General features: G+C 46.8%; 1 protein-coding gene across 1 annotated transcript; it reads right to left on the bottom strand.

The window, feature by feature from the left end:
• Positions 1-58883: 58883 nt before the first annotated feature.
• CDH20 (cadherin 20) lies at positions 58884-110154 on the bottom strand. The gene is made up of 11 exons (XM_052660386.1): positions 109909-110154; positions 99892-100186; positions 99029-99148; positions 95795-95962; positions 92314-92501; positions 83783-84036; positions 76216-76352; positions 73822-73943; positions 68721-68838; positions 63905-64156; positions 58884-59389 (listed from the first exon to the last, which is right to left on the bottom strand). The coding sequence occupies exons 1-11, from the start codon at positions 110152-110154 to the stop codon at positions 58884-58886; spliced, it is 2406 nt and encodes an 801-aa protein (XP_052516346.1).
• Positions 110155-144179: the final 34025 nt, after the last annotated feature.

Genomic DNA, 144179 nt, shown 5'->3' with positions numbered 1-144179 from the left:
GTACACTCATCTTCTCCTGTGAGAGCACCAAAGTTGCAACTAGCTGTTGAACAGCCATCGACAGGAGGATGCTGGAACCCACCAACAAAAGCTACCCATGTCCAAGGTCACCGGAGAGGGTGACTGAGGCGGGACTTCCCTGGTAGTCCAGCGGTGAAGAATCTGCCTTGCAATGGAGGGGACATGGGTTCAATCCCTGGTCAGACAACAAAGATCCCGTGTGCTGTGGAGCGGCTAAGCCCAAGTGCTGACAGTACTGCAGCCAAGGGCCGCGGAGCCCACGTGCCGCACTGACCGAGCCGCAGAGCACAGCAGAGTCTGTGCGAGGCAGCAGGAGAGCCCCCCGGACATGACACGATCCCGCACCCACAGCCGAGACGCGACGCAGCCCAGGGAGTGAATAAGGTAAATATTAAACAAGAGAGAAGAGCGAGGTGCACACGGTCATGTGACTTGGGTGGGATTACCCCCAAGAGGGTTTCAGGTGGCTCAGCTGGTAAAGAATCCGCCTGCAGTGTGGGAGACCTGGGTTCGGTCCCTGGGTTGGGCAGATCCCCTGGAGGAGGGAAAGGCTCCCCACTCCAGTATTCTGGCCTGGAGAATCCCATGGACTGTACAGTCAATGGGGTCACAGAGAGTCGGACACGGCTGAACGACTTTCACTCCCCACTAAAAGGGGTCCTGGGTGAGGCACTGGCTCTCATTTAAGATTCTAGTCACTTCTGTCACCGTCTTTCTAGAGCTGCAAGTAGTCAGCTTATACGGGCCCTTGCATCCAGCCTGGTGTTTTATACTGGTGATAGAAACTTTCTTTATGGGATAAAGTAAAATTTAATCCAAAGGAAGAGATGTTACAAACCTTAGGAAGGACTGGGATATTAAAAAAGAAGCCCAGATGAATACACTGAGTGCGATTAAAATGAACTCCACACCGTCCTGGAAAGTGAGGTTCCTGGAGGTGGTGGACTAGATCTGGAGATGAGCTGGTCGTGTCTGGGAGTTGCCCCTTTTATCCTCTGCCTCTGGCTCCTCACAGTTCTCATCACCCAGAAGCACCGTTTGTGCCCAACTCAGGGCAATACAGTCGTCTGCCGAATTGCACGTGTCTGGGTCTCCGTGGACACCCTTGCCTCAGTCTGCAAGGATGCTATGTGGAATCGTGAAGCCAGTGGAAAGGCTTTGCATCTTCTCAAAATGTGTCTGTTAATATTCTGACCTTCAAAGATGCTGGCGCTAGGAGGTGGGGGCCTTTGGGAGGTGCTTAAGTCACGAGGCTGGAGTCATCACGTATGGCATTAGTGCCCTTATTAAAGAGGCTCCAGAAAGTCCCTGGCCCTCTCACCGGGTAAGGACACGGGGAGCAGACGCTGGCCGTGAGCTGGGAAGCAGGCCATGATGATGCTGGAGCCTCCGCGGTGGACTTTCCAGCCAAGCCAGCGTTGTTACTGCCTCCAGCCATCTCCCCTCCACATCCATATTGCAGATCCCACTTAAGCACGTCTTCCTTGACCTCTCGCTTAATTCCCATAGCATGCGTACGTATTGAGCATCGGGCGGTCTTAGTGCGTTTGGGCTTCTAAAACAAACTACCGCAGACTGGGCTGCTGAAACAGTAGAAATTTAGCATTTCCTAGTTGTGGAGGCTACCAGTCTAACATAAAGGCGCCCTCAGGGTTAGCTTCCCGTGAGACTCCTCTTCCTGTCTGGCAGATGCCTGCCTCCTCACTGTGCTCACATGGCCTTTCCTCTGTGTTTGCACCTGCGGTGGGGGAAAGAGGAGAGATCTCCGGAGTCTCTTCTTACGGAGACTCCAGTCCTATATGACTACAGCCCCACCTCCTCAACCTTCTATTATCTTAGTTACCTCCCTGAAGTCCATCAGTTCAGTTCAGTTCAGTCGCTCAGTCGTGTCCGGCTCTTTGCGGCCCCATGAATCTCAGCACGCCAGGCCTCCCTGTCCATCATCATCTCCCGGAGTTCACACAGACTCACGTCCATCGAGTCCATGATGCCATCCAGCCATCTCATCCTCGGTCGTCCCCTTCTCCTCCCGCCCCCAATCCCTCCCAGCATCAGAGTCTTTTCCAATGAGTCAACTCTTCACATGAGGTGGCCAGAGTACTGGAGTTTCAGCTTTAGCATCATTCCTTCCAAAGAAATCCCAGGGTTGATCTCCTTCAGAATGGACTGGTTGGATCTCCTTGCAGTCCAAGGGACTCTCAAGAGTCTTCTCCAACACCACAGTTCAAAAGCATCAATTCTTCAGCACTCAGCCTTCTTCACGGTCCAACTCTCCAATCCATACATGACCACAGGAAAAACCATAGCCTTGACTAGACGGACCTTAGTTGGCAAAGTAATGTCTCTGCTTTTGAATATACTATCTAGGTTGGTCATAACTTTTCTTCCAAGGAGTAAGCATCTTTTAATTTCATGGCTGCAGTCACCATCTGCAGTGATTTTGGAGCCCAAAAAATAAAGTCTGATACTGTTTCCACTGTTTCCCCATCTATTTCCCATGAAGTGATGGGACCGGATGCCATGATCTTCCTTTTCTGAATGTTGAGCTTTAAGCCAACTTTTTCACTCACCTCCTTTACTTTCATCAAGAGACTTTTTAGCTCCTCTTCACTTTCTGCCATAAGGGTGGTGTCATCTGCATATCTGAGGTTATCGATATTCCTCCCGGCAATCTTCATTCCAACTTATGTTTCTTCCAGTCCAGGGTTTCTCATGATGTACTCTGCATATAAGTTAAATAAGCAGGGTGACAATATACAGCCTTGACATACTCCTTTTCCTATTTGGAACCAGTCTGTTGTTCCGTGTCCAGTTCTAACTGTTGCTTCCTGGCCTGCATACAGATTTCTCAAGAGGCAGGTTAGGTGGTCTGGTATTCCCATCTGTTTCAGAATTTTCCACAGTTTGTTGTGATCCACACAGTCAAAGGCTTTGGCATAGTCAATAAAGCAGACATAGATGTTTCTCGGGAACTCTCTTGCTTTTTCCATGATCCAGCAGATGTTGGCAATTTGATCTCTGGTTCCTCTGCCTTTTCTAAAACCAGCTTGAGCATCATGAAGTCCATATCTCCTAATATAGTCCTATTGACGGATTAGGGCTTTAATGAGTAAATTTAGGGAGAAACAGTTCCATCAACAACAACAAATGTTTTGCCCAAGGTCCAAGTCCCCAGAACTGAGAGAACAAGACATCCACAGCAATGCAAACGCAAAAAGGGAATTTATTGCTAGCTCGAGCCAGCGCCCCGGCCACATCCAACACAGTGGAATAGAGCCAGAGCCCCGAGCCCTGGATTACAGTAGTATTTATAGGTTTAGGACAAAGACAGGGAAATGGCAAGGTTGGATTGGTTACAAGGGTTTCTTTGCATCTACTAATTGGCTAGATTTTCGCGTGCGGGCTTTCTTAGGAGATTTCTATCCTTGTCCCGATTGGCACAGACCAGGCTACGGGGAGCATGCTAACAGGCTGAGTCCTCCCGTCACCAGCGGGGGTAATTTTGATCCCACCTGGGCAGTGTCTCAGCTGTTTCCGGGATGCTTGCTCCGGCCTATTTTAGTCATGGCCTCTATCAGGCCTCAACACAAACAACACAATTCAAAGAGTCAACCAAGTCTGATCATCTCAGAGCCAGCCTTTGCTTGTTCTAATTTTCCAAATTCTTTCGGCTTGTCCCTAAGAATAGCAGGCAGAGTGGATCTTAACTTAGTTTGTTGTTCAGTCGCTCAGGCGTGACCGACTCTTTGCGACCCCATGCACTGCAGCGCGCCAGGCCTCCCTGTCCATCACCAGCTCCCGGAGTTTACTCAAACTCATGTCCATTGAGTCGGTGATGCCATCCAACCGTCTCATCCTCTGTCGTCCCTTCTCCTCCTGCCTTCAGTCCTTCCCAGCATCAGGGTCTTTCCTAATGAGTCAGTTCTTTGCATCAGGTAGCCAAAGTATTGGAGCTTCAGCTTTAGCATCTGTCCTTCCAATGAATGTTCAAGGTTGATTTCCTTTAGAGTTGACTGGTTTAATCTCCTTGCTGTAAAAGGGACTCTCAAGAGTCTTCTCCATCACAGTTTGAAGGCATCAGTTCTTTGGCACTCAGCCTTCTTTATGGTCCAACTCTCACATCCATATACAATTATTGGAAAAACCTTAGCTTTGACTATACGGATCTTTGTTGGCAAAGTAATGTCTCTGCTTTTTTAATACATTGTGTAGGTTTGTCATAGCTTTTCGTCCAAGGCGAAAATATCTTTTAATTTCACGGCTGCAGTCACCATCGGCAGTGATTTTGGAGCCCAAGAAAATAAAGTCTGTCACTGTTTCCATTGTTTCCCCATTATTTGCCATGAAGTGATGGGACCACACCCCATGATCTTAGTTTTCTGAATGTTGAGTTTTAAGCCAACTTTTTCATTCTCATCTTTCACCGTCATCTTATCTTTCTTGTCCCTTGTGTTTTCTGGGAATACAAAATGGTGATAAGAAACACAGGGTTAAAGTTCAACATTGATACTGGAGAAAAGGCCTCTAAATTATTTTGATTGGTTGTCCTCATCATAATTTTTTTGAGTATACTCTCCTGACATTTATTGAGTCATTTATTTAGCCACCTTATACATATACTATAGTCTTACTGGATTATATTCTAAAACATATAAAATGTTTAAAAATAAATAAAATAATTTTTCATAAAGGGAAATAACTTGAAGCAATTTGAATAATTGCTTTTGACACTTTCCTTTGGAGAGCACTGTCCTGCTGTTGGGATGTAATAGGGAAAAAAGCAATGAATTTGGAACCATGAATTTTAGATTCTGGTTCTTCACTTTTGTATCTTCTCTGAGTGGCTGAGTTTCAGCAAAATAAAAGAGCCAGGAACTCCCAGGTAGCTCCAACAGGTTAAGATTCCTGACAGAGCTTTGGAGTGTTTGGATACTACATAATTTTGATGACTATGCACAGAATACTGTGCCTCCCAAAGAGGGTGGGCAGGCCAGGAAGATGAAGAGCTGGGGGACTGTTTACTATGGGAAGCTGCCTGGGTTTTGATTTTTATCTTTGAAGAGCCTTACTTAGCATTCAAAGCCAAATCTTGCCCTTTAGTTATGAAAATTTTATAGTAGCTCCTTGTGGTTACTGACCTTAAGGGTTGTTAGAAAAAGAGAGTTAAATTTTATTTACTTGCAAATGAATCCAGTGGGTTGAAGATGCAAACCCAGCTTGTGGTCCAGTCACTTAGAAGTGAATTAAAACTCCACCCCTGGGGTAATAGGGTTTCACCTTGGGGAGTCCTGAGAAAGACAGGAAAGCAGCCTGGACCTCCTGAGAGAAGCATCCATTGCTATGCTAATGTGCTCTGAGCAGGTGTGAACATTGGTTCTCAGCTATAACCTCCTTTCTATGTTTGTGGCTGAATCACAGGGAAGAACCCAAGTAGGTTCTTACTCTGGACTCTTAAAGAATCATTTTCAAAAAACAAGAGGTAAAAATGACAACTCTTACTCTGCTTTTCAAACAGAACACATGCTAAAGATTTTATTTAATTCAAATTGGAGAGGTGTTGAAACCAGCTCATTGGAAAAGTAGAGAAAGTACCATCCTATGAATGCAGGAGTGTTGAAATAAATAAGTGAAACAACCCCAGCCAATCTCTGACTCTAGGAGAAGGAAGCCCATGAACCTCTGCGGCTGTGGCTGTTCAGTCACTTATTCGTGTCTGACTCCCTGAGACCCCACGAACTGCAGCACGCGCAGCTTCCCTGTCCTTCCCCTTCTCCCTGAGTTGGCCCAGACTCATATCCGTTGAGTTGATGATGCCATCCAAGCACCTCATCATCTGCCATGAAACCTCTGGGGATAGGACAGAATTTGCATGTCTACCACCAAGAATTATTTTGCATTGCTGTCAGTCATAAACAAACCTCATGACATTGTGTCACCCAGAGAGGAGTCCTCTAGAGCCTAGACATTGTGCAATTCTCCAGGGAAGCACGCTCTGTCCCCAGTGCTTAACTCTGGGGGTCAATGGGAATGGCACCCACTGGAGCTGTGCATTAAAAGGTTGGGGGTGCTGGGCCTCTTTCATGCTCCCAGTCCCTGTTTTTCCATCGAGTCCCGTTCTTCTCGTCAATGTCAGCTCCTAAGCAGAGCACCCACACAAGGGGACCCCCTGAATTCTTGACCCGTGTAATAGTTTTACTTCTCTGAGTTCGCTCTACCGCCGGGATACCTGGAGAGAGACAAAAAAAAAAAAAGAAAAATGTGCTACATGGAAGAGCCAATTCTGACTCCATGTTGGACCTGACTTCAACCTTTGCTTGTGTTATTATAGTCATACACAGTGGCCTGCCTCGGGGATCCCTCTGCCTGTTAGACTAACGTGCCTTTGTTCAGGTCACAGGGGCATCATTTGACCCTGGCCACCTGTGAATGGCTGCAGAATAGAAGAAATTAACACATTCCCCTCCTATTATAAAAGATAAATGGCCTTTTACTTTCCTTTCTTACCTCCTCTCCCTCTCTGTTCTATATAAAAAAGAGGCATCCAGACCCCATAAGCTGGTGTTCTGAGACATTCAGCTGCCATCTTCTTGGTTGCCTGGCTTTCCAAATAAAGTCACATTCTTTGCCTCAGCCCCTCGGCTCTTGGTTAATTGGCCTGTCATACAGCGAGCAGAGCGAGCTTGGACTTGATAATGAGAGGATGGTGTCTATCATGCTTTTTCTGTGACTGCAGATGACTCTGCCCCTTTCCGAGCCCTGTGAAGAGAGTGAGGTGGAAGGATCAGATTGGCAACCAGTTGCCCTGTACGTACAGAACCCCAGGGGGCTTGGCTAGAAACCATCTTCAAATCCTGTGTTTTTTACTACCCTGTCCAGCAGAGGGGAGAGCTGGGGTGAAGAGGATGCCCAGTGAAGAAAGCAACAGAAGAAATGCTTGAGGATCAGAAGGAAGGGCATTAGGGGAGGGGCCCTCCTGTCTGTAGGACTGAGGATGTTTCAAGCCATGCTGGCCAGACTACTAGGCAAACGTGGGAAAAACAGTAGGCCACAAAATCAGCGCTCCCTAAGCCTTTCCAAGCCTTCATAGTTTGTATCTATGAAGTTTGACTTTCCCAGTCAAGTTAGATTCCCAAACAAAACAACAACAGAAAGGGAAGAGCAGGAGCTCCGCCTTGGCAGGAGATGCAGGAGTGTGAGGTGAGTCCCTGACCCCCTTGGGCACAGGGCCAGGCCTGGAACTGAGGCAGGGTGGTCTGGTCCTCTGTCTGAAATCGAAAGGAGACGCATTTAGTAGGCTCCATCCCAGAGAACTAAAATTCAGAGCCTCAGTGAAAGCATTAAATCTGACAGTGATCACTTTGGGGAATACTTTTATTCAGGCTGTCTCAGGCGGGACCTGTTTTCCTGGTAGTGTTTCACTCTGTGCGTGCATGCAAGCTAAGTCGCTTCCATCATGTCCAACTCTTTGCGACCCCATGGACTGTAGCCCTCCAGGCTCCTCTGCCTGTGGGGTTCTCCAGGCAAGAATACTAGAGTGGGCTGCCGTTTTCTCCTCCAGGGGATCTTCCTGACTCAGCGATCAAACCTAAGCCACTCACGTCCCCTGCATTGGCAAGTAGGTTCCTTACCACTGGCACCACCTGGGAAGCCCTTCATTCAATTCAGTCTTCATTAATTGAATTCCCCCTGTGTTATGATGGACTCTGCACAGTGCCACGGACTGGGGTTGAGCATGGAGGAAATACTCCACAAATATCAATAAAATCAGACCCTTTCTTTTCAGCAGTTTGAGAGTAAATAGAAAAGTCTTTCTTTCTTTTTTTAAATATGGCCGCTCCAAGAGGGTCTCCTAAAGCATTCCAGAATTCAGACATTACCAGCCCCATCACATTTAGTTGATCAGGAAATAATAAAAAAGAAACCTCTCTGCCAGTCTAGTGGCTAAGACTCTGTGCTTCCACTGCAGGGGCATGGCAAAGCAAAAAAAAAGAAAATCTGAAATAATTCCGCCTGCTGGATAGGAGGATCGGCAACGCTACATTGCAAAGTGGTGAGCATGTTGGACTGGAAAGGATTGGTGGCCATTAAATAATTTACTGTACATACATGCACGCCAGTGTTCTTGCCTGGAGAATCCATGGGGTTGCAAAGAGTCAGACAGGACTGAGCAACTGAGCTCAGCACAGCACTCACGTTAGCACCAGCTATCATGACTAACCTATGGAGGGGCAGAGCTTCCCTTGTGACGGGACTGTTTCTCATTGTTGTCCTCATTTTGACATCATGTCTTTGATAAGCTAAAGTCCTTCACCTGGGCAACTGGTCAGCCTAACGCACCCTCGTTTGAGAAAAGCACTCTGGCCGGAGTCTGGACTGCAGCGATGCCAGCTGGCCCCAGCTCCCCGCCAGGGGTGGCGTTGTCTTCATCTCACACCGCTGAGTTGAGTTCAAACACGACATCTCCTTAGGGCTTATTGGAATAGGTTGTCTCTTCACAGACTTAGAGAAGGAAGTTATGGTTGCCCGGGTAGGAGGAAGGTTTGGGGGAACGGATAATCCGGGAGTTTGGGATGGACACGTGCACACTGCTGCATTTAAAATGACTCACCAACAAGGACTGACTGTCACACCTGGAACTCTGCTCAATGTCACGCAGCAGCCTGGATGGGAGGGGAGTCTGGGCGAGAATGGATACACGTATACGTATGGCTGAGTCCCTCTGCTGTCCACTGGAAATTATCACAATATTGTTAAGCGGTTATGCCCCAGAAGACAATAAAAAGTTTAAATTAAAAAAAACAGCGTCTCATCTGTGATCAAAACTTTGGCTTAAAGAGGAGCTCTCCAAATTACACAGACCTGAAGTTTCTTCTTCAACAGCCTTTCTCACTGGCTTCGTGTTCTGCTAAGGAGAAGGGAGCTGGATTCCCTTCCTTTCATGAAAGGAAAGTGTAGGATTTTCCCTGTGGATCTCAGAGCAACAGACGCAAAATTGCAGCGAGAACAAATATTTGAGGATTCATCTAAGAATTTTTGGAGCTGAAACTATTCTGAAAACAGAGATTCCAGTCAACACAAGTGAATTTTCTGGCGGGGGAGGGGGGACACGTTTGTTTCACCCCTCCTTTTCTTTAGCATTGGTGTTTCGACTGTAAATTAAGCTCATGCCACATGGGACAGGATTTGCTATGATTCTGTCTAATGCAAGTCTTGTTGGGAACAAAAATTAAAGCTGGGTTCTAAGAAGGTGTCAAGACCTCAGTGGATAAGGGATGACTAAGTTCTTCCAGCAAGTGCCATGCCTGATTCATCGTTATGCCTGCTGGGATGACAAGCCCAGTCACTTGCACAAGGTAGGTGATTGATAAAGGTTTACCAAGTTGAATTATTACAGACAGGTGAGTCTTGGGATTTGCTGTGTGCTCTTAATCTCTCGAGATGATTGTCAAGGACAACCATGCGTCTTTTGGGAGAATGCATGTTCATTCTTATTGTTAACTGTATTCCCGAAGGTTTGCACGTGGTTATTTATTCAACATCGCATGAAATCCAAGGACATCGTTCATTTGTCTTTTGCTTTCTTTAAATTAGACTTAAGGAAAGCTTACTAAGCTTACTCAATTATTGATAAATAACTAATATACTCAGAAAAGAGACTTAGGCTCTACGGCAGGGAAGCACTGATTCAAACCAGGTAGTCTTCTAATATCTTAGTGGGCACCAAATACTGTAAGCATTTTACACTGGCAAGTTGTGGATTAAGTTTTATATACAGCTCTGTCTTGAAGCAACGAGCTGGCCAGATCACTGATGGATTTTTTTCTGTGATTCCTATAAGAATTAATTTTTCCCCATTAAAGTTATGGCCAACAAATAACACTGCTTCCTATAAAACTGGAAACAGCTCTTGTGACGGTCATGCGTGAGTAAGTACGTAGCAATATGAAGTGGACGGTGCAGACTGGAAGCTACTGGTTGCTTCTCCACTCAAGATTTATTTCCATTATGTTCAGGTGAGAAAATAGACGCGAAGATTTCTAAGCCAAATCTGGTTTCTTAGAAACACAAGTAATTGCTCCCATTGGCGTGTTCCAGAAGTACAGCACTGGATGCTTGACAGATCGTGAGCTGACGTTACATTTCCAGGATGGAGTGCTGGTCTGTCTCTGAGCCTCAGAGGGAAAGAGGCTTAGACACTGGCATTAAATAAGGCTGCAAAACTGCTGGCTGCTGAAACTCCTGCTTTCGCACGTAAACTTGAGGTCCTTTAATAGCACGAAGGGGTCTGTGTACATTAAAATTCCACAGTAGACATTTGCTGGCTGTCAGACACCCAGGCGAGGAATGATGAAGGGATGAAAAGGCAAGTTCAGGTATTTCTTTGGTTTGAGGCCCAGAAGATGCTGCAATCTGCACTGAAGGCCATGCTTGGTGGCTCTATCCCCTGCTTTGATGTTCTGTGTACAAATGCATATACAGTTTTCAAAAATGAGACCCGAGCTGGCAGCTCTATCTAGTTGGGTTTCTTTTTTCCAAGGCTCCTTCCACTTGGAGGAAAAGGGCAAAGTTGAGAGAAGCTTGCTGTGGAGGCTTCCACAGGTGGGAAGGACAGGGTTCCTGTGGAAGGGAGTGTTGGAGGGAAGAAAGATCCTGAGATGATGAGGGCAGGGAGGAAGGGCTGCAGAGATGGGCAAGAGTGATCAGGTGTGTGGTCAGGGCCAAGGCGTGAGGCCGGCCACTGGGGTTTCACTCCTTCCAGTGACTCTTGATTTTGGACGTGGCGAGAGGGGGCATTCTTTTACTTTTCTTTAGTATTTATTTATGTATTTGTCTGTGCTGGCACTTGGGATCTTCAATCTTAATTGCAGCATTCAATATCTACAGTTGTGGTGTGGGGACTCTTAGTTCAGCACATGGGAATCTGGTTCCCTGACTAGGGGTCGGACCGGGGCCCCTGCACTGGGAGCTCGAAGTCTTACCCGCTGGACCACCAGGGAAGTTCCAAGAGGAGGACATTCTTTCTTAAACTTTTCCTCTAGACATTTTGGGTGAATACAGAGCTCCATCATATTTATCTCTCTACCTGGAATCTGTCCTTCGAATCTACCTGCAGAGAGGGCAGGTTGCTTGGACGAGTTGAATGTTCAAGGTCAACCTAGGTATTTCTGGCAGGGCAACAGATGTATTTCATTTGTTCTTGAGTAGATGAGAGAAGAAGGGGAAAAAAATCTAATTTAATGCAGATGCATGTGTAAAAAGCTGTACTTGACGCAGGAAGCGATTCCCAGGAACAGCAAAGCCCAGTTAGACCTCTGTGCTTTTCTCTTCATTTTCTGTCCGCCTCCTTAGCGCAGTAAGCAGGGTGTCAGTCTCACAGCCTTTTTGATTTTCTAACAATCCCGAAGGTTCTTTTAAAGAGGAGAAGGTCATTACTTAACTAATGCAGGATGATCAGAGAAAGTGATTCTAATAATGGTAATATCTAACATTTAATCAGTGCTAATATGGGTCAGCACTAAGATATTACAATATCTTAATATCTAATATACTAAGTCTTGACTCCTCTACACAAACCTATAAAGCGGCAAGTTACAAATAGAAACCAAAAAGGAAGGAAGCTGGCAGTTCTGTTTTCTGCTTCTTTTTCTTAAAAAAAGTGTTAATGACATTTTACTTATTAATATTTATTATTATTGTTCATCATGCCAAGCTGCCTATGGGATCTCAGCTCTCCAACCAGGCATTGCGCCCAGGCCTCAACAGTGACAGCACCAAGCCCCACCTGGACCACTAGAGGCTCCTCTGGTTTCTGCTGCTTCTTTTTTAAAAAAAAAAAACTTGGAAATTTGGGAGAATCCCTTCCAAAAATCTGGAAATTCACAGTTCTCTTAGAAGAGGTCCTGGCACTCCTCTTCATGAACTTCACAAAACATAGCCCTTCGGACATTAATCGAAGAGGTGAACCTGCCGAGATGTCTCTGATGCGCCAGAATGGTCCCCCGCAGCCGCTGAATTGCCGTCGGCGTCGCTCCGGGCTCACAGGCGTCCTGAAGGCAGCGGCTCCGCCCTCTGTCCCTGCTCTGCTCTGCTCACTCCACGGAACTGAAACGAAACTCATTTCTGATGTGATCCGCCCAGCCCTGGCGCGCTTCTCATTCCCTGGGCTTCCTCATCTGTCCCAGGCTCAGGGGTCCTGCTGGCCTAGTTATCCACCAGAAACCTTAGAGCCTTGCTTGGGGTCTCCGTGCTCCCCGCCCCTAACCAGTCGCCAAGTCCTACCGCTGCTTCCCCGTGTCTCACTCTCCTCACTCCTGTCTCCAGGCCGCTTGTTCGTCTGGACCCCAGGCGCCAGCTCCTGCCCCGCTTCTCACTCTGACTCTTCCCCGATCACCTCTTGAACTAGGCTCAGCAAACACTGCAGCTTCTCCCGAGAGCCCTAAGAGAGCAGGGGAGTTGCCGGGCCCTTTGGCACCGGCAGGATCCTGCAGGGTCTTCCCCGGACAGGCCTTCCCCACGTCCTCTGCTCCAGCTCCTCTCTGAAGTACCTAGATAAGCGTATCTGATGCGCATTTCCTGAGTTATTTCGCAGAGGTGAAAAACCCCCACCAGATGGACGGCATTAACTACTTGAGGACCCTGAGCACATAGCCCCAGGACTCCTGGAGCCCAAGGGTGGATGATGTTAACCCCGTGACACCACCCTGCAGCCTCGCCATCAGCCAGTCAGAGAACTGTGCACCAGCTGATCGCAGGCCCTGTGACCTCCCCACCGCAGGTGTTGTATGTGTGTTAGTGGGGCCTGGCTCTTTGCGACACCATGGACTGTAGCCCACCAGGCCCTCTGTCCATGGGATTCTCCCAGCAAGAATACTGAAGTTGGTTGCCATGCCCTCCTCCAGGGGATCTTCCCGGCCCAAGGATTGAACCCTGGGGCTCTTGCATCGGCAGGCGGATTCTTTATCACTGAGCTACCTGGGAAGCCCTCCCTGCCCCAACCTGCCCTTTAAAAATGCTTTGCCGAAGCCCTTCCAGGAGCTCGAAGCTTTTCGGCGCATGAGCCGCCTCATGGCCTTTCATGGTCTTGTGATAAACCTTTCTCTGCTCCACACTCTGACGCTTCAGTTTGTTTGGCCTCAATGTGCATCGGGCACAGCGACTCGTGTTAACACCTTGCTCAGGGAGCCACCTGTCTCCAGAGACCAGGGGCAGAATACAGGCAGCAGTCTGTCAAGCATCGGAGAACAGGAAGGCTCAGGGGAGAGACAGACTCGAAGGATGGAAAGCACAGGTGGCCCTGGTCCCTGGCCCTTTCCTCCTAAGTCTATGCTTTCAGTTCAGTTCAGTCGCTCAGTCGTGTCCGACTCTTTGTGACCCCATGGACCACAGCACACCATGCTTCCCTGTCCATCACCAACTCTCAGAGCTCACTCAAACTCGTGTCCATCGAGTCAGTGATGCCATCCAACCATCTCATCCTCTGTCGTCCCCTTCTCCCCCTGCCCTCAATCTTTTCCAGAATCAGGGTCTTTTCAAATAAGTCAGCTCTTTGAGTCAGGTGGCCAAAGTATTGGAGCTTCAGCTTCAGCATCAGTCCTTCCAATAATATTCAAGACTGATCTCCTTCATAATGGACTGGTTGGATCTCCTTGCAGTCCAAGGGGCTCTCAAGAGTCTTCTCCGACACCACAGTTCAAAGCGTCCGTTCCTCGGCACTCAGCCTTCTCTCTGTGCTCTTGGACTTGGCCTAAGCCGTGGACTGTGACCCTCACTCATCCTTTGCTTCCACGGTAGCCTGACTCTCCCCTCCTCTCCCTGCTTCTCCTGTCCTGAGCTTTGGGAAATGACGAAATCCCGCCAACCAAAACATCCCTCTATACCAGTACAGAAGAGAGAGAACATGGTTTATTCCCGAGTGCGCATCTCAGATCACACGCAGGCAGGCAATCTGTGAGAGACGGCTGGGTCTGCACTGAATTTCACGCACATTGATGCAGTATAGGAGGAGAAAGGACAGGCAACGCTTCTCTAATCTCCTCCAGAGACACGTGAATGGGCCTTGTGTTAGCCTCTGGTCCTCCTCAGGAGAGACTGCTGAGCTCGATTCAGAGGGATGTGTTTGCAGGTCCAAGGGTCACAGGGCCCATGACCTTGCACTGTAAAATCAAAAGGTCAGGCCTATTACTGGAGCTATTATCTTTTCAAGGAAGTATCCTGAAACGGAGGCTGGGGAGGCAGCTGCCTACGTCCATTTCGCTGAAGAGAGCGCTTGGTCATCTTCCCCTCGTCGCAGTGAATCCTTGGGCTTTCAGTGTACCCGCAGACTGGGAGCTCCCCGCCTCCTGTCTGCACTCTAACAGCCTTTGGGAAGGAGAGTGCTTCAGGCTCGGATGAGGGGCCCGTCCTCCTCCCGGGGCCAGCTAGCTCAGCGGTCCCCACGCTTTTTGGCACCAGGACTGGCTTTCCGGAAGGCCATTTTTCCACAGACAGGGGAGGCGGGGGAGGGCGGGGGTTGGTTTCAGGATGATTCAAGCGCATTACGTTGAATTTGCTCTCTGTTTCTATTGTTGTGACATCGGTCCCGCCTCAGACCATCAGGCATTGGATCCTGGAGTTTGGGGACAGCCGATCTAGACATCGCTGGGCTCTCCTACGGCTGGCTCTGTGTTGGGATCCCCCAGGGAGTTAAAAAAATTGTCATGCTGGGGCTCTTCCCCAGCATATTCAGATTAGTTTTGGTTCATTTGGGTGGGTTGTTGACAGACTATGAAAACTCCCGCACACATTTGTGTGCTCAGCTGTGTCTGACTCCCTGTGACCCCATAGATGAAGCCCGCCAGGCTCCTCTGTCCATGGAATTCTCCAGGCAAAAATAATGGAGTGGAGTGCCATTTCCTGGAGGGGAATCTTCCTCGAGGGAGGAAAGGAACAGGCTGAGCTAGCTCCATCTTGAAAACGAAGGAAACTCCATCTCTCACTTTCAATGAGCTTTGGACTATGTGCCTGGTAGCCGTGTAACCTGGTAAAATTCCTACAGCCGAACTGGCCTCCCAGACTTCTAAGCACCAGATCCCATACCAAGATTTCCCGTCGCCAAAAAGAACGCAATAACCCCCTGTGCAGTCAGTCACCCCTGTAATCTTTGTGGTCCCCCACTGGTGTGGGCTACAATGTATAACCAGCTGACCCTTCCGATTATGAATCATGGCTGTAACCTGAGTGTATACACCTTTAACACTTTCCAGGCTAGGTTTAAGGAATTTGGGGATGTGGGCTTGAGCAGTACACTTAAGGTATCTAAGGTTTTCACAAAAGTCGGTCGGGAGTCCTGGCTAAAGAGAAAACTCTGCCTCGGACCAGCCAGTGCAATAAACTGCCCTCCACTACCCGCGCTGTCCCGGAGCGTTTGGTTATAACAGGGGTCAAACCCAAGTCCCCTGCACTGGCAGGCGGGTTCTTCTTTGCCACTGAGCCACCAGGAAGAATCCCTAGGGCACCCTAATGTCCAGCCAGGTTGAGACCTGGATTCCATGAGAAAGAAAAGGCTTGGTGCCAGATATTGAGAAAGCCTTCCTGGTCTCTCTGTTGAATGAATGCCTTTCCTGTCTTAAATCAAAATTCTTCCTCTAGCTAAGTCCACCAGAAATTGGAATTCAGACCTGTGGCTGATTCCTGGCTTCCCTGCAGACCGCAGCCTCTGGGTAGCCTCTGGTCAATTCCTAAAGCCTCTTCAGGGCAGGAGTCAGGCAGTAACTGTCATAAACTTTTGACGTGCTGAAGAAGTCTGGGGGATTTTCTCCATGAAGACAGTGAAAAAACTGAGCCTGGAGAAACATCACACCTTAGCAATTAATTTTTATTTTCTTTAGGTCTATAGGAGAGGGCAATTTCTTGCTCCCTTCTACCTCTGGGATACATTTCTAGGCCCATGATGAAGCTGCCCCAGCCTGGGGTGCCACATCAGCGGAAACTTAGGCAGCTTTCGTGTCCCTGTAAATGTTCCGCTGGACCAGATACCCAGTATGTTCAGGTAACCAGTCCCCAGACCACCTCCCCGATGGCTCGGACACCCAAGAATCTGCCTGCAATGCTGGAGGCTGCGGTACGGTCCCAATTATAAAGGATCCTTCTGTGAAAGATATTCACATTTGTCTGGGCTTTCCTGGTGGCTCAGCGGTAAATAATCCTCCTGCCATTGCAGGACGCTGGGGCTCATTCCCTCGGTCAAGAATATCGACCCAATATCAACTCCTAGAATGGCAACCCACTCCAGGAGTCTTGCCTGGAGAGCCCAGTGACAGAGGAGCCTGTCGGGCTACAGTCCACGGGTTTCAAAAATGTGAGACAGGAAGTAACAAGAAAACAACAACATTTACATTCATTAGTCAGTCAGTTCAGGCGCTCAGTCATGTCCGACTCTTTGCGACCCCATGAATCGCAGCACGCCAGGCCTCCCTGTCCATCACCAACCCCTGGAGTTCACTCAGACTCACGTCCATCGAGTCAGTGATGCCATCCAGTCATCTCATCCTCTGTTGTCCCCTTCTCCTCCTGCCCCCAATCCCTCCCAGCATCAGAGTCTTTTCCAATGAGTCAACTCTTCAAGTCAGGTGGCCAAAGTACTGGAGCTTCAGCTTCAGCATCATTCCCTCCAAAGAAATCCCAGGGTTGATCTCCTTCAGAATGGATCGGTTGGATCTCCTTGCAGTCCAAGGGGCTCTTAGAAGTCTTCTCCAACACCACAGTTCCAAAGCATCAATTCTTCGGTGCTCAGCCTTCTTCACAGTCCAACTCTCACATCCATACATGACTACTGGAAAAACCATAGCCTTGACTAGACGGACCTTTGGGAACCTCCATTTGTAAGGGTATCTTTCTACATCAAGAAGAGAAGGATGACTTAATCCCTAGCAGCTCATCAAAGGAGAAAGCAAAGACTTTGATTTGCATAGTAGCCGTGACCTTGTTGCTTGTTACCATGCTATTCCTGGTCACCTCCCATTAACGAGCCTTTCTCCACCTCTTGGCATCCTTCTCTGGTCATCTGCTAAGGATGCTATTTAAGTTTCTGGGCTGGGCCGTTTCAGGGACACACTCGGTTCTCCTGGGCATACAGGCATGTGTATTTGTCTTCTGTTAATCTTTTCTTTTTTTATTGCCATCTCAGCCAAGCACCTAAAAGGATAGAGGGAAAATTATTTTTTCTCCCTTGTAGTGCTTTCTGCCACTTTTTTTTTCTTTTAACTTTTGTAACTGAAGTACATACTTCAGTCCTTCAGTCTTTAAAGCACTTTTTCTTCCCTCAGGAGTATTGCACCCCAAATAGCTCTCTTTGACATATGGACTATTTTGAGTTAAAGGCTGTTAAGAACCAGTGGATGCAAGGAAAGCTCTAAAAACAGGCCTAAGTGAGTTATCTGTTTATAAAGGAAATGTACATTTATAAAGAAAATTTCCATGTGTAAAATATCTCCCCAGCCTGCACCAGGGGAGAAGGACTTTCAACATCTCTCCAATGGAGAAGGTGCCTGCATAAGTCTGTGTAACACATCCTATTAAATAAACACCTTTCGTTTACTCTACTTTTCCTTGTCATCTTCCCATTACAGGCCTACACCACCCAGAAGTCCCAAATCCCTTTTCTTGTTTCGCCTGGAATAGTATATACACTTTAATCATCTGGCTGTCCTCTTTTTTTGTGAAACCCCATGGAAACATATACCTGTAACCAAGCAGGATCTCAAGGGGTTTAGGGAGGTGGGGACAGGCCTTCCCCGACACCCTCTGCTCTACCTTCTCTCTGAAGTACCTGGATAATAGTATCTGATGCACATTTCCGGAGTTGTTTTGTAGATGTGAAAGCCCCCCTCCCTCCCATCAAATAGAAGATGTTAACTACCTCTTGCTTTTGAACTGTGGTGCTGGAGAAGACTCTTGAGAGTCCCTTGGACAGCAAGGAGATCCAACCAGTCCATCCTAAAGGAAATCAACCCTGAATATTCATTGGAAGAGCTGATGCTGAAGCTGAAGCTCCAATACTTCGGCCACCTGATACAAAGAGCTGGAAAAGACCCTGATGCTGGGGAACATTGAGGGCAGGAGAAGAAGGGGATGACAGAGGATGAGATGGTTGGATGGCATCACTGACTCAATGGACATGAGTTTGAGCAGGCTCCAGGAGACAGTGAAGGACAGGGGAGCCTGGCGTGCTGCACTCTGTGAGGTCTCTAAGAGGTGGATACCACTGAACAACAATGAACAACAGCTTCTTGATGACCCCGAGCACACAGTCCCAGGACTCCTGGAACCTAAGGACTGATAAAGTTAACCCCTGTGACGCCACCCGGCTGCCTCATCATTAGCTAATCAGAGAGCTGTGCATGGTCTGATCAGTCAGGAAGTGTGCTGTGACCCTGCTGGCTTTTAAAAATGCTTTGCCAGAACACTTCAGGGGAGCTGGAGGCTTGTCAGGGCTTGATCTCACCCATGCCCTTGCCTGACCTTTCTCTGCTCCAAACTCCAATGTGTCAGTTTGCTTGGCCTCACTGTGTACTGGGTACATGAACTCGCGTTCCCATGCACATCATTAAATGTGTGTGTGTGTTTTAGCCTCTTGTTAATCAGTCTTTTATTTTACTATTAGTATCGTTATTTGGCTGCACTGCATGGCTTGTGGGATCTTAGTTCCCCGAGTAGGGATTGAACCCACGCCCTCAGCAGTGAAAGTGTAAAGTCCTAACCACTGAACCACCAGGGAATTTCCAATTCATCTTTTATCAATTTGGCCCCAACCAGAGAACGTAAGATGGGTAGAGAGAGAAAAAAATTTTTTTTTCCCCTTCCCTACAAAACCTCCAGAAGCAGCTTGGTTCTTCCATCTCTCCCCTTCCATCACGGGCAGCAGCCAGCCAGCCAGTGAACCGGGGGTGGAAACAGCTGTGATTCTTCAGTGAAAACCTCGCTCAGCGTGAGAGGGGCATGTGACAAGGCAGGGCGCGGCACCCCCAGGAGGCCTGTGGCTCTCGCATCCAGACTTCCTGGGAAATCAAGGAGAAATAACAGGCAGCTCACATCTGCAGCCAGCCAGCCCGGGTGGCATGCTTTAAAGGGAAGCGCTCAGAAGCCCATCCTGGAGCCAGGCCGCTTTGACTCACCGGAGATCTGCGGGCCTGTCTGTCCTCTGGGGCAGCCTCGGGAAGCTGAAGGAATCAAGTCAAGACCCTTGCAGGGCTGCTGTGAAGAATCACAACTCCTGTAATACACACTCCAACGCTGATGAAAAAATTCGATTATATAACATTGAAAATGTCACAGTTACCTCCCTTGGATAATGGCTTCAACTGGGGTGTGGCTTCAATATCAGCCCGTGACACAGTCAACAGGAAGGCTTTTGTCCCTGTTTTTGAAATAAAAATGAGTGTAATCTAAATGTACCACCTATCTGTTTATCAGTCCAATGGATTTTTTTCCCTTAGACATAAACTGGATGTGTTCCTAATAAGAACTACTCATTTATGTATGTTTTTTGCTAAAGCAAATAAATACAAGATTGTCATTGCTTTTTTTTTTTTGGCCAGAATGTTCAGGTTTAGATTTCTCACCCCAGGGGAAAGGGAGTGTGTGCGCAGGGACATTGGGCAAATGTGTTTTGCATATTTCGATGGGTGTGCTTCTGAACACAGGAAAATTTCCTGTGTTTTTTCTTGTGATGCATTAGGAAGGTTATGCTTCTGAGCCTGGGTAAAACCTCCACTTGCCAAGTGAAAACACAAAACAGGCAAATAGATAAACACAATTTTTAAAAAAAGTTAAAAATGAAACAATGGGAAGGCCAGAAGCCATCTAATTTCAGTAATATTTTCAATAAATTAATGGCTCGCTTATGTGGCAGCAGACACTTGGAAAAGGCTGAGCTGACAGATGGGCACAAATAAAGCCACGGGAAAAGTGGGAAGGATGATAAGCACTATCTGCAGGCCATTTTTATCCCCCTTGTTAATTAACCGTCCTGCTCTTCAGTAAGAGCTATGCTTATTTTCCTTTTTACTCTGGAGTTCTCTCATTTCACATTGTTTTCTTTCAAACGTTCTCATATTTCCCTCCACTGTGTGTGTGTGTTTCTATGCCAAATCAGCTTCGATTTCCAATCCTGTGTTGTTTTCCACTTTTCCTACAGTGAGGTTTTTGCAGGGGAGAAACCAAGGACATTTCCTCTACCTCTTGTCAGCTTCCTAACAATTTTCTTGCTATTAATGTCCAACAACTTTCCAGCCCCAGGGAATACAAATTCCTCTCCTTCTCTAGAGACTGTTGTGCGCTGTTCTCACTGCCCATCACTAAAAATGCAACGTGGCGCTATTGATCTCACTGTCTCCCCATTTTTTTTTTCCTCTTAGAAGAATTTAACAAATGGATTGGTTCTGCCCTGTGTCTTTTAGGGGTTTATATTTTCTGATGTCCAGTTTGGCAGCCGGGCAGGGTCATTTAGTTGAAAGAACATGGGCTTTGGAAGCAGCCAGCCCTTGGTTTATCGTCTGTTTTTTTTTTTTTCTTTCCTATTAACTGGATGGCCTTGGGTAAGTTCTTTAGTCCCTCTCAGCCAGTGTCTTCATTCCAGTAATGGTTCCTACCATCTGAGTTTGCTGGTGGGTCTCAGGGATACGTGACACGTATAGCATCCAGCACCTTCTACTTCTCTGATAGAATGCTGGAGAGATATGGCAGTCAAGGGGCCTTTAGGTCAATCATGACTTTCTCTTTTGCAGACTTAATGCCGCCTTCTTTTCCTGCCACAAAGGAACCACAGTAGCTGAGTCAAATGAGACCTTTCTGCTTTTTGGAAAGCTTTGACTGGGCCCAATTCCTTAAACAGAGTCTTCTTTGGACTTCCCTGGTGGTCCAGTGGTAAAGAATCCACCTGCCAATGCAGGGGATACGGGTTTGATCCCTGGCCTGGGAAGGTTTCACATGCCATGCAGTGGCTAAGCCTGTACGCCGCAACTGGTGAGCCCAGGCGTCCCAACTGCCGAGCCTGCTTGCCGCAGCTGGAGAGTAGCCCTGCTCTGCAACTAGAGAAAGCCCACATGCAGCAACAGAGACCCAGCATAGCCAACAAACAATCAAACACGAAGAGAATCTTCTTTGGCCAGAGGAGACGGGATCTGCGGCCACATGGTCCAGCAGACGTCTGATATTCCTCCTCTAGGGGCTTCCCAGGTGGCGCAGTGATAAAGAACCCACCTGCCAAGGCAGGAGATGCGAGAGGCGTGGAGTTCGATCTTCTGGAGGAGGAAGTGGCAACCCAGTGCAATATTCCTGCCTGGAGAATCCCAAGGACAGCGGAGCCCGGTGAGCTACGGTCCACGCGTCGCAGAGTCCAGCGCGACTGCGCACACACACGCCTCCCCCGGCACCCTTGCTCTCCTCTCTTATTCCCAGTGCTTGGGAGTCATGGGGGAGGCAAGAGGGAGAGCAGAAGATGATGCTGGAGTTCCCCTTCCTGTGCAGCAGCTCAGGCGTGGTGGAAGGTCAAAGAGTCATGATGAGACTCACTGCGGAGTTGTCTAATCTGAACAATTCAGATTTCTGCCGACCATCACTTCCCCAGAGAAACCTTACCTGACCATAGGATTAAAAGTGATTTCCTCAGTCACCCTTTAGCCATCATCCTGCTTTGCCATCATCAAAACACTCACCACCACCTGAAATTACTTTACCTATCTGTGTTTCTTGCTTACTTCCTCCACTGAAATGCTAGCTCTGTGACAGCTGGTACCCTGCTTATCTTACTTTCCATTGTAGCCTGATTGCTTGGAGCAGTGTGTGACGAAACAAGGCCCCCAATAAATGTCTGTTCCATAAACAGTCGGGCTACAGAGCTTGCTGAAAAGTTGGAAATCATCCTGGCAGCGATCAGTGGGCATATGCAGCAAGGGATCTGGGTTAGTCCGGGCTTTGCTGTGCAGTTGCTAAGTCGTGGCCAACTCTTTTGTGACCCCATGGACTATAGCCCACCAGGCTCCTCTGTCTGCACGGTTTGCCGGCGAGAACACTGGAGTGGGTTACCGTTTCCTTCTCCGGAAGATCTTCCCGATCCAGTGATCAGACCCGGGTCTCCTGCATTGGCAGGCAGATTCTTTACCACTGAGCCGCCTGGAAGCCCAGGCTGGGCTTAGCTGACCTTACTGGTTTGTTTACAGGTCTGCAGGTGGAGTGGGTGTGGCAGGACAGTTTTTATTAGATGCTAACTGCACCCTAGTTTAGCAGTGATATACCCGGCTGTGACGTGAGTCTTTACCTACCTGGCACCAGGTAAAAGATGTTTTCTTTATTTCACGGCGCAATGACTGACACACATCATTCCTTCCTATTAAAACACGCTCTGAGCTGGTCTTCTGGAACATTAGTCTCTCTTTACCTAACTCAGTAACCTCTGCTGGCTTTCTTCATCTCTCTGAAAACTTGAGTCTCTGCTCATCTTTATCAACATTCATTTCCAGGTTATTTATCTAGTCATATAACGTCAAACACTTTCCTATTCCAAACACTCTCAATTTTATATATTCAGGCCAGACCTTTGAATTCTGACATGTATTGGGTTGGCCAAAAAGTTTCAGTTACGTTTTCACCTTTCTTGAAATAATAAAGCATAATAAGCCAAAAATGTTGCTCTTTCCCTTCCGTCTTCAATATAAAAATGACTACACAAAAATTCAACAATTTTAATAAACTTTTCCTAAATGCACACTATGACAGCTGTTATAATCTAGCAAAATTGTTTTGAATGAAATTAAAGATAGCTGAGTGCTGTCAGAGCCATCTTATGGACAATACTGAAAACTTTTTGGCCAACACAATATTTTGTTAAAATGTATTTATTTATGACCGCAACGGGTCTTTGTTACTTTCTCTAGTTCCGGCCGTGGGGGCTGCCCCCTAGCTGTGGCGCCCCAGTGTCTCACTGGGGAGGCTTCTCTCGCTGCAGCCCCTGGGCTCTAGCGCATGTGGGCTGTGGCAGCTGTGGGGTGCAGGCTTAGTTGCCCCACAGCATGTGGGATCCTGCTGGACCAGGGATTGAACCCAGATCCCCTGCACTGGTAGGCAGATTCTTAATCGCTGGACCACCAGGAAAAATCCCCCAACATTTCCAGACATCCTGGAATGCGAAGTCAAGTGGGCCTTTGGAAGCATCACTATGAACAAAGCTAGTGGAGGTGATGGAATTCCAGTTGACCTATTTCAAATCCTGAAAGATGATGCTGTGAAAGTGCTGCACTCAATATGTCAGCAAATTTGGAAAACTCAGCAGTGGCCACAGGACTGGAAAAGGTCAGTTTTCATTCCAATCCCAAAGATAGGCAATACCAAAGAATGCTCAAACTACCACACAATTGCACTCATCTCATATGCTAGCAAAGTATGGCTCAAAATTCTCCAAGCCAGGCTTCAACAGTACGTGAACTATGAATTTCCAGATGTTCAAGCTGGATTTAGAAAAGGTAGAAGAACCAGAGTTCAAATTGCCAACATCCATTGAAAAAGCAAGAGAGTTCCAGAAAAACATCTACTTCTGCTTCACTGACTATGCCAAAGCTTTTGACTGTGTGGATCACAACAAACTGTGGAAAATTCTTCAAGAGATGGGAATACCAGACCACCTGACCTGCCTCATGAGAAATCTGTATGCAGGTTAGGAAGCAACAGTTAGAACTGGACATGGAACAACAGACTGGTTTCAAATTGGGAAAGGAGTACATCAAGGCTGTATACTGTCACCCTGCTTGTTTCACTTATATGCAGAGTACATCAAGCGAAATGCTGGGCTGGATGAAGCACAAGCTGAAATCAAGATTGCTTGGAGAAATATCAATAACCTCAGATATGCAGATGACACCACCCTTATGGCAGAAAGTGAGAGGAAGTGAAAAGCCTCTTGATGAAAGTGAGAGAGGAGAGTGAAAAAGTTGGCTTAAAACTCAACATTCAGAAAACTAACATCATGGCATCTGGTCCCATCACTTCATGTCAAATAGGTGGGAAACAGTGGAAACAGTGTCAGACTTTATTTTCTTGGGCTCCAAAATCACTGTAGATGGTGACTGCAGCCATGAAATTAAAGGATGGTTGCTCCTTGGAAGAAAAGCTATGACCAACCTAGATAGCATATTAAAAAGCAGTGACATTATTTTGCCAATAAAGGTCTGTCTAGTCAAAGCTATGGTTTTTCCAGTGTTCATGTATGGATATGAGAGTTGGGCTATAAAGAAAGCCGAGTGCCGAAAATTGATGCTTTTGAACTGTGCTGTTGGAGAAGACTCTTGAGAGTCCCTTGGACTGCAAGGAGATCCAACTAGTCCATCCTAAAGGAAATCAGTCCTGAATATTCATTGGAAGGACTGGTGCTGAAGCTGAAACTCCAATACTTTGACCAGCTGATGGGAAGAAATGACTCCTTGGGAAAGACTCTGATGCTGGGAAAGATTGAAGAAGGCAAGGGAAGGTGATGACAGAGGATGAGATGGTTGGATGGCATCACCAAATTGATGGACATAAGTTTGAGCAAGCTCTGGGAGTTGGTGATGGACAGGGAGGCCTCGCATGCTGCAGTCCATGGGGTTGCAAAGAGTCAGACACGACTGAGAGACTGAACTAAACTGAGCTGAATATTTCCAAATATCCATCTGATATCTCCATATGGATCCTGGGGTTGATTGCATTAATATGCACACCTTTGCCGTGTGACTTTACATTTTCTCTCACTTAAGAGGCAAGGTCTACTCTCCCCTCTACTGCTGCCGAGTCTGGGCTTAGCCACGTCACTTGCTTTGGCCGATGAATGAGGCCGAATTCGTTGTGTGTAAGCTCCAAGCCTACCGTTCAAGAGTGGGCGTGCATTTCCACTTCTGTCTCGTGCTTTGCCCCCCGTCATAAGAAGTACTAGGCCAGGTTAGTCCTCTGGTCCCAAGAGGAAGATGAGAGACAGAGCAGAGCATCCCAGCCAAGAGGTCTCAGCCAAGCCGGGCAAGAGCAGGTCCCCAGCTTACCTGTAGACAGGTAACTTGCAGACAGGTAATGAGTGACCCTCGCTGACATCAGATGAGTGCAGCCTAAAGCAACTGACCTTCCTCAACCACTAGCACTATAATAAGTAACTGTAGCTTTAATCATTGAGTTTTTTTCCTAATTGATTTTAGATAGAATTTGTGTAGTAAAATTGCTTCTATTTAAAGGGTCTAATTCAATGAATCTTGACTGTATATACGCTGGCGATTTAAAATGTACATTCCTTGGGACTTTCCTGGTTCAGTGATTAAGAATCTGCCTTGCAATGCAGGGTACACAGGTTCGATCCCTGGTCGGCCAGCTGAGATTCCACACGCTGCGGAGCAACAAAGCATGTGTGCAGCAACTAACACCCAATAAAGCCAAAAAAAAGAAAAGTAAATTTCCGAAGGAGGAATATTGTAAACCTGTTTACAGTTTTATAACGTGGTTTGCCACTTTAGCTGGTCAACAGAAACGGTGCCCTGGTTTTGCAGGAGCCTCTAAAGCCTGCTGTTGTCTCCATGCAATGCAATTCCTGCAAGTGACCCTTTTTTTTCTTCTATTAAGCCATTATTTTAGCATTCACTATTACCATGTAAACTATTTTTACGACCTATAACAATGTCGTTCAAGTATTCGTAAAATAACGGTGTAACTGCTCATCCTGAAAAATGCACCCCCAAATCAATAGCTTTTGAAAGGAAGTTATATGTGATAAGACACCAAGAAGAAGAGCAAACAGCCACAGTGAAACATGGTGCAGTTAATATGGAGACAACTTCTGTGAAATATTAGATATAACGCCAGGAACGGGAAAAGCGGCTTTAAAGCAAAAAATATGTTACAACTTGTAAATGTGCTCTGAGAATGCATCTGTCTTATTTTATACTTATTCCCTTGAGAAAATCATCCTTGAATTATGCAAGTTTGAATTATACAAGGTCTTGTGAGATGTAGCTTTTGTATGAAATAAGACCTCCCCACATTTTACAACCAGAAATAATCCAACTTAAAAAAAGTGCTGCTGGTACTTAAATAAACAAGTTCCAGGTTGTCTTATTAATAGAAAAACTGCAGTTTTAGACTATATAATCCATCAATTTGAGTTACTTAAAAGTGCTTAGTAAAGCCCCATGTGTAAATAGGTGTAAAGGAAATGTTTTTGGTGATAAGAATCGGGTAGTTAATATTTCCAAAGCATTTTGGTCAGACTTGTGAAAAGCTAAATTAATTTCCTTGACATGTTTAGTAGAATGCATAGTTATTAATCTAATTCAGTTTCCTATTAATGCAAAACTCACTGGAATGTTACAGTGTAATGGTCAGCTGTCGAGATGATTTATGCCATTTATTATTTTTAAAAGGAAGGATGTTTTGCATTTTTTTTAATTTCCATGTGATAACCTCGGCAGAATGAAATCTCATTTCTAGTTTCCACAGTGCAATAAAAAGAAGTTTGGCTTTTCGAGTCCAGCCGTGTGATTTGTGTGTGCGGTTTCAGTTTGTGCTGTGACAGCCAACGGACGGCTGATTTAATAAGTTAAGAACCTCCACTACACGGGAACGGTGAAGCGATGTTTCCTGAGATCAATAATATTGCTTGGTTTCACCAAGGAAATAAATCATTTTGCCACAAGGTTGCCAAAAGGTGAGGGTTGTTTTTTTTTGATCAATGACACAAAACTGAGTGGCCTTTGGAAAGACTATGAGATCTCAGTCTATCAATCAAATCCAACTTTGGTTAAGTCTAATTTAATGGACTGCTGCCTAATAGAATATTGAACAGAAAGTCATAGTTGGAGCACACTGACTTTCTTTTCCCACAAATGGCTAATCCACTGACTGGAGGGCGATATTTCACCAGAACTGGCCTGTAGATTCTCCTGACCAGCGAATTTCTGATGCTCAGTTCTTCCCCTTTAAGTGTAGAAAATGAAAACTTTGGGCTATAGACAGAGATCAAGCTGATTTTTTTTCCCTGACTGGCAGCTTGTGGGATCTTAGTTTCCCCACCAGGACTTGAACCTGTGACACCTGCAGTGCCAGGGATGCCCCCAAGCTGGTCTTTAATTAGATTTTTGATGTTTAAAAATAGAGATCGTCAAGAAACCTCTTCCTTTTTCCTATACTCTTCCACACAACCGTATCTTTTTATGAAAAATTATAGTAAAACAAAAGAATAACTTGTCATTTTAGCCATTTAAAACATACAAGTCAGTGGCAGTAACTATGCTCTCAGCTTTGTGTAGCCAGACTTTAGCTGTCAGCCCCTCCAGAGACCCTCACAGTAGCCAAGAGCCACCTTGCCCCGGGCAGTGGGCAGAACTCCAAGATGCCCCTCAAGAAGGCTGCTTCCCTGGGGAGGGTAGAACCTGCGGATATAATGGGCCTTCTCTCCCTTGATTATCCTGTCGGGGTCCACTATAGGGTAGATGGTGACGGCGGCTGCAGCTGTCTGGAGGGGAATCGAGAGTCCCAGGGGGAAGTCATAGAGACACGCCCTGGTTGGTGGGGAAGAAACAAATAAATCCATAGTGTGAACTGAATGTGGGGGCCGCACGGCAGGGAAACGGGAGGGGCCTCCAGGAACAGGACTCAGTCCTTGGCTGACAGCCAGCAAGTCGCCAGAGACTGCACTCCTGCACCTGGAAGGGGTGACTGCTGCCATTAACTCGATTTGAGCTTGGAAGACCCCAAGCCCCGATGAGAACTGCAGCCTCACCTAACACCCTGATATCAGCTTGCTGTGCTCAGCTGCTAAGTTGCGACTCTTTTGCAACCCCATGGGCCATAGCCTTCCTGGCTTCTCTGTCCATGGAATTTTCCAGGCAAGAATACAGGAGTGGGTTGCCATTGCTTACTCCAGGGACTCTTCCCAACCCAGGGATCGAACCTGTGTCTCCTGCATCGGCAGGTGGATTCTTTGCCACTAGCACCACCTGGGAAGCCCCTTGAGATTAGCTTGGTGAGACCCTAAGCAGAGGATCCAGTCGGGCTGTTCCTGGACTCCTGACTTATGGAAACTGTAAGGTAATACATTTGTGGTGTTTTAAGCTGACAAGTTTGTGGTAATTTGTTACACATCCAAGAAAACCCAAGATCATGCCTTTTATCTGGGTGGCCAACAGCCAATGACCAGCCTGATTCATGAGGAATTATAAGGCCTGGCTACCTTGGCCCAAGTTAGAATAAGTCTAATGAGATAATTAGCTCCAGAGGTCCCCATAGGATTGTCTGGGGCTCTGATTGAGCTGGTGTTGGGCTTATGACACCCAATTCCAATGTATGTGTACAATTCCTCACATCCATGAAGCAATGCTCTGATACTAGTTGGGTGTCCTGTGACTTGACTCACTTCTGACATTGTGGACTTGGAGATAGCATCAGATCACACAGATGAAGTGTTCAGTCCTACAAGACTCAGTTCAGTTCAGTCAGTTGTGTCCGACTTTTTGTGACCCCATGGACTGCAGCACACCAGGCCTTCTTGCCCGTCACCAACTCCCGGAGCTTACTCAAATTCATGGCATAGAGTCAATAATGCCATTCAATCATCTCACCCTCTGTTGTCCCCTTCTCTTCCCGCCTTCAATCTTTCCCAGCATCAGGGTCTTTTCCAAGTAATCATTTCTTCTCATCAGGTGGCCAAAGTTTTGGAGCTTCAGCATCAGTCTTTCCAATGAATATTCAGGACTAAAATCCTAAAGGATTTCCTTTAGGACTGACTGGTTTGATCTCCTTGCAATCCAAGGAACTCTCAAGAGTCATCTCCAACTCTATAGTTCAAAAGCATCAATTTTTTGGTGCTCAACTTTCTTTATAGTCCAACTCTCACATCCATACATGACTACTGGAAAAACCATAGCTTTGACTAGACGGACCTTTGTAGGCAAAGTAACGTCTCAAGACTGTTTTCCTTTAAACACTCTATCTCGGAACTTTCCTGGTGGTCCAGTGGTTAAGAATCTGCCTGCTGATGCAAGGGACACAGGTTCGATGCCTGGTCCAGAAACTAAGATCCCAGATGTCAGGGGGCAACTAAGCGAAACCTGTATGCCTAGAGCCTGTGCTCCGCCACAAGAGAAGCCACCGCAACCAGCAGCCCGTGTCGCGCAGCTAGAGAGCAGCTGCCCACTGACTGCAGCTAGAGAAGGCCCACAGGCAGCAACGAAGACCCAGCGAAGCCAAACCCGCCCCACCCAAACCAGCATCCTGTCTCCAAGCACAGTCTACTTCTGAGGGGCCTAGGTCTTCAACATATGGATTTTGGGTGGACATCATTCAGTCCATAACACCAGGATGTAGATTTTTAGATTGTTGCAATCAGGCAAACGCAAGTCACGGTTTTCATCAATGAATCTGATGTATATTTCACAATAAGTTCTATCCTCAACTTGCATTTATCAGCCAACTCACACCAAAGGCACAACATGGGCTGAGCAGAGCATTGCGCTTGTAGAGAACACTCAAGAGGAAGGGATCAGGGGCGGTCCAACGGGTGAGCAGTGTTGGGAAAAGACCAATCACCAAATCCTCCACCAGCCTTGGTGCAAGCTAATAACCCAGGTGAGCAGTGGCGCCTCAGGCATGATCTCCATCTATCTGCCTTTCCTCCCTGCGCACATTCTTCAGCCTCCTCCTTTCTGCTGGCAGTAGAAATGTTCATCATAGTCTCCAGACACTAATGGAACATATTATTTTGGAAAATGAAAAAACTGCAAAACATTTATAGATGTGCGTGATTTTGTAAAGTTATAGGTTCAAGGAAAACCCAGCCAAAAAGCGTAACTATTTTATTATAGTAATAAATCAAATTTTATACAAAATACAGCAAATGGTCAGGCCTTAGTGTTTGCTGTGTCCCTAGAAACCGTGCTATAAAGCAGATTATTGCAAAAGGCAAGGTCAATCTTAAATGCTTTGGAGGTTACATTCTCTTTTCAAAGAATTATGAACCAGACCAAGAATATGTAATACATGTAAAACCACAACATCTATAAACCTTTATAATCATATAAATAGTAGAATTATGCTTGAGTCATAAAATGGACATAAATGCACTGTGAGTATTGGTTGTTAAATAGGCCCTAATGTATTATAGAATACACCTATGTTACATTAAAAACATAGCCTCACTGTATCATAAATTGGGCTCATTTCTGATTTCTAGCTGTAAGAAGTATATGAGTGCTTGCATGCTAAGTCGCTTCGGTTGTGTCCAGCTCTTTGTGACTCTGTGGACTATGGCCTGCCAGGCTCCTCTCTCCATGGGATTCCCATGCCCTTCTTCAAGGGATCCTCCCAGCGGGCTAGAACCCGAGTCTCTTGTGTCTCCTGCATTGGCAAGCAGGCTCTTTACCAGTAGTGCCACCTGGGAAGCCCACCAGGGAAGCCCCACTAAATATATAATTAACATTAAATTTGTCTGACTTAGAATTTTGAGGTGTACTTTGGATAGCTTATTTCTCAGAATCTTTCAATAATACTGTCTAGGGCAGGTAGATGGAGAAGGCGATGGCACCCCACTCCAGTGCTCTTGCATGGAAAATCCCATGGATGGAGGAGCCTGGTGGGCTGCAGTCCATGGGGTCACAAAGAGTCAGACACGACTGAGTGACTTCACTTTTACTTTTCACTTTCACACATCGGAGAAGGAAATGGCAACCCACTCCAGTGTTCTTGCCTGGAGAATCCCAGGGATGGGGAAGCCTGGTGGGCTGCTGTCTATGGGGTCGCACAGAGTTGGACACGACTGAAGTGACTTCGCAGTAGCAGTAGCAGGGCAGGTAGAAATGTCATTTTTGTTTGCTTTTGTTTGTTTCCTCTATAGAAATATCTCCTTGCAGTTGACCAAGAAGGGCTCAATCTCAGGGTCACTCTATTTATGTTTGGCCGTGCTGGGTTTCTGTGAAGTGTGTGGGCTTCTTGCTGCGGTGGCTTCCCTTGCTGCGGAGCGCAGGCTCCAGGCAAGTGGGCACTCGTTGCAGCTAACAGGCTCAGCTGCCCTGCAGCGCGTGGGAACTTCTTGAACCAGGGGTGGGACCTGCGTCTCCCGCACTGGCAGGAGGATTCTTAACCCCTGGGCCTCCTGGGAAGTCCGCAGCGTTGTTCTTAAAGCTGGAATTGTTCTTTCCTTTGCAGCGTCCTTACATATTTCAGGGCAGACTGTATGAACTGTGTGGGTCGTGAGAGGAGCTGTCCGCCGAGTCCGTTTCTTGTTCTTCGTTGCCTCTCTGACTCCCAACATCGGCTGTCACCCAGCTGCCATTTTTCGGCTGCCCCAACCATGCCCACTTCTTACCCCTGGGGTCTCCTCCCACGTCGTGCGTTGCGGGGTGGGAGATGGGGCGCAAGGAGAGGGAAGCAGGGTCCTTTTCTTTCCAAGACCCTGAGCTTGGGGAACCCTCCCTCCGTCCCTGGACCGTCAGCTTGAGGGCCAGGACTTCGGCTCTGCCAGGCTGACCCTCCGAGCCTGGGACTGAGTCTCTGGGTGACAGGAAGATGCCCGCAGCTGAGAAACAATGCCCTCCGGGGCTCGGAGTCCATGATACCTTGGCCTGGAGCTCGACAGGGTTCCTGCCTGTTGTCTGAACCCCAAGCTTCGGTCATTCGGTGAACTCCGCATGCTACCTGCCCTCCTTCCAACAACCCTGAGGTCACTCTGAGCTGATTGCTGTGGCCTGAGCTGTCCTAGTGAGAGGAGTGTCGGTGAGCGAAGCCGGGCACCGGGAACGGCAAGTGTTTGCGTTAGGAGCGCGGCAGGGGAACGAGGCTGAATGCTGCTTTTTACACACGGCTGCCATTCTTGCCGGGGTGACTCCGGGCACCTTTCGAGGGAGCATCCCATGTTCTGCCTTGTCGGGGGCCTGAGGGCCCACGGTTCCTAGTGGAGAGCTCCTTTGGGATTCTTGTTCTGCCCATTTGCTGCTCACTCTGGGTACGAAGTCATGACTTTATAGGAACATCAGCTGGGTCAGCATGGCTCTCAGGACCCGCCAGACACATTCAGGTCCTGCCTCCTGATATAAACATCTCGGCCTGGATATTTGGATCCCGTCCACATATCCAGAGCTGTCTTCTTCCCTTCTTTTGCAGAGCTTCTCTTCCTGAACCTTTTTGTTCCTCTCTGTCATCTGGTCTCAGCTGGAGAACTCTGAGAGCAAAACACCAGTTCAAATCTTCACAAGAAAGGGGAGAGGTGTCCATGTCTTTCCTCTTTGCCCCGTACTCCTTTGGTCAGAGAAGAGGCGGTTCCAGCTTGAAATTGAAGTCACTCAGGGCCACTCCAGCTCGATAACACAGAGGTCAGCTCTGATGCTTCCGAGTTCAGAATCGACCCGTAACCCCTAACTGACAGTTTCTTTGTGAAAATAAAACCAGGCCAGTAGAGGGCCTTCCGTGCGAGCATGAATCCAGCCTTGGCCGCACTCTGCTTAACAGCTGGGTGTGTGTGGCCTCAGCTGGGAGGAGGCAGGTCCTGCTCTTCCTTGTCTGACACCTGGCACAGAGTACCCGCTTATCTGCACCTCTTGTGGCATAAATGGAGGCTTCCTTCTGTGGTCTATAACCAGGAAGTGAAACCCCTGAGTTATCAGCTCTGGGAAGGTTTCAGCACAAGGAAGTCTAACCGAGGGGTTCACAGCGACGCTTTGAATTCAGTGACCCTTCCATCTGTTTCTTAGGTTGTTTCAGATTTGGGGCTTTGGCTCGAGCATATCTGCACAATCGACCCGACTCGGGACTGTATAAAACAGAATACATTTATTAATGCATTATGCGGCGTTCTTTAGCGCAACTGTCTGCAGATGGCATTCTCTTCCCGGGTATTTCCCAGGTAGCTGAATTCAGGTCCGAATACCACTGGGTGAATATTTAATCAGACTCCAAAGGGAGTTGTGTGTCCCTAGGGGATATTTCTAACAAGCTATGGAAGCTTAACAGAAATACATTTTTTTCCTCTCTCTCTAGGGAGAAAGAATATTTCTGTTCAGTGATTGTCTGAGAGAAACTAGCACAGCAGCTGAAGCCTGATTTGAGGGCTTCCAGCTTTCCGGTTGTATGTGTTTAATTTTTTCAAGGCTCTGTCTTCCCCTGAATTCAGAAAGCCCATACTGCTCACAGAAGTATGAGAGAACGTTATTTTGACTTTGGTGTGAATTCAGATCTGAGCATTCTCTAAGGCACTCTGCACTTTGAAGCTCACCTCAAGGTATGGAGTCTGGTGTCCCGCTTCTTTGAGAAGGATCTGTGAGCGTGAGGGGCAGGACTTTTCCGTCAGGCCATCCCCGTCCCACGCGAGCAGATCCGTACCCCATCTCTAAATGAGATTGTTTGTGCTCTACGGATGCAGGGCTGCCTGTGCGGAGTTCCCTAACGGTTGGGTGTGCTTTCTGGAAGAAACACTGACATTGTTCCTCAGCTGTGTTTTTCTAAACTCTGCGAGGACCTTCCCTCATCTTGCCTCTTGAGTCTCCCACTTCCTCAGTGCATTTCCGTGCCAGGGCGCCTTCCTCTCTCTGCCTAGAAATGCTTCTCCCGGGCCCCGCACGGCTCCTGACTTCCTTCAATTCTCGGCTCAAAGAGCATCTGCTCGCAGAGAACGTCCCTCACCACCCACCCGCCAAGGCGGCCCGTCGCGCCAGCTCCCCAGCGGGCTGCACTTTACTCAGCCTTTATCACCTCATGCCAAGCACGGTACACTTGGCGATTTTTTTTTTTTTTTTAATTCGTTCCCTTTGACCATTTATAGGCTCTCTATTTCCCTTACCTTCCAGCCACTGGCAACCATCATTCTATTGGCTCTCTGAATGTGACTTATTTATTTATTTGCTTTTTATTTATTTAGAGTTTCGTCTGCACCCCCAGCACACGGGATCTTAGTTCCCTGACCAGGGATCCACCCCACCCCCTGCACTGGAAGGCAGAGCCCTAACCACTGGACCACTAGGGAAGTCCCACATTTAGTGGTTTCTTCTCTCTCTCTCTTGCAGGTCAGCTCCCGAGGTGGGAGGGCTTTGGGTTCCTCTCTGAGTCTTAGGTCACAGGGTAGGCTCTCATGAAACATTCATAGAAAGTGGATGAGTTAATGAAGGTATCAACCCCAGGTTTGGAGGTTATTTCTCCTGAATTATTTTGTCAACTAGGCCCTGTCCTTCTCTCTGCCGTTCCCATCCACCCTTCCTTCTCACTCTGCTTCCTAAAATAAGCGTTTACTGGGGCACTGAAAGCCCGCAGTGGAAATGGTCCTTCAGGAGGGGTTTTCTATGGACTGACAGTGTCCGGATAGAACCCTCACTGTCTCCTCTCCCAGTTGGTGTCTTACTTGCTGCGGGCTGCCCACGTTTTAGGATCTGCAGCTTTCAGTGTCAGGATTGCGCCACGGCGCTTCTGCCTGTCTGCAAGGATGGCAACGGTGAGAAGACCGAGTTCCTAAGGATCGCAGTTGTCTGTCTGATTCTCATCTGAGGCCCCCGTGGCTGGCACACCAATATTTAGTGAATATTTGTCCAATGAGTGGACATGACTGAACACAGGGTTGGGAGAATTCTAGGTAAGGTGGCTAAGGGGTAGAATGCATGGAAAGTAAATGCCTAGCAACACAGTTTAAAATAATATAGATAAGATTAATTTCCTCTCCCTCATTCGAGATCCTTTTTTCCCCTTACTGCTCTTTGTTAGACAGAAAGGGAAATGAGAACAAATGTACCAAATCATTGTTTCATATCCGATCATTAATTATCATTTATCCAAAACACAAGCGGTGTAATTTAGCTTCAGAATGACTGTCATAACAGCAAATCAGGAAATGTATTTATAATAACTTTACTTTCCCCCCAACTTCATTAATTTAAAAATAACTGATATACATTCATAGGTTAGAACATTTTAGAAAAGATGTCCAGGGTAGAATTGACTTTTCTTTCGCTCTCATGTTCTAATTCCCACGTTGCAGTCCCTAGATATGACCACGACTCCAAGCTCCTCATGCAGTCTCCTTGTTCACTCCTACACCAGAACATATTTAGCTAATTCTTATCAAATAGTATAGGGCGTGCTCTGGTGGGCCAGCGGCTAAGAATTCATGCTTCCATTGCAGGAAGCATGGGCTTGATTACTGGTCAGAAAACTAAGACCCCATATATTGTGCAGCGTGGCAAAAAATAAATAGAAATAAACTAAAAAACTATAAATGGCAGCATGTCATTCTCATTCTTCTTCATCCGGCTCTTTTTATTTAAATAAAATTTAGAGGTTTTGCTGCGTACATTTATCGCACACCTCATTTCTTTAACAGCTGGACGTTATTCTGTTGTATATTCTGGAAGTTATGCTGCCTGTATGATAGTTTAATCTTTTCTTTAGTCATATGTATTTAAGTTGTCTGTAACTATTGCAATTACAAATAACATCATTTTATATATGGGCAAATATAAATGCAGGATAAAGTTCTAGAAGGGAAATGGTTATGTCAAAGAGTATAAGGGTTTGTAATTTTGACAGATAATCCCAAATTGCCTTTTTTGAAAGTTGTTCTGTGGCCCCCCCCCTTACCTGTAATTGCTGATGCTCGGTGATAATTCGCAATATTGGTATAAATGTTGTAATTTTCTTATGGCTTCTCCAATAGTGTGCTGTTAAACTTTTTATAACTTGCCACTCTTTTAGGTGAAATAAAAAATCTCACTGTCATTTTAATTTGCATTTCTATATAGGAGAGGTTAAATATCTCTTCATCAATTTAAGATTCTTTGCACTTCTTTTGCTGAGAATTGTTTACTCTTATCCTCTCCCTATTTCTTTACTAGGCTTTTTTTTAGTTACTGTTCATTTGTTAGAGCTTTTTATATATTAAAAAAGTTAGTAAAAGTTATTATTGCTGTGGTTGACTAGGGTTAAGGCTGCTGGAAAAAAATTTGTCAAACTATATTTTAAGAATTTAAAAGTCATGTCATTTTGCTGTTTCTAAAATGAAGTACTTATTTTTTTTTTTCTTAAAAATTTTTTTTTTTAATTTTTGGCTACATCTGGCTAGCATGTGGGATCTTAGTTCCCCGGCCAGGGATCGAACTCATGCCCCCTGTTGCGTAAGCAAGGAGTCTTAACCACTGAACTGCCAGGGAAGTCCCTGAAGAAGTATCTGGAAACACACATATTTCTAAAAATGAAAAGGTGTTTAGAAACCTGCAATAACATTCACATTCTCTAGACAGTATTTGATATAGTTAGTGCTAGTGCCTCAACGTGCAATTCACAAATGCTGAGTGATCAGGGAGATCTTAGATTATCTAGTTCTACTCTCCCAGTTTACAGGTAAAAATTAAGGGTAAGGAAACTTGGTCCTCTGGCTGCAACTAACAAGAAGCCTTGAGAAGGCTCAAACTGGCTCACATAATAGAAAATGTACTGCGTTAGTCGCTCAGTTGTGTCTGACTCCTTTTGATCCCACGGACCCTCCAGACTCCTCTGTCCGTGGAATTCTCAGGCAAGAATACTGGAGTGGGTTGCCATTTCCTCCTCCAAGAAAATGTATTGCTTCACTGAAAAGGAAGAGCAGAGTCAGTGTTGGCTCTAGGGCTGACTGATGCATCTGGCTCAAGACACCATCAGGGACCCAGGTTATTTCCCACAAAGGGCCATGGCCAGTACCCATCCAGGGTACTGTTTCACTCTCCTCCAACAGCAGAGAGAAGGCTCCTTCTGCAAAGCTTCTCAGAAGAATGAGAACAATCCTTACTGAAAGTCCACAGCAAATCTCTTCTCATATCTCATTGACCCTTACTAAGTCACATGACCCCACCGGAACCACACATTGGCAAGGGGACCGCTCACCCTCAGACCAGTCGGGACCACCCCATGTTACTGTCCTTACTTTCTTAAAGTCAGATCAGCTTCCAGTGAGGTGTGTGGGCTATTTGGGGAGCTGGCGCCCAGACAGAAGCAGGAGCCCAAGTTGTGCATGGTGGCGGTGGTGGTTTAGTTGCTCAGTTGTGTCAGACTCTTGTGACCCCATGGACTGTAGCTCGCCAAGCTCCTCTGTCTGTGGGATTGTCCAGGCACGCACACTGGAGTGGGTTGCCATTTCCTTCTCCAGGGGATCTTCTCAACCCAGGGATTCAACCAGGGCCTCCTGCATTGCGGGCGGATTCTTTACCGACTGAGCCTCCAGGAAGGCAAGTTGTGCATAATCTGATGCAAACTGGCGTTACGAGTGTCTCTTCATTGCTTCAATTTATAGACAGCACTCAAAAATAATAACAAAACTCACTTGAAATCTGAATACTAGTGTTCTCCAGAGAAACAAAGGCAAAAGTGTGTATGAACACGTATACCACACACACAAGTTGAAGAATGTGGCTCCACTGAGAAGCCTAGCAAGGCCGAAATCCCTAGGGCCGACCAGCACACTGGAGACACAGGGAGAGCTTGGTAGCTCTAGTCTTGAGACAGAATTCTTTCAACAATAAACCCCAGTATTTTTCCTTTAGACCATCAACGGACTGGATGAGGCTCACTCACGTTATTGAGGATAATTCCCTTTACTCAAAGTCAGTGGACTGTAATTTTAATTATGTGTGCAAAATACCTTCACAGCCGCATCTAGATTAGTGTTTGACCAAACTCCAGGACACCGCAGCTTAGCAAAACCGATACATAAAATTAACTATTGCATAATCCTTATTCTCCAATCTTGTTCTCCTCAGTGTTTTCAGCTTCAATCTCCTTGGAGTGAGTGATGTTGGTATGATTTCAGACACCAAGCCTTACAGCAGAGGTGTGGCCAAGGACAGAAAGGACACGAATCATCGCTTTTCATTCACACCATCCGTAAATCAGCTCAGTTCAGTTCAGTTCACTCGCTCAGTCCTGTCTGACTCTTTGCAACCCCATGAATCGCAGCCCGCCAGGCCTCCCTGTCCATCACCATCTCCTGGAGTTCACTCAGACTCATGTCCATCGAGTCAGTGATGCCATCCAGCCATCTCATCCTCTGTCATCCCCTTCTCCTCCTGCCCCCAATCCCTCCCAGCATCAGAGGCTTTTCCAATATGTCAACTTTTTGCATGAGGTGGCCAAAGTACTGGAGTTTCAGCTTTAGCATCATTCCTTCCAAAGAAATCCCAGGGCTGATCTCCTTTAGAATGGACTGGTTGGATCTCCTTGCGGTCCAAGGGACTCTCAAGAGTCTTCTTCAAGACCACAGTTCAAAAGCATCAGTTCTTCAGTTCTCAGCCTTCTTCACAGTCCAACTCTCACATCCATATATGACTACTGGAAAAACCATAGCCTTGACTAGACGGACCTTAGTCGGCAAAGTAATGTCTCTGTTTTGAATATGCTATCTAGGTTGGTCATAACTTTTCTTCCAAGGAGTAAGCGTCTTTTTGCAGTCACCATCTGCAGTGATTTTGGAGCCCAAAAAAAGAAAGTCTGACACTGTTTCCACTGTTTCTCTATCTATTTCCCATGAAGTGATGGGACCAGATGCCATGATCTTTGTTTTCTGAATGTTGAGCTTTAAGCCAACTCTTTCACTCTCCTCTTTCACTTTCATCAAGAGGCTTTTTAGTTCCTCTTCACTTTCTGCCATAAGGGTGGTGTCATCTGCAAATCTGAAATTGATATTTCTCCCAGCAATCTTGATTCCAGCTTGTGCTTCTTCTAGCCCAGCGTTTCTCATGATATATCCCCCCAAACAGACGGACATTGCCCAATATTGCAGATGAAAACGCTGTCCCACTTACACACACTCAGATTCAGATTTCTCCTATAGCGTTCCCCTGTGCGGTGGGGAATGAAGAGGTTTTCCTTCATGTCTACAGTAACGTTAACGAAAGCCATGATCTAATAAGTGTGCCAAGTATCAGGACCCAGGCTCAGCAAAATAAAGGAAAAACAATTAGGATTGGAAACGTCTAACTCAGTGTTCCGTCTGAGCCAGCCTCTGGCTGATAAAGCACTCAGCAGTAGGTAATGATGTTGGTGATGACGGTCGTGATGGTGACCCACTCCACTGATAGCACCTGTGACTGTATCCAGTATTTTGCGGGCATGTGGCTAGACAAACATTCTGTAGCAAGTTGTGGGATTTCAGCCCAGGTGTCTCTCAGATTATTCAAGATATATTTTGGGTGTTACTGTATAGTTATTAGATTGTTTTAAAAATCTTTTTTAATACTCAGAGACATCTCTTCCTTTCTGAGGCGATAATTTTTAGCATGCTGGTAATTCTTGTTTTTACCTGCTGTGATAGCTCTTGTTCATCTAAAAGTTTAGGAACTTTGCTTCTACCCAAAGAGTCATTCCAATCCAGGGCCTAACAGGAAATTATGGAGTGAGTTAGTAGATTTCGGAGGTGAAAACAAACAAACAGCAACAAAACCAACAAAAAGAACCAGTCTTCCAAAATTCTGGTGGGGAGGTTTGAGTGAAAGGGTCCTGGCTGGCCGTCAGTATTTCGCCCGGCCTTATTTTAGTACTTTCTGGCTAATTCTCTGGAGACAAATACTACAGGGTGATTGGTGGGCAGGCATGTTTACCCGAGGGTGTGAAGGGAACCAAGGGAATTTGGGGAGCAGCCAAGTGCGTGCAATTTAGGAATTCTTGCTGTGCAGAGCCAGCCCTAATAATTTCCTTCCTTCAGGTATTTTAACAATTACTCGTCAGAACAAAAATAAATGAAAAGCGAATGTTCCCCCCCTCTGGTCGCGTATCAGACCCGGAAGCCCCTTTGCTCTCCTTTATTGGGCCGGCTCAGCACGCACGGGATGTCCCCCTGGGAAGGGACAAGGTTCTGCTACGGCAGTGCTCCACCAGGGAGTGGACCCTGGCCCGCTGCAGCGAAAGCCTGGCGCCCTGACCGCTGGACCGCGCTGTCACCCGGTTTTAAGCCCTGAAATGGGAGAGGATTTCCCATTTAGCGCCAGAGACACTGATTCCACCCCCTGATGAAGCTGATCCCTTGTCTTTCATAGACAATCTTCTGAAAACATTTCCTGAGACTTTTCTAGGGATTATTGCCCTGTTAGCATACGCTGTGGATGGGAGACACTGTTTTCTGACGTCTCGATTTCCAAGAGATAAAATGCTGGAGGCCGGGCGTGCTGCGACCCCGCCTCCCGGGCCCCGCTGCAGGCGCAGGGCTTCGGGGCTGCCGCTGGGAGGCGGGCGGCGGGGCCGCGGCCGAGGGACCGGCGGAGGCGGGAAGCGCCCCCCGGTGGCCGAAAGCAAGACTGCGCGCAGAGAGAGGCGCGCCCAGGAAAGCGTTTTCTCTCCAAATTCCCTTTCCTGCCGATGTAAACAGGGTAAACCCAAGCTTCTGCCTCTGCCGCCTGCCCGCCTTGACTCGCTGTTTCTCAGCGGGGACGATGATGGGCGCTGAGGCGGGAACGTGGAAGCGAAGGGTCTTTCCTGTTTCAGCTTTTGTCCGCTGGCCCGTCTGCCCACTCTGCATTCTCCCAGCCCACTGGCTGGCCCAAACCTTCTCTGGAGACCACCCCTCCTTGTCTGTCCTCCGTCTTATTTCATTTGCATCTCACGGAGTACGTGTTCGCTTGTCCGCCTCCTCCGCCAGCCTGGATTTCCTAGAGGGCACAGGTCACGGCACGTTCCCGGCAGGATGTCAGAAAGCGGGCTCGCAGCACGTTGAAAAGGCAGAAAGGCCTTTCGTGGTCACCTGGGAAGAGCCCTGGATCATCGTCTGCTTGCAGGCTGGGATCGTCACGGTGAGCCAAGATTTGAAATGCTGGGTCTACCAGCTTCCTCAGTGGACTTAGACTTGACACGAAGTTTCAGACCTGCTCACGTGGTTTCATGTGAAACATTCCTTCTGTCTTTGAAACAGCTGAGTGAATTAGATGGGGTAGCTCCTTACTTTTACATAAGAAAAATGTTCCTGAAGTGTGGGCGACTTGCCCCAGGTTCCTGGACCGAGCGTCCCGGCTCAGATTCGCCCCTCCTGCCCCTTTGTCCAGAGCTCAGTCTTCATCAGCCCCCTTTCAGGGCTCCCGCTATCTGGGTAAGTAAATGGGCGCCACGCTCTTGCCCCCGGTCCTCAGAGATCTGGCGTAGCTACCTTCCCCCATCAATTCCCGTCCCATCCGCAGCTGGCTGGTGACCCACTGAGCATATGACATCGGGCAAGTCATTCACCTGTACCTACATCTCAGCTCCTTCATCCTGAAAATGAAGAGGACTAGAGATGCCAACCGCCTCAGTTGGTGTGGAGATTAATGAGACCGTGCAGGGAGGTGCCCTGAGCTCCTGGGATGAGACGCTTAGCAGAGGCACAGAGTCTACTGATAATTTCTGAGCAGTCCCAAAGGAGCCTCTGGGAAGGCTGGCTCTCGCTCCCAAATTTAGGGAGCATGCCTATGCGGGCTGGATGCTTTCCTCTCTGCGGGCTGGCCCGGCAGTCTCCTGCTTCTGCTGCTCCCGAGGGCTCAGCTCTGCTCTGATCCAGCCGCTCTTGGTCTGCCCTCGGACCTCACCAGAACAGAACTTGAAGCCCGTAAGGCACTGCCCCATCTTCCTCGCCCGTAGGAAGGAGCCTGTGCGTCAGATGGGCCTCTCTGAACTGTAGGGAATCTGGACACGCTCCTTTGTCTAAGGGAAGGAGACTGGAAGAAGTCCGCGGGGCGCTCCCAGGAAAGAGGTGTCCTCCCGGCTGAGAGGAAGGTCCGGAGGGGAGCCTGTCCTAGCCCCGGCCTCCGCGCCCCGCCCTTGAAGGCGAGCCAGATTTGATCGTCCGAGCCACTGCTGCCATCTTGCAAGCTGGGAATTGTAGCAATGCTGGCCTTGGCACCACTGAGTCCCCGAGGCAACGCGGGAGTTCTTGCTCGTGAGAGAAAGAAGTCTTCCCTTAGGCCGCCGTGAGGATTAAGCCTCCCGTTATCGCACTGAGGGACAGGCTCCTCGTGGACACGTGGCCGCGTCCACCACGACGCGGGCCAGGCCCGGCGGTATTCGGGGCTCTGGAACGTTACGGTGGAGGCTTTGGAGCGCTGGGTTTTAGCTGGTAGTCTTCGGCTTTGCCCGCTTCGCACCCGCCGTGACTCCCTTCTGAACGCTCTCTCCCCTAGCTCCTCACCAGGTGCTCTATCCTGAATGTGGGAGTACAATCAGGGCAAGAGCCAGCTTCCAGAGTGAGGCGGGGGCCTTTGCCCCTGCCTCGGCTCTCGCTCAGACAGGTATTCGGAGCCCCCCCCGCGCCCTGCGCTGCTCGCGCTCGACTGGACGCCTCTGGGCCAGACCTCCCCGCCCTCGTGCGGACCCCCCACCTCACGTCCTCGGTCCTCAGGGTCACAGCTGGGGGAGGTGCAGAGGGTCACCTTCAGGGGCGGCCCACACGCCACAGAGCGCAGACGGTTCCAGGCGGAACTGACCCCGCCGACCTGTTTGGGTGTCCGTCCTCTCCTCATGAAGCTTCTCGAACACCTCGGGCCCTCTTGCTGTTCAGTGGGGCACTGCTCTCACTTCTAAAGGACTCGGTTGTCTAATTGTTTCTGCAGCGGGGACCACAATGTTTTGTCTGATCAGAGATCAAGGGGTCTTGCCGCTGCTCTCCTTGGATTCTCCTTGCTCCATATTCTGAGCTTACATCACCCAGGCACCATCAGAGCCCTTTCTTCCTGGCTGTACAAAAATTTCCATCACTTCTGTGCCCTGATCAGTGCTGCTATGGGAAACAAATCTTCATAATCCTTCAGGTTCTTTGCATTTTTAGACAGGACCTGTAGGGGAAATGCTGAGAAGTTTAGAGACCCTTTCTGGAACCCAATGTGGACAGTCAACTGTCTACCTTTGTGACCTGTTCCAGGGACAGGAATAACCACAGGGTACTTTTCAGGTGATTTTCACTAGTTTCAGGGTTATTGTGGATTGGGGCATGCGGAATTAGCTGAAGCTTTCAACATTCAGGGGTTAGTGTTGGAAATAACAGAGAAAAGCCTAGTCTCAGAAAGCCATAGAACTTGAAACCAAACAGACTTCCTTGGAGAAGGGAATGGCAATCCCCTCCAGTAGCGTCCATGGGGTCACAAAGAGTTGGACACACTGAGCACACACACACACACACACACACACACAAACTCACTTCCCAGCCATTTCTAGGGAAGGGGACATCACTGAAACCTGTAGGAAGCTAACAGATACTTCGAGACACTTAAAGGAGGAATAGAGCAGCTGAGCTAATGAAAACACCCTCCAAACACCGCAAATCGGGAAGATGAATGCCGAAAGATTACTTTGTTTGCCTGTAAGGGATTTGATTTCAAATGATAAAGTTGACTGGTGAAACTCTCAGGCCTTTTGGGAGAAGACCTTCAACTGGTTTTCTGTGTGTGTGACACAGAAATGTGTGTTTTGGTTACATCTTAATACAGTGGAACTTGGTCCTCGTGAGATAGAAATGTGCTCATTCTTAGGTAAAGAGGACTCTTTCCCAGCCAAAATGAGTAAATTGGCTTTGTTGTATGCCTGGAAAGAAAACTGAGTCTGTGTCAGTTCAGTTCAGTTGGTCAGTCGTGTCCAACTTTGTGACCCCATGAAACGCAGCACACCAGGCCTCCCTGTCCATCACCAACTCCCGGAGTCAGCCCAAACCCATGTCCATTGAGTCGGTGATACCATCCAGCCATCTCATCCTCTGTCGTCCCCTTCTCCTCCTGCCCTCAATCTTTCCCAGCATCAGGGTCTTTTCCAATGAGTCTTTTCCAATGAGCTCTTCTCATCAGGTGACCAAAGTATTGGAGTTTCAGCTTCAACATCAGTCCTTCCAATGAACACCTAGGACCAATCTCCTTTAGGATGGACGAGTTGGATCTCCTTGCAGTCCAAGGGACATTCAAGAGTCTTCTCCAACACCACAGTTCAAAAGCATCAATATGTGTGAAAGCCAGCAGATACCTTACCTGGGAGCCAACCCATTAAGATGAAAAACGAATGAGTAAACAGAAATTCTGCTGAGGGATGTGGCATGTGTCCATGGTCACTGACGTAGCCGTGCACACATGAAGTCTCACGTTTGCAGATTAACTTTTACTTTTGCCTCTTAAGTCTTAGGTTTCTTGTTTTGTCCTCATGGATTAATGATGGTTAGTTACTTCAAATATCCCGAGTCTGGGTGTAGTTATTCATTGACTGTTCCTTTGGTTGCTCAGATGTCATCATTGATGGCAAAGACATTAATGGACCATGACATAGTTGGTGCCGATGTATGGATGGACTTGGAAGCAACCTAAGTGTCTATCAACAGATGAATGGATAAACAAGATGTGGAATACATATATTTGTTAGATCTGATAGAGTGCCTGAAGAACTATGGATGGAGGTTCATGACTTTATGGAAGCAGTGATCAAGACCATCCTCAAGAAAAAGATATGCAAAAAGCCAAAATGGTTATCTGAGGAGGCTTTACAGACAGCTATGAAAAGAAGAGAAGTAAAAGGCAAAGGAGAAAAGGAAAGATACACCCAGTTAAATGCAGAGTTCTAAAGAATAGCAAAGAGAGATAAGAAAGCCTTCCTCAGTGATCAGTGCAAAGAAATAGAGGAAAACAATAGAATGGGAAAGACTAGAGGTCTCTTCAAGAAAATTAGAGATACCAAGGGAAATCTTCATGCAAAGATGGGCACAATAAAGGACATAAATGGTATGGACCTAACAGAAGCAGAAGATATTAAGAAAAGGTGGCAAGAATACACAGAAAAACTATACAAAAAAGATCTTCATGACCCAGATAATCACGATAGTGTGATCACTCACCTAGAGCCAGACACCCTGGAATATGAAGTCAAGTGGGCCTTAGAAAACATCAGTACGAACAAAGCTAGTGGAGGTGATGGAATTCCAGTTGAGCTATTTCAAATCCTGAAAGATGATGCTGTGAAAGTGCTGCACTCAATATGCCAGCAAATTTGGAAAACTCAGCAGTGGCCACAGGCCTGGAAAGGTCAGTTTTCATTCCAATCCCAAAGAAAGGCAATGCCAAAGAATGCTCAAACTACCACACAAATGCACTCATCTCACATGCTAGCAACGTAAGGCTCAAAATTTTCCAAATCTGGCTTCAACAGAACGTGAACCGTGAACTTCCAGATGTTCAAGTTGGATTTAGAAAAGGCAGAGGAATCAGAGATCAAACTGCCAACATCTGCTGGATCATGGAAAAAGCAAGAGAGTTCCAGAAAAACGTTTATTTCTGCTTTATTGACTATGCCAAAGCCTTTGACTGTGTGGATCACAATAAACTGTGGAAAATTATTCAAGAGATGGGAATACCAGACCATCTGATCTGCCTTCTGAGAAATCTGTATGCAGGTGAAGAAGCAACAGGTAGAACCAGACATAGAACAACAGACTGGTTCCAATTTGGGAAAGGAGTACATCAAGGCTGTATATTGTCACTCTGCTTATTTGACTTATATGCAGAGTACATCATGGGAAATGCTGGGCTGGATGAAGCACAAGCTGGAATCAAGATTGCTGGGAGAAATATCAATAACCTCAGATATGCAGATGACACCACCCTTAGGGCAGAAAGCAAAGAACTAAAGCGCTTCTTGATGAAATTGAAAGAGGAGAGTGAAAAAGTTGGCTTAAAACTCAACATTCAGAAAACTAAGACCATGGCATCTGGTCCCATCACTTCATGGCAAATAAGATGGGGAAACAGTGGAAACAGTGACTGACCTTATTTTTTGGGGCTCCAAAATCACTGCAGATGGTAACTGCAGCCATGAAATTAACAGATGCTTGCTTCTTGGAAGAAAAGTTATGACTAACCTAGATATCTTATTAAAAAGCAGAGACATTACTTTGCTAACAAAGGTCCTTCTAGTCAAAGCTATGGTTTTTCCAGTAGTCATGTATGGATGTGAGTTGGATAATAAAGAAAGCTGAGCACCAAAGAATTGATGCTTTAGAACTGTGGTGTTGGAGGAGACTCTTGAGAGTCCCTTGGACTGCAAAGCTATCCAACCAGTCCATCCTAAAGGAAATCAGTCCTGAATATTCATTGGAAGGAGTGATGCTGAAGCTGAAACTCCAATACTTTGGCCAACTGACGGGAAGAACTGACTCATTTGAAAAGACCCTGATGCTGGGAAAGATTGAAGGCAGGAGGAGAAGGGGATGGCAGAGGATGAGATGGTTGGATGGTGTCACTGACTCAATAGACATGAGTTTGAGAAAACTCCAGGAGTTGGTGATGGACAGGGAGGCCTGGCGTGCTGCATTCCCTCGGGTCCCAAAGAGTCGGACACGACTGAGCAACTGAACTGAACTGAACTGATACATACACACACACACACACACACACACAGATGTGTATATAGACACACAATGGAATGTACTCAGCCATAAAAATGAATAATGAAAATTTGCCATTTGAAACAACCTGATTCCGCCTGGAGGTTATTATGCTTAGGTGAAGTAAATCAGAGAAGGGCAAATACCATGTTTTCACTTACATGTGGAATCTAAAAAATAAATAAATGAATGAATATAACAAAAGTAAAAGAGAGAGAGAAATGAACAAGACGCTGCTTCTGATCCTGCTGGGGTTTATTCGGCTAAAGGAGAGTTTAGGCCCTATACCCATTTTACTCAACTCAAAAGAGGCTTGGAAAACGAGGCTTAAAAATGCAGGAATGCGCAGGTCATCGTGTAAAGACTCATCATAAAAATGCCAGGCAGGTTGAGGAGTGGTAGAAAGTATTGCTAAAAGTCACTGTATTCATTTCCTAATGTTGCCATCAAAAAGTACCAAAAGCTGGGTGGTAGAAAACATCAGGCTCTCCATCTTTTATAGCTCTGGAGGCCCAAAGTCCCAAATCACAGCGTCGGTAGGAGGCTCCTTCTTGGGGTCCGGAGGCTGTACCCGCTCCTGCTCCTCTCCCAGCTCCCAGGGGTTGCCCACATCCCTTGGCATGCCAGGGGCTGCAGCTGCACGACTCTAATCTCTGCCTCCGCGGGCACACGTCTACGCTCCCTCTGTGCGTGTCCATCTCTGGGCACAGTGCTATTTTAGTCTTTAATCTCAAAAATGCGTGCTGTTAATTTTGAGGAGAAATAGAAAAAGATGAACTGGTCAACGAGATCTACTCTTACTCATTGGAAAAACAACTGGGGCGCATGTATTTTGGATGAAGCATTGGGAGTCATCATGAAGGTCAGTCATACCAGTGGGTTAGCTCCTCTCCGTATGGGAAGCTAGCAGTTTTTGTCATTCTTGTATTACTGTGGGCAAAATTAAAGGGCTTCCCTGGAGACTCAGTGGTAAAGAGCCTGCCTGCAATGCAGGAGTCACAGGTTCCATCCGTGGATCAGGAAGGTCCCCTGTGGAGGGATGGCAACCCACTCCAGTGCTCTTGCCTGGGAGATCCCACGGACAGAGCAGCCTGGTGGCCTACAGTCCATGGGGTCAGAAAGAGTCCGACACGACCGAGCGACTAAACAACAATAACTCCAAAATCTCAGCGACTCAACACTGTGAAATTCGGTGTGTCTGTCCTGTGACAGCTCTCACTGCATCTCAGCTACAGGCCAGCAGGAGGACATGACTTAATAGGGTCCCTCAGAGCGAGGCAGACAGAGGTGCCATCGCAGCACAGAGTTCAGAGGTAACCGCAGCGGAGACTGGAAACCAGCGAAACCTCGGCCGCTGGCCTCCCGTTCGTGTCTCCTTAGCTCAGTGCAGTCACGGGACCAGAAAGAACCAGAACCTGGGGGAGAGGTTCAGGCCCGGGCGCCTGGACGGAGGGTGGTTGGACTATTTGTCATCCGCCCCAGGGTCGACCACACTGAGATGTGGATTTCTTCAGCCTCAGTTACTACCCACTGGTATTACCGTTCTTCTCAGTTTGGGAGAGGGAGAGTTCTCCTCTGCAGGGTGGAGCTTGGGCCAAACCACTGAATACAGTGCTGAGCAAATCGTCAGAACATGACCATTTATAATTGATCATTCTATCATTTTCTACAATATGTATTTATTACTCTATGACGTATAATCTATGCATATGACCTGTATATTATAGGGTAATGCTGTTTATGAACAAAGCCTTAGAAGAGAAAGATAACGGATGCGTGGTCATCCTTTGAACAGTCTTATGATCAGTATTCAATAATTTAGGCTCCCAAGTGTGCTAGTTAACACAGAGTTCATAAAAATCATCTGTTTACATAAGCTTGCTATTTATCTAGCTTACCTATCTAGGCTTTATTAGAAACTTGGCCAAGGGTGGCCAAGTAACACAGTTAACATGAACGTCACTTAGATGATCACATTTCTCCCATGTTGGCATTTTTGGCTAGAGAGACCTAGAAACCTAGAGAGGCATTTTTGTTCTAACTTTGGCTAGAGAGACCCTATAGAAGAGACTTGTCTATGCTATAAATTCCTATTTCTGCAGCTTCTGGTGTCTTTTTGCTTTTTTTCTCTGAGATAAAACAGGAGGGTTCCAACATTTTCCTTTCCTTCAGAGGAAGGTGTTCGGTCGGGAGGGAAACAAATCAATTAGGATGATGCTAAAGCTTGATCCCTAATCAAGTTATATTTTAATGGAGCCTCAGGGTTTACCGATGAACTCAAAACAGTGAGGATGGCACTGAAATGGAATAAAAGAAAAACAGGCTCTAGCCTTCCATTTCAGTAAGTCAAGAAATGGTGCCTTTTTTTTTTTTTTTTTTTTCAAAATAAAAGGATTGCACCGGAGCAATTTCCACTCTTGCTCTCCTACCTCTGCAACAAGAGAACGGGTCTGAGTCATGAGCAGCCCACCTTCACAGTGGGGAGCTAAGCTGCGAGAGGCTCTGGCTAATCACATATGGAATAATGAGAAACAGGAGCGGGAGCTGACCTCCCAGTCGGATGTATTATTACTCACCTCACCTGCTCACTGGCACAGTGGGCGCCGTCACGGAGGCGGTGACTAGAAACCCCGATCAAGACGTCTCTGCCAAGCCCCATAAACAATCTGTTCGCCCATCATGCCTGAGGAGTCAGGGCATATGCTTAGGTCCGGGTGGGAGTGTGGGTGTGGTAAGTGGCTTGGAGTTGACAGAGAATCTGTGCCCGCCTTGTAGGGAAGTGACACACTGTAAGCGTGGCAGGGTCCGTGTCCTCTGGAAACAGCCTCCTGCTCCTTTGAGGGGAGTTCACTGAGCTGTGCAAGGTCTCTGATAATGAAGAGTCCTCGCCAGAGACATTCACTTATAAACTCTTCATGTCACAGTGAAACATTCACTTTTGGTGCTTTCCAGGTGGCTCAGTGGTAAGGAATCGCCTGCCAAGCAGGAGACTTGGGTTCGATCTCTAGGTTGGGAAGATCCCCTGGAGGAGGAAATGACAACCCACTCGAGTATTCTTGCCTGGGAAATCCCATCGACAGAGGAGCCTGACAGGCTACAGTCTACAGGATCACAAGAGTCAGGCACAGCTCAGGGACTTAACGGCGCTCAGACTTCCAGGACAGAGCGTAGGACTGAACGTAACGGCCGACGTCTCCCTTTCTCAGGTGGCTCTCGTCAGCTGTCCTCAGCTGGTTTTAGTGCCCACCGTGAAGGCCAGCCTTCAGCTCTCCAGGGCTTCAGGTAGACGGGACGTGAACAATCAACGGTGAAGGACACGTGGTGTGCAGAGCTCCTCACATGTCATAGCTCCCAAGGGGGCCAATGGCATCAACACGTGGGGTGAAAGCTTTGCACATGGCTCTGTGTCCTTTTCTGGTTTTAGATTCCTGCTTTGCTGATGTTTTCAATGTGATAATTTGCAAGAAAGCACCAGGCACTGCCTGCATACAGTAGGTGCTCGATAATTGGCTGTTTCCTTCCCCCTCCCTTTGATTTGGTTCAGAAGCAGTGGCGTCCCTGGGAGCGTGCTGACAAGGCCCTGAGTCCCCTCTTGGGTGTCATTAATATTCAACCTCAGGTAATGCCCTGCGCTTACGAATCTCATCTCACACCGACCATCATATAGTCCAATAGCTGAAGTCCCAGTCATGGGCAAATGTAAAAATTGGAGGCTGATGAGGCCAGTCCTGGAGGTAGGCCCTGGGCCAGACAGACACTGCCCCCCAGGACGCTAGTGAAGACTGGCGCTTAGGATGAGTGAATGTCGCCGCATATGGGCCTGGCAGGGAACCACAGAGGACTGCATCCGTTTCCTGGGGCAGCAGGGGGATGTCAAGTACAGGAGACAGAAGGAAACCCCGCAGCCTGCTCTTTGAAGGTTAATTCTTTCACTTTGCAGTGCAGCTCTTCACCCGCCGCCACCCCAAGGGGGCATTCGCTGGCACGGTCCGTGTGCTCCACATTGCAGCCTCGTGTGGGGCCCCTCTGGATGCTGGCTTTTGGCCCACGCTGCCGGAGGGCCAATGGGCACTGAGTGCCGTTGTCAGCAGCCCCAGCTTCTCCCCTTTGTCTGTAATCTCTCTGCACTGCCCACATGCATGGGGTCACCTGAATGGAGGAGGCTCTTCTCAACCATCTGGTGATTCCGCCCCCGTGCCTGGAACCCTGAGCGCTGCCCGAAGGTCGCCAAGTCGGCGAGGGGGCCTGCTGCCGCCTGCGACCTGCCAGACAGCAGGGCGTCTCCAGAGCCCGCTCCACATGCTCGAGCATGTGCAAAGGCTGAGTGGATATGAAACCAAATCCCACAAGATGAGCACACTACTCATTAATTAGTACATTACCTGTGTGTGGATGTGTTTCCAGCCAAAGTGACAGGGACACGTAAGGGGTCATGCTGAGTTATTTTTTGTGTTAAAATAGATCTTTAAAAAAACATAGTTGTCCCCGGTGGTCCAGCGGTTAAGACTGTGCCTCCAACGCAGGGGGCCCGAGTTCTATTCCTGGTCGAGGAACTAAGATGCCCCATGCTGCAGCACGGCCAAAAAATACGTGAAATAAGAATATTAAGGTGATCTAAAACTGTATTTATATAAGGTCTGCATTAGCTTCCTAGGGCAGCCAAGGCAAACAATCACAAATTGGGTGGTTTAAAACAGCAAAAGTGTATTCTTCCACAGCTCTGGAGCCACAAGTCTGAAAGGAGGGTGTGGGCAGGCTTGGCGCCCTCTGGAGGGAGATGTTTCCCGGCCTCTCTCCTAGCTGTCGGTGGGCGCTGGCGATGCTTAACCCTCTGTGGCTTGTAGATGAACCTCTTACCTCGTCTGTCTCTACCCCACAGAGTAGATGATGCGCTGTTTCTGCGTCCAGATTTCTCTCTTCTTATAAAGACACCAACCCTTGGACGAGGATTCACCCTAATCCAGTGTGACCTCATCTCCACTTGGTATCTGTAAACAAAGACTCTATTTCCAAAATAGGCCACTTTCACAGGGACTGGGAGTTAGGACCTGAACATCTCTGTGGCAGACACAATTCAACTCACAACAAAGATGATGCAGCGGGACTTCCCTGGTGGTCCAGCGGTGAGACTCTGCCTTGCAATGCAGAGGACACAGATTTGATATGTGGTCGGAGAACTACGATCCCACGTGCCCTGGAGCAACTAAGCCCACGCGGTGCACCTCCTGAGCCCTCCAGTCACAATGAAGATCTCCCGTGGTGCAACGAAGATCCTGAACGCTGCAGCTAGACCCAACACAGCCAGATAAACAAATAAAAAGATGATGTGGTGAAAAATGGATAGCCTTTTTCAATAAATGGTACTGGAACAACTGGACATCCACGTGCCGAAAAAAAGAGAGTGTCAGCTCATATCTAGGATCTACAAAGATAAAAACCAAATGAATTATAGACCTAGTGTAAAACCCAGAACCACAAAATTTCCAGAAAAAAAAATTAGAGAAAATATCTGTGACCTTGGGAAGACAAAATATTTTTTTTAGAAATGATACCAAAAGCACAATCTATAAGAGAATGAATTGATGAATTGGATTTCATGGGGAAAAGAAAAAAAAAACAACTCCCACCCTTCAGAAGGCATTGTTAAGAGAATAAAAAGGCCGCAGACTGAGAGAAAAATCTTTGCAAAGTGTATACCCGATAAAGGACTCATAACCAGGAAATAAAAAGAAATCTCAAGTCAACAACATGGGAACAAGTAACTCAGTTAAAATGGGGAAAATACCTCTGGGTACTCCACCAAAGAAGACAAGTGGATAGCAAATAAGCACATGAAAAGATGCTCAACATTACTAGTCATTAGGGTATTGCAAACTAAAACCACAGTGAGACACTACTGTACAACCTTCCTATTAAAATGACTAAAATGAAAAACTGACCACACCACGTGGTGATGAAGATGAGGAGGAAATGGAACCCTCACAGACTGCTGGTGGGAATGGGAAATGGTAAAAAGACTTCGGAAAATAGTTCAGCAGTTTAGAGAAAGCAAAACTAGAACTGAAAACATAATACTTATCGTATGGTTCCAGCCATTCCACTCCTAATCATTCACTCAAGAGAAAACAAAAATAAATGTCTATACAAAGATTCACATGCAAATGTTCTTAGCAGCTTTTAACTTGTAACAACCAAAAACTGCAAATAATCAAAATGTCCATCAACGTACGAATTGTTATGGACTGAATTGTGTCCCCTCCACGGAGGCTTCCCTGGGGGCTCAGACGGTAAAGAATCTGCCTGCAATGTGGGAGACCTGGGTTCGATCCCTGGGTTAGGAAGACCCCCTGAAGGGAATGGCAACCCACTCCAGCATTCTTGCCTGGAGAATCCCATGGACAGAAGAGCCTGGTGGGCTACAGTTCATGGGGTCACAGAGTTGGGACACGACAGAGTGGCTAACACTTTCACTTTCTGTGCCCCAAATTCATACATTGAGGCCCTAAACTCTTTAACGTGACTGTATGTGGAGGAAGGAGGTAAATAAGGTTAAATGAGGATACATGGTTGGGGCCCTAATCTGATATGATTAGTGCACTTATAGGAAGAGACACCAGAGGCACTTGTCCCTGCCACCACGTGAGTGCCCAACTAGAAGGTGGACATTTGAGAGCCAGGAAGAGTCCTCACTGGAATCCGACCATGCTGGCACCTTGGTTTTGGACCTCAAGCTTCCAGAAATAACAGAAAATAAATTTGTTATTTAAGCCACCCAATTTATGGCCTTTTATTTTGGCAGCATGAGGAGACTAACACATGAATGAACAAACTGTGTTGTATCTACACAGTGGTATACTGCTTATCAGCAAAAGGCAATGAACTGTTGTTGCACAGTAACATTAATGAATCTCAAAATAATACTACTGAGTGAAAGAAGCCTGACCCCCTGCCCCCATCTTCTACACGAAAAAAGGAGCACACAGTGTATGATGACATTTATATACAACTCTAGAAAATATAAGCAAATCCTTGGTGACAGGAAGCATATCAGTGTTGGCTTGCATTTGGGGAGGGGTAGGTGGCTGGGATGGGAAAGAGGTATTACAATTGGGTATGAGGAATCTTTGAGGGTAACATATACTTACTGTCTTGTTCAAGGTGATAGCTTCATGGGTATGTACATATTTTAAAACTTGTTAAATTGTATACTTTACCTGTAGTTGACTGTATATGAATTATACCTCGATAAAAATATACTGTATGCCTGCTATAATCAGATATTTTGCTAAGCATTTTCATGAAATATTTATTTCTGACAGTACTGTATGGTAGGGATAAAACTGAATTTCGGAGAATGTTATACCTATATAACAAAAATTTTTTTTATAGAGAGGAGAGGGATGGAAGAGAGAGAAGAAATGGTGACATGAAATCCACAGTGATTCTTGGAATAGAGGAAAGAGGCAAAGTGGAAAAAGGGGTGAGACAATATGACTGACTGCATGTTCCAGTTAACGGGCACATTGCTTTTTCTTACAATGTATCTTGACCCTTTTTCCATTGAGGGGTGCAGTCTATGTTCCCTCTTCCTCATTATGGAGAAGCTTGTGACCACTCTAGAAGCGGTGTTATGTGACTTCTGAAATTATAAAAAGGGATTCAGCTTCTGCCTAGTTTTCTTGTGATGCTCACTCTTGGAACCTACCCCCATGATGTGAGGACGCCCAAGCCGCTCGAAGGAAGTCTTGCTGACAGCTCCATCTGAGGTCTTCATTGATAGCCACACCAACCACCAGACATGGAGGGCAGTGAGCGTTTGGATGAGTTGAGTCCTAGCTATGGAGTCGCCTCAGCTAAGGTCCTGATGTGCAGAAGAGGTGTCACTAATATAGCCTTCCAGAATTCCCAACTGACCCACACAATCTGCGGGCACAGTAATTGCTGTTTTATGCCACCTAGTGTCTTCTCATGCAGCAATGGCAGCAAAACAGGTGCATGAAGAAGAGAAGTGGGAATAATGAAAGCTAGGACCCGATCCTCCTGAGAAGCAAGAGAAGACTCACAGGTAGTTTCAACAGCTTTGCAAAGTGGGGCCTTTCAGTGAAGTGCCCTAAAGTTTTTTGGGATGGAAAGTAGGCCTTATCATCGTAGGTACCAGGAAGGTGACCACAGCAATTAAATGCCTGGAGTGTAAGAAACAGCCTCATCATCAGTTATCTGGCAGTCCTTACAAACAGAGAGTATGGACCAAACACATAGGGTAGGATTTGCAAGCTTCCTTTCCCAGGAGGAAAGATTTAAGAAAAATTGTGGTTTTGGTTGATGTTGTACTAGGCACAAGTGACAGATACATCTCATTAGTAGATAATTTTACAAAGAAGATTCCTTGATTTAATTTTGTTCACTCCCTATACCAGAACCTTGACCCTTAGGGTCAAGCAGAAGTCTCCCAAATCGAGGTATTTACACATAAAAGTATCTTGAAAGTTATTTAATTGTTATGAAGATGACAAATGGATTTGAGAGTGAGTCCATCTGCGAAAAGAACTACCTGTAAAGTGTATCCAAGGCTCATGTAGTTCAGGCACTAGAGAGGAAACGCTGAAGACTCTGACAGCAAGCTCCAGTTCTGGATCGCCAGCAGACTAGTAACGACTTAGTCAGTGTGCCTATTCCGATTTCGGCTTGTCTGAGTTTTGCTTTCAGGGTTTATAGGTTCTTTTCTGTGCAAACTACTCCCTTCTTTGTCTGTGTTATCTGCCGTGTTGGGACAGTCTGCTTTTTCTACCTTTCTATTTTGTTTTGGGGTACAGCCGATAAGCAATGTTGTGAGTTTCACCTGAACAGCAGAGGGACTCAGCATCACATATACATGTACCTATTCTTCCCTAGACTCCCCTCCCGTCCAGGTTTCCATATAATATTGAGCAGAGTTCCATGTGCTATATAGAGGGTCCTTGTCATTCTGCTTTTTAGAAATATCTTTTCATTTTCATATTTATTCCTTTGGCTGCACGAGGTCTCAGTTGCAGCCTATGGGATCTTTTGTTCTGGTGCACAGACTCTCTGGTGGCGGCACGCAGGCTTAGTTGCTCTGTGACATGTGGGATCTTAGTTCTGCAACCAGGGATCCACCTGGCATCCCCTGCATTGCAAGGTGGATTCTTAACCAATGGACCACCAGGGAAATCCCTATTCTGCTTTTCTGATTCAGAAAATTCATTGCTAAATTTGATCTTTGCTGTGTGCTTGTTCAGAATACAGTTCCAGACAGAGTCTTATCAACTGACTTCCATAGGTGCTCCTTTTCCCTCTAGCATGTAAATTAAAGGCCAGCTGCTCTACCTGTTAACAGAGAACTGGCTGGATCACTTTCCAGCTCTCCTGCTTAAGCCGATGACACGGCATGCTGCCGGTTGTGATGGTGTTTTGAGAGGAACCAGCCTTTGTGGTAAACTGCGGCAGTGGAAAGGGAACTCCAAAACTCATTTGGAGGGAAGAGTCTCTTTCAGCTTAGAGTGTGAGCTGAAACGGATCTCCTATCCTGTGCGCCTCCAACACTTCCTATGCTGCTGCTGCTGCTAAGTCGCTTCAGTCGTGTCCGACTCTGTGCGGCCCCATAGACGGCAGCCCACCAGGCTCCCCTGGCCCTGGGATTCTCCAGGCAAGAACACTGGAGTGGGTTGCCATTTCCTTCTCCAATGCATGAAAGTGAAAAGTGAAAGGGAAGTCGCTCAGTCGTGTCCGACTCCTAGCGACTCCATGGACTGCAGCCCACCAGGCTCCCCCGTCCATGGGATTCTCCAGGCAAGAGTACTGGAGTGGGGTGCCATTGCCTTCTCTGAGACACTTCCTATATCATACCATTAAACATCCTCCCAGGAACCAGAAGCTCCAGGAGCTTCTGCTGAATCACTTCGTGCGCAGTATCATGGTGTACCACATTTGCAGGATGTGGGGCATGAAAACCCCCTGTGGTTAGACAGCTGTTCTGTTTTTAAAACACTTGTGAGATAGTCAAAAAATTATCCTCAGGGCTAGCAATAGAAAAGAATGTTATAGGGGTTAATTTGCCCATATTCACATAACTGGTATGTTGCAAAGCCTCGTTTGGACTCAAGGTCTTGCTTTTTCTTTGCTAAGTTTGTTTATTTTTACATCACACTTTACCCTCAGAGAGGACGTGTAAGACCTGCCCTTCAGGGAGGAAAGGGCCAGTATGCTGAAGGCTGGCATGAGGATGTGCCTTAGTGGTGGTGTGCAGGTGCCAAGGCAGGTCCACCTCTTTGTGGCCCCGTGGACTGTGGCATGTCAGGATCCTCTGTCCTCCACCAGCGCCCATAGTTTGCTCAGACTCACGTCTACTGAGTCGGTGATGCCAACACTGTCTTAGTGCACCACATAGCAAAGAGCGAAGCACAGCCTGGACCACATGGCTCTACTGACAGTGTGGGCCCCGGTACAAGTGGACTGACAATCTGATTTTCATCATATATTTGAGAAAGAGAGGCCATGCACCAGATGCTCTCAAAGTGGGGTCCCTGCCTGGACCAGCAGCACCAGTGTGACTTGGGGAGCTTATGACAAAAGCAAATTGCGGGACTTCCCTGGCAGTCCAGTGGTGAAGACTCAGTGCTTCTTTTGCAGGGGACACCGGTTCAATCCCTGGTAGGGGAACTAAGATCCTGCATGCCATGTGGCCACAAATAGATAGCTTAAAAAATGCAAATTTACCCAGATCTACTGAATGAGAAACTCTGTGGGCAAAGACCCAACAAGCTACAGTTTAACAAGTGATTATGTTCCAGATGACCCTGACACACATCAAAAGTTGAGAATGGAGAACCAAGACACTCAGAAAACTATTTTCATTCACAATTTGCTCCCTGTGGTGAGGATAATTGTGTAAAATATCCTTGAATGACAGGACGTCAAAGAAAGAGATCCCGTTCATCATGTACCCATTAAGCACTTACTATGTACCCCTTGTTAGGAAACATATATAAATATGGTTCCAGCCGTATTTGAGCCCATCCAGTATCGACAAGATGTACGTATTTGTCATGTATTTTTGGTAGATATTTGATTTGCCAACAAAACAGAGATGAAAATAGCACGTCTGGTGGCTGCCTGCAATACCTTCTCAGGAGATGAAACATATGGGCTAAACTCATCACCGTGTTGCTGCTGTTATCAAACCATCCTTCGGTCTTTTAAGAGATGGGGAAATGAAGACAATTCATGAACATCTTAACAGGGTCAGAGTTTAAAGCATACATTCATTTGATCAATGACCAAAACAGAATGCACAGCCTCATACTACGGTGCTTCGGCCTTTGCCTTATGAATCAGCTCCAGCTGCAAGAACCTCAGACTAGGTCAGGATCACAAAACCATCTCTTACCTGCTCAGCAATTAAATGTGCAACAGACTTTCCCTTCTATTTAACTTTTATTAAAAGAAGTGCTAAAGGTACTGAGATACAGTACATCATATTTATTACCAAAATTATTAACAAATATACAAAACTTATACATGTAATTTTCTTACATCCATTTCCTCTCTATAATACTGATTTGTGTTCAAGTAGGTTATCTACAGTATGTAAACATCCCTGTGATTGACCTCACACAGATTAGGAAAGCCCGCTAACCCATGCTTTTATCAGATACTTCTTTTTATTTGGCTTTCATTTCGTAGCATCTAATCGTCACATTTGGCACATGGAAGAGACATCTACAGTGCAAAAGGGGCAGATTTTCTGGTTTCCTTCCCAGCAGTTTTCCAGGGGCACAGTTAAAGAGCGGAGGGAACAAGAGCGCTCTAACTCGACCGAGGTGGATCGGCTGTGATGCCAACAACTCTTGGTTCAGCCGTTCAGCTTGAGCTTCAAGTCAATGCCTCTTCCTTCTCCCCCCCCCCATCCCCCCCCCCCCCCCCCGCCCCATGCAATGCCAGTTAGGCCTTAACCTGGTCTTAAAAGGACGGAAAGAGATTCCATCCAGCCCAGACCAAGCGAGGTTAATCTCACCGAGCAATCATTCCGTGTTCTGTGTGGGTTGGTTTGTGCAGTGCGATGCGCCTGCCAAATCCATACATGGAGAGAATAGAATATAACTTTTTAAAAAAGCCCCCAAACAGGAGATTAGAGCAGTTTTCAACGGCCACCTCTGCACTGAAAAGCTCAGCCTCTCTGCGGTGGCAACGAAGACAATCGCCTTCGGGAGTGGCGGAGACAAGCCAAGCCCGCCGTGCGTAAGTAACCTCAGGCTGCACACCTTGGGATACAGGATCACAGGCATTTAAAAATAAAGTGGAGTAAAACAAAGGTCGTTGGCGGCTCTGCCCCCCTCTTCCTGTGTTTCCTTTTGAGGACGTAGCTTAACCTCACCGGGCAAAGCTGATCCAGAGAGAGCTCCGCGCGCCGCCCTCGCGCCCGTGGACCGGGCGCCCCTTCCGCGAGGCCGCCGCCCGGAACGGCCGGGCTCGGCCGCGCGCCGCCTCCCGGCTTCCGTCACCGCAGGGGCGCGGGCCCCTCCGCCGCCCCGTAGAGCTCCGCCAGCGTCCGGAAGCGGGGCCCCCAGTCCGCGAGGAAGCCGAAGCTCTGCTCCGAGTCCGACGTGGCCGACTGCAGGGAGCTGAGCGAGCCGGCGAGCGAGCCGTCGCCCTCGAGCATGTAGGTCTGCAGGGAGTCGAAGGGCGGGGCCCACGGGGCCGAGTCGGCCTCGCAGAGCTTGGCCAGCACGCCGCTGCGCACCGCGCTGCTGGCGGCGCACGCCTGGGGCACGTAGCGCGAGAGGCTCTCGATCTCGGGCAGCACGGCCGGCCGCGTCTCGGGCGCGGCGGCCGCCTGCGCCTCGCGGGGGTTCCACATGGCCGCGATGTCGAAGGCCTCGGTGTCCTCCTCGCCGCCGCCCTCGTCGTCGTAGCGCACGATGTTCTCGCGAATGTTCTCCTCGTCGTCGAGGATGTAGGGCTGCTTGCGGTGCCTCCGCAGGGACAGGATGAGCAGCGCCAGCACTGCGGGCACAGAGGGGCCGGGTGGGCGCGGGGGCCGCGCGGGCCCTGGAGCGGGGAGAGTCGGGCGAGCCCCGGGCTCGGGAGGGCGGGCGGGTGTGGGGGGGGAGGCTCGGGGCAGGAGTCGGGGGCCAGGCGGGGTTTGGGCGTGACCTCACGGGCACGCCTTCCTCACTGTGCCTGCCGCGTAAGCGGAGCGCTTGCTGCGCCTTACCGGATGTGTAATTCCTGGTTCCAGGAGACGTGAGCGTGATAGTCTGAGTCATGTGCGACCCCTGCGACCCTGTGGACTGAAGCCCCTCAGGCCCCTTTGTCCACGGGATTCTCCAGGCCAAGGATGCTGGAGTGGGGTGCCCTTCCCTTCTCCAGGGGATCTTCTCCACCCAGGGATTGAACCTGCATCTCCTGCGTTGGCAGGTGGGTTCTTTAGCACCGGCAGCCCCTGGTCTCTGCCTTACTTTATCTCAGGGAAATGCGTGTGGGTGTCTACACCCAACCACCTAAGTGTAACGTCTCATTAACCAGGCACAAAGCCCAGTGGCCCGCCACGGAGGATATGCTTAAGGATTGGGTGATGTCTTCTGACTAGGTAAGGATGCATGCGTATTTCTCTTACTGCAGTGTGAAAACCTTACTCTGTAGGTGAAATCCTGCCTTTTTTAAAATATTGGTGTCTCTATAGGATTCTACTCTAAATATACTGTTGACCCTTGAGCAACATGGATTTGAACTACTGGAGTCCACTTCATTGTGGATATTTTTTTTTTTCCGGTGAGTACGTGGTACAGGACTTGGGCTTGGTTGCCGCAGATGCTGAAAGGTGGATATTGTGGGCCAGCTGTTAAGCTGTACACAGGCAGGGCTGCACCCCTCACCCCACCCCACCGTTGTCCAGGGGCCAGCTGCGATCCTGTAGTGATGCAAATGCATATAGACACATGTGCTAAATATGAGCCAGAGTCTTTGTCTTTTCATGTTTTCTCCAAAAAATAAGAGTGCATGAATGACTGCCATGGTCCAGTTAACTCAGATTCCTCAAGAAAGCCTCCTTTAGAGAGATGGTCGTGGCTTTCTGGATCCAAGGGTGTTCACGGAAGAGAGGGAATGAGCAGTGGCATTTTATATAATTCATCGTGTTCTCAAAAAAGCGCCACACTGTTAGATGTGCCCTTGCAGGTTTGGATAAAATTTTATCCCAACAAATGTTTTTTTTTTTTTTTTCCTCCAGGGTATGTGTTCAGTGGGATTTAAAGGAGAGAGAGAGATAAGCCCATTGAACTGTTTATCTCTGTGACTGAAAATGTTTTCCAGGAAGTGTCTTGAGGTTTTGGCTGTAGAACCGCTATTGATTTTTTAAATTTTTTTCTGGTGTGCTTTGTTACAGCTGGTGAACGTGACAGCTTGACAACCCTGCACAGTAAGACCCAGGTTTATCCAAGGAAGGGAAATGGAGTACAGTCATATGCCCGTTAAGATTATGGGCTAACTTAAAGAAATCATAGTAGCGGTTTTTAAAACCTGAATGTGGAATGTGAGTTGCAATTAATAACGTTAATACATGATGTTTCCCTGTATAGCTTGGGTGACACCATGCACGCACAGGAAACAGATATAAACTCTTGTGTGTTATCTCTGTGTTGTAACCCAGCCTACAGAACCGTGGGATTTTGGAGAAGTGGGCTAATAGGACTTAAAGGAACTGGTGGCTTGAGGTGGGCTGTGGTGGTTGGGGTGTGATTTGGATGGATGGATGCAGGTTTGCAAAATGGTGAACTTGCTGTGTTTGTGGGATTCAGGGAGCAGTTACTAAACTGCAGTATTTGGGGGAGTTATCTGAAGCAAAGGGGAAACAAAGTTGAATATGACATGATTTTTTTTATAGGCTGGCGATCTAAGGAGATGATAGACGTTAATGATTGATATCAATCAGGCAGTGATAAGGACTATCATAGAGCTATAAGAGTTTCACAGAGATCACAGAAGCAGGACCAGTTCCTTCTTCCTGGCACACTGGGAAGACCTCCCCACCAGTGATGCTGGAGTGATGGGTGTGGGATTTCAGAAAATGCTGGGAAGCAAATTAGAAAAATCTCTTAAGTTTCTACTGGGAAGAATTCTGGTATTGCCAGAATTTTTGCCAGTAGAAATTTCCAGTAGAGAATTAGGGACTTTATAGAGCTCTTAAAAAAATAAAGATTGCTGCATGTCTTATTTTTTAGGTAATCTGATTTAAATGGCTCAGAAGGTAAAGAATGCACCTGTAATGCGGGAGACCCGGGTTTGATCCCCGGGTCAGGAAAATTCCCTGGAGTCGGGAATGGCAGCCCACCCCAGAATTCTTGCCTGGAGAATCCCTTGGACAGAGAAGCTTGGCAGGCTACACACCATGAGGTCCCAGAAAGTTGGACAGGACTGAGTGACTAACACTGTCACTGATTTAAGTAATAAGTATTATATAACCCCCTAAAAAAATCAAATTTTGGGGAAAATGACCCTATTCCACTGAAAGGCTTCCCTGACAGAAGAGAATTGGTTCTAGGGATGCTTATTATTTAGGATCTGTGGGAGCTAGATACATATTTGAGACGTGAAAAAAATACATAGTTAAAATTAATATGCTTATATACTTGTCCACAAAATATTTTTTTGACAAATCAACTGCAATTCAATCTTACTCAGTTTTCTGAATTATATTTAATGTGAAATGTGCACTTTTAGAAAAAAGCGCCTAAGAGTGTAAGGATTTTAGGACAGCTTTGCTAAGTTGAGGTACTGAAAACTGTCTGTTCATCACATACAATTCAAAAGACAAGACATAATGGGTTTGGGAGCCACAGGGTAAATTGCCCCGTGCACACCACTTGTGGCCTAGGGGCCTCTGCCAGTCTCTCAGTCAGTCTCTCTGTAATGGTGGTTCCTTCTACTGTTTGTGGGATGGAGTGAATCTATCATGTAGACATTTCCCAAAGACAGAAGTAAGGGCAGCCAGACTGGAAATTTCTCCTAGGAGCAAGTTTCTTCAAAGGCCTCTTGCAGGGTATCCTGTTATGCACTCAAGGACCCACAGTGCCACCTTCTGGACACGCAGGGAATTGCAGGAGGGTTTTATTTGTCAGTGTAGAAAGGGACCAGAAACCTAAGTTCTCTCTGATCCAGGGATTCAAGGACTTAGAAAGGCAACTTCTTTATACTGTTATCTCCCTTCCCTTAGCACTGAGCTGAGACAACAATAGTGATCCACGTGGTGTACTTGAAAATGGTTTTTGAGAAGCATATTCAGCAGGCCTACTAGAAATGCAGTCAAGCACTGACATTCTGCAGTCGGGCCTTTCTTTGCTCTGACTCAGTCTCTTGGTGTGGAGGTAGACTTCAGATCAGGGCTTAAATTCTGATTTGTCTCCACTGCTTTACTCTTCTCCCTTGTAGAATTCTAGGGTTTCTTCCATGTTGAATAATAATACTGTTTATGAAGTCCGCTTTTCTCTAAGCAAACTATCTATGCTCTGAATCACCTCGGTCAGCAGAGGTGGGAGCTGTGCACAGACATTTTCTTGGTTTCAGGGATTGGTTTAGGTGTTTCACTGTTTGCTTTTGAGTGTGGATGTTGAGAATGACGCCACGAATGGCCTTAGGCACCAGGGGGCTGGGTGGCTCCCTGGCAGGCAGCGTGGCTCTAGACGAGCAAGACCCCCTGTCCCAGCAGCGCCCTCCCACTGGCCTGTCCTCACGCCTCTCTGCTTCACCAGCGGAGGCCCCCGGCCCTGGCAGGAGGCCCACGGCCCTGGGCCGTGTGCTAAGGCCCCACACAGCCTACCCTCCCAGCTACCCGTGTGGCTCAGTCTGAAACTTCTTTCAGCTCTCTGCTCAGAGATGCTCTTACCAGTGAGGTCTTCCCTGACTGCCCACTTAAATGACGCTCAGCTCTGTCTCCTCTGCTCTCGGGACTCCATGTCCCTCCTTGCTTCTCGGTAACACTTACCACCTCCGGGAGCTGGGGGTGAACGTTCGGGAGCAGGGCCTCACTGCTCAGATGCAGGGATGTGCAGAGTGGGGCCTGCCTGCCTTTCAGTCCTGGCTCTGCCCCTGAGGTTTGGTTTGGGCCTGTCGCTGCCTGTTTGTGATTTGTAATAGCTGTTCCATATCTGAGAGGGGGGCGTTAGGAAAGGGGATCATCACATCCTGTCCAAAATTACCATGTAGGTTCTGTGATGTCAGAATGACTTGCTTTGTTTCAAAGTAAGCTCTGTGAAGGCTGGGACATTTCTGTCTTACTAATCCCAGGATCTATTAATCCCAGCCTGGCTCTAATAAATGCTTGATAAACGTGTGCTTTGATCTGGCCTTGAAGGAAGGGACAGTCTTCCCTCTCTTTCCTTTTTCCCAGCATTGCTCCGCCACCCTTGCAGTCAGCCCGGTGTGGAAAACCAGTCCTGGCCGGCTGAGTTAGGACGTTGACAGGATGCTGTCTAGGGCAGCACGTGCAGGGCCCCCCAGCGTGGGGAGGAGCCGCTCACTCACCCAGCAGGACGAAGACGCAGGCCAGGATGGCGATGAGCGCGCCGCGGCTGAGGCTCACCGGGAGCATGTAGGCCTCGGGGCTGCAGGACAGCACGTGGCCCTCGTCGTCACAGCCGCACACCTGGATGGTCAGCGTGCCCGTGCTGCTGAGCACCGGCGGCCCGCCGTCCGAGATCAGGATGGGCAGGTAGAAGACACTCTGTTCCTGCTGCCGGAAGCCGGACCTCCTGGTCAGAATGCGGGCGGTGTTGTCTGGAACAGACAGGGATTCCAGGATTGGAAAGGGAAGAGGGAAAAAGAGAAGGGAGTGGAAAGGAAGAACCACGGAAAGAGTTAATTTCGGGGATTGGGGAAAGCAAGGGGCAGGAACTCAGTGGGGAAGGCGGGAGAAGGGACAGCATTCCCTGGAGGGGGTTGGCTGCTGCCACTCAGATTTGTCAGGATCAGCAGTTGGGTTCAGAAAAAAAGATTTTTGCTTCCTTCTAGGCAAAACCCTGAGGCCTAGGAGAGAAACCCTTTTTGAGAGCCTGTCTTCGCCTTTGTGACATAAAGTGCCCAGGGCGAACTGTCAGGCTTCAGATCTAACTGAATTGTCCCTGGGAAAGCTCGGCGGAAGTGAACAATTGCTGGTGGCTTGTGGCCCCTGTTTGTTCTCACTCAGCAGCTTTCCAAGGCCCCACTGCTGCTTTTGTGCCTCCAGGAAGAGAATGCGGAGGAGCCCGCGTGGCTCTGGCAGACTGCTGCTTTTTGCCACTGTGGCTGGATTCCTGTCTTTGGCTATTTTCTTTTATGCCTTTGAAATGCAGTCACCAGTTGCTGTGCTTTCTGATGAACTTGCTCATTGAGCAGAAGCTTATTTGAAATCCCCTAATCATATGACACACCCTGTTATTTCCCACTACTTGGTGGTCTGAGTTTAAGCAGTTCATATGAATTTGGTGAAAATTCAATACTGGTTTCCCCCCCAGTTTTAAAGAGGATTAGCCAGCTTGTTTGGTATGTTTTTACAAAGCTGGTGTGTGTGTGTATATTTACATTTGCTTAATGTAATGTTTTAGGATCTTTTATTTTTCAATCTGTTCTCAAGTTTTCTTGAGTGGGTTTTTGCAAAGCGGGTGTCTTTTTCAGCAGAGGAAAAGTTTGAGATCTGGAAGGACATATAAGCAGTGACTCTCAAAGCCAGCATTAGCAATATGGAAGGTTCTCTGGATGCATTTCACGTTTTACAGGGAGGAGTCTAGAACGTCAAAAAATTCTGAGAGCCTAATCAAAGGAAACGTTACTAATATCAGTATCTCTTACATAATAAAGGATTATACTTTTCCACGCTCTTGACTTTGGATATTTGTATACGGTTTGCTTTTGATGATGGGAATGAGCAAAAGTGATCCGCGTCACTTCGGGCAGCAGCGTGTAGCAGCCGGTGTGATTCTGGCGCTCTTGCCTCGGTGTAGTGTGTGCGAGCGCGCCAGATCCCTAACCCTAGCCTAACCCTAACCCTAGCCCGGCAGCCTGGGCCACCTGCCCACGGACACCTGTCCTGCATCGCCAGACCCGCGGTCGGCTTGCATGAGCAAGAAGTTAACTTTAGTTGAGTTAAGCCTCTGAGACTTTGGCGCCTTTTGTTTCCACAGCCTAGCCAGCCTATTCTAACACGTTCTTATTAATTTTCCCCCTCTTCCTCCCGCCGTGTTTTCACGAGAGTAGTTGATTCTTGAGTGCTTATATGCACGGTATTTAGACTTCGCATGCAGCAGCCCGCTTTCTCTTTAGCACCACTTGGGGAAATAATGGTGGTCTCACCCCGTCACACGGAGAGAGTTAAGCCCTGGAGAGGTCATGTAATGGGGTCCAAGTCACTGGTTTACTAACAGAGCTGGGATTTGAACTCTGGTCTCTGACTCCAAACACATACCCCTTCCATTGAGGTATGTAACCAGTTAGTTTTGTAACAATGTTGAAAATTATTTAGCTAATTGAAATCTCTGTCTGCTTTTTACAGGCCTTCTTTCTTTCCTTTCCTTCTCAGTGGAAAAAGATAGTTGGTTGCCAGCCTGAAGATTATATTTGTATTTTCACCTGCCACGCAATCTGCCTAATCTCTGTTTTGTAAATTTAATAGCTAAGAACTATTAATTTTGCTTCACAGTTTTAATTTTTTTTCCAGAAATCATATTTTTCTCAAACAGAAATCTTTTTCATTTTCATCAAGGACAGCTCATCAGAGTTTTAGAAAGCTGGAGAAGAGCTTGCATCATATATTTCTTGATCTCAGAATTATTTAAGATTAAAGAAAAAAAGATCAGTATCACATTCCTGAGACTGGTCCTAGAAAGGGGCTGGCATATAGTAGCAGATTTTTTGTTGAATATGATAATTGGAACTTGAAAAACCCATTTGGAAATATTATTTGTTTCCACAGTAACACAAAACTCTGTGTGTGTGTCTAAAACAGGAGGTCCCAACTTCCAGTCCCAATCTTAATGTTTACTCACTCTGATCTTGGGCTGTTTACTTTCTTCCCTCATCTATCAAATGAGACATGCCAATCAGAGATGTTAGTAACTTCCTTAAGACCTTATAGGATTATTGTGAATATCAAATAAAGCAAAGTATGGGAAAATGTAGGTAAAACTATGAAGTATGCACTTGGTCCTTTTCACAGTGCTGTGGGGATTTAAAAAAGTAAGAGAGGCTTTACTTGAGACATTGCAGTGTTGTGTTCATACGTGAAAATAGTGTTTCAGGCCACGAGTTGGAGGGCTTGACAGGAGATCCTCCATGTCAGATGTTTGACAGTTTTGTAATGAGCCTCAGTAAAGGATACTTGAGGGATGAATTGTCACGAGGAGGTTAAGAGTCATTCTCTCTGCTGAAGATGCAGGTTTCCGCTTTGGAAAACCTTCCAAGAGAGGACGCGTTCGTGTTCATAGTCACCAGGCTCCAGTGGCCCGTCTGTTTATGGTATTGACTCTGTGAGTTGGTGTCCAGAGTCCTCGTTAAGAAACCTGCAGCATTTGCAGCTGGTGTGTATTGTCTGTGTACTGATCTTACACCAGTGAAGGGACCATGGCACTTAGGAAAATGGAGAAACAGCATCATGTGCTGTTTTCCCTCCCAGGGTTTCTACTATAAATCCTATCCTGAAGGGGCTAAACGGCCTTTTAAGGGTTTCCAAAGGAAGGAAGTTTCCCTAGTGGCTCAGATGGTAAAGAGTCTGCCTGCATTGTAGGAGATGGGTTCGATCCCTGGGTCAGGAAGATTCCTCTGGAGAAGGAGCTGGCAACCCACTCCAGTATTCTTGCCTGGGAAATCCCATGACAGAGGAGCCTGGTGGGCTCCTGGGGTCACAAAGAGTCGGACACAACTGAGCAACTAACAGAAAAGAAGTAGATAAATGAATAATTCAGAGTTTGACCCAGCAAAAATATCAGGACATTTAATTATAGTATTTCTGTTGTTGTAATTTATACTACTATTCCTTTCAGAATTATCACAATGTTTTGATAATTTTTTTTATGTAGAAGTTTAAAAGGATGACTTGGAAAAGTGCTTTCCATTTAGAATAAAACAGGTTTGATATCCTCAGGATTTAGTAGCAGAACGTCGTGTGGGATGGAATTAATATTTTGACAGTTGAGGCCAAGACTGCTGCTGCTGCTGCTGCTAAGTCGCTTCAGTCGTGTCCAACTCTATGCAACCCCATAGACGGCAGCCCAGTCTCCCCCTTCCCTGGGATTCTCCAGGCAAGAACACTGGAGTGGGTTGCCATTTCCTTCTCCAGTGCATGAAAGTGAAAAGTGAAAGTGAAGTCGCTCAGTCGTGTCTGACTCTTTGTGACCCTATGGACTGCAGCCCACCAGGCTCCTCCGCCCATGGGATTTTCCAGGCAAGAGTAGGTGTGCCTAAATCACGGTCTTTGTTACCCTTCATTTAGATTGTTAGAATTGACAACACTTTAGATTGGAATAAAAATGAGGCCACACAGCCCAGAGAAGTGATGCCCTTCCTCCCCAAGGTCAGACTAGTTGGTAGCAGACCTAGCAACAGAAGGGGTTCACTCGACAGATTTAAGTTACTTTTTCACTTGCTCTGACCTTTCCCTGAAAATCCTCTGGCCATAGTACAAAAGCCGCTCCTCTGCCCATCTGTGCCCAGTGAAGAGTGTGCTTGGTCTATCAACTCCGTAGCTGATCTGAATGCTTTTTGGAGCAGAGGGGTGTAGAATGCTATTCCGGCAGAGCTGTAGTGGGAAGCACTTTCTGCCATAGGGAACCCCACCTGACTGTTCTTTCTGAATCACTCCAAAGTACTCAAGAGGTTTTGGCACCAGAGCTGCTCACTCTGTTTCTGAATCTGCCCTTTGTTCTCTGTTACTCAGCCTCCGTCTCCCTTTTGTTCTGGGAGCTTCTCTCTGTTTCCCCCTTTGATCCTTGCTTAGAAGCGTCCTCTCAGGTTTCTCTGTCTAGGCTGCTTCTGCCTCCTTGCTCAAATCCTTCTCATAGTTAAAGAGCGCACAAACAAGGCTGCTCGGTGGGGATGAAGGAGGCCCTTAGCCTGTGAGCCTCCATCGTGTCTGGCCCAGAGCCAGTGCGCAGATGTGTGTGAACTGACTGAGTAAACATTTCAGAATAAGCAGGGGACGTTTTTTGTCTTTGATGTTCTGAAACAAAACTTTAAGAGGATCATACAGATGAGCATGCTTTCCATGCTACTGACATTGCGGAGCCGGTGACCTCCGACACTGTGTGCGTGGTATAGCAACCCACGGTGTCCAGCCCACGCTGTGGAGATGCACCAGCAGCCAGCGGATTACCTTGGTTGTCCCTTACGGTGAAATTGGGGTTGTTCGCAGCCTCAGGAGCCAGGCTGTAGTAGAAGTGCTGGCCGTTGCGTGGGTCGTCTTGGTCCACGGCGCTCACGGTCTGGATCAGCTGAGGGGGGAACGTGAAACCGGGTGAGTTAGTCAAAAGCTTCCAGGGAAGATGACCCCCCAGGTTGCGTTACCTAAGGAGGACATCCTGAAGCTCCCCTCGCAGGCCCTGTGCCATCTCACAGCCCAGACTGAAGTGCGGTTTATTGCTGGGGCTTCCCAGGTAGCTCAGCGGCAAACAATCCTCCTGCCACCAGGGACGACTCAGGAGAGGCAGGTTTGATCCCTGAGTTGGGAAGATCCCCTGGAGAAGGAAACAGCAACCCACTCCAGTATTCCTGCCTGGGAAATCCCATGGACAGAGGAGCCTGGCGGGCTGCAGTCCGTGGAGTTGCAGAGTCAGACACGACTGAGCTACTGGGCATGCGCGCATGCGTCAGCAGGCCCAGGGCAGATGTCAGCTAAATGCTTTGGACGTTAGATGTGGAAATAACTGTTCTCACTCCTCCTCTGGCCCTTCTTAGGCAGTCAAAGCCGAAGGCTGAGTGGAAGGACTCGGGGGCGCCACAGGGTCCTGCTTGTTCCCTGGTGTTCTGTCCTCTCACCTCACGTTCGGTTTCATAGTTCACGGTCAGATTGCTGTCTTTGAGAGTGAAAGTGTTAGTCGCTCAGTCGTGTCCGATTCTGTGCAACCCCATGGACTGTATGACTTGCCAAGCTCCTCTGTCCATGGAATTCTCCAGGCAAGAATGCTGGAGTGGCTAGCCATTCCCTTCTCCAGGGAGTCTTCCCAGCTCAGGGATCGAACCTGCGTCTCCTGCATTGGCAGGTGGATTCTTTACCATCTGAGCCACCAGGGAAGCTTTGAGAGGCCTCTGTTTAAAAATGACCAATACCTAGTGGGCAGTAAACAGACATTTCATTAATTAGTGGAAAACAGATGTGAGAGAATGGGTCGCAGAGCAGTCACTGTTGGCAGGAAGGGGAGCTAGATAGAGTGAAAAGCACAAGGACCCCCCAGGGGTAGGGTTACAGAACAGACAGGAACCAGAAGCAGAGCTTGGGGCGGAGGCGGGCAGGAGGTGGGGCGGAGGCGGGCAGGAGGTGGGGCGGAGGCGGGCAGGAGGTGGGGCGGAGGCGGGCAGGAGGTGGGGCGGAGGCGGGCAGGAGGTGGGGCCGAGGCGGGCAGGAGGTGGGGCCGAGGCGGGCAGGAGGTGGGGCCGAGGCGGGCAGGAGGTGGGGCCGAGGCGGGCAGGAGGTGGGGCCGAGGCGGGCAGGAGGTGGGGCCGAGGCGGGCAGGAGGTGGGGCCGAGGCGGGCAGGAGGTGGGGCCGAGGCGGGCAGGAGGTGGGGCCGAGGCGGGCAGGAGGTGGGGCCGAGGCGGGCAGGAGGTGGGCAGGCGGCTTCTTGAGCGCTCTGGCCAAAGTTGTGCCGTTCCCACCTGCTCTCCAGAGTACTGAGTTGCTATGAAGGTTTGATGACCAGGATGGAAAAGTTGGTAGGAAAGCAACGTGGAGTACACAGCTGAGACACTGGCTGCAGACGGGGCGGTGGGGGTGGGGGGTGAGGGGGGGGCGGGGGTCGTAGAGACGCGGTGCTGAGGGGTGGGCTCCCTGTGTGTGTGCTCTCCCGCCAGCCAGCAGCACAGACCGCCCACCCCTCGGGCCTGGCTCCAGACGCCCACTCCTGATGTCAGAAGCTGGCTGTTAACAGCATAGAAGATGGAACGTTAGAGGTCAGCGGGGTGCTGAGGTGGGCTTGCTGAGTCTCTCTCCGTCTGTAAATGAAGGAGGGTACCGCTACCCTCACAGCGTCCCAAAGAGTGAGTAACCCGAGGGGAAGCTTCCAGCAAGGGGCTCGCTGTAAACACAGTGTTGCTCAGACCCCCTTCCGGGGAGGGCTTGATGCCTTCACCTGTCAGTCTCTCTGGGGATGGCCTCGGCTGGTGACACCCACCTCCCCACAGTCTCCACATCCTTCCAGAACAATCTGTGTCCAGCGACTGATAGAATGGTATAAAGGCCTGGCCATCCCATCTCAACTCAGGAAAGCCCTAGTTCTTGGCGTCGGTGGGGTCATCCGTGGCTGGCTGTGTGCACCACTGCTGGATGTCTCTTGTCCAGCCATGCAGAAGCTCTTCCCTTGCACAGGAGTTGGTCCCAAGGGCATTCCTGATTCATTATTAAACATCCTAGACCAGAACTCCAGCTCAGCTCTGCCTCCTGCTGAACCCAAACTGGCACTGGGTCCTTCAGTCTAAAGGTTGGGAGGATGGAACTGAGTACTGGAGAGGAATCAGGAGAGCCCTGAAGAGGACTGTGGCCCAGCCACCCAGCCCAGGGTCCCTGCTGCTCCCACTCAAGGGTCACCCCAGTGCCCCATCCCCTCCCAGACAGATCCTGTACCCTCCGTCTGGTCAGACACGTGAAGACACGTTTCTTTGTGAATGTTATAAACGTGAGTATGTGTGACTTGGCAGATAGTCATTTCAGAGTATCTGACCTGTGAAGTATGTATGTATGGTGGAGACCTGGGGCATCTGACTGGTTGGTTACAGGGCTCTCAGAAACGTGAGTGAAGACATGGCTTCAGAGCACCTGGGCCTGCTCTGTTGGGCCTCCCCTTTGCCGGGCCTCCCTTCTCCCGGGCCTCCCCTCTCCCGGGCCTCCCCTCTCCCGGTCCTCCTCTGCCGGGCCTCCCCTCTCCCGGTCCTCCTCTGCCGGGCCTCCCCTCTCCCGGTCCTCCTCTGCCGGGCCTCCCCTCTCCCGGTCCTCCTCTGCTGGGCCTCCCCTCTCCCGGTCCTCCTCTTTCCTGGGCCTGCTCTGCTGGGCCTCCCCTCTCTTGGGCCTCCCCTCTCCTGGCAGGTCTGAGTCCATCCCTGGCCTCACTTGCCATTCCAGAGCCTGCTCGGCAGGCCTCATGCCACCCTCAGCCTGCACCTCAGACGTCCTCAGATTTCCCTCTGGGCTTGCTTCGCTGAGGAAAGCACACGTCCCAGCTCGGCCGATGCAGAGCTGACGACCGTGGCTGACAAATCTCACACAAGGAGGCCTGAGTCTTCATAAGCCAGACGTACCTACTGAGCTGTGTGCTTTTGAAAATCTTCAGAACATGTCCCAGAGCCAAAACCAAAGGGTTGGATTTAAATCTCCTGGGCTATAGATGATGCGTATGACAGACTGCGATAGACCTGTGGCTCTCAACCCAAACCTTCAGTTGGACGTGAAAGTTCATGTGCGTCAAAGGGCTGTATGAGAGCCCAGTAGAAGACGGACGCGGAGACACAGACATGGGGAGGCGCTCGTGTGCCGCAGAGGCAGGTGCAGCGGCGCCGTGCTGCTATCCTGCCATTCATTCCCAGCGGGAGGGAGAGGCTTCTCTGGGGGCCTGAGGGGGTTCCATGTACTGCGTTCCTGTTACTCTCTGTGTTACAGAATAAAAATGGCTTCTCGTCATATTGAATATGAAGTGTGTTTGTCATAGTAATAATCCTGTATAAAACAAAAGTTTTTATGTTGTATTTCTACAATATACATGTAATATTACAATATAAAAATTATTAAAACGAAGGCCCAAATCTCCTCACTCAGCTCTCAGCTGCCTTAGGATGGTGGCTGTTGCTGTTTTCTCTCTTGCCTTCTGGTTTCTGCTCACATGCAGATACAGCTTGATAAGCCTTCAGGCCTGCACCTGTAGCCTCTGTGCCTCCTTTCCTTACGCACATAATAACACGGGTCATTCCTTATGCTGGAAAGTGTTAATTGTAACTTTTATTAGCTGCATAATATTTCAAGTTTCTCTAGACTAGAAATGCAATAGATACGGAAGTAGATTTATCTTCGGCTTGTTGAAAAAAGTGTAGGCATGCTATAGAGCATGGCTCTGGGTTTTAGGAAGGAATGGATGAGATAACTTAAATGCGAATGACTACAGGACACATTTCCCCGCTCCCCCACCCGGGACAAGGGGGTCACTTTTCCTTTGGGTGGGAAGAACGGTGAAGATGCATTGAGGCAATCTTTGCGGAGTTCAGGAAGCTAGTGTAATTTCTGGTTGTATAGACAGAGCCTGTGCGCGAGATGTTGCAGGAGAGGGGGAGAGCAGTGGAAGCAGAAGCTGCTTTACAGTCAAAACGCCTGTGTTACCAAACCACGAGTGCTTGCCATCTGCACCCAGCCCCTGGACCAGAGTCCTCAGGGTCACAAAATAAGCTTGGGGGAAGCAAGGGAGTCTGTTGGGACAAAGGTAGAGAGGACAGAGTCTTCAAAAGTAGGACAGAAGCGAGAGGGCATGTGATCTGAGGTGTGGCGGGTTGGGTATGGTGTGGGCACCAGCCTGACACATGCGTTAATCACGTGGCCGTTGCAGGCACAGTTCAAATGCTTTTCAGCTGCACCTCTGGGATTTAGTCAAACAGACATTCACTTAGGTTTTAAGCAGACTTAAAAAAAACAGGCAGATGTATATGAAGATGATGGCGCTAAAGCTGTTTCGAATAAGTAGACATTTGTTCCTTAAGATGCCTTTCCTCTCAAAACTTGATGTGACATGAGGGTACTGAGAAAATGGGTGTTTCAGCTGAGGGAGGGGAGAGTGTAGGAATAGGGCATATGGCCCCTCAGGAGGATGCTTGCTGTCAGAAGAAAGGGAGGGAGGAAGATACAGAAAATGAACCTTTCTTACTGCAGATGTTTTCAAGGATTAGTGCTAAGCGGAGAAAAAGACTCTCCTTTCTTTTCCCCCTTGATCTTCATGGTCCCTCTTTTCCAGGATCCAAGGCACATGTTACTACAATTGGTTCTGTACAGTTCAGTTACAAGGTGGGTAACTACCTTGCTTCACAGCCTTGTTTCGATCATAAAATGTAACAGAGGTTCTGAATAGTTGTCTTAGCAAATAAGTGGTTGCAACATGATAAACAGAAGCCGGGGACTCTTTTACAAACTGTCAGCTTCTGGAGTCTAAATTCCTCTGATGGCCAGTCTGGTTCTCTGTAACGCGTTTCCCCGTGTTGGAAGGCTAACCACGGTGCTCAGGCTGCTTACCTGCCCTGCCTTGGCGTTCTCACAGACGAAAGCTTCATAGAATCTGGGGAACTCCGGAGCATTGTCGTTGACATCTAAGACTTTGATTGTGACAGGAACACTTCCGACCTGGGATGGATTGTCTAAAGGAAGCACAGACGACACAGACAAACACCAAAGGTGAGGAGGGTTCAGAGAGGCAGGAAAGCAGCTCTTTGTTGGAGCAGGCATTTTTCTCCTCACTCTGGTTTTTGAAGGAGTGGATAAAGACCATGGAACTCTTAACGCCAGGTTGTGGGGGGTGCCTGTTAAGAGTGTGGCTGGAGCATGAGTGTGGGCAGGACAAGGTGTGTGCTGGGCCTCGCGTGTGACGTCAGGAGGATGCGGGGCGGGGTGGGACTCCTGGGTAGCAGACATCACGAATGAATCTCAAAAAGAGTTTTTGAGATTCTCACTTGGCTTAGACTTCAGGTTCTGGAATTGAAGGCAGGCTGCGGCAGTGAGAGTGTCAGCAACAAGCTCTTTGCCTGGGAAACAGCGCCCGGCAGCTCCGCATCGAGCTGCCACATCCCTGAACGACGTGAGCATCTGTGCTTTTCATTTTGTGCATCTGCTAGCAAGATGTGTCCTAATGTAACTGCGTCTTCACTTTACACCGCTTTGGCCTACAAAAGGTTTCATAGGAACCCGATACTTTCAGATAGTGGGGAAAACCTGTAATCAGTTCTTTGAATTACTGTTTCAGAAGATTTTAGGTTATTCATGGGATTACAGGCAACACCGTACATTTTTTTCTGCTTTTGGACTTAGGAGATATTACAGGATCAAACACACACCAAATCCACATTTTTGGCTGAGACTGAAGCTACTCACAGTCATTCATGGGGAAAAATACCCTTTTGGTCTGTCTTCTGCTTGACACTGCCACACAGGGTAATTTCACAACCCCACTGCTGACCCTCCTGTCTTTTTCTGTTTTGGCCACCATCCCAGGAAGACAAAATAGAAATTATAAGACATAGGAAGTATGCTTAGTAAATAATTTTATTAAATCTCAAAATGCCCTGTTCTTTTGGTTCATTTTTTCCCTCAAGAATATTTATACCTTGTTTTTCCCCTAAATATTTATATTGCTTGGTTAGCAAGAGTGCTGATGTGTTTAAATTTTTCCGTTGTAACTTGTGCTGGTGCTTCTTTATACAGGCAATGATGAAAATTTCAGAAAAATGAGAATAAATGTGATCCGTAGTCCTACCACCAGAGATATCCATTATATATCATGTATAACGTTACATGTGTCCAAACTCTCCCTCTTTCTCATACACACACATACACACTGAAATTAAGAAAAAAGTTTGACTTAGAACTTTAATATTTTAGGGAAAGATTTTCCTGAAAGTCATTGAAATGTACTTTGAAATTAATTAATTGGTACACTAATTGGTATTAATGTAAACAGGATGTTCTCATTTTACTGTATGACTGTACCATAGTTTGTTTAGTCAAGCTACTGTTATTAGACATTTAGGTGTTTCCCCTCTTTTAAAATGACAATGCAGTGGACATTTTGGTTCATAAAATCTTTGTCAATATTATGACTGTTTCCTTAAGATAATTATTAGAAGTAGAATTCTTGAGAAAAGGTGTATGGATGTACTGGGGACTCTGAATAAAGATTTCTTACCAAATTGCCCTCATGACTGACTGTACATACTTGTGTCATTACGTTTGGATTTACCATTTCCCTTAACATTTCTCATAACTTCAGTTCAGTCGCTCAGTCGTGTCTGACTCTGCTTCCCAATGAACCACAGCATGCCAGGCCTCCCTGTCCATCACCAACTCCTGGAGTCCACTCAAACCCATGGGTGTTGTGAAAGAAAAAAATGGAACGTAGTAGTATATAATTTGTGTTGAGATTATAATCTGTTAATTTAGTTTATTAATTTTCAATTTTATTTTCAGGTTTATGTTAATAGTCTGTTGTAAGATGTTTCAAATTCTTATATGCATGTACGTGTATATGTATGTGCATAAGGGTGATATGTTATAAATGCTTCCTTTCATCCAATAATAATGTACTAGTTGCATTCCAATCTTATTCAAGGTTGGAAGCCTCTCAGATGTCTCAGGAGTGGCCCCTGTTCTTCATGCAGAAGCAGCTCCGTAGTTTAAAGACACTGTTTCTTGTGCTGCTTTTGTGCAATACTCTTGTTTTTCTCTCTAGCAGGACTAGGTATATAGAGATCCTCAGTAAGTATTTGAACTAAATACATTCATTCAATTGCGTAAACCAGGGTTTCCATTTTTTTCCATAAAGAATACAATTTTTGTTCTAACAGGCTCTGGAAACCTCCACTTTGTACAATGCTTATGTTTTGTCACTAATGGAGACCATGGTATTGTTTTACTCACTCATTTCCATAGCAAGGACAGTGATATTATGCCAAGAAAACTCTTCCCGGTCAAGAGGTCTTGCAGTCATTAGGGCACCTGTCGTAATGTCCACATAGAAGAATCTTCCAGGATCACTGCTTCTGTCAATGGAATATCTGTAGAAATGGAGATTAAATGTGTTGTCTTATTGGATAAGCATATTTATTCATACTTATAGCGTATTACATGAGAGAACTGAGCGCATACTATGTGAAACAGGACTAGTTCTGGATTATAGGCCCTTGGAAGACTGCATTCCTGTTTTATCATGTCCAAAACCACTTCCTGCCCCCTAAAAAAATCCCCAAATGCAAGACAACAACAAAAAATTGTTACTGCTTTGATTTCCTCATTCAGAAAATGAAATAAAATGGGGTGTCAAAGTCTTAGGGCAGTTTTATGCTTTCTAAAGATCAGTCTCAGCTATTTTTAAAGCTTAAAACTGTTCTAAGACTTTAGGGACACTCTGAATATCAACCCCTGTCTTTGTTCAAAACAACTTTTATTCAAATAAGTCCAGAAATGCTGAATTGGAACTGGAAAAGACCGAGTTGTGTGGTCCCAGTTCCCACAAGTAGTATCACCTATTGAGAAGGAAAAATTTGAATCAGGCCCTTTGTAAGCATACTAATGACTGACTTGTTGGCAGATACAGTTATGTTATCTGCTAGATGGGTGTCCTTGTCTAGGGAATGTTTTTAGCAGGATGGACCGGGGTCTGTCTAGGTTATTTATTGTAAATAGCCTGGAATTTATGGGGCACAGCTTGCTTGAAAATGTCATGTGAGTAGTGTAGTTAATGGAGTTTAAAAAGCAGATGTTACATAACTAAGACAGCTTTCAGGCAATGCCCTTCATTCCTTGCTCATACCTTTCATATTCCGTGTGGACCAACATGCATCCTTATACAGAAAATAGAAGGATATTTACAGGCACCTACACCTAACGGTTCTAGACCTCTCTAAAGTGAAGTTGCTCAGTCATGTCCGACTCTTCGCGACCCCACAGACTATATCCTACCAGGCTCCTCTGTCCATGGAATTTTCCAGGCAAGAGTACTGGAGTGGGTTGCCATTTCCTTCTCCAGGGGATCTTCCCGACACAGGGATTGAACCCAGGTCTCCTGCACTGCAGGCAGATGCTTTACCCTCTGAGCCACCAGGGAAGCCAGACCTCTCTAAGGAAAGAACAATTGAAAGTGTTAGTGATGGTCGTGTCCGATTTTTTGCGACCCCATGGACTGTAGCCCGCCAGGCTCTTCTGTCCATGGGATTTCCCAGGCAAGAATACTGGAATGGGTTGCCGTTTCCTCCTCCAGGGCATCTTCCTGACCCACGGATAGAACCCGATTCTATCCTTGCAAGCAGATTATTTACCACTGAGACAGCAGGGAAGCCTGAGGAAAGAGTGCGTAGCTCATGTTTTGCTGTTGTTTATATCCTTTGAGTCCTTATTCACCTTGACACTGGGTAAGATCTGTAATTCCTGTTGAAGCTGAGTTGGATACCGGACCCTTTGTGTTTTCTTACCTAAGTTGTCTTACCTGGTGCCCATCTTGGGAGATTCAGTAGGTGTGGAGGGAAGCGTAGGCATCTGTATGTTTAAAAGCCTTCTAAGGGATTTTGATGTGCAGCCATGACTGAGAACCATTCTTTAGAATCTTATGTAGTCCTTGGTAATGGGCAGTAGTTATGATTGCTGCCATCTGCTGAATCCCAGGCATTTTATAGCTTCTTTTTAAATTCTACAGCATCTCTAAGATATATTTATATATAAATTTGTATATAAATATAAGTATATTTATATATAAATATATCAACCAAGAGAAAAGGAAATGAAGACTAAGAGAAGTTAAGTCACTTTCCCACAGTTAGACAGCTAATAATTTTCAGGTAATAGTAAGATCTGAAATATACTTGTTTATATATGAACTATTATATATATTATAGATTGTAAATTATGTATAAACACTGGAGCAGGGAATGGCAACCCACTCCAGTATTCTTGCTTGGAGAATTCCATGGACAGAGGAGCTTGGTGGGCCACAGCCCCTGGGGCCGCCAAGAGTCAGACAGGACTGAGACTGACACCACACAACACGCATATGTGTGGATATAAGCTGTTGTAATATATTGGGTTCAAAATTCCACTTAAAGTTGCCAGCGGGTACAAACGAACCTATTTACCAAACAGATAGTCACAAACGTAGAAAACAAACTGTGGTTACCAAGGGGGAAGGTGGGGAGGGATAAGTTGGGAGACTGAGACTGACATGTGCACACTGCTATATATAAAATAGCTAACTAACAGGGACCTGTGTGTAGCACAGGGGACTCTGCTCAATATTCTGCAATGACCCATATGAGAATAGAATCTAAGACAGTGAATATGTGTGTAACTGATTCATATTGCTGTACCGCAGAAAGTAGTATAACATTGTGGATCAACTATCATCCAATAAAAATTAATTTTAAAAAAGTTGCCAGCAGAATTCCCTAGCAGTCCAGTGGTTAAGGACTGCAGGCTCTCACTGCTGAGAGCCTGAGTTCAATCACAAGCCAAGTGCACAGCCCCCCCAAAATGTTGCCAGCCATTGCAATCTGTATCTTAAAGTTGTTGAAACTGGGAAATACCACCCTTTTGATGGCAGTAAGCAATTTCTTTAGTGCATTGTTTTTCAAACTGAAATCAGTATGGTGGATTATGATTACTGTAGAAAGAAAATGAAATGGGTATAGGTATGCCAGACTATCACTTACAGTAAGGGTAAATATTGATGGTAAAATGTTCGTTTCAGTATATATAAATACATACATATAGATTATCCCTGTGTATATGGGGCTTCCCAGGTGGCACTCGTGGTAAAGAATCTGCCTGCCAGCGCAGGAGACGTAGGAGACATGAGTTGATCCCTGGGTCGGGAAGATCCCCTGGAGGAGGGCATGGCAACCCACTCCAGGATTCTTGACTGGAGAAGCCCATGGATGGAGGAGCCTGGTGTGGTACAGTCCATGGGGTTGCAAATAGTTGGACGTGACTGAAGTGACTTAGCATGCACGTACCTCTATATATTATTTGGTCAAGCATTTTGTTTCAAGTGTGCATTTTTTCCTGTCGAGATTCAGGATGACTGTTCAGGGAATTAAAAGGTGAGGTGACCACTAAAGGCTGGAGAAGCTGGAATCATTTTCACTTGAAACTCTCTAAGCGTTGGGAAATTTGAATTCATAACGCTTTTCTTTGCTTCTGACCCTGTTACTGTAGCCTGGCCCTGCTCTAAACATTTTACATGTATTGGCTCATGTAATCTCGAAAATCTTGTGAGGCCGGTATTATTATCTCTGTTTCACAGGTGAGAAGCTGAAGCATGGAAAGATTAAGACGTTTGTCCAAGGTTGCACAGCTGAGAAACCTAGGCATATGAAAGGTGTGGGATGGCTTAAGGAAACAAAGCCTTCTCTCTTTCTGAAGATAGATGGAGCCGCCACGGCCAACGATTGACTATTTAATAAAGAATAAACACATGCCTACCAAGTTCATTTAAAATTAATTGGAGCCTTTTTTTTCTTTTTCTGGGTGTAGTTAGTGATTTAAAGTCTCCTGGCTCTTTGAAGACTTGAATTTATCTTAGAAAAAAAAGCACTAGTTGGCTCCTGACGGTCTTTTCTTTCAGCTCCCCCAACATGAGAAAAGCCAGCCATTTGGCCACGGAGCCGGAGGCCCTGATGGCAGCTCGCCCCGCGGCCGGCGGAGCACGCAGCGGGGAGGCAGCCTGCGAGGAACCCGCTGTCCGCACGCACACCTGCGATGCCGCAGCGAGCGTCGCAGACGGCCGGGGAGACGGAGGGATGCAATCAACCACCCGACAGGACGCTGTGCGGGGCCGCGGCGGGCTCCCGGAGGGGCCGCCCTCGGCAGGCGGAGCCCGGCCTGCACTGAGGCGGTGAGAGCGTTCATTACTCCGAGTGGGACCCTGGGCCAATTTTCAGGAGCCGGGAGAACAAAGGTAACGGTGTAGATGCAGATGGAAAATGAGGAGACTGGGAGACGCTGGTGAATTATGTAGGCGGCTTTCCTTTCTCTAACTAGAATACTCTCACCTGCTGTGGGCCGAACAGGCGTGACATATTCACACAGAACTTCCTCATTTCCGCGAACAGTGCTGGTGTTCATTGAGCTCCCTGCTTGTTTACTTGGCTGAGGACATTCTCTGAATTTAGGAGCGATTTGAAAGTAGGGTTTCATGGACAGGATCCCAAAATCCACACACACACTCCAGGAAAGCACAGAGGGCCGGCTGTTCCCATACCAGCAGAAGCCTGTTTCAGTTGCTGACTGGTTCCTGCTTGCTAGAGATTCCTCAAGCATTTATTAAAAATTTAGGTGATCCAGACATATCTTTCATGTATATATAACTAAATCTGGAGACTTGATTTTAGGTTTTATTAGTAAATGATGACCAGCTTATATGCCTGAACATACCATAAACTTTCTAGAAATGAGATTATAAAAGTCCTGATAATGTCATATATATGCCTATGGCTGATTGATGTTGAAGTTTGGCAGAAACCAACAAAATTCTGTAAAGCAGTTATCTTTCAATTAAAAATAAATTTTAGAAAAGTCCTGATAATCTTTTTAAAATGTTCAATGACCTTTTATCCATAGCATTTTTAACCTGGGTGATGTGTTAATTTTTGGATGATTTAATATGTATTTTATTCTTAGGAATATGAACCTCATTTATTGGTAATTAAAATGCAGAAGATAAATTTGATAGCCAAGCAGCATATAACACATTCAAAGTATTTTAAAAGAAAATAACTTTTATAGGAAAAAAGGAGAAAGTGAGCAATTTGAGGAAAGATAGCAGGAAAGTAATCTGCAGATGGGTTTATTGAGTGATAGCCAGAGGTCCGGCCTCCAGGGGCTTCTCTCTGAGAATCCGGGAGCCCCAGGGTCCTGCTTGGGCCTGGGGACCCCGGGGACCATACCTTGTCCCTGTGGGACAGCACAGAGCCCGAGTCTGGCCACGTGCATTCTGATCCTTCTTTCCAACCAAAATGCGGAGAGACGATTGTCTCCAGTTCTGATGCGTGGAATTCTGTTTTACCTCTGTTCTGGGACGTTAGTCTTCAGCAAACCTGTGGCTGTTGCCTCGTTCCTGCCAGTCTCTCTCTCAAGGCCTATAGTCAGGACTTCCTTGGCGATCCACTGTTAACACTCCCACACAGGAAGCACAGGTTCGATCCCTGGTCGGGGAAGGTAAGACTCCCGCAGGCCACATGGCGTGGCCCGAAAGAATAAAGACCTGGAGCCTTGCCCTAGAATAAGCCCCGTGGTCCCTGCCTCAGGCCTCCCGCCCGTTCACTCCTGGATTCCTCCTGACCGGGATCTACTGGACTAGACGGGCGCCCCACTACAGCTTATCCCGATGCCAGCTGTCCTGCCTTGCTGGCCGACTGATGGGCTTCAACAGCTTATCACCTGAAGCAGCACTTTCTGTTGGCCAGACAGGACTCCCTCATGCTGTGTACCTCCCTCTGCTCCATGCTTGCAGTGGATCTAGGCCTGCTGGTGTTTCTCTTTCCTTCCTAGATATGTGTTGAGATAACGACCTTAGTCCTGGATAATGCATGTTCATGCTAGGGGTGTGTGTGTGTGTGTGTGTGTGTGTGTGTGTGAATTTCCTTCATTCCTGACTGTTTTCTGTCTCTTGTCATTTAGTAGAGTGACTCCTGAAAAAACCAAATTTCCGATGCTTACCACTCAGGAGTCTATAACAGAGTCAGAATCTAGAAAAAAGATGTGGAATTATCCACTGAATGTTCTCATTGACTCTTTTAGAAACAGGGTCTGAGTTTTTCAAATCGTTCTTGTTTTATTTCAAACATTTTCCCTCCATAAAGTTTTGTTCTCTAAAGTTTTCCCCACAGTTCTCTGATATGAGTAGATCAATCAGAAGATAGATATGTATTATCGGCTTTTGATATAAATGTAATGTTTGTATTATAAATATAAATTTATAATAGAATTGGTTTATTTACTTACATTGTTTTTTGGGGGACAATATGATTTAACTAATTTCTTCCCATCTTATACACTTAAAAAGCTTAAGATTGAACTGTCACTTGTATAAAATTGTCCTAACTTATAAAGATTCATTGCCTACTAAAAATCAAGTATCAGAATTGAAACAACAATTTTAGCCATTTTAATGCCTGAAAATGTAAAATGTTTGCTGCTTGGTTAGAGGAAGCAGATTTCCCCTACTAAGATTAATCTCAGGAGAGAACCGTCTTTATTAAACGGCAAAAGTACATTTTCCTTCAAAATGGCAGCTGGTGAGGGAAGTAGCAGCTGACAGAAAAGGCCTCTGACAAATTGGGGCGTGTTTAAACTGTGCGCTCTGTGCTGACACCCAAGATTCATTCGTGTGGCCTTCGACAGTTACTGTGACAGATGGCCTCAAACAGCCCTGGAGCCCTGATCTTTTGTGTCGAGCTTCAGAGGCTGGGCAGTTGCTCAGGAAGGTTAAAGTGTCAGCCTGTCCACCAGCTGTTTGCTGTTTGGTTCCAGGGTCGATGGGCAGTGCCCATGGCTATAGGAGCAGCTCTCCGCCTGCTCTTGAGGGGGAAGCGTCTAGGCTGGAATCTTGATGTTCAAAACATACTTTGGAGAGGCTGGTTTGTAGGTTTACCATAGAAAGTCAGTCTACATGGATTCAAAGCTGTTGATAACAGTGGGAGTTTTCTATGTCTGTTCTTTCTATAGTATATGGAAACGTGTTTATATATGTTATTTTTTTCCGTTTTTAAAGTAAAAATGTCAGAGGTTCACAGACATTGAGAGTGTACAATAATCACCGTTATATTCACACTAAGACTCAACAGCTTTATTCACACTAAGACTCAACAGCTTTATTCACCACTAAGACTCAACAGCTTTTAACGCTTTGGTGTCCATGTGTCTATTTGGCAACATCTGGGGTCTTTTTGGGGGCCTCCCTGATGGCTCAGTGGGTAAAGAATCTGCTTGCAGTGCAGGAGATACAGGAGATGTAGGTTTGATCCCTAAGTTGGGAAGATTCCCTGGAGCCTAAGGGAATGACAGTCCACTCCAGTATTCTTGCATGGAGAATCCCATGGACAGAGGAGCCTGGCGGGCTACAGTCTATGGGGTGTGCAAAGAGTCAGACTTTATAGATTATTACAACTCAGAGGATGCTATGTTTTTTTTTTAGCAGGTAGAGGCAAGAGATGCTGCTAAACATTGTAAAATGTATATGACACACCCCCCAACAAAAGATTATCTACCCCTAAATGTCAATAAGGCCACGACTGAGCACTGAGGGGTGTGTGTATGTGTGTTGCTGAAGCCATTGACAGGGAGTTGTAGTCATAATGATATTTCACTTCTAAATAATATGAAAAAAAAAAAAAAAAGCATTTAAAGAAAGAGTTTCCAGAGATGGAAGAAGCAAAAAGAAAAAGTGAATTAGATACAAGGGCAGATTCTCGGATATAAGGCAAATGTGTGGAAAAACCTGATTGAGTTGTTGGTCACATCCGGGTCCTTGGCAGAAATGATCTGTATGGTTGTCCCAATCGCCACATCTTCAGGTACCTCCACAAAATAAAAGCCAGGGTCGAACACAGGGGGCTCATCCACGTCTTCCACACTGATGTGCACCGTGGTTGTGTCTTGAAATGGGCCCAGGTTCAGAAACCGCATCTCGAGGTGAGGGTTGGCTCCCTCCACTTTTAAGGTGTAGCTTTTCTTTCTTTCAAAACTCAGGGGCTGAAAAGTTAGGACAGGAAGATTGCTTAGTTAGGAGCATATATGTCAAGGTTCTAAAGGATGGATGATACTGATGGCTGGCAGGTAGTTTCCCAAATGCATTAACATGGTGGGAAAGAGGCAAGAGGAAAAATAAATGGAAATTTTTCTTTTGTTCCATGGTTCTTGCAGTTTCAAAAATTTGGGTAAAGAAAGTAAAGAGGATGGTAGATGCTTCAGAGATAGTAAGGAAAGCCAGCCTGCTGATGAAGAAAACCCCTGCACCCTGGGCAAGGCCGACTGGCCTGTCTCCTGTGTGACCTGCATGGTCATCGTTAGGAAGGCTTGTTCATTCGAAAAGGTGTCATGATAATCGAGAGCGAGTTTGAGTTCTGCTTCAGTATATCCAAGCAACTGAGGCCTAGGCTTTTCTGTTTTTTCCCTTAAAAAAAAAATTATTAAGTACAGAGGCAATAGTGATCTTTTCTAAGAACTATCAATAAAACCTCACGAAGGTTTTTAGTGCATTGTGTCAGGTCAATATTTGTGTGTTTAGTTTATCATAGACAATCTCTTTTAAAAACCTGATCCTGTGCCTCATTTTACAGTTAAAGAAACAGGCTCAGAGAGCTGGAAGACTGGCCAAAGCTGATGTGGTCCGTGTCAGGGTGGGAAAGCTGCTCAGGACTTGTAGCTTTCTCATTCAGAGCTCATCCACAGAAGTTTAACTTTGTCTAATAAAATCCCGTGTCATGACATATAACTTTTTTGGCGTTTCCTTTTTTGGACTCTCTCTACCTCCAGAATATTTTATGCGAAATACAGCACTTCAAGGCAGAAAGCAGACTTGAATGTTGTCTCTCTAAGCATAATCCATTTACGGTTTTTTAAACTGACAAAAATGTATAAAAGTTTTAACCAACACCTCAAAATATCATTAATAATTTTAAGAATCAGGGAAACTCAATTCTATGCAATAATTGCAGAGGATAGGAAAGCAGTTCCTAAAGCTTAAAAGTCACATGCCAGCTTAAGTGGTGACTTAGCCATTTTTTTTTTTTCATGAAATATGCTGCATGTCAGCACATTTCATGTTAGAAAGAGGCAAGTGTCTATTAAAGCAACTAATTTGCTTTTGAGAAACCAACAGCAGGAGAAATTGCTTTAACTAAATTTATTATTTTCAAATTCTAACCAAGATTTCTGTTTACTTTGTTGCATTGTTGATTTACCACTTGTTCCGTATTTACTTAGCACCGCAGGTTGTACCCTTTGTTTCTTAGAGTCCACTGTTCTCATCTGAACCAAGGAGCCATTCCTGCCAGCCTCCTTAGCTCCAAAACTCCTAGTCAAAAGACAGGGTTTTCATAAACAGGAAAGTCTGCCACTCAGGTTTCAATAAATCTGACGGAATAGATTTACCAATTTATTTTATTTATGCTACTCTTTTAAGTCTAAACATCTGTATTTCCTGGTAATTTATTAATACATTGAATTCTTTCAGAATTCTATACCTATGTAGAAGTAACCCAGAGTGGACACTGATTGTTTATGTTAGGTTTGAGCTGGGCAAGATATGTTGTTTCTGTAATTTTAAGTCATTTTTCTAATTTGGCATGAATTTCGTAAAAATTAAGATGTAATTTATATACCTTAAAATTCGTCTTTTTTAGTGTAAAGTTTTGCAGGTTTTGAGAAATGTATATCCTTCACCCTGTTACCTCCTGACCAATGCTTCTTTGTGGTCAAATCCCACCCCTGGCACCTACTATCTATTTTGTGTCCCCATTACAAGATTGTCATATATATGTAGTCATTCAGTATGTAGTCTTTTGAATCTTGTTTCTTTGACTTAACATATGCACTTGAGATTCATCCCTGTCTTTGTGAATGTGGAGTTTGTCCCTTTTATTGCCAAGTATGGATTTCCCAGGGGGTGCTAGCGGTAAAGAGCCCGCCTACCAATGTAGGAGACACAGAGTCCTGGGTTTGATCCCCGGGTTGGGAAGATCCATTATATGGATATACCACAGTTTATCCATCCTCCAATGGAGGAGGATGTTCCCAATTTCTGACAGCTATGAATGAAGCCACTATGAACGTTTGTAGACAGGTGTTTGTGGAAGCATAGGTTTCCATTTCACTTGGGTAAATACCTTTGAGTGGGATTGCAGGAGTGTACGGTAAGTACGTTTCTAACTTTTTAAGAAACTTCCAAACCAGTTTTCAAAGTGGTTGTACCATTTCGCATTCCCACCAGGAATGTATGAGAGTTCTGGTTGCTGCACATCCTTGCCGTCATTTGGTTTTGTCAGTTTTTCTGATGTTAGCATCCTAGCGGATGTGAGGCAGTATCTCATGGTGGTTTTGATTGCATTTCCCTAATGCCTAATGATGTTGAGCATCTTTATATCTTCTTGAAGAGTTCTTTACGTATTTTATATTACAGTCCTTTATCAGACAGATTTGCAAATATTTTTTCTCAGTCTGTGTATTTTTTCACTCTTTTATCAGTGATGAGAAGACACTCTTAATTTTGATAAAAATCTCATTTATCACTTTTTATTTTGTAGATTGGGGTTTTGGTGTCATATCTAAGAAATTACCTAATCAGGGTCACAAAATTTTCTCCTGTATTTTCTTTTAGAAATTCTATAGTTTTAGTTTTTTATATTTAGGTAGATCATCTAAATTTCTTTTTATAGGTATGAATCAAGGTTCTCTCTCTCTCTTTTTTTTTTTGGATACAGATGTCCAAATTTTCTAGTAGTCTGTTGAAAGACTATAGTTAGTTTTTAATTATTGTTAAAATTTCTTTTTAAATAACTTACTTGAAGTGAAGTGAATTGAAGTGAAAGTTGCTCAGTCCTGTCTAACTCTTTGTGACCCCATGGACTATACAGTCTGTGGAATTCTCCAAGCCAGAATACTGGAGTGGGTAGCTTTTCCCTTCTCCAGGGGATCTTACCATCCCAAGGATCGAACCCAGGTCTCCCCCATTGCAGGCAGATTCTTTACCAGCTGTGCCACAAGGGAAGCCCAAATAAGTTACTTAGTCATTTTTATATTATTTAATGTTATTGTATCCCTTAAGTAATTTTATTGCTTAAGATTTAAAGAAAACATTGCCTTAATACCTTAAACTTTAAATTGCCCATAATTGATATATGAGTTTGACATTTCTCTCTTGAGAAGTTTTTGTACATGTTTTTACATATTTAAATAATAAATAAAACAGTAGAAGTGTCTGAGACCCCTAGTTAAATTCAGGAAATTTCCTAGAGTTGGAGCACATAAAAATGAAGTCATCGTATCCTTGAAAATTGAGTAATGAATATTATGTCAGAAAATAGTAATGCAGTTCCCCTAAGCAGAATTAATCATTCCCTCTTCTCCCACAGCACTTTGTCTTACTTTCTTTCTGTGTTAGCTGCCTTCACGATACTAAAGGGCAAAGACTATGATTTAGTCAGATTTTTATTCCCCAGTGCCTAGGGAGGGCTTAAAACCCCAAATGTTGTTACCTTGTGTAGTGCAAAAGTTAGTCAATGTATTAACGTGTACTAGTTGAGTGGCGATATATACAGATGTTTTATTTCTATATTTCAGTGATTGAACGATACCAATTTTTTCATACTTTGACATTTTGGAGATCGAGTTGCTTCTGCAATTGACGGCACCCTGGAGCTTCCGTGGGAGGCGGGATGCAGTTGCCAGTGTCTAGGCTGGCTAAACCTGGGCAAAGTCATCAGGGCTGCACTTCATGTGAGTTCTGCGTGTGTTGGTAATACATGTGCTGAATTTTGCTGCCTTCCAAAATGTCTTTAAAAAGATTGTATTATGATTCAACATTGAAACAAAAGTTTCTCTGTAGGCAGAATGACATGGAAGCAACAGCACTGATATCAGTGAAGCAGATACGTCTGGGTTTGCAGGAGCTTTTCCAGTGACTACAGACCGAGGAATAAGAAAGCACTGCACCATTAAAATGAGCAGAGTGTTTTTTTTTTTTTTAATGTGATATATAAAACAATGATGAGAATTCATGGCACCTTAGGTTTGATAAAATACAAAAGCTTTCTGCTTTGTGGCCTAAGAGGGGAGTGGACTGGAAACAATTGTTTACTGAATGCTGGAAGATGGCAGACGCACTGAAGACATAAGATCAAGCTCATACATAGAATACAGAATATTCTGAAAATTATATATTTCAAATTATCTTTGAAGCATTTAAATTAAGAGTGACAGTGAAGTCGCTCAGTTGTGTCCGACTCTTCGTGACCCCATGGACTATATCCTACCAGGCTCCTCTGTCCATGGAATTTTCCAGGCAAGAGTACTGGAGTGGGTTGCCATTTCCTTCTCCAGGGGATCTTCCCGACACAGGGATTGAACCCAGGTCTCCCACACTGCAGGCAGACGCTTTACCCTCTGAGCCACCAGGGAAGCCACTTAAATTAAGAGACTGAAAGTCAATTGATGGATTACTTGAAAGGCAAAGAGACCCAAGGTGCTGAGTAGTGATCAGCGTGGCTTTATGAGGATCCAATTCTATCAATTCAACTTAGTTTCTCTTTTCGAAAAAGTATGTGCTATTTTAGACAAATAATAGGCCCGAGAGAAATAAATCAAAAGTAGAACTTTTGTTTCAATTTTACATGACATTACTAATGAAAGATGGGTGTGGATTGAGCGTCTGAGTGACTGTTGTTCCAAAAGTATAGATTGATTAGTCAATAGCCGGTAAAGTATTTGTTACATTTGACTTGTCCATCTACTCAACTTACTGACCTCTCTCTTAATTCCATTTTCTGACACCTCATAAGGTCAGAAGACAAATCCAAGTGACCTTGCTGCCACTGCTGCTGCTGAGTCGCCTCAGTCGTGTCCGACTCTGTGCGACCCCATAGACGGCAGCCCACCAGGCTTCCCCGGCCCTGGGATGCTCCAGGCAAGAACACTGGAGTGGGGTGCCATTTCCTTCTCCAGTGCATGAAAGGGAAAAGGGAAGGGGAAGTCGCTCAGTTGTGTGTGACTCTTAGCGACTCCAGGGACTGCAGCCCACCAGGCTCCTCCGTCCATGGGATTTTCCAGGCAAGAGTACTGGAGTGGGTTGCCATTTCCTTCTCCAGGGGATCTTCCCGACACAGGGATTGAACCCAGGTCTCCCACACTGCAGGCAGACGCTTTACCCTCTGAGCCACCAGGGAAGCCACTTAAATTAAGAGACTGAAAGTCAATTGATGGATTACTTGAAAGGCAAAGAGACCCAAGGTGCTGAGTAGTGATCAGCGTGGCTTTATGAGGATCCAATTCTATCAATTCAACTTAGTTTCTCTTTTCGAAAAAGTATGTGCTATTTTAGACAAATAATAGGCCCGAGAGAAATAAATCAAAAGTAGAACTTTTGTTTCAATTTTACATGACATTACTAATGAAAGATGGGTGTGGATTGAGCGTCTGAGTGACTGTTGTTCCAAAAGTATAGATTGATTAGTCAATAGCCGGTAAAGTATTTGTTACATTTGACTTGTCCATCTACTCAACTTACTGACCTCTCTCTTAATTCCATTTTCTGACACCTCATAAGGTCAGAAGACAAATCCAAGTGACCTTGCTGCCACTGCTGCTGCTGAGTCGCCTCAGTCGTGTCCGACTCTGTGCGACCCCATAGACGGCAGCCCACCAGGCTTCCCCGGCCCTGGGATGCTCCAGGCAAGAACACTGGAGTGGGCTGCCATTTCCTTCTCCAGTGCATGAAAGGGAAAAGGGAAGGGGAAGTCGCTCAGTTGTGTGTGACTCTTAGCGACTCCAGGGACCGCAGCCCACCAGGCTCCCCCGTCCATGGGATTTTCCAGGCAAGAGAGCTGGAGTGGGCTGCCGTCGCCTTCTCCGAGTGGCCTTGGCGAAACGGACACGTATTTTGATTAGGCATGCATCTAGTCTTAGCAATGACAGGGAAAGACAGTGTTCTGCCTTATGGGACTTAATCTTTTCTCCAGGTGAGGGAGCTGAGATTTTTGAGATTCCTTTCAGATACAGCCATAACGCTGTGACCAACCTCATTATATACAGAACTGTAATAGTTAATATTTTTTAAATTAATGGCTTACAGTAAGGTCTAAGATATATTCTAGTAATACGATATAAACTAATAGTATTGTGTTATTATTAAGGGGGCTCTCCTGGTGGCCCTGCCTGTAATGCAGAAGATGATAAAGAATGTGCCTGCAGTTTAGGAGCCATGGCTTCTATCCCTCGGTCAGGAAGATCCCCTGGAGTAGGAAATTGCAACCCACTCCAATATTCTTGCCTAGGAAATCCATGGACAGAGGAACCTGGTGGGCTACAGTCCATGGGATTGCAAAGAGTTGATTAAATATTGTTTTAAGATATAAAATAAAATTTAAAATATACTGAAACCTCAACATTTCTTTCTTTGATTGCTTAATTTTTTTAAAGATAATTTTTGCCTTAAAGAGACAATAATTATCCAAAAATTGAACTTTTACCTTGTTAATAGTTACCAGTCATGGTAAGCAATGTATTATTAATTTATAACTTGAGGCATGCCACATAGAGGGAACCAGAGATCACACTGTCAACATCCACTGGATCATTGAAAAAGTGAGAGAATTCCAGAAAAACATCTACTTCTGCTTTATTGAGTATGCCAAAGCCTTTGACTGTGCAGATCACAACAAACTGTGTAAAACTCTTTAAGAGATGGGAATACCAGACCACCTGACCTGCCTCCTGAGAAATCTGGATGCAGGTCAAGAAGTAACAGTTAGAACTGAACATGGAACAAAAGACTGTTTCCAAATTGGGAAAGGAGTACCTCAAGGCTGTATATTGTCACCCTGCTTATTTAACTTTTTCGCAAAATGTTGGGCTGGATGAAGCCCAAGCTGGAATCAAGATTGCCAGGAGAAATATCAATAACCTCAGATACACAGATGACACTATCCTGTGGCAGAAAGTGAAGAAGAACTAAAGAGCCTCTTGATGAAAGTGAAAGAGGAGTGTGAAAAAGCTGGCTTAAAACTCAACATTCAAAAACTAAGATCATGGCCTCCAATGTCATCACTTCGTGGCAAATAGATGGGGAAAAAATGGAAACAGTGAGAGACTGTTTTGGGGAGGGGCTTCAAAATCACTGCAGTCAGATGGTGACTGAAGCCATGAAATTAGACACTTGCTCCTGGGAAGAAAAGCTATGACAAACCTAGACAGCATATTCAAAAGCAGAGACATTACTTTGCTAACAAAGGTCTGTGTAGTCAAACCTATGGTTTTTCCAATAGTCCTGTATAGGTGTGAGAGCTGGACTCTAAAGAAAGCTGAGCACCAAATAACTGATGCTTTTTAACTGTGGTGTTGGAGAAGACTCTTGAGAGTCCCTTGGACTGCAAGGAGATCCAACCAGTCCATCCTAAAGGAGATAAGTCCTGGGTGTTCACTGGAAGGACTGATATTGAAGCTGAAATTCCAATATTTTGGCCACCTGATGAAGAACTGACTCATTTGAAAAGACCCTGATGCTGGGAAAGATTGAGGGCAGGAGGAGAAGGGGACAACGGAGGATGAGATGGTTGGATGACATCACCGACTCGATGGACATGAGTCTGAGTAAGCTCCGGGAGTGGGTGATGAACAGGGAGGCCTGGCATGCTGCAGTCCATGGGGTCGCAAAGAGCCGGACACGACTGAGCGACTGAACTGAAGGGTCCCCTTCCTGTAAAATGACGACAAGCCAGTGTTCACATGTGAACAAAAGGAGTAAGGGGTTTTCTTTGCTGTTTTGTCTGTGTTTTTGGCCTCGATGTGCAGCACATAGGATCTTAGTCCCCTGAACAGGGATTGAACCTTGCCCTGGGGCTTCCTAGGTGGCGCTAGTGGTAAAGAACCTGCCCGCCATTGCAGGAGACACAGGAGATGCGGGTGGATCGATCCCTGAGTTGGGAAGATCCCCTGGAGAAGGAAATGGCATCCCAGGCAAGTATTCTTGCTGGGCTAATCCCATGGACAGAGGAGCCTGGGGGATTACAGTCTGTGGGGGTCGCAAAGAGTTGGACATAACTGAGCAACGTAGCCGGCAGATGCCCTTGCCTTGTAAGCTGGAGTCTGAACCATTGGACTGCCAGGAAAGTCCAAGAGGTTTTCCTTTCTTAATGACAGGAAAGTGTTTACCAGCGGATTTAAAGCAATGCTATTAATAATATAACAGTCCTTACTAATATTGCATACATGCTCAAAGCCTCCCCTGAAATGACTTGGAAGAAGGAGCTTGGTTACCTTCTTGACGGTTATGATGCCCACTTGGAAGTTGGGATCCGTGTTGATGTCGAATGCGTCCGCCCCGTCCCCATCCACGATCGTGTACTTCATCTCTGCGTTGATTCCTTCATCCAGGTCCTTGGCAAACACCCTCCCCACAGTCGAGCTAACTGGAGCTGATTCCAACACACTCATCTGGTAATGTTCTGTGAAGAAGTCAGAACATGCAGTTTTTGTAACCTGTCACTACACAAAAAAGCGCCTCCCCTGTATCACATCACATCCGCCACGCTGTGCAGAACATCTTTTTCATCATCCAAAGTTAAAACTTGAGTTCTACCGATGAAAAAACTGAGATCCAAAGGGCTAAGCAGACGTTACTGGGTTATAGCCTGCACTGGATGTCGGATGAGGAGGGGCCAAGATCCCTTGATCATAATCCTAGGAGGACAGGAGGAAAGCAAAGACACTGCTTACCTCAGTAGCTGTGACTCCAGGGTGGTAGGGAGCACCCTGCTTTCCAGCCTTTCAGCTCTTCCTGATGCACTGGCCCCCAGGGTTAATCCTGCCGTGGTCACAGAGTGCCTGCGTATTCGGTTTGTGTTTCAGAGGCACGTGTCTTTCTCTGTGGCCTGGCTGGCACGCCGAGCACCCGTCTGTGACCGGCTGCCCACGTTCGGTGCTGACCGGCACCCTGCAGAGGCGGCCCGGCCCCGGAGCCCCGCTCTGCAGGCGTCTGTGCGGGCCGTCCCTCGGGGTGTCTGCACTGGGGCCTGTGCCCTGGTGGCTTCTCCACGGACACATCTCGGTGCTGCGCGTTCTCTTTTCTGGAAGACAATACCCCCAGAGTTCTCACCTGTGCGGGGAGCTCAGAGCCGGTGGTGTTCTTTTCAACCTGATAGCCTGAATCCACTCGTTCGGTTCATGTTCATCTCCGCGGAGCAGCATTTTCATTAACTTGCCTCCTCTGGGGCTCAGCCCTTTGACGCTCTTCACTCTTCTGTCGGTCGTGGTGTGGATGACTACAGACTCAATCAAACAACCGCCTTCTGGACGCACACGGCGCCTCTGGTTCTCGCTCGCATTGCGGGCTTTGGGGCATCACCCTGGGAAGTCGGGGTGTGAGCGTTGCCTTCTCACAGTGACCTGGGGGCTGACGGCACCCAGCCAGCGCTCAGCAGCCTCCCTCGAACGGGAGGAGAAACCTTGGCTGTTCTTCGCCGACGCGAGCCAGGAAGTGGCTAATGTCTGCGCTAAACTGCAGGCGCTTGGATTTCATCTCTCTGCATTCTCTTCCAAAGTTGTTGATGGAGCAGACTTTGCTACTGCAGAACATGTTTGGGAAAAACAATTTTCTCCAGGAAAGTTAGGCGTTCTGTGTCAAAACAAACATCTTGTCCATACAATTTCTACACATAATGCATTATGTTAGAAATAAGTAGCCTGAGGTCTTGATATTCCATTATATTTGGTTAAATTAAAGGTGACTGCGCTTCTTCAGTATAAAACAGGAGGTGTGTCATTGTGTCAACAACCCCTAATCAGTGATGATAATATTTGTGAAAAAGAAGGAAAGCAGGATTCAACGTAACTTTCCTACAGTAGGTCCAAATCTATATGAACTGTGTGATAACTTTGCCCTTCTTCTCTTTCTGCCTTCTCGGAGATCTGTCTGGTGTCAGATTACAAAGCCAGAGGACAGTCCAGGGATGTTCAAGAGTCTGTAGTCTCGTGTGCTCAGCGTGAGCCATCCATGAAATGGTAAAGATGGGTCAGCCGAGCACGTAAGAAACCAGTCCATATGTCATTTCATAAACTGTTCCATCATGCTCTAGTCTTCTGAACTGTAGAAGCAATCAACTCAGGAACCTCCTTGTTCATATCACTTGTAGAACGCTCATCTGGTATCTTGTCTTCCGGTTTCATGAAACCTCATGGGGACGTTATGGATTCCAGTTGTATGCAAGTGTTTGAATGTTACTCCTGCTTTTACATAGGTGAGTGGTTTACCCACAGTGTGGCGCTTCAGCAGGTGGGCTGGTTCGGCTCTGTCTTAGTTTAGTGGCTGTTGATCCTGGTTGAGTCTTTCACCTGGGATTGCGTCGGCTACTCTCTCTTCTCCAGTTGCTCCCTTTTAGAATCTGCTTCTCAGAGTCACGTCTTCATTCCTGGTCTCCTTTCCACAGTCATAGCTCTGTATTCCGCCTTCCTCAATCCAGCCTGAGCGTCCTGCTGTCATTCATGTTCAAGGCAGAGTCTGTCTTCCTCCTCGCCTGCCTGCCACTAGTCCCGCTAGGTATCTCTGTTTCTCCCATGAGGACAGTCTTTCCCGGCAACATCCTTGTTGTCTTTGACTCCACCTTCCCTTAGCCAAGAAATCAGAGACAGAAATCCAAGTTTTCTTATTTGTCCCGTCCCACTTCTTCTTCTGTTTCCCTACGTTCTTATCAGTTCAAATCTGGACCATGCTAAAAGCCTCCTGCCACACTCTCCTGCTTCCAGTCTCCATTCCTGCCAGCCAGTGCTCTGGGTGGCCACCAGCTTAGCCTTTCTTTATGTCTCTCACTTGCTCAAAAACTTTGCAGTGACTTCCATTAGAAACGGAACGTTTGAGTCAATAAAAGAGCAGGTCTTCATTTTCGGGATCTTTGAACATAAAATTACATTTGCAGCTTTATTTCCAGGGCTTTATATCTCATATATAGAATGTTGCTTGAAACACAATTTTTTAAGTGAATGAACAGCTTCCCCTTTCTGGAGTGTTTTCTTTTTTCTCTTGTTTGACTCTGTTATATTATTTAATACCTGGTTGAAGTCTCATCCTTTTATTAAGTCTTTACTCATCTTGGCTTATTGTGGAGGCGTCATTCTGTGCTAACCAGTTGGCACATTGCTGCTTCCTGCTTAAATTTTGATGAATACCAAGTATATGTTCTCCCAAGTGGACTTTAAGCTTCACAAGGTCACGGACTTCGCTTCAAGAATCCTGTGCCCCGCATGCCCAGGGCCCTTACAAAGCAAGCACTCAGTACCTGCTGTGAATCGAGGGGTTAAGTGATCTGACAGGTCACTACGTTCACCTCAAGCTTTGGCTTAGTCTCCCTGCGTGCATTCTCAACGGGTACAAAAATCGATTCTTGTTGGAGAGAGGTGAAAAAAACGTAGATATTACAAATCTAAAGTTCATCCCCACCCAACAAAATCATCTTGCTTAATATTTAGTTCTATGAGGGGAGCGGTCAGGGCATGATACTCAAGGAAGAAAAGGGTCTAAAAGGGCTCCGGAAGGAGGTGATCGTGAAAAATAGAGAAACACTGGTTTAGTGCTCTGGGAAGTTGGACCTAGGAGGGAAATGGTGATGTGAGGATTGCATGATAAATGTCCGAAAGGAACCCAGGAATAATTGAACTCAAGAGGGGCTCAGAGCGGCCTTTCTCTTTCGCCTCCGTCGCCGCTGCTCTGCCTTGACAGCGGCACTCTCACCGTTTGGGTACTCACTCTGGGGGAAGCGGGGCGGGTTATCGTTGACATCTGAGAGGGTGATGTTGACGGTCGTGGTCCCCGCCAGCCCTCCGAGCTGCCCTCCCATGTCCTTGGCTTGGATGATCACCTCGTAGTACTCCTTGGCCTCTCGATCCATGTTCGTGAGCGCGGTCCTAATCACACCTGCAGGAGAGAAACGGGCTTTGTTTTTAAAAGCAGAACCACCCGTCCTGTTTTAAAGACTGGGTTCTAGGCTCCTCCCTGTGCCTTGTCAGTGATGCAAGGCACCTGTTTCATTACACTTGAGGTCAGAATGCCGTTTTAGCACAGTTGTGTCTAACTTTCTGCGACCCCATGGTCTGTACCCGGCCAGTTTCCTGTGTCCATGGGATTTCCCTGGCAAGAATACTGGAGTGGGCTGCCATTTCCCTGTCCAAGGGATATTCCCAACCCAGGGATCGAACCCGCGCCTCCTGCATTGCACACAGATTCTTTATCAGTGAGCCATCAGGGAATCCCCAGCTTTAAAAAATAAATGCTGTGCTTAAACAGAGGGTGAATGAGTAAAGATTGTTCCAGCCGGAAGGGCTTCAGTTCAGTTCAGTTGCGCAGTCGTGTCCGACTCTTCACGACCCCATGGACCAGAGCACGCTAGGCCTCCCTGTCCACCAGCAACTCCTCGAGCTCGCTGAGACCCCTCTCCATGGAGTCGGGCCTGGCGGGCTGGTTCCTACCGCGCATTCCCGGGAAGGACCAGGAGGTGGCAGCAGAGGCCCTCTGGCAGACCTGGGACCTGTTGGTCTGCAGCGACTTCACGGCTGCTCCGTCTCACCAAACAAAGGGCTTCAGGTGGGAAAACAAAGCCTCATCGTCCGCAAGTCTGCCAGTTTAGATCCTTCTCCTTCAGCTCTCTCTCCAGTCGCTGGAGCCCTACTAGCGTGAGGTTCTCTTTTTCCAGCAGCCTCATTCCCAGGCTGCTTTCTCCTGCCTCCCCAGTGCCTGGAAGCAGGGGTGGAATTCAGATTTGCTCTTCTTTTTGTTGTCTGTTCAGTCCGTTTTATTAGGCTCTGCCTCCCTCTGTGCTTCACTGCATTCTGTGACTTAAGACACAGAAGCTGCTCTGAGATGTTTATTGTTAACATCCATATGAGATGAACTTGCCCAGATGGTGTGTATCACCAGGGTATGATAATGAGCTTCCATTTAGGGAGAGGGGTCTAAGTCAGAATCCTGTGAAATGTGTCATTTCAATCCTGCCAAGGATGTGTGGGCATGTTTGATCTTCCTTGTAATGCTTCCACTTAGAAAAGTTGACTTCTGTGCTCTCTAGGCAAAGATTAAAGGCTTGTTTACTGCACGTTGACTACATGGCCCTTGGCTCAGCAGACCTTTGCATGCCAGGGGAGAAATGGGGAGCCACAAGCCTGTCCTCGCTTCACTCCTATAATGTACGTGTCGCGTCACAGCAGCAACAGTCTAAAGTGAAATGTGCAGTGTTTTCTTGTTATAAATGCCCCCGGGGCACGGCAGTAACTATCTTTTTATGTATTTTTTACCTTAACACTATAGATGCCCCTTGGGAGCTGTCAAAATAATGTAAGTTTCCTCTTAACGATGTAAAGGACATATTACCCTCTTCCTGTCTGTATTTTCCCTCCCTGTGGGCACCCCCTCATGGTCCCTCCCTCCATTTGTAGAATGGTGAAAATTACTATTTTATAGAAATCCCTAACTGGAACCTTTTTTTCTTTCCTCCTACTAATTTATACTCTCTACTTTTATGACATAATTTTCTGAATGCCTGGTTCCCCTGAGGACTTCTGGAAAAAATTATATCAGGTTGCTAATAAAATGCGTTTTTTCTACTTCATGTAAAAAGATGACTTTGAGTTTTGGCCTTGACTTTGTCTCTGTGGCTGTAAGTTTCTTTACTCAAGTTTTTTTGTTAATTACTCTTAGGTCCGTATGTTAATTTTCCCATATGTAAAATGAAGTAATAATGCTTCCATATATTTTACAAGTTTACAAGATTGTTGGGACTCTCAAATATGGTGAGATCTATGAATGTATTTTAAAAGGGAGAGAGTCTGGCACAAGTGCAAGATAACAATATGGAATGATATTATATGTTAATAGCAATAATATCTGAGTTGCTCTGCCCAATTCAAAACGGTTAAAGGGAATTCTTCAAAGATAAACTATAATTTTGTTGTCAAAGTTCTTGAATAAAACTGAAAACAAAACAGAACTCCCAAAGCAAATTGACTTGTTGGCTGTTGCCTTGTCCTTTTCTACACGTGGCCCGTGCCCGCCCAGCTCCCTAGGTGGCCCCCTGTTAGAGCATCCCACTGAGCACCTCCTTTCTCGGGGCCACAACCCATGCTCTGAGCTCCCTTCACTCCAGCCTTGCTCTCGGCTTAGTACGGGGTGGACTGGTGGGAAGAAGGCTGGGTTGCAGGTCAGGGGAGACATCTACAACCAGGAGCACTTTCTTGGGTCTCCATCCACAATTTCCTTATCCACTAAGTGAGTGGCGATGGACTGGAAGATTTGCCTAAGGCTCTCCCTAGTTTCAAAACCAATTATCCTGGTTCTGTAGTGAGCCCCGGAGAAGGCAATGGCACCCCACTCCAGTACTCTTGCCTGGAAAATCCCATGGACAGAGGAGCCTGGTGGGCTGCAGTCCCTGGGGTCACTAAGAGTCGGACACGACTGAGCGACTTGACTTTCACTTTTCACTTTCATGCCTTGGAGAAGGGAATGGCAACCCACTCCAGTGTTCTTGCCTGGAGAGTCCCAGGGCCGGGGGAGCCTGGTGGGCTGCCGTCTATGGGGTCGCACAGAGTCGGACACGACTGAGCGACTTAGCAGCAGCAGCAGCAACGTGAGCCCAGGTCACTCTGCCAGGCCTCCTGGGTCCTCTTGGGGTTCTGAAAGCCCTTACTCCTGGGGAGTGAGTACAGCCATAGGATTATTGATATTATTTTTTTTGAAGGCTAGCGAGGAGGTCCTTTTGCGGAGGCAGTTCTTTGGGCATCTCTAAGCAGTCCCAGCACACTGTGCACCGCGCTGCTCTTAACCCCCGGGCGGCGCTAGCTTGCTTTCTTCACCCTGACGCTTATAACCATCTTCTTAGCTAGTGCACTGTCTGGAGAGTTCTTGAAACGGAGAGTTGGTCTGTCCTAAATTGCAGTTACAGATTATTGGAGAATAAACAAATGCCTCTGGCTGAGCTGCCCCATCACGTACCTGTTTTGGAGTCCACAGAGAAATACGGCTGGCCCTGCAGGACGCTGTACACCACCCGGGCGCTGTTGCCGTAGGTCGGGTCGTCTGCGTCGGTGGCTGTCACCTGGATGACAGAAGTCCCTGAGAAAGAGAGACAGTGGACACCCGTTCAAGCTGAGCTGCTCAAGACTGGATGCAAGCCTGAATTGGCAGTTTTAAAGCATTTGCAAATGTTATGTCTGCTTCCTTGGGAGGGCCTGTTTCTCGGTCAAGCTTCTATAACCGCTTAGTGCAAAAGTACCTCTTTAGTGGGGATGGGAGTTATTTGTGTCTTAAATTCTTAATAACTTGTAAGGCCAACACAGGCTTTGGGCTCCTCATTCCTCTTTTGGTAATACCAAAATGCTTCTCCCTTATGAATCAAATATTATCTGCCTACAGATCATCTATCTTTTGTTTTGCTTTTTAAGAACCGGAACTGGGGATTGCCCTGGTAGTTCAGTGGCTAAGACTCCACGCTCCCAATGCAGGGGACCCAGGTTCAGTCCCTGGTTGGGGAACTAGATCCCACATGCTGCAACTAAAGATCTCGCATGGCGCAATAAAGATTGAAGATCCCAGATCCCAGGCGCCACAACCAAGACCTGGTGCAGTCAGATAAATACGTGAATAAAAATCGATGCAGGAGACCCGGAGCTGAGCGACAGTGCTGGCGTAGTACTGCCGCTGTCTGTACTGTGGCTGATTTCATGTCTGAGTAGCTCGGTGCAGCTTTGTGTTTTGGGGACTGGACTGTCGCGCTTTCTCTGCCTCTCTCCCTCGAGGCGGGAGGGCCTTCTAGAGGGGGACTGCTGTTTGTGGGGATCAGTGCACCCCCGCCTTACCCACTGGTGACATTTCCGGCACAGTGGCGACGTAAGGCCCGTCCAGGAACTTGGGCTCGTTGTCGTTGATGTCTTGGATTTTGATGATGAACTCGGACTCCGGCTCCATCGGCCTGCCTGTGCGCCTGTCCAGGGCCTGAGCCCTGAGAGTGTACTGGGCCCTCTCCTCTCGGTCGAGCCTCTGAATGGCGTGGATGTCTCCAGTGGTGTCGTCGATGGTAAACACGACGCCTGCGCCTTCTCCCGAGAGGATGTATTTGATGGAGCCATCTCCCCGGTCCATGTCTGAATGAAGCTGAGGGGGAAAAGCACCGACCGACCTCTCAACAGGTGTCGAAAATAAACAGATTTTCAGTATGGTACAAGTGTATGATTTCCTTTCAAACAGGAAGACTTTTTCCCACTCAAATGTTTTAAATGTCTACAAAGAACTAACCTGCTTTGAACATGGCTGTATCAAAGAGCAAATATAAGTTGATGAATAAGCAAAATTTCTCTGCTTCACATTCAGTATCCTCAGTACTATTTTTAAAGGTCCTCTCCCTGAGAAGTATAGAAGACAGGCGTTCTGGGTGTAGGACCCATATTGTATTGTACTGTGTCCCCTATTGTGTCGTCACAAGAGGAGCAAGTCTAATAAGGAGGAATCCAGCCTTTCCATTTAATCCTTTTTAAAGGATAAGTGTAAACATTTAAAAATGTAAAAGTGTTGATGTAAATTATTTTGGAATTTAAAAAACTTCAGGACAGCCCAAGGTGGCTGAGAAGCTGATGAAGCAGCTAATAAAAACAGTCTGTGGCCACTGTACCGTAAATACTGAACGACTTCTGGGGGCCCTTGAAATTCTCTCAATTCCATGGCTTTCCTCAGCAGGACGTTGCTTGCTTCTGTTGCCGGTGTCAGACTGGAGTTTTACAGCTGGTTATTATTCTCTGTGTCAGGGTATCTATCATTTTGATGGGACCCGTTTCTGGCCTTGTAATTGACTCACTCAAATCTGTATGTAGAAGGTTGTGGTAGGCACATGCTTTTATCTGCCCATCCAACTATATTTCCTCCCAAATTACTCTGTGATGACTCTCAAAATGAGCCCAGGGGCACAGCGCTCATTTTAAGCCTAGAAATAAACTCTTGCAGCTCTAATTATAAACAATGTATGTAAGTGGCAAGAACCCTAGCGTTTTGTGCTATCTTATAACAGACCTTCTCTAAGAGGGCAACGAAAAGTTAGTTACGTGTAGTCAGTCACCACTTACTCTTGTTGCTGGGCTTTCGTAGTTCAGTGATAAAGCCTGTGAGATTCAGTTAATAAAATAGACCAGTTTAGGCCAGAGAGGCAAATATATCTGGCCTGAACACTATCTGTATCAGTTATAAATTGAGTACCCTTGACAAATTATTTAATGCTTATAACTCTCAAGTTCCTCGTATTATAAATGTAGAGAACAGTGTTAATTCTTCCTTTGAAGGTTTGTTGGGATCATTAGAAATTAATGTACGTAAAGCACCTGCTGCTGCTGCTGAGTCGCTTCAGTCGTGTCCAACTCTGTGCGACCCCATAGATGGCAGCCCACCAGGCTCCCCCATCCCTGGGACACTCCAGGCAAGAACATTGGAGTGGGCTGCCATTTCCTTCTCCAATGCATGAAAGTAAAAAGTGAAAGTGAAGTCGCTCAGTCATGTCTGACTCTTAGCGACCCCATGGACTGCAGCCCACCAGGCTCCTCCGTCCATGGGATTTTCCAGGCAAGAGTACCTAGCTTTCCCATAATAGGAGAGCTATCAGTGGCGGCAGTTATGACGACGATGTACATGCAGAGGGAGGAGGGTGTGAACACGTCAGCTCGTCCGTCCTCCCTTCGAACCCCCAGGAGTGCAGCAGAGACGACAAAAACGGCCTCTTGGCCATTGTGTTATGCGCAGCCCAGCGGGAAAGCTGGGGAAGGCTGCCTGAAGCACTGCTGGGACAGCGTTAGTCTGAGTGTTAAATGGCACGGACACCAAGAAAAGCATATTCACAGCATCTTGAGACCAGGATGGGCTTGGAGGTTGTGGCTGGCTTTGAGTTGATCTCAGACTGACTCATGGCCAAATCACACAAGCAGTGATTTTGCTGCCTAGAGGAATTCAGCTGTGTCTTATCCAGAGAAGGAAATAAGAGAACAAAATTGACTGGAAAAATAGCTGTGGATTTTTTCCTACTTAAAGAATTCTATTTAGAATATAAAGTCCTCACATTTCCTCATTCCTTATACAGTATTATTATTATTTTTTCACATTCTACATCTTCTATTTATTTCGTTTAAGACAAGCAAGGTGCCTAGCTCTTATTGTGTAGAATAGAAAGTCATTTTATTTGGACCTGGCCACAAAGAAATGAAAATCCATTCCATCTGGAACTGTGTTCCCAGGCAGAAGAATGGAATTGGGAGAAGGAAGATAAAGATCTAAGGATTAAAAAAATCCTTATATATTTCTGCATGTTTACATACATATGTACATACATATGTAAATATAAACGTGTAATTTTAAGGCATATAGCATAGGACTTTTACTTAGAGTGAACCAGGGCATGGCAGATTATCCAGGGGAGAAAGAAAGAATTGAAGCTGACATTAGAGCAAACGCCCAGGGTTGTTTGGAGATATTCTAGCTGTCATCTAAAAAGGTTTGTCCTACGAAACTTAGGAAGGCGAAGCATCGCTGCGATTATCTTTGGCTGAGTTTGACTGCTCTGCCTACGGAGAGTGCTTAGTAAGTAACAGGAGGCTAGAGAGCTTTGCTGCTCAGGGGATGGTCCTGGTTCCTCGGGAGTCACTTGGCTGGCTGACGTCAATGGAGTCCGGGCTGAAACTGGATCTGTGATCTTTGGTTTTGTCTGTATTGAGAGAAGAATCTGAGGCCTTTTCTAGACTGAGTTCCTCGAAGTCAGGAGCCGTGTGGTTTTCATCTTCGTGTGAGTCTCCCGTGCAGCAGATGCTCGGTAAGCTTGTGTGAATGAGTGGGGTGTGGTACTGGAGTTAAAGCTTTTAGTGAACGCAGGTTGTCTTTGTCTTAAAGGAGCTGGCAAGCATCTCTCAGGCAGCTTCTGTGCGTCTTTGTGCACAGGAAAGGTGGGGGGAGCCTCCCAGAGAAGCAGGGCCACCTCCTAGGAACAGGAAGACCTGCTGTTGCTGTTGTTCAGCCCTGTCTGACTCTTCTCGACCCTGTGGACTGTAGGCCGCCAGGCTCCTCTGTCCATAGGCTTCCCCAGGCAAGAACACTGGAATGGGTTGCCATTTCCTTCTCCAGGGGATTTTCCCGACACGGGGATTGAACCCATGTCTCCAGCAGCAGGTGGATTCTCTACCTCTGAGCCACCCGGGAAGTCCAGCAGGAAGAGTACCAGCTGTGAAAAGTGCCTAGTCTACTTCCATGTAACTCATTTCTAGGGAATATACATTTGACCCTTGACCTACGTGGATGTGAACTCTGAGGGTGCACACATACGTGGGTTTTTTTCAATTATAAATACTGCAAACAGCCCTACGCGTGCATCTGTGGAGCAGAACCACGGATTCAGAGAACTGTGAGTACAGAGGAGCTGTGATGTGGACCGGAGGCCAACTCTGGAGCTGCGCCTGGATTTTCCCACTGTGTGGAGGGTTGGTCCCCCTAACCCCCACGTGACTCAAGGGTCAACTAAAATTGTATCAGTTCAGGAGCTAGTCAGGGAATAAAACCCACACCAGTCATTTTAGCAGAGAGAATTTAACATGAGGGACTGAAAAGGAAAAATGTTGAGGTATCACTGGAGATGATAACCAGTAACTTGAGGAAACAGCTTGTGCCCCTCTGGCTGGGGGAGCAAAGGACAGGAGTTGGGGGCTCTTGGAACCTAGACGTTTGGAGGAGGCTGGGCTGGAGCCCTCTGAGAAGGGAATGTTATCCCCTTGGGCTGGGCTCCAGGAGTTTAGAGGTGGGCACCCCCCAGCGCCCACCTCCCATGAAGCTGAGACTCCAACCTCTGAGAAGGGGCTGTTATAACCCCTGGAGCCCAGTCCAAGGGTTTAGAGGTGAGCCACCCCCCTAGTGCCCACCTCGCATGGAGGTGAGACTCCGACCTCTGAAAAGGGGGTGTTATCTCCCTGGGTTGGGCTCCAGGCATTTAGAGTTGCTGAGAAGGGGGCGCCCTCCAGTGGATCTGTGAGGCTGGGGTGTGGAAATGATTCCAGAAACCAGAAGCAGCTCCCACAGATAAACGGAGCGAGTCCCTCTCCTCCCGCCTCTGGTTCTCCCCCTAGAACATTCCCCTCTCAGGACCCGGGAGCTGCTTGGAAACGGAGGAGCTGTGATGTGCAGAGTCCCAGCCCCGTGGAGTATGGGAAGGAGAATATAGAGCTGAGAGACTAGCCTAGTAGCCGGCACAGTGATGTGAACTGAACATTAGGTTCTCCAGTCACAGAATGCACATTTGGTTGCAAAAACTGCAAAGAAGAGACATTAACAGCTTTTCTCTCAGTCACTGAGCAAATTGGTACTGCGATAAAAATGTGCTTTATGTGTATCCATATGTAATTCAGCTCACGCTGACCGAGCACCAGCTCTCCGGAGGAAGGTGCGGAGCTTCGGGGATGGGGTTGGCAGCACACAGTTACCCCATCCTGGGAAAACAGCTTTGTTATCTTAGACAGAATAAGACAGCTGGATATCCTACTTAGCCTAACCTTGCTTTTGTCTCTAAGATCTTGAGCCAGAGGAGTAGCGAGTGACGGGAAGTACATGAAGCTCAACACGGGGGTGATGGCGCTCCTTTTCGCTGTCTTTCACGGTGCCTCGTATGGTTCCAGGAAGGCAGTGAGTGCTCACATTTGTGGTTAGAGAGCTTCCACGCCCTTGTTAACCTCAGCGTGACTCGGGACCACAGATTCGTGCAGAGCACGAGCTCGCTGCCTCCACCTCTTTGCATATGTCAATATAATGTCGCTTTGACTCGACACTGCCTTGTCCCTGGGAAGCCCAGTGTGGATTTTGTAAGGCCATACCAATTACAGCTGATAATTGTTGCCATACTTCTTTCTGAAAAAAGCAAATACTCAGGCAGGCTCTCTAAACAGATGTCTTCGAGAGCTCATGGTGACGAGCTGAAATGCCCCTGGGAGAGAGGGATGGGTTTTCTTTCAGAAGAAAGTAAGGGGGAAGGTGCCTGGGTGAGTGAGTACACACCTCCCTTCCTGTGCAGGCGACAGGCCCACTCCAGGGCACAGACTTGCATTGAGAGCTGGTCGGCCAGGATGACTGTGGAGGTGCGGGGGATGGCCTGTGTCCCGGGGTGGTGGATTAGGACAGGGTGAGCCCCGATCTCGGGCTTCCCAGGGGGCGCTGGTGGTAAAGATCCTGCCTGCCAATGCAGCTAGATGGAAGAGACACAGGTTCGATCCCCAGGTCGGGAAGATCCCCTGGAGGAGGGAGGGCATGGCAGCCCACTCCAGTATTCTTGGCTGGAGAGTCCCATGGAGAGGGGAGCCTGGAGGGCTCCGGCCCACGGAGTCACACTGATCATGAGCACCGGAGCGCGCTACACGGCTGAGAGCTCCCACCTTCAGGGAACAGGCATGGTTACATTTCTGGTCTCACTGACACCGTGGACTCTTCTGTGTGTCTCTCAGGGCGAGGTCTAAAGTCATGGCCACATACAGGCCAAAGAAAAAGAAAGCCCATGGCTTCGGTGTCAGATTTCCTATTAACCTTCTGTGTAACTTTGGGCAAGGACCGTAACCTCTCAGAACCTTCCCTCATTTAAATTATCCGGGAGAGGTGACTTACACTTACTTCCTAGCACTGTTGCGATGGCTGAACCACCTGCCCTATGCGCATGGGGCTGACACACAGCACTGCGGTGCCCCAGGAGGGCGTCGGGTCCCCTAGTCTTTCTGCATTTCCACGTGTCCAGTTCTGTGCTAGGTGTGGACTGTCAGGGCAATGTAGGCAAGGCCAGGAGGAGGTCTCAGTTTTACCCTTGGGAGAAGGAAGGAGGGCTCGAAATTGTACAACCACACAAAGCAATTACTGAATACAAAAGCATTTTCCAAAACTTACTTTAGCAGGAGCTATGAAGGAGATCAGCCCTGGGATTTCTTTGGAGGGAGTGATGCTGAAGCTGAAACTCCAGTACTCTGGCCACCTCATGGGGAGAGTTGACTCATTGGAAAAGACTCTGATGCTGGCAGAGATTGGGGGCAGGAGGAGAAGGGGATGACTGAGGATGAGATGGCTGGATGGCATCACCGACTCGATGGACGTGAGTCTGACTGAACTCCGGGAGTTGGTGGTGGACAGGGAGGCCTGGCGTGCTGTGATTCATGGGGTCGCAAAGAGCTGGACATGACTGAGCGACTGAACTGAACTGAATGTGTGTCTAGTTGGAAGAAGTGTTTTACAAATACCGAGTTGCTAGAAATCTTTGAAACTCTGAATGGAAGATGTATTCATGATGGAAAATGCTTTTAAGCTGGGACCCTGAGGAACTCGAACATGGCTGAGCGGAGAGGAGGGGACGTGTGTCCTGGGCACGACAGCAGCAAGCGCACGCCTCTGGGGCAGGGACCGACGGGGTGTGTTGTGTCGGGCGGGTGAGGAGGCCAGCCTGACTGAGATCAGGGTGAGACTGGAGCTGTCCCAGCGGGGGCTCATTCTCTGGCTGTGCTTGCCCTGTGTGCGGCGAGCTCTGATGAGCCCTGCAGAGCCCCAGTGGGCGAGGGACCTGATGGGAGGGCGCTTGAAGGAGATAAACGGCCCGAGTCCCGGGGGAGGGCCGGGAGAGCCTCCCGAACCGCCCGCTCAGTTAATCTAATCATGGAGACCCGGAGGACCACAGGGAGGACAGCTCTGGAGAGGATGTGTGACTCAGAGGAAGTGGCAAGGAGATACTGACAGGACGTGCTGACAGGGGAGTGAGGAGGAGAGGGAGAAGTCAAAGAAAAGTCACAGGGTCCGAGGCTCAGGGGTTTGCAGGTACATTAGGTCTGCGTTCCTGAGCTGCCTGATTCCCGTGATGAACTCACTGTACTACCGCTGCGGCTACTGTTACTGGCCCTCACCCTACTCCTACTACAGGGGAACGATCATTAAGATCTTAGTCTGGACCAGGCACGCCGCTACGGCACTTCCCTGCGTGAGTCAGTTTACTTGACCCTTATTACTGTGCGAGGCAGTTGTGTCTGTGTGACACGTGCCGTGTTAGATCTTGTGGAGGAAATGGAAGTGATACCCTTGTCCTCACAGAGCCTATAGCCCGGTCTAAGGCTTCCCAGGCGGCTCCAGTGGTGAAGAATCTGCCTGCCAGAGCAGACGCGAGCGGTGCCGGTTCCATCCTTGGGTCAGGAAGATCCCCTGGCGGAGCCCATGGCAGCCCACTGCAGCACTCCTGTCTGAGAAGCCCCATGGACAGAGGAGCCTGGCGGGGTACAGCCTGTGGGTCCGCACAGACTGGGATGCGCCGCGTGCACACACACAGCACTCCCGCAGCACAGATACAGACAAACGAGTAACGCAGAGACTGTAGGTAGTGATTAGAATGCGGAAAGCCTAACGGTAGTGAGAGGGCCCACCAGGGGTGCCTTAGAGAGCAGTCAAGGCAGAGCTAGGTGTGAAATGGATCCTCGAGGATGAAGGGGAGCCGACCCCTAGGGGAGCCCGGACGCGCGCGTCTCACGATGCGGGGAGGAAGGCAGAGCCGGCCAGTCTGCGAGCTGCCGGGGGTGCGTCCCCAGGTCTGGGCGGAGAGAGGGCGGCGGTCAGAGCCCCGGCTGAGAGGGCGGGAAGGGCAGCGTGCCCGTGGTGGGGCCCGGCGGGGGGCGCGCCCGTGGTGACCAGGGCCCGGCGGGGAGGCTGCGGGAGGAGACCTCGTGAGAAGAGGGTGGGTCCGGGTGGCTCAGAGCGCAGCGGGAAGGCCCTGATGGCCGGCAGCAGGGTGATGGGGTCTGTGTCGGTCTTGTCCGCCTCTGTGGCCCTGTGAACTATAGCCCCTCGGGCTCCTCTGTCCATGGGATTCCCCAGGCCAGAGCCCTCTAGGGGGGTGCCATGCCCTCCTCCAGGGGATCTTCCTGACCCGGGGACTGAACCTGGGCCTTCTGAATCGCAGGCAGATTCCTTACTGTCTGACTCACACTTCAAAAGATCATGTATGGAGAGTGGCCTGGAAGGAAGTGCAGGCAGAAGTAAGGATGCTGCTGGGGGGACAGGTGTTTGCGCAGGTTGAGATGACGGTGGGCGCGGGGGTGAGACAGAGGAGGGTTTGTTTGGTTCCGGACTAACGGGATCTGCAGGCGCAGAGACCGAGGGAAGGGGCCGCCTGACCAGCAGGGCCCAGGCTTTGGAACTGGGAGGTGGCAATGCCGCCACTGGGACGACCGAGGGCAGACGCGGTTCCGGAGGGAGATCGGGGACGCTTCAGGGGATGGAGGCCGAGGAATCCTAAATGCGGTGCGGGAGGGTTTTCCGTCTGAAGCTCGGACGAGTGGTGTGAGCCAGAGACGGAGGCTTTGAATTCACTGCTTTAGCGGTTTAAAGCCATAGGGGTGAGTTTAACCCCCCACCCCCGCGGGGCTGGGTGTGATGGGGAAGACGCCACAGGTGGGCTGGAGGACTGGTGAGGGGCTGAGAAGGAAGGAGGAAGAACGAGGCTGTGAACGTCTTGAAGCTGAGGGAAGAACGTGAGTCAGGGAAGGGCTGGGCAGCGGCGTCCAAGGCCCCAGTGGGGCGGCTCCGTAAACTGGACCGTCAGCTCTGGGGGTGGGGAGGTCCCGAGGAGCCCCGAAAACATGGCATCTGTGCAGAGACAGGGCGGAGGGCAGCTACCTGGGCTCGGCGGTTTAGGCACTAAGTTGTGTCCGACCCTTGTGGCCCGGTGGACTGTAGCCCTCCAGGCTCCTCTGTCCATAGTGTTCTCCAGGCAAGAATGCTGGAGCGGGTGGCCATTCCCTTCTCCAGGGGATCTTCCTGACCCAGGGATCGAACCCGGGTCTCCTGCACTGCAGGCAGATTCTTTACCGGCTGAGCCACCAGGGAAGCCCACCTGGGTTGAGAAGTGGGTGGAAGTGGAGGAAAGAGGTTATGTAGACAACTCTTGAGAAGGTCTCTTATCCTTCTTCAACATTTGAGGAAACAGGTTAACGGGACTTAGTGACCCGCCCAGAGTCACTCTGGAAGCAATTGGCAGAGCTGGGTTTTGCACCCACATGTGTTTGACTCTGAAACCTACACTCTTAGCCTGTGTGCTAAGCAAGTGTTTAAGTTATTTGAATGAATTATTTATTTTCCAATTAGCTCCTTGTTTCCCGTGTTCTCTCACTTAGTTGTGTTTGCAAAATGGCCTCTGATTAACATCCAAATAAAGTAAACACAGGAGAAAGCCCCGATTAAAAGTGAAATGATGCTGGATAAATCAAGGGATTTCGAGTGTAAAGTTTATAAATATATTCATTGATTGTCTCCAGCAATCCTAAAGCACAAGCTAGGATCTTCTGAAAATGAAGAATGTTTTATTCTTTTTTTTTTTCCATTAAATTTTGGCCTCAGGCAATACCTTTGGAAATGCTTTGAAAAAGACAAACCCTAAGCTTCTCCCCTTGCATTTCTCAGTTTACTTCTTCCTTATCCTGTTACTCCTGAGGCTGCTGCCGCCTGTGTGAGGACTTGAACAGTTCTTGCAGGACCCAAGTCTTTTCCTCCAAAAACCCAATTCCTACCCGTTCTCACTCAGAACAGAGGCAAGAACAAGGAGAGAAGTCTTTCCTTTCTGACTGGTATCTGACAAAGCAAAAACTAGATCTCAACTCTATGGGGTTGCACAGAGTTGGACACGACTGAAGCAACTTAGCAGCAGCAGCAGCAGCAGCAGCAGCTGTCAATTAACATACCTCTAGTTTAAAATTGTTCTCAAGCCTCAGACTATGTGAGCTTTCATAGTTCATATTCTTATTCAATTTCAATATCCGGTATTCGGATAACTTATCGTTCTCTTTGGCAGTTCTTACCTTGCCGACATACAAAGGGTCAGTTCCAGTGTATTCTTCCAGAACAAAAAACTGGTTCCAAACCCAGCTCCTCTTTGTCCGCGGGTGTGGCTGTGGCTTGTCTGACAGGAATGCTTCTAGTCTGCCTGGCGGTGTCGGTGTGCCCGAGAGAACAGGGGTTGTAAGGTCCATCAGTCCCCAGAAGTACAAGGACATGCCAAGTCCAAGCCAGCTCTTTGCATTGCTCATTCTACCAGAGGTCCACATGGGATGGCCAGGTTTTCAGAAAGTAAAGTCCAGGATGACAAAGCCACTCACTTCAGTATTTTCCAGATAAAAAAATAATGCAGTTTATTGAACACTTATGCTTCCCCAGTGAGGTCCTGATTCAAGTCAGTCTGCTTGAAGTTGACTTCCTGTCAAGTGAAGGAAAACAGAGGCTGATGATGTCAGATTCTTTCCTGTGGGCTTATAGCAAGTTTTCAAGAAATGTCAGTAAATATTTGGCTTTTCTAGTCAACAAATGAAGGAGTCATAACATGTTACTGCTTTAGAAGTGTTTAAGTAGTAAATAATATTTTGATAAAAATAAGACAACTTATCTTGATATACTCAATCCCAAACCTTCAAAAATGGATTTCAGCAGAAATAAAACTAGTGAATATATTTCTTCACATTGGTAAGTAGAGGGATATGCTGTATTATTGATTGGCTCTTTGAAATATTTATGATAAGACAACCTCCTACATTCTTAAAAATTGCATTCATTTCCAAAATTGACAACTAATAGTTAATATTTTCATTAGCCCAACTGCTTTTCTTGGTTCCTTAGAAAACTGAAAGCAAAATCTAACTATCTTCTTTTGCCACCCACAATTATATTTTGCTTGCTCCACGTTATTGATAATATTAAGAGTCAGACTTCATTCGTAAACAGCCATGGACCACTTCTGGTTTTAACCATTCTCTGAGCTCATGGTGGAATTTGAGTTTCACACTCTACTTCTTCAGCTCTGAGGCACTGATAGGGCTGCTAATGCAACCTTTCTAGGATCCGAAAGGTCAGTTAATCACTGTATCATTCACAGTAGACGTTAAGGTGCTATCAGTCACATGCTTCCCTGGGCACAGGAGAGAGTTCTCGCCAACATTATTTTTCCCCTGAGCTGAAAGACTCATTTAGGCAAAGGGATGTTGACTTCTACCCTGGGGACACCATTTCATCAGTCAAACTTCTTTTGTTGCTATGAGGTCAGATTGGCTGGTGACCTCACTCCTGGGCTATGACCTCATCAACCTTTTCTTCCTTTACTTGGGCTGGATTTAATGAGCTGGCCTAGCACTCAAGTCATTCTGTCAGAACAGTTAGAATGTCTTCTGTGGGCTTAATATTTTCACTGTTAATGTGGAGAACTGCTGTCATCTTAGAACAAATGTGTTTATTTGGCCATTTCAGACCCATGCAACTAGGTAATGCTCCGTTTCTACAAGTGGCAAAATCCATGCACTGATGCTAACTCAGTTACCACCTCCCACCTATCATCATCAGAACTCATGTTAGCTTTTTCTCAAATACTCATTATTGAAATGAACAAGAGAATTTATAAAAGAGATCCTGTAATCATTCCATGTAATATGCCATTTCACTTCTGTAGAAGAAATCATTTCAACGAGAGCAGATAAAGAGGAATAAGGTGGGGGAGACTATAGGATTTCTATAACAGAATGGGAGGCCGTGCCTCGTATCGGTTCTAGCTCCAGAGGCAGCTTGACTGTCAGGTGAAAGCAAGCTAGCTATGTCTTCTTCTGAGTGACATGTTGGTTACTATTAAGAACAGTGGTGTGCTAGAAAGGGGGTCAGCAAGTATGGGTTGTTCCTTTTCTCTTTAGACTGATCCATGGAAACCCAGCTCACTGATTGATCCTTGTCTAAGGGGAGACCTTCTGGAAGAAGGAACCTTAACCCCAGACATGAATTAAAGAAGAAGATTGGTGAGAATTAGCTATGCTGTTGTAGGGAGCTAGAAAATGGACTAAAGGGCATTACCAAAAAAAAAAAGGCTAGAATGAATCCTGGGATTGGCAGCCATAGTGGGAATATTCCATACCTTGGGAAACACAGACCTAGCTGTATGTTTGCTAGACCAAGGGTCAGTTTGACCCCTGGTTCTGCTTTCATTACCTCTGGCTTGTTGACGTCTACGAATTTTTATTCCTCTATTGAGCAGGGAATGCTATTAATAGTTCTCCCATCTACTTCACAGGATGTGTGTGTGTGTGTGTGTGTGTGTGGAGTTGCTCAGTCGTGTCTGACTCTTTGCGACCCCATGGACTGCAGCCTACCAGGCTCCTCTGTCCATGGGATTTTCCAAGCAATGGTACTGGAGTGGATTGCCATTTCCTTTTCCAGGGGATCTTCCCAACCCAGGGATCAAACCCAGGTCTCCCGCATTGTAGACAGACGCTTTACCATCTAAGCCACCAGGGAAGTCCACTTCACAGGATACCCGTGAGGATTTGCTGGGACAGTGTAGGTGAACATGTTCTGTAAAGGACTAAGGTGCCAACTGACATTTGAACAGCCACACAGGGAAAAATTACTGAGTCATGTGTAGAAGTGATGAAGCTGAGCCTGAAACGTATCTCTTGTGCACTTTTGGGGCCAAAATTTATATATATCTGAAAGGGCCCTATATATATATATATATATATATATATATATATATTATATATTATTTTACAGATCTCTGTGTCTGTGATAAGCATTATTGGAGAGTAAATTCTGGCCCAGACCAATTCTGTAATAGCCAAACTTTTTTTTTTCTTTTTGATATGAGGAAACATTGAAGAATTATTTGAAAACTTTAGATTTAGATTAGAGAGAATTTTCTTTTGGGGTCACACTTACCAGAGATAGAGCTCAGAACGTATATTAATGCACTTCCTCTAATGCCTGTGTCTCATACGTGTGCATTTTGAGCATTACTTTCAGTGGTGTTGGTGACTTCTTCTAGCTACTCTAGCCGTGTCGCTTTGGGGCTCTGAGTGAGCAGGTGCTTCTGCGTTGGGTGGGGGGTGGGCCACGCAGATCCCACCTCCTGCTCCCACTGCTAAATATTCTGAATGGGATGAGTTTTGAGGAAATTTCGAGAGGAATGTTAGGGAATTTTAAGTAGATTTTGAGGAATTTTAAGACTATCCCTTTTATTTTCCCATCTCTAACAAACTAGATATGCATTCTTGCCAATTAAAACCTCCTATCTTTACCTATAAGCATGATCTGAAGAGCTCAGGAAAAAAAAGGAGGTATTCTGGGGAATCTTTGTGATGAATATTTTGTAGGCTGTTCAGTTGCTTCTGCTTTCATCTCTCTCTCCTGCCCACTTTGGCCTCCTACACACCAGTGCAACGCCTTCATGTTCTTCCCTTTCACGAGAAATGCACAGAAGTGGCTTCTGGATGTTTGGGGCCTGTGGAGCCCTTGGTGACCCCGTGAAAGGGCTGGTGGCCCACATGTCCCGCTAGTGTCCCCTGTGATGCACCTAAAATTCCAGAGCCGGCAGTACCTGGGAACTCTTTCTGTGTTAAATAACTCGATGGCTACAGCTGATTGGCAAGCACTTTCTTCCTGCTTTCTTAGAATGGAATGCATGAAAAATACTCCCTGCCTAACTTTTCAGAAAGCAAAATCTGGGTTATCCAATAGGTAAAGAAGAGTTATTCTTTTCACAATTAGAGTCGTTTATGCAAGTGAGGAGAAAATCGGTTCTGTCAGAAATACTAACCAGTCTGCAATTATTATAAATAAGATGGTTCTCATATTCATGTTTTTTCCTCCAAGGTAAGAATAGCAATGATGTGTCTGATGGTAGGCTAATTGCTGTTGTTCTTACAGAGGAGGAGACTACTATGTGTAGATACAGGTCTGTTTTGAAAGGCCATGTATGCTACATGAAGGAAGACAGCATTAGTGGAAATTGACTTCTGTGTTAAATGAGTCTTTCAAAAGTTTTTTTTCCCCCTCCCATCCTGCCTGAAGAAAGTAAACAGCTTGGTAATGAACCCAGTAGGAAGAAATTAAAGTTGTACATAAAAGTGTGCTCTCAGTGAATTGTTTATTTCGTTACTTAAATTTGCTGTGATATTTTAAATGTAGGGGAAAGGAATGGTTACTGCTTTCTCCTTGAAATGAACTGGGCTTTTATGGTCTCCCTCTGATTTCTCTCTTCATTATTCCAGTTTTCCCAAGCTTTTCGTGGTTAATGGAAATACTACTCAGTAAAGCTCAAACGACATCTTGACGGAAGCAGAAGAGTCAGCCACCTCTGTTGCTGACTTCCTCTAAGGATGGGGGTGGGGTTGTTTTAATCCTCTGTTCTGACCTCATGCTTTATAGTGGTAAATGGAGGCTGTGTTGCTGTGGTTTCCAACAGCTAAACTTCTTAAGCCATCACTTTTACTTATAATAAGAGCCTCAATAATGTACTTCAAAAGAAAGGCAGAGCTTTGCGAGGATCCTGGATATTAGAGTGAAGTATGACGGTGCGCCACGGGGAGCGTCAGCATGAAACCGGACGCATCTCCGCGCGCAGAGTCACCTCACCTCCCAGTCAGGAGTCTCTCCTGCGAAACACGGACGTTTCACTGCGGAGTCAACCCCTCAGTGTGGAGGACAGGTGGTCCCGGGTGTAAACTGGAGTGAAAAATTCCTACGAAGAGGGTGTCTGTGAATATGTACACTTGACAAACAGTAAGGCTCCCGTGGGGGCAGCCCATAAAGAAAATATTTTCCGCGCTTCTGTGAGCGAGCTTTCAGCCTCCCTGGATCTGTGTGTGCTTGTCTGCGCTCCTGACCACACGGAAGTGGTGAATGCTGGAAGGTGACATAGCTCCCTGACCTGAAGTCTTTTTCTTTTCCTACAGATGTTCCATTTTGCTTTTCAACTGGGCAGTCATTAAGTGAGTAGAGGCTCCGATCCTCTTCTGTGACCATCGACTCACCAGCCTCCCCAAAGCTGCCCGCCTGTGGAGGTGACCGAGTCTCAGCAGAGCAACAGAACCGGAAGAGGTGGTCCAGGCACGAGGCTTCCTGCATCCGGGCCGTGTGCTCGCTTCCGGTCCCCACTCTGCGCCTGACTGCCTAATGGATGACACTGCCCCCACCTCCTCAGTTAACGTGTCTGAAGTGGGATATACCTTAAAATCAGTACGTAGACTTAATGTGGTCCTATTTCCTCTCCCATCTTTCAAAGAAGCTATTAATAAATTGATGGTGTGTCTAGAATTGAAGAATTATGCTTTCACCTTTTTATAAAATCAAACGGATTCTGAATTTCCATGGAGAGTTCTTAGGAAAGGTAGTCATCACTCTTGCTTATCCGTTTTCCTTTGAATTCCTGCTCCTCCAAGTCCCTCAAAACCTATGGAAAACTTGAGCCTAAAGGCTGAGCTCTTACAGTTGTCACTGAAGCCGTGATCAGCCCCAGAGATCTTCCCGTTCTCACCACTTGCTCTCTTCGCTCTCCTCTCCTTCCCACAACCAGATTAGTCTGGCCGAGGGAGTGCTGTTTTAAGACATTCAGAAATGGAACTGTGGGGTTGCTGTGGCAGAGGGGGAGGTACAGGGCGGCTTAGCTGAAGGTTTTAGGAATGATATGTGGTTTTATGTAAGACAAGGCGTGTGTGAGTTTGAGTGTGCGCATGTGTGTCTCCCCATGTGGGTGAGAGGAACAGAAGGAAAAAATGGTAGAAAGCTTGAATTATGTAATTAAGAGCTGGCTTTGAAAAACCTGATCAGTCCCATAATAAAACCTGTTTTGTATATCCCATGTATAGGTTGCCCCTCCGGCTATAAATTTCCTAGCTTGGGTCATGAATAAAGGCATTTTCACTTTTGAAATCCTTTTGGCTGGAGTTCATGCTCAGTTCTTCGGTTTTCATTCTCTTGTAATCAATTTTTCCAGTTGAGGGTGTCCTGACTTTTCCCATCTTCCAAGAATGGCAAATAGATTCTTACTGATCCTTTCACTCATGCGTGGCATCTAGCAAATGTTTTAATCCTAAAGGAGTCAGGAAGTTTTTGACCTACTTTACCCTTCCTCCGGTTTTCACTTTTAATCAAGCTAATGAAACTACAGTTCAGCCCATGACTGCAGTTAGACAAGAAGGATCAGTTTTGATTTTTTTCAAGGTCGTCTCACATGCTCACTAATTTCTAGTCTTATGTGCCATTTATAATTGCATTTGTGCCTGTTCATTAAAAAAAAGCATATGTTTTAAATGTAATTCTTTGGCTAAAGTTCTTCTTTGATAAGTTACAGATAATCACAACTCAGGTTTTTCTTTATAGCTTTGATTTCGTACAGAAGTTCAGGCGGTAGGCTAATTCTGATAAATCTTCCCTGGACCATAAAGATTAATCCATAGGAGGAAGAGTTTGGGGGAGAAAGTAAGTCTGCTGTCTAAAGTTAAGACAATTTATTAATTTGATAAATACTTGAGCATCAAATGGGTTTAATCAAAGTACGGTTTGTAGGCACTTCTCTGGCCGTCCAGGGGCTGAGACTCCACACGTTCAGGGCGGGGCACTCAGGATGCCCCCCTCCAGGGGATCTTCCCAACCCAGGGACTGAACCCAGGTCTCCCGCACTGCAGGTGGATTCTTTACCATCTGAGCCATCAGGGAAGCCCATGAATACTGGGGCGGGTAGCCTATCCCTTTTTCAGGAGATCTTTCTGACCCAGGAATTGAGCCAGGGTCTCCTGCCTTGCAGGCAGATTCTTTGCCAGATGAGCTACCAGGAAGCCTGTGTGATCTTGAGCAAGTGACTTCAACTTTTTCCGTCTCAGTTGGCCATCTGAGATAATTATAGACTCTCACGGGGTGACTGTCAGAATTAAGGGAGAAAGTATGTTCAAAGCTCATACCTTGGTGTTTGGAAAAGACTTGCACTTGAAAAATAGTAGGCGCTTCCCTGCTTCAAGATGTTTGCTGTTTCGTGGAGCCGCACGGGCATGTGTATGTATGTGTGCTAAGTCGCTTCAGTCATGTCTGATTCTTTGAGACCCCATGGGCCACAGCGCCGGGCTCCTCTGTCCATGGGATTCTCCAGGCAAGAATACTGGAGTTGGGTGCCACTTCCTCCTCCAGGGGATCTTCCCCACCCAGGGATGGAACCCTCATCTCTTTTGTCCCCTGCCTGTTGGCAGGCGGGTTCTTTACCATGAGCACCACCTGGGGCGCCCTTAGTGGGGCCGGTACTACCGGTACTCTGAGCAGTGGGAATAGTAGCAGGAGCCGGTGCGGGCCTGACACCGTTCCTAGCAGTGGTGACGATGGGGTCTGAGCAGTAGCAGGAGTTATGGGGCAGTCTCAGCGGAAGTGCTAGCATGGATTATTTACTCCATGGCAGGTTGTGTTGAGTAATGTGCATTCTCTTCATTATTTAGTCTTTGCCAGAATTCCATGGAAAGGTGTTCTTTTCTCATTCTGCAAAGAAACAGATGGACAGCAGTGTGCTCCGGTTGGCTCCTCCTGACGATCATGGAAGCCGACTTGCACGTCTCTTCCCAACTCTTTGAAATCAACCATGGTGTGAATATTTCCACCACAGCCATTGCCAGATGCCACATAGCGAGTCATGGGTGAGCTTCTTCAGCAGCTCATGACTGACTATAGCACAGTCTGTGTGATAAGGGCCCCAAGATGGGGAGAAACAAAATGCTACACCAGGTTGGAGGGGCTTCCCAGGTGGCGGAGTGATAAAGAATCTGTCTGCCAATTCAGGAGATGCAGGAGACACAGGTTTGATTCCTGGATGGGGAAGATCCCCTGGAGGAAGAAATGGCAACCCACTCCAGTGTTCTTGCCTGGGAAATCCCATAGACAGAGGAGGCTGGCGGGCTGCAGCCCGTGGGGTCACAGAGAGTGGGACACAACTGAGCCACTGAGGACACATCGCTGCACACCACTCAGAAGAGGGAGAAATGGTTTCTAGCAGCGGGGAGGTGTTTAAGGTGGCATTGGAACCAGACCTTGCAGGACAGAAGGAAGGAAGGCATCGACGTGGACGAAGGTGCACCTGCAGAGGCGCGGGTGCAGGATGCAAAGGGCCTGTCTGGGGGAGAGGGAGAATTTAATTTGCCTGGAGAATGAGGTCTGTTCAGGAGGGCAATGAGAGATAAGACAGGACATGTAGGCAAACCCCAGTAGCTTAGGAGCTTTGAAAATTGCTTGACTGGAGTGTTTGGAATGTATTTAATTGTCCATAGTGAGTAGGTACAGGCTTTTAAGCATGTAAACTTGCGCTTGTTTGATCTCCGTGTGTCAGTGTTTCTGGAGGAGGGTGGGGAGGGGCGGGGGGTCAGTGAGGGTCCAGGGAAAGCTGGTGAGGAGCCCTCGACCAGGGGTCAGGGCGGAGCGGGTGGTGAGACCTCTTCAGTACTGAGGAGACAGGGTCTCCAACACTTGCATGCGGACGCCACTCTCAAGGGGTATGCAAGAAGGTGCGTGCTTGGGTTAGGGCAGGAAGTTGAGAGGAGGCGCTAGTTAGAGGCGAGGAATAAATTTGATTTTAGACTTAAGGATAAAAAATTCATTCTTCAATGCCTGATTATTTAAAGAGGCAAGAACCTTCCTTCTCTTTTTAGTCCAAAACTTCAAAGCAGCTTTGGGCATAAAGAATGTGAACTCCCTCCTCTCCCTTGGAGCAATTCTTCGTGTCTCCGGATGCGCACACTGAATCCAGGCTCGAGACCTGGGGCTGGGCCTGCTGGTCAGTGACTTCCTGTGGCTGCTTTGAACTTCACCTTAGCCGGGGACGGTTTTGACCCACCAGTCCCCACATACTGTTCTTTTCAGACAATACTGACTCTCATGTTGGGATTGTGGGTGTTATATCTTTCATAGTTCTAATGTGTAAAGAATGAACCCAAAGACAACTGGATAATCTGCTCAAGGAAAAGAAACCCCCCTGGAAAACAAAGCAAAAATCTCATTGATATTTTTCACCTATCCTGTTAAAGGTAAAGAGAAACTTGTCTCCTACTACGTACTTTCAAAGTGCTTTCCTCTCTTTGAAGGAGTGATGCACGGTGGGGCTGGGGACAGCTTGGTGAGACTTTTTCCATCTCTGCTTTTCAATGTGTGATACATTGGGTGGCTCCTTAGCCTTTCTGAGTCTCAGACGTGAGGATAATAATCATCTTTAAAGGACCATCATGCCTAATACTACAGATTAAATTCTGTTTTTGTTTATTTGTTTTACTTTCTATGTGTTTCCCTTTTTGTCTTTTTCAAAGCACCTTGTGCGTTTGCTGTCTTGGCGTTTTGTTGTTCAGTGTTGTGACTGTTTACTTGTCTCTCTTTTCCCCATTCTGTAAGCTCCTTGAAGATACAGACAGTATCTTTTACCCATGTGTCCTTGATACCTAGTGTAGCATTTGGTAAATGCTAGGTGCTTAATAAATATTAACTGGGTGGCTAGTGGCTAGTGTATTTTTAAGCTATAAAAAGTACTTAACAGCTTGATATTGTTATTCTAGGCCTTTGAACTTTTATTTTGAGTTAATTAAAATTTTTCCATACTGATTTTAGTATCTATTCTTGAATGAATATGTTAGTTGCTCAGTCATGTCCGATTCTTCGCAATCCCATAGATTGAGGCCCGCCAGGCTCCTCTGTCCATGGGATTTCCCAGGCAAGAACACAGGAGGGGGTTGCCATTCCCTTCTCCATCTATTCTTACCAGCAAAGTATTAAGTGGTGTGTAAATAGTATAAAGGCAACAAAAATCAAGGAAATAGGATACCGAATGTAACAAACCTTTGCCTGTCAGAAGCGCTCTAGACTTAGGCATCACAAAGAATCTTTTTTGAGATGCTTGGAAACCTTACAAGGCAATTGGGATTTGAAACATTACATGATCTAAAATAGATTTCCAACAGTAGATGATTTTAAAAATTATGATATACCCATGCAAAGGGATGCTATGTAACTCTGCCTTTGAAAGAAGATCAAGAATTGGTTTAAAAGCTGTTCTGAAAAACACCATTTGTTATCAACTTCTTAACACATGTTGCCAATACAACCTATAGTTGGAGAAACAAAATTTGGCCACTTCACAGTTTTATCAGAAATCAAGAACTGTACTCTAGAAATATCTCAAATGAACTGATACAGTAAGTGGTTATATTAGAACTGGCTGATCCTAGGCTGATGCTGTCCGTTATCCATAGATCTCAATGACCTTTTGAGAAGATAGTTGTAGAAAGCGCTGTCTTTAAGCCTAAGATCCGGTATTCTCTTGTCCACTTTGATACCACTCGTATCTCGGACCGCCGCAACAGACTGTGCCCACTGCATGCGCACGGTGGGTGTGGCTCTCGGGCCTGCAGGCTGCAGCCTGGCCGCTTCCCGTTGTGTCATGGTGACACCGTTGTGGGAGGAGACTGGCTGGCTGCTCCCATCTTTCTGGGCTCTCTAGTGTCCCCGCCTGTTCTCTAGCTCAGCAACTGGCACCCCCTTTCAAGCAAGAGTGCGAGGTGGTCCTCAATTGGACTCTAAACAGAGTCCGTCTGCTCCTCAGAAGTCTAGACCCGTTGGCCCTCTGTTGGAATTGTTAATACTTAAGTTTGTGTTCTTTTTCGGAGGAGTTCTACCATGTTAATAGGTGACGTATGAAAAAGGAAATTCCCAAATGGCACAAAGCAGACTGGCCTCACTCTCCCAAGCAGAGTGGGACCCTCAGGAAGTGACCTGGTGCCTCTCAGGAGTGAGAGCTGCTCTCAATCTAGGGTCTTCTCGGTCCTTCCCGGCTCCTCAGAACCCTGTGTGGTTTCGGCATCAAGGGCGCCAGCGAGGCTCAGGCCTGGATCGAGAGGCACGCGCGTCTCACGCAACGAGGAAAAGGGGTGGGATCCTGAGGTCTTCCATCGTTAGACCTCGTCCTGGCTTATTTTGGCGCGAATTCCCGATCTCTGGCTAGCTATGAAACAAATCACCTCAAAATGCAGTGGCTGAAAACAGCATTTCGTTAGTTCTGTGGTTCCCGTGGTCGGGAGTTTGGGTGTGTGTGGGCCGGGGGTTCTGGTGGGGCTCCTGAGGCAGCGCATGGGGCTGGACTGGGCCCTCGGGGGCTCCTGGGGCCTCGCGGTTTCGCCTGGTCCTTCCTGTGCCGTTTCCAGCGGCACCGACGCGGGCTTCCTCGCAGGGTGGCGGCTCGTGAGGGCCGCGGGCACGGCCAGGGCTCCCGTGTGGACGCTGCTGCTCCTGTTCTCAAAGCAGAGGCCACGTCGCCTCAGAGCCCTCTCAGCACCACTTCTGTTGGTTACGAGCCACTGGCAAGTCCACACACACAAGGGGCAGGGGAGCCGGTGCCACCTCATAACAGGCGAGCTGCAGAGCGCCGGATGAGCCTGTGTGACGGGAGCTATTACTGTGGCCATTTTTAGGAAAGGCAGTCTGCCACACCTGGATTGTCAATCAAGCCGTTCAGGGCCGTTGAGTTCAATGTGGAGGAACGTTGGTAATCTCCAACAGCAGAGGTAAGTTTTCGTATTTAAAAGGGATTGATGTGGTAGGGGTGGGGTGATGGTTATTCTTTTGCTTTAAAAAACTTACATAGGACAGATCCTGTCCAAACCACCTAGTCTGCATTCAGGAACGGAGTAGGCTGTGCGGAGACGGGTGCCTGGAAAGGAGGGAGCTCCGTGTGAGCAGAACGCACGGAGCGTTGATTACGCCTTCTTCAGGCGCCACCGATGAGAAGGTGCCTTCTGACTGTTCAGTACTGACTGGAGAATTGTCATCAGTGGATCATTCTGAGCTTTAGTGCAACGACAAGTACTATCATATAGGAGCAGGTTCTGCATCAAGTGTTTAATATCCACTCATAATTTTAAGGATATCTAAAGTCATGGTCACTAAGCACTGAGATTTTACCAACGCAGAAGCCAGTGAAAATGATGGTGATAAAGCTTGAGGCTTAGCCCTCGACACACGGCTCTTTGGAGAGGTATTAGAATATAAACGGAGCGGCGATGAACATGATAAAATCTAGTAACAACTCGAAATGAGAACTCGTTAACAACATAAGATTGGTGAGTCACAGTGGATATCATTGCCTCCCAGTTTGACTCCTGACTTTTTTCTCTGTTGGGTCTCTTGGTCTATTTTTCTTTTATTTTTTCTAACCTGGAGCATGATGGGCACTTCTAGCTATCCAAGTGAAATCCAGCAGTCAGGTTCCTTCCATTCCCCCTGTATCTGGCTTCTTAGACTGTCAGCTTCTGCCATCTCTGCTTTCCGAGTCCTTCTCCAATCCCGTCTCCCCTCCCCAGTCCTGCTGTCCCTGTCACAGTTTTCATGCTCTGAACTTCATACCTTCACCCTCGCAGAGCCTCAGAGCTGGTGGCCTGCGCTACTCTATGCTCTAATCAGCCAAAGGGATCTTATCAGGGCGCTCACCTGCTAAAAGGCCTCTAATAGCTTCTCATTTCTTAGCTGATACAATCTGAACTCCTTGACAAGGCACTTAAAGGACCTACATGACTGGACCCCTACCTACCATTCTAGACTCATCTCCTGCCCCTGCTCCCCTTGCTTTCTTGTCCATCAAAATAAACTAGACTCTACATTTCAACACCCTCACGCTTTTGCTCAGATGTGAGTGCCTTTCCCAGGCCCTTCTTTGCTTAGCAGCCTCCCTCCTGGGGAGCACTGATTAATCATTAGACCTGCCTTCTCTGCCCTTATGCCACCCTGTCCATTCCACCAGCTGGCCCCCCAGCCCTGCAAATTCTCGGAAGCTAGTGACTGTCACCTCTGTATCTTCAGAATTAGCACAGTGTTGGCATCAAACAGGAATAAAATAATACGTGGAATAGAACTCGATTTAATAAAATGTGAACAACAATTCAGCAATGTAACATTCTCACTCAGAAAGCAACTTGGCACCTGGAGGGCGATGTTCAAAGTAGGATTAAGGGTAGGATCCCAAGGAGCCTCCAGGTGGGACTGCGATCCTCACCAGAGCTTTGCCAGTTTCTGAGAGGATTGAGGAGTGAGGTGGGAGCTTGGAGCAGATACAGAGGAGTCATCAAGGCCTTGCAGTGTCCAAGGAAAGAAATCTTTAAGGCTGGAGGATGAAAGCCATGGTTCAGCTCAATAATGACATCCACATTTAAAAAATTCATTACTGAAGATGGACATGTCCTAGGAATCTGGAAGAGGGAACATGGCCTTAGTAGACAAAGAGATTTAAACAAAAAAAGGGTCTCCTGGCAGTGAAGTTTATAAACTGGGGCAAGATCTCTGGAGATTATGGAACCTGCCTTTTTTGGGGGCAGTGGGGAGAAGATGGGGAACAAGACTGCAGGCAAGAAGTTTCCCACAGACTGAACTTTGGGTCTGCCGAAAGCAGGGGGTGGAATCTAAGGGCCAGAAAGCCTTTTACAAATCATTTACATTGGTGATATTTTCAAATGCTGACTTTACATCATATCAAGAACATTTAACTCACTTTTGCCTAAGAGAAATGTTGAACTTAAAAGCACCCTGGTGGCACAGTGGTCAAGAACCCGCCTGCCAGTGTAGGAGACTTGAGTTCTAACCCTGGGTCGGGAAGATCCCCTAGAGGAGGAAATGGCCACCCACTCCAGTATTCTTGCCTGGAGAATCACATGCACAGAGGAGCCTGGCGGACTACAGTCCATGGGGTGGCAAAGAGTCAGACACAACTGTGACTGACCACACACACACACACACACACACACACACACAGAGGAAAAGGATTAGTGTGCTCTCCTCTAGAGAGCAGTCAATTGAGGATGATGCTTGATTCTAGCTATTTCTATTTTGACTTGTAAAGGAAGGAATTTTTTAAAATGACCTGCCGATTGATCTCAGGTAACATTTGTGGCGAGATAGGATTGTTAGCTCTTCTGTCTGGAAAAACCATATGCCTCCGTGCTTTTATGCTGACACTTTCCCCCTTTCGGATATTTAAATACCATATAGGGGTATCACAAAGATGTTCTAGTGGAAACTGCATTAGCAGTTAAAATCCCTGTAAATTCTTTTTCTATGTTGGTAAAGGGATTGGATTTCTCTGGAATGGAAAATGCTCTTATGTATCTTTTTGCAAAATTTAATTTATTTTTTCTTTCTCCTGTAACCCCTTTCATCTTTCCTATACAGTAAAGAGTCTTTAAAAGAAACCCATATAAACCCTACAGGCTTTTGTTCCTACACTGTGAGGCTAAGAATAGTTTAACAGGAAACAATCCACATGCTTTCATCCATGTTAAGGAAAAAGATTTTGCAAATGTTTTCTTCAAAGTACTAAAAGTAAATGAAGGCTAAAGAAAGAGACTAACATGAAAGCCTTATTAATGGGAAACGCATTCTGATAAATCAAGCTGATTCCAATCTTAATAGTCAATTTAAATAATGGAATTGGTTAATAGCATCAAATTAGGATTAAAGAAAGGGATAAAATCTATTTCCACAAGTTGTTTCAAAACAAGACATTCACTGGCTGATGCCACATTATATGAGTCTGATTATACTGTACATAATAAAGCATGCCCCGTGATAAAATCCTACTGGGAGATGTGTTTAATCAGATGCCTTTGATATTATTTGAGCGAAAGCTACTTTGGATTCAAAAGACTCAAAAAGAAAAGTCTTTAGCTCCTGCAATCCATCTTAATCCACTGTGGACGTTTGTGCTCCACACATACCCCATTCCAGCCTACTCCCACACGTAAGCGTGAGCTAAGTGGTTGTGATTTCAGATTTGTCTTTTCAGAAGTCATGAACAGAAATTGGTTTTGCTTAATCACCATGTTCCACTTACTGTTCATTTCTAAGCTTATCAGCAATCAAGTCAAAGTAAAGATTCTCTGTTGGCAAGAATTTTAATGGACACAGCGAGTACACTCCCCAACAGTCATTTAAAACTGCCGTCTTGGCCAGCTTTGAGCTTTGTTTGGCTCCCACCGCAACTAAACCGACACACTCATTTCCCAAGACAATCTGTCTATGCCACTGACCAATTTTAAACCAAATCTCTTGAAGACATGTCAGAAGTAACAGACCACGTGAGAAGTTTTCTAACTTACTTTCCCTTCTTCCACGGCGTGTGCTAGTTCTGCATTTGGAGTTCACATCATGCTGCCAGCCCCCACTGAGTGTCAGAGCAACTCAAAAGTGGTCCTCCCTCTGCCAGTTTGAAACTGGTCTCTAAATGACCATCAGCTCTGAAGGAGGCCGTTGAATGTGGGGAGTTTAGTCCAGTCACTTGGACGGGAGAAGGCTACCCACAGCTAGGGTTTTTCATCACCTCTGCCAGTGCCATGGGGTTGAGTGCTTCTCTGGGGGGAGATGAGACCAGCCAGTCGCCAAACTGCTGATGCAACCCGAAGCCACTTGGGCAGGGAGTGAGAACAAAGGCCTCGCTGGTGTGTGGTGATGAGCGGCAAATGATGGTGGGGGTGGGAGGGAGCCCGCATACACAAGGCAGGGGGCTGGCGGTCGCCCTTGTCTAGATGGGGGAAGGACAAAGAAGGCTGTCCCTGAGCATGCGAGGGCCTGGGGGATTTCTTAACAGAAGCAAACGGCAAAAGACTGTTAGCAGCCTTGGGCAGTAAGAGCTGAAGTTTTTTAGACATGTTGGCCTAGCAGACAGCTGAAAATATCTGGTGGCAAATACCTATCAGCTACTTAGGCATTCCAGAAACAGAAGATAATGGGAAGGCTGACAAACTGCATGCCTTTCCCACTTACCATTGCTTAGCGTTTCCAGTAAGTAAATGCACTCCACTGAGCTGCTCTCTCAAATTATTGTTAATTAAATAATACTCCCTAAGAAATCTGTCATTACCGGCAGCCAGGGATGGGTCTGTGGAGTTTGCCTGAGGCTGTTAATGCTCCAACAAACGGGTTCTTAATTGCCATAAGAGGTAATTTCACTGGGGACTGTAGTTCACTTTTCCAGCACTTTCATGGTGTATTTTATATCTTAAACTTTTCCTTTGTGTTTCTGTGTCTGGAGTTGCAAAAGGCCAGAGGGATCATTCGCTAATGATTTGTCCATTGAATTAACCATTCTCTGTAATGGAAGAAGTGCCCATTGTTATTGAGTCTGTAATTCCCACCCCCCCCCCCCCGCCCCTTTTTCCATTATGACTAAAGAGAAGCAACTAAAACAGATTTTAAAATTAACTTAGTTTCCCCCTATTCATTACTTATTCTTTGAAATGAGGGACGTGCTGGAGAGATGATTCTGGTCTGTCATGGGAGCAGCTCTGACATGACTGCTTCTCAGGTGTTTCCTAGTGGGCAGGAGTGTTGGACGGCTGAACCATCATCATTAAATCCAGTTGGAAAGGGGAAGATGAGGACAGTTGGCCCCAGAGAACATGTGCTGTGGCCCAGAATTGAAAGTGACCTTATCTTTAAACAGTTTCCTCCTATTCATGAGCAGAGAATAAGGACAAATATTAAGAAAAAGTCACTTCTTTCAGTGTTGTAAAAGCCTCCATATGCTGCTTCAAGAAAAAAGTTCTATTCAGTCTTTTCTTAAATGACTTCTTTTCCATCATAGTGTAATATATTTTTTCACCTTTTGACTTGTACTTTTTTTAAAAAATAAAGTTACATACTTGTTTCAGAAAAATTACACTTTAGACTGCATCTTGTTGGTATTTCATCTGAACAGTTTTGTTTGGTTGAATTAAAGTGCAGCTGCACCTGAGGGAAGGGAAAAGAGAGAGAGAGAGAGAAAGGAAGAGAGGAAGTAGAAGAGAGAGGAGAGAAGCTCGTATAATCCAACCTCCGAGCATGACTTCCTTCCGCTCCGTATTTCAGTATCACTATAGTAACCTTTATCTGCAGTAAAAGCATAATTTAGCTGGATAGCAGTAAAATATATGTATCTACATGATACCAGTGATTTACTGTCCTGCAGTCAAAATAGCTTCCTTTCTTCCCTCTTAACCAAGTTCACGTTTTGTTGTCTGGTGTCTTTCTTCTCTCTTTAAAAAAAAAAATCGGGTTCTTCTCTCTCTTTTTCCCATTAAGATGTGAATGGGCAGGCATCTCGGCCAATATGTCCCTACATGGCTGAATACACTCGGAGAAAAGCAGGGTCTCCTTTGTCTGGACCCTGGATGGCTGAGTGTCATTCCGCGCCGATGGGCAGGGCCTCCCTCGGAGTAGGAACTTTGCGATAATTGCCAGAGCAAATTGAACTCAGGCTTATCGGTTCCTTTCCTTTTCAGTTGGGAAATGGAGGGAATGGGAGAACACGGCCATTTTTGACCAATGACAATATAGCGTAGAAATAGATTGGACACAGCCAGTGCCCAGCGGTTTTGCAGACAGCAATCACGGGGTGTCCTTGTACAAGAATGAGAAGGCGAGTCCCCTCGATCACCCGTCAATCCCGAAGGAGCTCAGCGCTGAGTGTTCATTGGAAGGACTGATGCTGCAGCTGAAGCTCCAATATTTTGGCCACCTGATGTGAAGAACTGACTCATTGGGAAAGACCCTGACGCTGGGAAAGATTGAGGGCAGGAGCAGAAGGGGGCGACAGAGGCTGAGATGGTTGGATGGCATCACTGACTCAGTGGACATGGGTTTGAGCAAGCTCTGTGAGTTGGTGATGGACAGGGAGGCCTGGCGTGCTGCAGTCTATGGGGTTACGAAGAGTCGGACGTGACTTAGTGACTGAACCAGAGCACTGCCATCACTAGGCTACTGAGCCTTATTCCCTCCACATGCTGGGGGATCAGTGTACGCTGTCTGCCCATCCAGCAGTTGGAAGGGGCCTTGGTGCAACTTATACGCAAGCAGCCAGTAGCGGGAGGCCGCGCAGATGGGGCTGGTCGGCACTTGTGTCTTTTTCACCTGGTGTCGACCAGCAGACGCAGCGTTCAGGTGGTTTCACCAGCCAACAATGAGACAAAATGGTCTTTGAGAGGAAAGCTGGATACAAGGGGAAGAAAGCCATTTAAAAATCAATTATGTTTTTCCCTGCATGCTTGTTTTTGATCAGAATCTCGATGAGTGATTTGACGCCTTTCATGTATTACACTGGCAGAGCTTCTCGACCCCTCTCGGTGTCTGTGTGGCCACGGGTTTTATTCAGCTGTTAGTTCCTCATGCATGATGGTGGCTGCGAGCTGTAATTGACACCTGTAAAGGCGAATTGATGCAAAGGTAGAGGCGAGTTTCTCTCTTTTTTTTACAGATGTTCCCACTCCACAGGTCAACTCTGAACCTCCGCAAAGGCCACAGGCTCACTTCCGGAAGGCCTCCGCTCTCGGTGAGAGGCTGCCGGGCGTCACTTCCGACCGTGCCCGGCGGCCGCGCGGTCAGCGCAGCGGGGTGGAGAGGCGGCCCGGCAGCCGCGCATCCGCCTGGTGTGTTGTTAGGGCGGCCGGAGCGGGCAGACCACCTGGCCGTGCAGCAGCCCAGCCTGTGTGTTTAACATAATATTACTTAAAGTCAGCCTTTCAAAGTGTGTGTGTGTCTGTGTGTGTCTGTGTGTGTGTGTCTGTGTGTGTGTGTGTGTCTGTGGGTCCTCATTCAATAGGGGTTAAGCTTTGCTCAGCTGTTTCCGAGGCCGTTGGAGGTAGATGAGATAGGGTGCTGAACGCCCTTCCATCTGCCCTTTGCTTTGCTGGGAAATAACCAGCCAGACCAACGGCTTCTGCTTTGTTTGGCTTTTCTTTTTTTTCTGATCTGAAGCAGAGGCTGACATGAAACAAACATGGCATTTCCTTTTGAAAATTGGATTCTGAAATTGGCTTCATCTTTTCAGAAGCACCGCACTACTGCAGTTCTTTTCCAGTTTTGTGAATGTCATAAACAGTTTGCATATAAAGCTCCAAATTTGGAGGCAGTTGCCACATTAGTTTTTTGCAGTTTGTCAGCGGGGAGGTGTTTGGGTGTTGGTGGACATGAAGGGATGTGTTGTAGTGGGAGGAATGGAAATGGTTTCTCTGAACAGAAAGGGATGAAGAGAATGGGGGAACAGATTCTTAATCAAGACCACGTTTGTCTCTTGTTAGCGGTTTTAAAGGAGACAGCAAACTATGAAGTCATGCAAATAGAGCTCCTTGAAGAACTTCATTAGCATCACCCAAGAGCTATAGTTTACAATAAATGGCCACAAGGGCCCTCACAGGTCATGGCCTGTGGCCAGCTCAGCGCAATTGAAGTGACGCTTACTGTAAGGCGAGTCCCCTGGACACGATGTATAGGGGACAGATGATACTACATTATTGAAGCCAGTCGTGCAGCAGTGGCCTGAAACTGGGAGACTTTTAATGGAGCAAGCAGGGGGGACAAAGGATTCTAGAGGAACGCAGACCATTACAGTTCTTGCAGAGACTAAATATGCTTGTGCTTGAAAGGAGAGGTAGGGAAGGAACATTCTTAGAAGAGAGCAACCAGCGTTCTTTCATACGGAGCCCTCCCTCTACCCAGACACACTCAGACCGTGGAAATGGAGAGCTTTCCCTCACCACCACATCCTCAGCATATCTCGATGCCTCGAGGCTTCAGGGGATGTAGAGAAGAGCTGTTTTTGGGTGAAATAAGGATTTGAGAATCCTGGCTGCCAAGACTGTCGTGTCCTTGGTCCACCCATGCAGTGAGGAGAGGAGCTGTGCAATTGTAACTGGACTTGACTCTGAACTTGTTTTGGAGTCATGGCTGGTCACAAAGACACAGCTGAGGCACACTGAGTCAACAGTAAGTGTCACCAAGGAGGCCCCGTGTGTCTGCAGAGTCGAAGGCAGACAACTCGAGCTGCCATGTAGCTGGACTGCCTGGGTCCTAGACCCAGCTCCATGGTTTATAGGTTTACACTTAACTGCTTCTCTTACATCTGGGAAACGGAGCTGATGGTAGCTTGTTCATACATTTACTGCAGAGTCAGTGTATGTGAAGGATTGGGAACTGGGAACCTCAGCCCCCTGTTGGTGTTCCATAAATACTAACTCCTGGCACTAGTGAGGGGCTTCCCTGGGGGCTCAGTGGTAAAGAATCTGCCTGCAGTGCAGGAGACCCAAGTTTGATCCCTGGGTCAGGAAGATTCCCTGGAGAAGGGAATGGCTACCCACTCCAGCGTTCTTGCCTGGACAATCTCATGGGCAGAGGGGCCTGGTGGGCTGCAGTCCGTGGGGTCACAGAGGGTCACACACGACTGACGACAGCCTGCACAGCTGTGAGAGGAGCACACGGGTCTCGGGGTCAGGCAGGGTCCGTTTCAGGTTCTGCTTCTCTCCTTTCTCTTGGGGTGGTTGTTGCTTAGTCTCTAAGTTGTGTCCGACTCTTCGTGAGCCCACGTGCTCTAACCCGCCAAGCTCCTCTGTGCATGGGATTCTCCAGGCGAGAATCCTGGAGTGGGCTGCCGTGCCCTCCTCCAGGGGCTCTTCCCGACCCCGGGAAGACCCCGTGTCTCCTATGTTTACTGCACTGTCAGGCGGGTTCTTCACCACTAGTGCCATTCTTAGGGGGGTGAAAATTATTTACTCCTTCTGAGGCCCTGCGAGTGTTTTCCAGTCCACAGAGTTTCAGGCTTGCTCCAAGGATGAAATCATCTTAGGTGTACAATGTGCAAAGTATGATGTGCTGAGCATAATACATAAGTGCTCTTTCAAAGCTTGATTCTTCCCAGAGAGGAGACAGCACACCCATGGTGTAAGCTATTACTATAATGTTACCCCTTTCTTATGATCGTTTGGACCTTTTCCTTCATTTCTGAGGGGGATTGAATCTTTGTAACATGTATTTCACATAAACTGTTTTCCAACACTGGTGATTTCCCTTAAGATGTTGAAGTTGCAAACCCTGTGTTTGGTGGGAAATGGAAGATTGTTAGTAAAAAGATGTAAGGTTCCTCCTGGCTTGTCAAAAAGACACTATTCTTGACATATCTGGGGGGATAAACAGGCTGGAAACTTGTAAACATGCTTCTTCCTTGTGATTATGTGGAAAGTGGCAGATTCTCAAGAGGAGGGGAAGGAAGATTATGCTGCATAAGTATCCTCAAATATAGAAAGAAATACGAAACATCAGTTCAGCTCAGTCGCTCAGTCGTGTCTGACTCTTCAGCACGCCAGGCCTCCCTGTCCAACACCAACTCCTGGAGTTTACTCAAACTCATGTCCATTGAGTCGGTGATGCCATCCAACCATCTCAGCCTCTGGCGTCCCCTTCTCCTGCCTTCGATCTTTCCCAGCATCAGGGTCTTTTCTAATGAGTCAGGTCTTCGCATCAGGTGGCCAAAGTATTGGAGCTTCAGTTTCAGATCATTCCTTCCAATGAGTATTCAGGGTTGATTCCCCGTAGGATTGGCTGGTTTGATCTCCTTGCTGTCCAAAGTGTATCTATTCTTCACTACAGCCTTATCTGTAAAGGAGGACTCTGCCCCTCCCTTAAGCCAAAACTGTGCGTAATAGAGGTGGGGCCACCTGAGGTGGACTGGGCCGAGCAGGCCCTGTTTCCCGGAAACGTTTCCTGAGTCCGGAAACGTGGACTCTAGGTGGGCAGGGAGGCCTGGGGTGCCCTGTCCTGCAGAGGCAGCACAGAGGAAGTCAGGAGCCGAGACTCAGGAAGAGTGCAGGAACGAGAGAGCCTTCCTCCCCATTCCGGTCCCTCGTCCCTCGGGAAGCTGAGCTGAGCTTCCTGCCTGGGATTCCATGAGACACCACTGAAACTGCACGGATTTCTCTCTCTCAAAACTAGCTTGAGGGAGTTTTGGTTCCCTCAGAGCAAAACTCTACCAGCAGGAGTCATGTCTAAGCCTCAGAAGACTGGCTTCAAGCTGTAGATCCAGGGGAAAACAGTGTTAAGATTTTTCTCGGACTTCTTCCTCTCTCCTGACCCCGAGATTGTTTCAGGTAATTTTATTATGAATAGTAAGGCGAACTGCAGAAAGTAGAGTCGTAACAAGAATGGCCTTGGGAGAAATGGCAGTGACGTCATGAGCTGCAAATTCTGTAACTTTCCGTGACCCGAATATCATGTCGTGGGAAGATTTATGAATACTGATTGCTAAAGAAGTTCCCTGTGATAGCAGCATTTAAATGAAATAGGAAGTTTCTGTTATAAACGTTTGAAAATAAACTTGAACATTTGTAGATAACTAAGGTAGAATTCTTTCTTGTTTTGTAAGGTGGTAGAGAATCACTCTCAGAATCATATGTCTATTGTAAATCTTTCATCTGTAATATTTATTTCCCAAAGTGATGGACTGCTGTTCAAACACTGAAAAGAAGTTGCTTCCTCAGGGATATGCCTTCTTGTGGGTTTTTACTGTTGAGGTGACAAGTACACCTGCTTCCCAGGGTAGATCCCTGAATCTGAGTTTGTCCCTAACGTTTTCTGTAGAATTAGAATGAGGATAGTTCTTACTGACTTTGCCTTCACAAATATCCACTTCCATTTTCTAGATGCTCTGATCTGCTAAAGTGTGCAAACTTCTTGTTTCATTTCAGTGTTAAATTTTTAAAATGAGTCATTGAAATTCACCTGGCTTGATAACAAAATTCCAGGCCACTAATTCTTCCTGGAAATTAAGAATCATTTTATTTCCAAAATATGAAAGTTTTAAAATGGTTTGGAAATCAAATGTCGGTTTATTAAATGACAGTTTAATAAAAGTCAATTCATTTTTGCAATCCTGGTGATTCTAACCAACTTCAGGACTCTTACTGCCAGTTCTGTTTTATTTTTCTCAATGTGATGGGAAATATGCATGTTACTAGCAAAAGGCCCGCATAGTTAGAAGATGGGAACGGGACCATTTCTTTGTGCGAAATGGCAGCTGTAATTATCGTTTGCAGTGTTATGGTTGTCAGAGGCCAGGGAGCCCGAGGATGGCTAGAGTTGACAGGTGCGGTGCTGTGCTTTGCACACCTTGCTTTTCAGCAGCTGTAGGAGCACAGGCGGAAAGTAAAGAGTGCCAGTGCCTGTTGACAGTGACCCTATTTTCAATTTCAATTAAAAAAATATCTGGAGATATTCTTGGAAAACCAGGCCAACCAGGGTTTTTCTAGTGAGCTCTGGGATTATCACGTTTGAAACATTCTCAAGGATTTACTCAGGAGCGGAAGTTGTTTGCTGTTGCTGTTATGAGGCTTTTTGGAGATGCTTCATTCCCTGTGTGGATGTTGTCTTTTCCTGAATCTAGGGATGAGTCAAGGATGTTGTCATACAGTGATCAGTACCACTGAGGATTTCCCAAATATGTTCGATGGCTCCATAGCTTTTTTTTTTCTCTAAGAATAATTCATGCCTGGAACATGGTGGAGGACTCCAGCTGGTTTCGCTGCAACCTCAGCTTCAACTTCACCTCCATGCTTGGATCCCTGATCTCTGCTTTCAGCTTGGAGAGGGCTGGCTATGCCTTCCTCTGATGCCAGTGTTTCCTCCTAGTCCCAGATATTTATCGGTGGAATGTGGTTGCTTTCAGCTCCCCCGTGGCATCAAGTTGCTGCCCACATTCACGCCCAGCCCGTGTTTGGCTCAGGGATTCTATCTGGTGAGGACAGATTTGACAGGCAGCTGTCAGCTCATGTGGTGCACGTTGACCTGGCCAGAGTCCCCAGGCTGCTAGGGTTGAACGGTGTGTCGGTTCAAAGCCTCAAAAAAACATATGGAGGGGATATTCCTGGAGGTTGCCTGGTCTTTGCTAGCAGCACAAAGAGGGCGAAGGGAGGGAGTGTTGTGTGGAGGGCGGATGGGGGAGGTTGGTGGGGAGCCTCAGAGTTGAGGGCCATCAGGACAGGAAGAACAGTGAGGAAAGCGATGGCTCACGCTGCAGAGGAGGCTAGAGGGTTTTTTTTTTTTTTTAATGCCTTGTTAAACCATTAAACTGTTCTTTCCTCAGATGTTTTCTTGCATTTTTTTTGAAGGTTAGGAACCAATGACCATGCTACATAAGCAGAAAAACTCTGAACTTACATAAAGGGTATAATGATGTTATCAATAAAATTTAAAAACAGAATTACCATAGTGGTACATATTTAATTACAGGCACACTTCTTGCTGTGCTATATGGTAATAACTGCAAGCGAACCACAGAAACAGGATGGCTGGTGTTACTTTTAATGGGGAAGGGAACTAATATTTATTGAACTCCTCCTATCTGCTGGGCTCCATGCTGGGCACGCTACATAGATAGTCTCATTTAGTGCGGTGTGCAACAAGGCCTCTCCAGGGCCCCATGAGGGAGGAGAAGGCAGTTACTGCTCTGGAATCTCTTTCCTTGGGCAGGGGTGCATGTTTTCGTGATGGTTTTAGGACCGTTGCCCTCTCTCCAGAGGGTTCCAGAGTTTGGGAGTCCTGGGTGCTGGAAGCACGGCCACACTGAGACCCAGTGAGAACTCAGCGGTCCCCTGACATCTGACCGACCTCACCTTCACGTCTCACAAAGGGCTGGGAGCTCAACGGGCAGACTGTGCTCCAGCCCCCAGATCAGGATTCTGCTTGAATTCAAGGACGCAGAACCCAGAGCAGCCCCTCGTTTGAGTGTGAGGGAACGTGCGTGGGCAAACCAGGGCAGCCCCCAGCCCCGCTGCCCCATCCCCCAGGCAGTCACACAGGGCGAGCGAGAGGCGAGCGCTGGGCTTCGAGCCGCGCCCCTCCGCCCTCCCCTTCCCTCGCCCTGCTGAACATGGCGTCAACAGTCCCAGCACTGCACTCTGTAGACTGTGCCTTTTCTGCGTTTTGGGGTGAGGGGATTCTTTGAACGTCATAACAATCTTGACTCTGCTCCCCAGAAAAATATACCGATATTTACACTGGAAGCGAAGACTGCTTGATTTAGAGATACACATAAACTGCTCCAGGAAAACCTCTGGGGGCATGGGGTGGGTGTGTAAGGACAGTCTATCAGCCATTTATTCCTTAGTAGGGTTATTTTGGCATCTGGTCCCATCACTTCATGGGAAATAGATAGGGAAACAGTGGAAACAGTGTCAGACTTTATTTTTTGGGGCTCCAAAATGCAGATGGTGACTGCAGCCATGAAATTAAAAGACGCTTACTCCTTGGAAGAAAAGTTATGACCAACCTAGACAGCATATTGGAAAGCAGAAACATTACTTTGCCAACAAAGATCCTTCTAGTCAAGGCTATGGTTTTTCCAGTGATCATGTATGGATATGAGAGTTGGACTGTGAAGAAAGCTGAGTGCCGAAGAATTGATGCTTTTGAACTATGGTGTTGGAGAAGACTCTTGAGAGTCCCTTGGACTGCAAGGAGATCCAACCAGTCCATTCTGAAGGAGATCAACCCTGGGATTCCTTTGGAAGGAATGATGCTAAAGCTGAAAATCCAATGCTTTGACCACCTCATGCGAAGAGTTGACTCATTGGAAAAGACTCTGATGCTGGGAGGGATTGGGGGCAGGAGGAGAAGGGGATGACAGAGGATGAGATGGCTGGATGGCATCATTGACTCGATGGACATGAGTTTGAATGAACTCTGGGGGATGGTGATGGACAGGGAGGCCTGGCGTGCTGCGATTCATGGGGTCGCAAAGAGTTGGACACGACTGAGTGACTGAACTGAACTGAACTGAGGATTGTTTTGTTCTTTTGCTTACCTGAGCTGTGCTTAAGGTGGCAGGGGCTGATGAGAGAAGACGGGTGGGCGGTAGCATAAGAGATCATTTTGAGTAGGAGACCTTGGGAGGCCAGAGGGTCTGGGGGGTCACAGTGAAGGCCTTGGCATGTGCTCAGGTGCGTGATCTCGCGGTGTGGTCCATGGACAGCACATGGGCATCACACAGAGGCTTGTTGGAAATGCAGGATTGCAGAGCCCACCCCCGATGGACTGAGTCAGAACCTGCGTTTTAACAAGCTCTCTCTGTCAAGTTTGAGGAGCGTGGGTGTAAACTGAGGACCCGAGGAGAGGAGCTGGGAGTCGGGACTGAGCTCAGAGGAAGGCAAGGACAGGAGAGTGGTGCTGAGGATGCCCGTGAAGGTGCCTCTGAGTGCCCACGAGGGCCAGGGAAGGAGCCCAGACAGGAGGGGGGAAGAGAGGAAAGGGCGTGGAAGGGTCCTCGGGGGAGGTGGGAAAGCTGTAAGTCTGGGAAGAGTAGGATGTATTTAAACACAGGCTCAGAATTGCGGCGAAAATGAGTTGTTTACTACAATATGTTGGGGTTTCCCAGGTGGAGCTAGTGATAAAGAATCTGCTCACCAATGCAGGAGACACAGGTAGACATGGGTTCGATTTCCAGGTCAGGAAGATCCCTGGAGAAGGAAATGGCAGCCCAGTATCCTTGCCTGGGAATTCCCATGGGCAGAGGAGTCTGGTGGGCTACAGTCCATGGTGCTGCAGAGAGTCTGATGCGACTGAGCACAGCCTACAATTACGTTAAGTCACGAACGGTATATAACTTGGTGTGAACTATGTTTTCTTAACATTCGGCTGGTATCAAAGAATCGTCATGCTACATTACTTATGATATTTATGGAGTGCATTAGGCAGGCTTCCATCTCTTCCCTCGGATGAATCTTTTGAACTTGTAATTTTGTTTTCTTGAAGCATAAGCCACTCAAGATGGGTCGCTTGAAAGTCTCAAGGGTCTGGAGTCATTAGCTCCTGTTATTGGCAGCTGTCACTGGCATGCCTTAGATGCCGTCTACTCTGCTCCAAGAGGGCCTTTATCAAACACGTGTTGCACACGTTACGTTAGTAACCGTTGCTTGATCTCGAACCTCCTTTGTTTTGTGAGGGAGGCAAGTAAAACTGAATTATACCCTCTGGATCAGAGAGAGAGTAACACTGTCATTTTGGTAAAGTCACAGGTTAGATTCGGTGCCGATAAAATGCTAGATACGTTAAGGGTTGAACTGTATACACTCCAAAAAGATATGCTGAATACCTAGCTTCTGGTATCTGTGAATATGGCCTTACTTGGATGTAGAGCCTTTGCAGGTATAATGGAGTTACGATCAGGCCATGAGGGTGGGCCCTGATCCATCGTGACTGATGTTCTCCTTAGAAGATGGAAGACAGACCCCCAGAGGGAGGGTGGTTACGAGGAGACAGAGGGTTGAGTGATGCTGCCTCAACGTCGGGGAACCCCCGGGGCCCTCCAACGCTGAAAGGCAAGGAAGGAGCCTCCCCTAGTGGCTTGGAGAGATCGCGGTCCTGCCAAAACCCTGACCCTGGACTTAACAGCCTCCAGAACCATGAGACAGTTTCTGTGGTTCAAAGCCACCTGGCTTATGGTACTCTGTAATGGAAGCCTGGGAAACTAATATACCATGCTTAGCCATTTTTCTACAGTCAGTCATCATTTTGATCCAATTTTGAATTCATTAGTTTTGTATACTCCTGTTTGAGATGGAATACTCATTAAAGAAACTAAAACATTTTCTGCATTAATACTAAATTTGAATCCTCTACTTGAATAGGCTGCAGGTGTAGTTTTTATGTAATCTAGATATGCAGTGGTTCAAATTTATCTTTCATAAAATGCCAACATTGCTTTTATGTTTAGTAAAAAATATAAATAAAGATGCCATCCAGTTCATTAGTACTGTGTGTGTTTGTGTGTGTGTGTGTGTGTGTGTACGCGCGTGTGCACATGCGCACATGCACACACGCGCGCATTCGTGCTCAGTTGCTTCAGCCAGGGTCTGACTCTTTGTGACCCCATGGACTGTCGCCCACCAGGCTCCATGGGATTTCCCAGGCAAGAATATTGAAGTTGGTTGCCATTCCCTTCTCCAGGGGGATCTTCCTGACCCGGGGGTCAACCCCCAATCTTCCTGCGTCTCCTGCATTGCAGGAGGATTCTTTACCCACTGAGCAACCTGAGAAGCCCTTAGCACTGACTCCTAAATAAGATTCTGATTCAAAAATACTGAAAGATATGTTTAATCCTAAATTGGTAAATTATTAAAAGTTAAATGAAAAAAAGCATTTAAGCAGTGTTTGACATCAGTAGCTACTGATGTCTAGGATATCTAACATTGGAGAAAAAAAGTAGCAAAAACATAAGGAAAACACAATTGGCTAAGGAAAAAGGAAACTGCAAAACAGCTTATGTAATAGATACGCCATATGGTCAAGGGATGTCAACAATCTCAGATTTGTTTTGAGACCGGAGTCAGCCTGATCCTGAAAATTACCTTTGAGAAAGGAAGGTCGAGTTGCCGGCCCCTTCCCTGGATGGCTTTCCTGAGCGGGAAGCCCGGGAATGCACTAAAGTGCACCGACGATCCTATTCTGAGACACCCTGAGCTGGGTTCGTGCGGCCTCTGCGGTGCTGGCTGATCACTTGTGTTTCGACTTCCCCTGTATTGTGTGAGGTTTCTGTGACTGGCTCCTCCACTTAAATTAGATCCTACTACACCTCCCCCTTTTTGTCATTTGCCTAAAGTCTGTTGTTTTGAACTCAGTGCCAGGAAGACTGGTTACAAAGGTACCCAGAGGAACCTCAGACATGCCTCTGAGAGGTGACTGTCATTGCAGAATACCATCAAGGTCACTTGTATTTATTTTTTTCCTAAACAGTTTCTTGACTTTAAAATGCCTTTGGAATTTCCAGCTCAAAATTCTAATTCCTTTCAGTGAGCTCAGTCTTATGCAAAACTTGCTCCCCGCCTGCCAAATTGAAAGCATCTGGATGGAATACTGAATTTAGGTCATTTTTTTCCCCCAATGTGTCCTCCTTTAGAAGAAAGGAAATCAAATCCAATAACATCACAAGAGAAGAGGGTAAAATATTTCCAACAAGAGGTTCTTGTTTCAACAGTTGTTTGCAGTGAAGTGTGTGACACTCTCTTCCCTATCTCTGCCTCTCCTACAACCAGATCTCAATGGTTGATTTGGATTTTTAAAGGCTTCCCTGAGAGCTCAGTTGGTAAAGAATCTGCCTGCAATGCAGTTCGATTTCTGGGTCAGGAAGATATCCTGGAGAAGGAATGGGCTATGTATTCCAGTATCCTTGGGCCTCCCTTGTGGCTCCGCTGGTAAAGAATCCGCCTGCAATGTGGGAGACGTGGGTTCAATCCCTGGTTTGGGAAGATGCCCTGGAGAAGGGAAAGGCTACCCACTCCAGTAGACTGGCCTGGAGAGTTCCATAGACTATACAGTCCATGGGGTTGCAAAGAGTCAGACACAACTGAGTGAGTTTCACTTTCACAGTCTTTCAGTTTCCATTATGTCTATATACCATTCTCTGCTAAGGGGATCAGCTAGAGTATTTCAGTTCCTGAGGTTAATCAAGGCAGATTTTCCATCTTCCCAGTGGAGGCTCTGGGCGAAGTACAGACAGGGCTTCTTCGACTTGAAAGTGCATAGGAATCCTCTGAGGGTCTTGTTAACGTGCAGATTTTATTAGATCAGCCTGGGGTGGGGCTTGAGCTTTTGCATTTCTAAAACACTCCTAGGTGGTATAAGAGCTGCTAGTTCGTAAAAGACATCTAGAGGGGCACTGCATGGCCCACTTTGGGAGTATCCAGCTTCAGGTTCACTTTCTTCGCTTAGTCTCTCTCTTGTCACCTGGCTGTTTCTGGGCTTGATACATTGAGGACATATAGGATTTACACTGAGTAATATCTCCCACATTGTAGGACTTTCCAGGTGGTGCTCTCAGATCAGTTCAGGTCAGTCATTCAGTTGTGTCCGACTCTTTGTGACCCCATGGACTGCAGTACACCAGGCCTCCCTGTCTGTCACCAGCTCCCAGAGTTTACTCAAACTCATGTCCATTAAGTCTGTGATGCCATCCAACCATCTCGTCCTCTGTCATCCCCTTCTCCTCCCACCTTCAATCTTTCCCAGCATCAGAGTCTTTTCTAATGAGTCAGCTCTTCACATCAGGTGGCCAAAGTATTGGAGTTTCAGCTTCAGCATCAGTCCTTCCAATGAATATTCAGGACTGATTCCTTTAGGATGGGCTGGTTGGATCTCCTTGCAATCCAAGGGACTCTCAAGAGTCTTCTCCAATACCACAGTTCAAAAGCATCAATTCTTCGGCGCTCAGCTGTCCTTATAGTCCAACTCTCACATCCATACATGACTACTGGAAAAACTATAGCCTTGGCTAGACGGATCTTTGTTGGCAAAGGAATGTCTCTGCTTTTTAATATGCTGTCTAGGTTGGTCATAACTTTTCTTCCAAGGAGTAAGCATCTTTTAATTTCATGGCTGCAGTCACCATCTGCAGTGATTTTGGAGTCCCCCAAAATAGTCTCTCACTGTTTCCACTGTTTCCCCATCTATTTCCCATGAAGTGATGGGACCGGATGCCATGATCTTAGTTTTCTGAATGTTGAGCTTTAAGCCAACTTTTTCGCTCTCCTCTTTCACTTTCATCAAGAGGCTCTTTAGTTCATCTTTGCTTTCTGCCATAAGGGTGGTGTCACCTGCATATCTGAGGTTATTGATATTTCCCCCGGCAATCTTGACTCCAGCTTGTGCTTCCTCCAGCCCAGCGTTTCTCATGATGTACTCTGCATCCAGGTTAAATAAGCAGGGTGACAATATACAGCCTTGATGTACTCCTTTCCCAATTTGGAACCAGTCTGTTGTCCCATGTTCAGTTCTAACTGTTGCTTCTTGACCTGCATACAGATTTCTCAGGAGGCAGGTCAGGTGGTCTGGTATCCCCATCTCTTGAAAAATTTTTCACAGTTTGTTGTGATTGGCACAGTCAAAGGCTTTGGCATAGTCAATAAAGCAGCTGGCGCTAATGGTAAAGAATTTGCCTGCCAATGCAGGAGACATTAGAGACATGGGTTCGATCCCTGGACTGGGAACATCCCCTGGAGGAGGGCATGGCAGCAACCCACTTCAGTGTTCTTGCCTGCAGAATCCCACGGACAGAGGAGTGTGGCGGGCTATAGTCCATAGGGTCGCAAAGAGTCAGAAACGACTGATGTGACTTAGTACAAGTAGAATGTCTCCCACACATGGAAGTAATCTCACCATTTCCCTTTTTCTATATTCCTGTTCTTTCCCCACTAAATACTCTGAGAGTTCAAAAATCAGTGCACACAGTAGCTTGCTATTACAGAGAAACCATTTTTAACTGAGTAGAGAGAGGGAAAACAAGGAAAGATTTGTATCTACATTTATCAAACCTATATTGCATCATCAAAGAATTCAGAATTTAATTTTACCAGAGGTGATAGTTTCTTTAGTATTAACTTAGCATTAACATAAGTAATAGTCAGAATGATAGCAGACTGAAGCATATTTAATTTTTAGCTTTCCAAGTGCTCTAAATAAAGGAGATTGTACTAATATGACCCAAGCTATTATATCCCCAGCGGCACTCAAGACTGATAGATGTAATGTTCCACTTAGGAGCTATCATGGTACAATTAACTGGATGGTATTAAAAAGAAGTTTCTTAAAACAGTTAAAGTTGTAAAGCTATTAGAAAATAGATCTTTGCTTCTCAAGTAAATACACACAAGGACTGCAGTCATTTTAGTGGATAATACAAGAAATCAACAAGCCCAATTCTAGTTTCCCATGGATGAGATTTAAACAGCAAATCTATGCTACTTTAGGCAATTAACATAAAGTATACTTAAATTCGGAAGATTTACTCTGTCATCACCTTCCCACACAACAAACACAAATCCCAGGCTCATTTGCCTTCATTAATTCACACGGCATTGCTGACTTCTGCTCTCAGCTGCTTAAGCACAGCCTACCTTCAAGTTAAGTTCCTGCATCTGGGCTCTTTAGCTTCTGTTCAGATCCTGGAGGAATCACAGGGCACACACATTATGAGCCTTGCAGCCTGATTCTCGAACCCTGAGGTAGGCTCTACCGGTGTACCCAAAATCGAAGAGGTTTGTGGAGAACAATTTCTTGCCTATCGTCTGGCAGAGCTCAGACTCAGCTGCCTGGCTCTGGAAAGGAAAGGGATATGATGGGCCTCATGTGAGAAGAGATGCTTTCCGAGATGTCTCTTGGACAGGCTATCTTCCTGGCTCCCCTTCCCAAATATTACAGGAATGGGGCTAATAAATTGTGATTCGGGGCTATATAAACCATGCACAATTTCAGATACTATGGCATCTTTCTATTTTTTGGAAATAGGTATTTAGTTGTGTTGTTTTAGTCGCTAAGTCATGTCTGACTCTTTTGCGAACCCATGGACCACCAGGCTCTTCTGTCCATGGGATTTCCCAGGCAAGAGTATTGCAGTGAGTTGCCATTTCTTTCTGCAGGGAATCTTCCTTACCCAGGGATTGGACTCATGTCTCCTGAATTGGCCAGTGGATTCTTTACCAAATGTGCCACTATTCTCTTTAACCAAGGAAAATCCTATTCTAAGAGTGAATATTGATTCAACATCGTAAACATTAACAGTAAACTAAAAGGATGGAGGCCCATGAAGGTTATAGAGGAGAGAAGGCACAGATGGAGAGGGTCTCATACCAAGAATAAGGCAGACAGAAGGGAGGAGAAATAGTCGCGGAGAGACGATGAGAAGATGCAGAGAGAGAGGAAATAGTGGAGCAGAAAGACATACTGCCATGTTTAAACACTTGTGATGAGCTCCGTGTGTGTCTTCTTCACGTGTTTGAAGGAAATTTAGTTCCTTCGCTTGTAAAAGGAGTCAGTTCAGGATCCAGGCTGTCCACTGGAGAATCTGCATTTGAGAGGGAGATACATCATACAGAAGAGGGGCAGCAGCAACGTGAGGCTGACCAGGAAATGCAGGTGGACGGCGTGGCCATGTTGGCTCCAGGCCTGACTGGATAGGAAATGGGGAGAGCCGAGAGGCTGGAGAATCAGCTTCCTGTGTTTCCACAGTGTTTGATTCCAGAATGCACTTAATCCCCACACAAACAGCTAGGTCTTGTCATATGTCTACCAAACCATGTGGAGATCACAGGAAACCTAGGCCAGGTCATGTTTTGTATTTGGTGGCCTCAAAGAAGGAAAGAAAAATTTTGTGTGTGTTACGTACCATCAACTGTGCTACAATTTATTATCTGGCAACCTCTTGGATCCCATTACTATCTAGGAGCAAATAAGAGGAATGGGCTACTCAAAGTATAGCCTAGAGGATTGAGGCTGGTAACTGACTGTGGAATGGGACCACTCCGATCTGTACATGTACAGAGTGGTAGTGTCATGGGAGACCATTTGGCTTGGACAGGAAAGGTCTCCTGCAATGCAGATGACCTGGGTTTGATCCCTGGGTCGGGAAGATCTCTGGGAGAAGGGAATGGCTACCCACTCCAGTATGCTTGCCTGGAGAATTCCATGGACAGAGGGGCCTGGCAGGTGACAGTCCATCGGGTCGCAAAGAGTCAGACACGACTGAGCTACTAATACTTCCAGTTTCAGGGGAAATTTTTAGTGAAGCTGGGTGCAGAATTTAAACTTACATGCCTCTCTTAAAACATTTTCAGTAACTTATTAAAAATTCTTTGTAAAACAGAGGCTCATCATGGAGATTAAGTTACAATTTATATAAAGAATATTAACTTGAGATAAAATTAAAGGATCATTTTTTTCAATGCCCTTTAGTACAGAAGTGTATAGCATTTGTTTTTCATGGTAACCTATAGTTTTTTTGTTTGCTTGTCTAACTCATGTTCTCATAATATCTTCACATTCCCACATTTGGCAAATAATTGTATACTTGGGGACTCTCTTGGAAGAAATAAAATGTTGTAAAAAATATTATTAAGAGAATAATATGAACTTACAGTGGTTTTATAATTAGCCATATTGAAGAAACCCAAAATATGGAATAAATTACTCAAAAATGATGTCATCTTAAGATGATTTAATTATGCACATTCACATTTAAAAAGTAGAGTTGACCTCCTTTCCAAAAAATAATTTCATTAATGGCTCCAGAATCTTTATCTTTCAAACTGTCCTATTAAAACTTTTACCCATCAATCATACTTTTTAATTAACTTAACTGCAGACTTTATTTAGATTTCTCCAATTTTTTCATTAATGTCCGTTTTCTATTCTAGGATTCAATCCAAGATCCCACACTGCCTTTAATTGCCATGTCTCTTTAGACTCCTTCAGTCTGTGTCATTTTCCAGAGCCTTAGTCTTTTGCGATATTGAACAAAATGATCTAGCCATCATTCTTGTTGGAAATGGTTTGCAATTATTCTTTTTAGCTTGGTTTCTGGTGGAAGAGTTTTGGGATAATTCTAAGTGGTGGTAAAACATCTGTGGTAAATAATAATTTTTTAAAAAGATATAAAAAATCCCATATAGAAAGTACATAAAAACAATAACATAACATACATCGA

Source organism: Budorcas taxicolor, chromosome 22, assembly GCF_023091745.1.
Source record: "Budorcas taxicolor isolate Tak-1 chromosome 22, Takin1.1, whole genome shotgun sequence".
Taxonomy (NCBI): domain Eukaryota; kingdom Metazoa; phylum Chordata; class Mammalia; order Artiodactyla; family Bovidae; genus Budorcas; species Budorcas taxicolor.
The sequence above is the reverse complement of the archived record's forward strand: the minus strand, read 5'-3'. Positions and strand labels throughout refer to the sequence as shown.

Bases quoted from the DNA above. Each gene is read 5' to 3' on its own strand.
- CDH20 (XM_052660386.1), bottom strand. From the start codon at position 110,154: ATGTGGACCTCTGGTAGAATGAGCAATGCAAAGAGCTGGCTTGGACTT. The intron at 84,037-92,313 runs GTAACCAAGCTC...CTAACTTTTCAG, and splicing joins GCATCATAACCGTCAAGAAG to CCCCTGAGTTTTGAAAGAAA. The intron at 73,944-76,215 runs GTGAGTAAAACA...TGCTTCCTTTAG, and splicing joins TGTCCTTGCTATGGAAATGA to ACAATCCATCCCAGGTCGGA.